At 39.2% G+C, this 144,179-nt stretch overlaps 2 protein-coding genes across 3 annotated transcripts; one reads left to right on the forward strand and one right to left on the reverse strand.

Moving 5' to 3' along the window:
• Positions 1–26,131: 26,131 nt before the first annotated feature.
• Mettl25 (methyltransferase like 25) lies at positions 26,132–104,715 on the reverse strand. 2 transcript variants are annotated; one of them, XM_036170141.1, is made up of 12 exons: positions 104,401–104,715; positions 95,245–95,409; positions 92,380–92,486; positions 85,440–86,009; positions 82,630–82,777; positions 58,535–58,629; positions 55,826–55,855; positions 52,698–52,771; positions 39,415–39,508; positions 28,691–28,765; positions 27,998–28,069; positions 26,132–26,468 (listed from the first exon to the last, which is right to left on the reverse strand). In XM_036170141.1, exons 1-12 carry the CDS (start codon positions 104,624–104,626, stop codon positions 26,376–26,378), a joined length of 1,749 nt encoding a protein of 582 aa, XP_036026034.1. In that variant the 5' UTR covers positions 104,627–104,715; the 3' UTR covers positions 26,132–26,375. The 2 variants fall into 2 exon arrangements, with proteins under 2 accessions (XP_036026034.1, XP_036026033.1); XM_036170140.1 differs by lacking the exons at positions 26,132–26,468; positions 27,998–28,069; positions 39,415–39,508 and having other exon boundaries at positions 28,697–28,765; positions 104,401–104,675.
• On the forward strand, positions 104,421–112,655 carry Ccdc59 (coiled-coil domain containing 59). Its single transcript, XM_036170142.1, has 4 exons — positions 104,421–104,965; positions 105,917–106,223; positions 109,294–109,390; positions 111,505–112,655. The coding sequence occupies exons 1-4, from the start codon at positions 104,779–104,781 to the stop codon at positions 111,664–111,666; spliced, it is 753 nt and encodes a 250-aa protein (XP_036026035.1). The 5' UTR covers positions 104,421–104,778; the 3' UTR covers positions 111,667–112,655.
• Positions 112,656–144,179: the final 31,524 nt, after the last annotated feature.

The following is a 144,179-nucleotide window of genomic DNA, read 5'->3' on the forward strand; positions in this document are numbered from 1 at the left end:
GGGTGAATTAAATTTTTGAGTACACAGAAACTATCAAAATGCCACTACTCTGAAAATATATAAAGGCAAGAGATAATTCACTCAATTTGATAGTTACACAGAAACTCATTGAAAATAAGCATTGGTTTCGTTGACATATGAAAAAAAATTATCTGAAGATTTAAGCCCTTTGTATTTTTGAAAAAAATACCACTTATTTGCACAGAACTTCTTGAAATAGTCTAGTGGCCCCCTCGGAGTAAAACGTGCTATGGTGCAGTAGGAAAGTGTGGGATACATGAACAAGTAACTAGGGCAGCACCATTTGGCCACATCCTCAAACAGCACCAAAGTAGGTATTAGAGTGAACTGGGAAGTGGAGGTTCAAAATGCAGAGTGAGAGTTAAAATGCCACACCCATAGGAGACTGCAAGTCTTTAAAATGACAGGCATTCCAAGGGAATTCTGAAATATGTACTATTTAGGATTAAAATTGTTTGGTTCTCTTACTTGTAAGACTTAAATAACAGAACTGAAAACTGGAGTGTACGTACTTTCTTTTCATGCTTTTGGTGTTTCTGACATGGATGAAATAATATCTCTCCAAGTAAAACTACTTTGGCTGCCTTCTTATTTCAAAATGAGTTTATCATTAGGGAAAAGTTTAAAATCACGATAGACAAATAATCCCTTAATGCTTTTCCTGGCTAACAAGTAATTTGTCAAAGCAATCCAATTGCTAAATAGCACAAAAATCCTGCAAGACAGTGAGCCAATGCATCTGTTCCTTCTGTATTTAGACTGTATATGAACATCTTTTATTTGGGGTTGGGGAAGCCAATCCTGAGGTTGAACTCTTGAGTAGGGTAATTTAGTATTAGAGACAAAATATTACTTATAATTTCTCTCGTGTGTGCTTTGCAATATTTAAATCTCTTTAGATTTATTTATCTTGTGTAGGAATGTTTTGCCTGCATATATGTATGTGCACCATGTACAAGCCTGGTGCTGACAGAGGCCAGAAGAGGGTATTCGATCCCCTGGAACTGGAGTAATGGATGGCTATGAACCAGTTTGTGGGTGCTGGGAACTAAACCAGGTTTTCTGTAAGAGCAAGTGTTCTTAACCACTGAGACATTTTACCAGCCCCACTTTGCAATACTTTTTTAAAACTAATCTGTCACCTATGTTTTTCTTTGTCTAGGGCCTATTAAAGAGCAGACATCTTCAATTATTTTTTAAGAGGTTCTCACTCTATTGCTCTGGTTGGCCTAGCACTCACTATGTAGGCCAGGTTGGCCTGAACTCACAGAGATCTACTTGCCTCTACCTCTCCTGTGCTGAGATTAAAGGTATGTACCACTCTGTCCAGCCATTTTCAGGTTTTTATCATGATTTTTGTAGTCTAATAAATATTTGTAAAATCAGAAGACACAAAAGATTTTCTCTTGTATTTTCTTCTAGAGACAGTTTTGTTTCCATTGGATGTAACTTAATCATGTGAAAGCATTGTCTGAGAAGAATATTAATGGATGGTTAAAAGTCCACAGCACAGAAGCAGCTTGCCTGTGCATCAGTATGCCCATCTTCCAGATCAACTGCTTTGCTTGTCTTCCGCTGTGGGAAGTATATTAAAATTATTTTAAAAAGAAAAGGGTAAGTGCTGTGGATGATTGATTGATAAATAAAGTGCTGATTGGCCAGTAGCCAGGCAGGAAGTATAGGCAGGACAAGGAGAGAGGAGAATTCTGGGAAGTGGGAGGCTGAGGCAGAGAGACACTGCCAGATGCTGCCATAAGAAGCAGATGTTAAGATTCATGGCAACTTATAGATGATTAGAAAAGGGTTAATTTAAGATATAAGAATAGTTAGCAAGAAGCCTGCCATGGCCAGACAGTTTATAAATAATATATGTTTCTGTGTGTTTGATTGGGTCTGAGTGGCTGTGGGACTGGTGAGTGAGAGAGATTTGTCCTGATTGTGGGCCAAGCAGGACCAGGAAAACTCTATCTACAAAAGTGGTTTTGGTTTATTTTAATTTGTTTAGTTCAGTAAATGTTAAAAAAATGTGTGAGACTGGACAAGGGTCCCTGTCAGAATTTGGAGATGTAAACTTGATATGAAAGTGAGCCTTGACAGGACACTGTTTATGTAAGCCAATGAGTTCTCAGAAAGGTCTATTAACTTTCATTGTTATAATGAACTACCCAAAGTAAGTTACATATACAGATAAAAGGTTTATTTTGGCTCACAGTTTTGGAGTTCCTGGGCATGATTTAAATGCCCCCACTGCTTTGAGCTTTTGGTAAACAAAAGCATTTAGCTCATGACCACAAAGCAAAAAGCAGGAATAGTGTCAGGGGTCCATGATTTCCCAAGGACACATTCTCAGATATACAAAGATTTTATGCTTAGCTATAGGTCTTAAGGGTTCAACCCCCTGCTGACAGAATCATAGTGGGTACCTGCTAACAACACAGGCCTTCAAGGAACAGTCAACCCCCAAACTACCATGGAATGTGATAGATGATGTTATTCCTCTAGTGTGGTGGCCAATGTGAGAACAGAACATCAGGAAATCCTTGGCACAGGACTGAAAGTCCATTAGCCTGGAGGCTGTGAAGGCATTAAGTAGAATTAGAAGAGACTGTTTCACCCAGAGGAAATGTGCAAGCATCAATTAACTCTCTGCCTAAAGCACTGGGGCAAAGAAAGAATGAAGGGGGGATTTTACACTGCTCTTCCCACCTCTTCTAGAGTACACTGGAGAAAACCAGAACAAAAGAAAACCTCGAGAGGCAGACGCCAAAGCATAATCCTGCTCAACTGGAATACCCATCTTCCAATTTACCACTCTACTCTGGTGCTGTGGATAGCGCTCTGTGTAAATAAAGTTCTGATTGGCCAGTGGCCAGGCAGGAAGTATAGGCGGGACACGAGAGAAGAGAATTCTGGGAAGTAGAAGGCTGGGGAGAGACACCGCCAGCCTCCAACATGAAAAGCAACATGTAAAGACACTGGTAAGCCACAAGTCATGTGGCAAAGTATAGACTAACAGAAATGGGTTAATTTAAGATAGAAGAAGTAGATAACAAGAAGCCTGCCACGGCCATACAGTTTCTAAACAATGTGAGTTTCTGTGTGCTTTCTTGGTTGGGTCTGAGCTACTGTGGGACTGGCAGGTAAGAGAGATTTGTCCTAACTGGGCCAGGCAGGAAAACTCTAACTACACTCTGGCATGCAGGAATTTTCTCTCAGCTCTTTCCCCCATGAAACTAAAAAGTTGTAGAGCCAGAGAAGCCTTCCTGGCAAGGTCCTTTCCTTGCCCTATGTATAGAAACGTCCTTCCTTCCTCAGCTTGTGACTTGAGCCCATTGCCTTCACTGCCATACTATGAGTGATGTGTGATTGGACACTTACAGCCAAAGGTACAAGTGGTTGGAAAACTTGGATGGTTATGTACAATCCCAATTTCTCCATTGCCCACTTGAGAACAGTCCAGCTAGAGCAGAGTTGTCCTTTCCCACCCTTGATTAAATAAGCCATTAGTTATATCCAAACAGAGATGATTAGTGAGACACATTTCTGCTAACGGTGTCATTAAGTGTCATTATAGTACTTCTGCAAGCCAAGCAGCATCAGTGTCTCCTCGGCTAATTTGTGACTAATTGACTCCTCAGTTCTGTTAAAAGCTATGACAGCCTTCTCTGCCTCCTGTCTGCTGGAGTACCTGGGAGCAGACCTCTGTGACAGAGTCACTTTCCTTTATCTCAATGAAACAGAGCCTAGCTGCCCATTTCTCAATGTCTTGGGAACTATGGGAGGGTGCCAGGATGTCTTTGTAGCTGAGGATGTCTCTATTTAGTTCAGGATTTGTAGCTGTTTCTTAGGTATGATGAGGAAATCTAGTGGCTTGCATTTATGTTTCCATTTCTATTTGTGGGCAGAACATTACAGTTTCTGAGGAAGAGTGTTACCTTTCCTATAGCCAGTGAGAAGGCTTGAGGGGGCATTGAAATGTAAATAAAATGGAAACCTACATAATACGTCATGATGTAATCTACCTGACATTCTTCTCTTTCAGAGAATGGGCTAATTTTTCATTTCCATGAAGGGCCAAGTGTGTTCATGTCCTTCCTCTCCCACAAGCATATTCTGAATGCCGGCACTACCAGGCAGAGGACAGATAACATCACATATGTTCTGCCTTTCCAGGTCGAACACAAAGGTTTTTAAATTAAGTGCACTGCATAGAGTATTGTGGAAACATAATAAAAATAAAGTGGTCCAAATGTGTAGGAAGGGTAGGAAATATTGAGGACATCATAGGAAAGTGTTGACAGCAGGAGAATAGGACGTTAGCCTTTTTTGGAACAGGAATCAGAGAACAAAATCCAGATGGCAGTAACAATGATTAAAATTTTCTGGGTAACTTGAAAAATCTCCTTAGATAGTGTGCAGCAAAAGATTACGCTGATGAAGTAGCCAGTGCTGTAGGGGATTTGAATGTCACACTTCAGGCTTTCACACCTTTTTTCTCATATGAGGAATCTAGACTTAAAACATCTGTTATGTATCTATCCTCTATCTATCCATCCATCCATCCATGTATTCATCTGTATGATATGAAAGTAGGAGAGGAACTTTGTTGGGGAATGAAAGGACCTAAAGACTCTAAAGGGATGGAAGAGTTAATAGGTGAGGTTAGAAAAATGCCACATACCCAGGCTTCTGGAACCCGGTGCCTGTGGTGTGACACCTAGCACAGCCTCAGTGCAGTGGGAAGGGGCTTGGACCTGCCTAGGCTCAATGTGCCAGGCTCTGCTGACTCCCCACGGGAGACCCCAATCTGGAGGATGTGGAGATGCGGGGTGGCTTGGGAAAGAAGGATAGGGGGTGGGAGGAGGGAGGAGGGGGATCTGTGCATAGATGTGGAGTGAGTAGAAAATTTCTTAGTACAGAAAAAAGAAAAAAAAGAAAGAAAAGAAAAATGCCGCATACCATGTTTCCTCTTGTGCAATCTAGACAGACACACATATGCATGCAGACACACACATGTATGATGCAAAAACACAACGTGTGGGGGGGGGTTCTAATACAGGGGAGAAACGGAATCAGTGGGAGGAAGCACAATGATTACATAAGAATGAAAATGTCATGATTAAACCAATGATTTTGTACAGTAAAATATTAAAAGCACTGTCGGGCTTCCTTATGAGGAAATGGGATGTCAGTCGGTAGGATTAGAACCAGGTGTCAAAGAACACAAAATGATCATTTGGATGCCCTGGATTTAGACATTTAGGATGGGATTAGACACGAGTTCCAGTCAAGAGATATGGAGCAAGCAGAGGGAACCAGATTTAAAGATTCATGGGAGACTTCTAGAATGATTTCTGGGTTTAGACGGAAATTTCCTTTCACGGAAAGGAGAGGGAAGGTAGGATTGGCAGGAACATTCCATTTTAAACATGCTGATTTTAGGACAATAATCCAAGATTTCCTGAATGAATCCTCATGGCTTGAAAAGAAGTCTTCCTCTTTAGCAAGTGCATTAAGAATCCTTATTATCAAAACCCACCAACCTCTGGTTATCTCCACACTCAGTATTTGGATTAGTAACCTTCCAAACCCATGTTGTTGCTATGCTGTTTCATGTTTATGTGATGATTGTTGCTTATTTAATATTTTGAGATTTCTACATGCTGTACAAAATCGTTGGTGAATAACTTTTAAATGTTAAACAATTATCATGTGTGTGCTGTGATCCTCACTGACTAGTACATTTGAACACCTAAACAGTTTGCTGAATCAGCTATATCCAAATTAGTATGTGGAGGTCCCCTCCCCCTGCAAACACTGTGCTGTAGTGAGCTTTAGTGCTATTTTATGTCACACTAGACACATACATAGCTCATCAAAGAGCCGGAGAAGCACAGTCATAGTTTATATTCCACTTATTTACCTTCTGAAGGCTGAAAAAAATCTATGCTCCTGAGAAAGGAGAAGTTGATCCTAGAAAGGGGAATCCATGGGAACTTCTCACAAGATTTGGGCTTGTGAATGGTGGTGGGAAGATTCAAAGTCATGAATCCTCTTTTGGAGAGGATGTTATTAAGAATCTGAGAAGGTTCAAAGCCTAATCTTTTTTTTCTTCTTTTTATTATTAAGACATTTTCTATTTTATATACCAACCACAGATCCCTCTCTTCTCCCTCCTCCCGCCCCCAGCCTTCCCCTCCATCCTAACTCCCATTCCCACCTCTTCCAAGGCCAGGTCTTCCATGGGAAGTCAGCAGAGCCTGGCACATTCAGTTGGGCAGGTCCAAGCCCCTCCCCCTGCTGCACCAAGGCTGCACCCATCATATGCACCAGGGATGGATCCTGATCCCACTGCCAGTCCCTCCCCCCAATAGTTCAAGCTAAACAACTGTCTCACCTATGCAGAGGGCCTAGTCTAGTTCCATGGGGGCTCCACAGTTACTGGTCCACAGTTCATGAGTTCTCACTAGTTTGGTTTGGTTGTCTCTGTGTGTTTCCCTATCATGATCTTGATGGCCCTTGCTCATAGAATCCCTCTTCTCTCTCTCATCAACTGAAACCCTGGAGCTTGACCTGGCACCTGACCATGGATCTTTGCATCTGCTTCCATCAATTACTGGATGAAGGCTCAATGATGACAGGGTATTCACCAATCTGATTACAGGAGTAGGCCAGTTCAGGCTCCCTCTCCACTATTGCTAGTAGTCTAAGGTGGGGTCATCCTTGTGGACTCTTGGGAACTTCCCTAGCACCCTATTTCTCCCTATTCCCATGATGTCTCCATCTATCATGGTATCTCTTTCCTTGCTCTCCCACTCCTTCCCTGTTCTAGCTCGTATATCTCATTCCCTTATGCTCTCATCCTCCATCCCCTACCCTCCATTGCCCCCGTCACCCCTAGTTTTCTTATGGAGATCTCATCTATTTCTCCTTTGCAGAGTGATCCATGTGTCCTTCTTTGGGTCTTCCTTGTTAGCTAGCTTCTCTAGGGCTAAATCTGATCACCAAAAGGATTGACAGTGATGTCAGAGTACTTATAGATCAGAAGTAGCAGTCACTCCTACTGATTAAAAAGAGGGAATGAGAATGGGTTTTCCATTGTGTCAATTAGATCACTGGATGAACTTTCCAAACATTGTAATCATGTATTTTTTTACTTATTTAGAGTTTTATAATCTTCAAGTTTTTTTGTTTGTTTGTTTGTTTGGTTGGTTGGTTTTTGGTTTTTCAAGATGAAGTTTCTCTGTGTAGCCCTGGCTGTCCTGGAACTTGCTCTATAGATCAGACGGCCCTGGAACTCAAAGATCCGCTTGCCTCTGCCTCAGGAGTGCTAGGATTAAATGTATGTGCCACCTCGAAGCTTTTGAATCTTAAAGATTTATCTAAGTAGTTTTGGAAGAAATGGATTTTAACTCTCAGTTCTTTAATACAAAAATTAAAGCAAATATCTATAATGCTAGGCAGAAATTCAAAATTTATAGGTGATTTTAGTTGTATATACCTTTTCTTTCATTTTAATTAGCTATTTATGGTTTTCATAAAAAAAAGTGCAAATATCCTATTCATCTACAAAATAGTTCTATCCTCTTGGAAAATCACAAGTTGTATTTATTTAGAGACAAAACATGAGAGCATTATTGATTGCTTATATTCTCTAGCGTTATGTGTCCAGTGAAACCTTGTATTTCTCAACGAAAGACTGAAAAGGTCAGAAGAACATTACAGTAATCATTCAAATAACTCAGGGTAAAGCAGCATCTTTAATAGCTAAATGGTCAGAGTTTTCAGGCCAGAGGGCTTGACTTTGACACTATTATTTTTTTAATTTTATAGTTTTCTCTATACCTATATTTATTTGGAGCAAGTTGCTTGACATGTGTATACCTCAACCTCCTCTTCAGTAAAGCAATATAAATAATATAGTCCCTTCCTCTTAGGGTTGTTTTAAGGGTCATAAAAGTTTAAAAATGTAGAGTGCTTAAAGCAGTGCCTATCACAGAGGAGGCACCCAATAAATACCTAGTTGGCATTATTCTTATAATTCACCATGCCATTTAAAAGCTTTTAAATATTGAGCTGTTGCCAAGGACACTGTGTATGAATGGTATGCATGTATGTAATAGAAATCTACAAGTGGAGTCACCTCTAAAATTGTTTAAACAGCCTGGGTCATTTGAGAAGACACTTATAAGCAGAGAGCTGCTTATGAATTTGTTAACATACAATAAGCTTCTATGGTGATTGGGATGGCAAACATCAATTAGAATAAGACCTTCAAAACTGTCTATAAAAATGACATGTTCCTGCTTGCCAGGAAAGGCTTCTATAACACCTTAGGGCTGCTTATGAGGCCAACAGAATGGAAATTCTGAGGGGCTCTGTGAAATCTGTAACGAAAGTGGCCACCTTTTTCTATCGCTGTCAAGGTGGCCATTTGGACATCTATTAGTTTATATAAGTGAGCAGAGCAATTTTTTTAATTATGCTATCTGTTTAAATTAGGCTTTTTAATCATTCATAATTTCAGTGGAACTATATACCTTTTGCATATTCTCATTTAGAAGGAGTTTCTTTGGGATGGAGAAAAGAGTTCCCAATATTTTATGAGCTTTCTTTTAATTATATGGGGCAGCTAGGAAGCAGTATGTACATACCTGGTGAGTGGTCATTTGTGCATCTTATGGAAGGTATTTGAAATAATTTTCTGGACATATGTATGTAGAAGACTTTAGTTATGTAACTGATTGACTCTTAAGCCATTACCAGATCAGCTCTTTATATTTCCTGATGTTTTATGCACAGATATCTAGATAGGAGACTGTGAAGGGTTTGCAATTCGTTGTCATACAATGTTTGTGGATCTTGTTTCCAACCACCAATGCCTTCACAAGATGAGCAGAGCCAATAAATAAGTTTCAATTTCAAAGGTTGTTCTTTTGAAGAGTGGAGGACCTTTTACTTAATATAGAAAATGTAACTCATAGGGATATATCTCCTGGGAGCCTAAATGGCAGAAAAAAAAAAAGTAATGCTTTAGGCCAAAAGGCACTCACAACCATCTTAGATATTGACAGGAAGAAGTTTAAAGTAACTTACTTCAAGTCTGAAAATGAAACACTGGCTCAGGAGAATATATTTCATTAAAATGGACCTCCTTAGGAATTCATTAAAATTGTAATCATAATGGCAGTACCAGGTCAAATGAAATGTTTGTTACATAATGTTAAAGGAAAGACTGAGAATATGGGGTAGTGGAATGGTTCAATGAGTAAGGGTGCTTGCCACCCAGCCAGAAGATGCAAGTCTACCGACTTGAGTTTGATTCCTGGAGCACACACAAAAGGTGAAAGGAGAGAACCAACTCAGAAAGGCTGTCCTCTTGGTGAGAACATGTACCTCATGTGAACAGTAGTATACTCCACAACACCCCAGATAATAGAGAAATTTAAAAACTAAGAAGACAAAAGAACAATAAAAACAGTGTATGCCTAAGAACAAATATATGCATTTGCTTCATAGTAAGAATAGTAAGTAATTTAATTTCTGCCTTTTTATTAAATGAAGAGAGAAGTATGCAGTTTTTAATGCCATAATCATATTAGTCAAGAGCTAATTTCCTTATTCATTTTTCATAGACTTGCAAAAATGCCACCTCTTATGTTAAGGTAATTTGAACTTTGTCTCACAATTTTCTTAATAAATTCTGTGAAAATTTCAGTACCAACTGATTTGCTACCATTATGATTATGAAAAGACAAACAGAAAAAGCATACATGTGGTATGTAGAATTCAGCAACTGATATAAACACCCAAGAATAAATTATGTTTTCGAAAGTTGCAATACCTACTTTTTAGAAATTAGACAGCAACTACAGGCCATTACTATGTTTTATTCTTAAATTAGTTCCTTTATAGTAAAAAGACATAACCACATTCAGCCAGGGGCAATGGTTATAACATATACTTTTAAACCCCAAATTCATTAACTGTCTTGAGCAATGTTTGCTACGTGTACCAGTTGAAGGTAGATAGTATCTACCTAATTCTAGCCATTTTTCTATCTGTTCTTTGGTAGTGTCTAACAAGAGCTTAGTCTTGTCTTTTTAGACACAGATGCCCTAAGCATGAAGCAAGACATGAGTCCATTTAGGGCAAGAATGAGTGTTGAGTCCATGAGGTTTACAAGATCTCTAGATTTGTAATGCACAGATACTATGGAGCCAGATAGGACTCTGTGTTGAGCATAAAGCTTTCTCAGAGAGCTACTTTAAGACTGTGTTTCTCAAATGCTGAACACATGGGGATCTCCTTAAAATGATGATTCTAATTGAGTAGATTCTGAGGTAAGGCCTCTGATTCCACATTCTTAAGGCCTCTAGAGATACTGTTACTGGTGGTCGATGGAATACAGATTAGTATTGATAATCCAGGTAACACAGCATGTAAAAATGAAGGTGAGGTTATAATGTGTAACACTGAAGTTGAGGTCACAGCATGTAACATTAAGTGGAGGTCATAATATGTAACACCAAATTAAGGTTATAGCATGTAAAACTAAGTTGAGGTCATAATATGAAGTTGAGGTTACAGCATGTGCCTTACTGTTTCTTTTTATTATTAAGAGATTTTCTATTCACTTTACATACCAACCACACAACTCCCTCTTTTCACCCATCAGCCTTCTCCCCACAACCAACCCCCATTCCCATCTCCCCCAAGTCAAGGTCTCCAATGGGGAGTCAGCAGAGCCTGGCACACTCAGCTGAGGCAAGTCCAACCCCCCCTTCCCCCTTGCACCAAGGCTATGCAACGTGTCATACCTAGGCACTGGGCTCCATAAAGCCCTGCCCATGCACCAGGGATGAATCCTGATCCCCCTGTCAGGGAGCCCCCAAACAGTTCAAGCTAACCAACTGTCTTGTGTATCCAGAGGGTCTAGTCCAGTCCTATGGGGGTTCCACAGCTACTAGTCTATTGTTCATCGGTTTCCACTAGTGTGGCTGGTCATCTCTGCACATTTTTCCATCATGATCTCAACATCCCCTGCCCACAGAATCCCTCCTCTCTCTCATTGATTGGATTCTTGGAGCTTGGCCTGGTGCCCAGCTGTGGATCTCTGCATCTGCTTCCATCAGTAACTGGATGAAGGCTCTATGATGACAGTTAGGGTATCTGGTCACCATAGTAGACCAGTCCATTGGTCCAAGGTGGGGTAATCCTTGTGGATTCCTGGGACCTTCCCCAGCATCCTTTCTGTTCCTATTCCCATGATGTCTTCATTTATCATGGTATCTCTTTCCTTGCTCTCCCACTCTGTCCCTGTTCCAGCTCGAACCTTGCATTTCCTTATGTTCTCATTCTCCATCCCTTGCCCTCCATTACCCCTTCCCCCCCTCACTACCAGTTTGCTCATGTAGATCTCATCTATTTCTCCCTTGCTGGGCTATCTATGTGTCCCTCTTAGGGTCCTCCTTTGTTAGCTAGCTTCTCTGGAGCTTTGGGTTGTAGTCAAGGACACATGCTCAACTATGTTCATAGCAGCGTTATTTGTAATAGCCAGAACCTGGAAACAACCTAGATGCCCAATCCAAAAGAATGGATAAAGAAAATGTGAAAAAAAATATATATATGTAAAAAAAATGATATCATGAAATCTGCAGGCAAATGGATGGAACTAGAAAATATCACCCTGAGTGAGGTAACCCAGACTAAGAAGGACAAACATGGTATGTACTCACTCTTAAGTGGATACTAGATGTAAGGCAAAGGATAACCAGCCTTAGGGTTTCTATTGCTGTGAAGAGACACTATGACCATGGCAGCTCCTATTAAGGAAAACATTTAATTTGGGGGCTTACTGTTTCAGTCCATTATCAATGTGGGACATGGTGCCAGAGAAGGAGCTGAGAATGGAAAAGGAGCTACATTTTGATTCCTCAGGCAGCAGGAAGTGAACTGAGATACTGGGCATGGCTTGACCATATATGAGACCTCAAAGCCTTCCTCCGCAGTGACATACTTCCTCCAACAAGACCTACTCCAACAAAGCTACATCTTCCAATAGTGCTATTCCCTATGAGCTGACGGGAGCCAATTACATTGAAACTACCACAGCATATAACACTAACTTGAGGTCATAGCATGCAACAAATTTCATTTACAAATGGATCTCTTCAGAAACCCTCTCACATTCTTTTGATGGCCCTTGAGTATATCTGTAAAGCATCAAAGCATTTAGTTTTAATAATCCAATACTCTTAGGTTTATTTTTAGTAATTTAAGAATTCATTTAAAATGAAATGTTACTAATTTGGATGGGAAATTTCCCATAACCTTCCAAAGTAAGTTACAATTAACACTGTTGTTAGTATCCAATTCATTCAAAAGTAGCCCCAGGCTAAAACTTCTATCTTTGAATTGTAAAGTTCTAATAATAACCTACATACTTTTGAGTTAATAAAAGCTAAACATGGAATATGTTACTCACTGTAGTAAAATCAAATGCTGTATTTGGAATCAATGGGATTTATATCCCTGAGTCATATTTTTAAGTTCATGAACACTGAACTTAAAGTCTATTCCATATATTAACAAGTTTCTATGAAAAACACATTTCTATGACTTTGTCTCCCTGTTTTGGAAAACTGTATTCTTTAGGTACTTGGCCCAGCAAGGTTTAGACATTGGGGGAATTAAAAAAAAAAAAAAGTGGAAGAATAAAAAGAAGTCCACATGCAGATAGATGTTAGATATTCAAATCATACTTTCAGGGTAACGAAATCCTCAGAGCGACGAGGGAATCGATGGAACATTCTACACTACTCTTGCATCCTTGCTGGATGAAAACCAGTGGTCTGATATTAAGAGTCTATCTCCTGAGTACACACTATAAAAATCAGACAGATGGAGATAAGTGCAGCAGCACCCATCATCACAGCATCCCGCTCACAGCTGGGAAACGTTCTGCTGGAGGTCAGTGTCTGTCACGTGATCTTTGAAAGGCTGTAGAGAGCTGACTTCCTGTCTCCCAGTTTGGGTTCCAATGGCTTTTTCATCTTCCTTTCACAAGAGCACTTTGCAGGGAAGTTAGCATCTTACCGTTAGATCACACACTAAATGTGCATGTTGTCATGCCATGAGGTTTCTGTGACTCCTCAACTTTGTGTCGATACTTTGCTGACTTCACTGAACACAGCTCCATAAGAATGAGGTTTAATATTTGTAATAAAAGAAAGCCAAGGAGATTTGATTGATTCACCCTGTTTCATCACCTTTAAAGTCAGAGCTAATCTAGTAAGCAGACCAATTTTCTTTGCCAAACACTTACAACCAATGTATTATAACCAAAACAAAGGACAAGTAATCCTGTTAATAAAAGTCAGTGCTGTGGTAGACACCTACAAAATGAAGCATATTTAAGAAAAGGAATCTCAAATCTGTTTATCTGCAAGGTATACAGCATTTGCTATTAGTGAGAGCCAAAGTTATCTAAAAATGCCTTGTAAGAGTTTTTAGTTCCCTATTCAAAATTCTGGCCCTGAAAAAAAATATATATAAAACTTGAGCTTCAAAATATTAAAATTTATTATTCAGGCTAGTCGTGGTGGTGAGCCAGTCATCCCAGCACTCAGGAGGCTGAAGCAAGAGGATCAGGAGTTCAAGGTCATCCTCAACAACATACCAAGTTTGAGGCCAGTTTTGTCTCAAAAATAAACTGACAATAAAACCCTCTGGCGTAGTCTAATCTGCTCTCAGCGAACAGCTTCTTGAACGTTTTCACTGGAGTAGCAGTCAATCATGTGAATGCAGACAAGACTCGTTGGAGGCCTGCCTTTATTTTCAAGAATGTGTTCAGCATTGTCCTATATGGGGGGAAAAAGGTCCTAATTCACCTCTAATTTTGAGTTCTGTCTTCCTGAGGTAAGTAGAATAGAATAGAGCATGGATCTTTCTATGCTTCTAAATCTCTTCCCCTGCCTCCTGCCAGAGAACCAGGTAGGGCGACTACATATCTTTACTCCGGCCCCCCACTCCAGCAGGCACACTCCTTACTAACACACAAGCTCCTCCTGTCAGGGAAGTGATTAGGCTGATTGCAGATCTTCACCCCTCCCCTGTGTTCCTCTAGACCAGCAGTTCCCAAGCTGTGGTCAAGACCCCTTTGGGGGTTGCATATCAGACACCCTGCATATCAGATATCTACATTCAGATTTATAACAGTAGCAGCATTACAGTTATGAAGTAGCAGTGAAATAATTTCACGGGTCAGGGGTCACCACAGGATGAAGAACTGTTGTAAAAGGTCACAGCATTAGGAAGGCTGAGAACCACTGCTTTAGACCCAATGCCCATCTCCCATGGAGCCCACAGATCTTCCACTCATCACCTCAGTCCTCCCACTCAAGGCTTTTCTCCCAGTCCCCAACCCCAGCAGGGTGTCTCTGCTAACCCTAAGGCCACCCCTACCAGGGAAGCTGGTAGACCAAGGCAGACCCACACCTCTGTTTCTGATCCTCCATATGCAGCCCCCCAAGTCACATCCCCAGAACACCTGCTGCACTCTCCATTTCCTCTCTGACCAACAGATCAGGAAGAGCATCCCCTCAGACCTTCCTTTCCCCAACTCACCCCATCACCCAACACTCCATTCCCAGCAGGCATTCCTCTGGGAGCTCACCAGCTGAGCAAGCCAGGGAAACAGATCTGCTAACTAAAGATTTTCACCAGTCCCTTCTCTCCTTCAAATCCAACCCAGTCTCATGCCTAGCTCTGCAATAAAACACTAGATACAGCCTCCCTTCATCCTCCCGCCCCAACTCCCCATCTCCTGTGGATCCCATGGACCATCTCCAACATCCCTCCCCGCACTCATCACTGGATCCCAGTCCTCAGTTCCAGTAGGCACTCCCTGGCAACCCCAAGGCTGCTCCTGCCCTCTCTTCGGTTCCTCCAAATCCAACCCCCCAGTTTCATCTCCAGCTCTATAGCAGACCTTCTGGGATGACCTCTTTCCTCTTTACCCTCATTCCAAAAAGACTCAACAATCAGATCCTGGTGGAACACTCTGCATTTCTTCTTCCTGTGAACCACTTTCAGGCCCCTAGCCCAGCTCTCAATACCCAGAAACACATGTCTCCTGAAACCCAAGTAGTCACACCTATTAGGTCCATAGAAAACTTCCTACTAGGCAACCCACACTTTCCTAAAATCCAGAGAGGAAACAGAAACCAAGAAACAACACACCCATCTAACAAAGACAAACCCAGATATCAACACCTAAAACTATAATTTTCCCAGTCCAGATGCCAAGACACCAGTGTAAAGATACAATCAATAACAGCCGGGACAATATGTCTCCACCAGAACCCAGCAACCTTACCACAGCAGGCCCTGAGTATTCTCAACATAGCTGAACACAAGAAAGAGACCTTAAAACAGCCTTTATGAATATGGTTGAAGTCCTTAAAGAGGAAATGAATAAATCCCTTAAAGGAATCCAGGAAAACACACACACACACACACACACACACACACACACACACACACACACACACACACACACACAGTAGAAGGAAGTGAATACAAGTGTTCAAGATCTGAAAATGGAAAGAGAAGCAATAAAGAAAAACAAAACTGAGAGAATTCTGGGAATACAAACATTGGGAATGTAAACAGTAACTACAGAGGCAAGCTTTACCAACAGAATACAAGAGATGGAAGAGATGGAAGAGAGAATCTCAGGTTTGAAGAGATAATAGAAAAAAATGGATACATTAGTTATAGAAAATGTTATATCTAAAAAACTCCTGACACAAATATCTAGGAAATATGGGACACCATGAAAAGATTAAATTTAATAAGAATAGAGGAAGGAGAATACCAGCTCAAAGGCAAGGAAAATATTTTCAATAAAATCATAGAAGAAAATTTCCCTAACCTAAAAAAAAGGAGATGCCTATAAAGGTACAGGAAGAATCCAGAACACTAAATAGATTGGACAAGAAAAGAAAGTCCACTCAGCACATAATAATCATAACACTAAATACATACAATAAAGAAAGGATACTAAAAGCTGCAAGGGAGAAAGATAAGTAGCATATAAAGACATTTATATTAGAATTACCCCTGACTTCTCAATGGAGAATGTCAAACCCAGAAGGGCCTGGAGAGTTGTGCTGCAGACTCTAACAGACCACAGATGCCAGCCCAGACTTATTAAAATCATCAAAACTTTCAACCAACATACATGGAGTAAGTACGACATTCCACGATAAAGGCAAATTTGAGCAATATTCCAACTTATGGAACACAATGAAGGCTGTTCTAAGAGGCAAGTTCATAGCACTAAGTGACGAGGGAGAGGAAGAGGGGGAGGGAGGGAAGGAGGGAGGGAGGGAGGGAGGGAGAGAGGGAGGGAGAGAGAGAGAGAGAGAGAGAGAGAGAGAGAGAGAGAGAGAGATCTTAGTAGCAACTTAACAGCACAACTGAAAGCTCTAGAACAATAAAAAATCATATGGAAAAGGAGTGGACAGCAAGAAATAATCAAATCTTTCTAAGTGTAACAGCATTACTAGTGGAGTGGCGCACGCCTTTAATCCCAGCACTTGGGAGGCAGAGCCAGGCGGATCTCTGTGAGTTCGAGGACAGCCTGGTCTACAGAGCAAGATCCAGGACAGGCACCAACACTACAGGGAAAAAGCCTGTTTTGAAAAACAAAAACAAAAACAAAAACAAAACAAAACAAAACAAACAAACATACAAAAAGTCAAAGCTTTTTCTGGAAAGGGCAGCTAACTGAATACATGAGCACTTTTAGTTCAGAATCCCATGCTAGCCAAATGAAAAGCAATGTGGTAAAATTAAGGCTGGAATTTGCAACATTCTCTGCTTTTCTAAAAGTTAGCATGTTCAACCCTAATTGCCTCAGTACGAGTTAAAGGCGTTTCCTCCCATGAGACTTAAATCCACTGTACTTTGTTCTCTGCTGAAATCTGTTAATACTCTTATGCTGGATTGTACCACTGGAAAATTCTAGTAAAAATACTAAAAACTTTGACAAAGTTCTTCCATTGACAGAACATCTGCAAATTTAATGAGATAAATTGCATCAATTAATAATTTCTATACATGCAGACAGTAGCTTCACCGGCCAAGTCCAACCCAACTGTGGAGGCTTGAGGACTTTGTCATTGGCTAGCTAGAGGAGTAGTTCATATAGCAGGTTATTTATTAAAAGTCCTCATAAAAACAAGCTATGCTATGGAGCACATTTTAAAACAACCCAGGAAGAGTACTTAACAGTCAGAACAAGGTAAACTGAAATATTTTATTGTTCATTGTAAAGTATTACCTGCTTATAAAGCGTGTTTTCCAGCTGACAATGTAAGGTTATTATCTAACGACTGGTCCATTATCTCTACTCTCTTGTGTGTTTATTGCATGTGTTTCAATGATGAGATTACTAACTCTTGAAGATTAGGAAACATCACAGATTTCAGATCTTTTTCCCAATCTTTAGTGTCAAGCTTAGTCTTTCCCATTAAATAAGTTTTGTTCTTGGACAATTTCATAGATGCTTACAGTGAATTCGTCTTCCTCAACCTCTTTTATTTCCTTTCAGTCTTGACAGCACCACTTTCCTTACTTATTTCTTTCTTTAATGGTAATTTCTCTAAAAGTAATTTTTTTTACTAATACGCGTGACTTCAGTTTTGTTTCAGATCCCATAAAGGTTAGGGCTATTTGTGAGACCCTGGGTTTAGAACTAACCATAGGAGAGCTTGGTGGACTCATGAGAAGGTCCAAAACTGGATTCTATTTCTCTGCCTCCCACAGAGTCTGATAGTTGATGACAGATCGGCATTAAGTGGCAGGGTCGTGAGTCCCTTCTCCATCCACAGCTGAGAATTAGGAGAGCCCAACCTATACGGGTCCAGTTTCAGCAGGAACAGCTGGGATGGCGTCATGACTGGCATGGCCATGCTGTACTAAGAGCTTAGCATTTTTCAGTCCTTCTCCCTATCTTCTGGATCTTATATTCTTCCTTTTCCCCCTTCAGCCACGTTAATTGATCCTTCAGGGGTGGTATAACTGTCTTGTTTGGGCTGGGCACTTAATCATCTTTTATTCTTGGCATCCTTTGTGGATATGGGTCTCTGAATTCACCTCCATTCACTGCAAGAAGCTTTTCTGATTAAGACTGAGGATTGCTTTTGTCTGTGTGAATAAACAGAAATTTAGAAGGTAATTTGATGCTATGCCAATTCAGCTAAGCAGCAATATTAGATTCCTCACTAGCCAACAGACAAACCGTGGTTAAAAATTATGTAACATTTACACAGTACTTTTATTGACGAGTGGAGATTCAATAAAGGATTGCAGCTTCAATTAAATGGCTATGTGCTAATTAATGGTTTGCTTTTCTTGAAGTAGTCTGTTCCTAAGAAACACTTCCAAAAAATTACATTATGTTTAAATTTCACATGTAAAAGTTATTCCTAATATTTTTTCTGACTCATGTAGGATCTACAACAACACTTTATTTTTCACTCCTGATACTCTATTTGAGTTTCATTTTAATACTAGTTTTGTCAAAGCTGTATCAATTTTCCTAGTTGCTTAATAACTAATATTTGGATGTGTTAACAATTTATGGGGATATTGTTTATTAATTACTAGTCTCATTATTTACAGAGTATTTTTTTTTTCATTTTTCTTTATCAAGAAATTTTCTTTTCTTTTTTTTTTTTTTTGAGCTGAGGCTCGAACCCAGGGCCTTATGCTTGCTAGGCAAGCGCTCTACCGCTGAGCTAAATCCCCAACCCTCAAGAAATTTTCTACTCACTCCACATACCACCCACAAATTCCCCCTCCTCCCACCCCCAGCCCTCTCTCCCAAGCCACCCTGCATCCTCACATCCCTCAAACGAAGGTCTCCTATGGGGAGTCAGCAGAGCCCAGCACACTGAGCCTCGGAGGTCCAAGCCCCTTCCCACTGCACCAAGGCTGCTCAAAGCGTCACACCACAGGCACCGGATTCCCAAAAGCCTGCTCATGCACCAGGGACGGATTCCCATCCCCCTGCCTGGGTGCCTCCCAAACAGTTTGAGCCAAACAACCACCTTCTATATCCAAAGGGTCTAGTCCAGTCCCATGGGGGCTCCACAGCCACTAGTCTACATACAGTTCATGGGCTTCCACTAGTGTGGCCGGTCAGCTCTTGCAGAGTATTTCTTTTCTTATACTACAAACCAGAATACTAGGTCTCAAAGACAAAGTAGAGGAACTAGCCAACACAAGCAAAGAACATGAAAAAAAATCCATAGTTTCCTATGATATGCAGGAACATTGGAACACCATAAGCAGATCAAATCTGTGAATTACAGGCATAGGTAATGCAGAAGAATCCCAGATCAATGGTATAGAGCAGATCTTCACCCAAGATCATACATGAAAACTTCCTTCAGCTAAGAAAGGATATAAACATACAGAGCATCACAAATAGACAAGACCAGAAAAAGAAACTCCCCACAGCATACCATAGTTAAAACACTAAATGTAAAGAACATCAACAACCAAGAGCCTCAGACTGTGCTTCAGAATTGATGTTGTTTATTGATTGCTAATGATTATTAATGCAAGCTGCATGAGTCTGTTTGTCTTCCACACTTTAAACGTTTAGCTTGTCTATATGTTGTTACTTTTGCTGGCGGGCAGACAGTTACTTGCAAAATTGTTTATAAGATGAATGTAAGCCCGGAATGATGTATTTGAGATTTATCTCCACCAGTTCTCATCTATATACAGGCATAATGACAGGCCTACTTTATGAACTTTCAAGAGGATCAGAGTTAATATATATATATATAATGTTCTGGCAGTGTCTAAACAAAGGCCATTTGCTGGTATTGTGACAGCATCAAGCATTACTTTCTATAACACATTTAGGAAATGATCAAAGCAGAGGATACATTTGTTTGGCAAACTGTCACTGTGAGCAGGCTGTGCTTTAGGCCGTGGGCTTGTTTCTGGTGAAAGTTTCCTAGTAACTTTAGGTGATATAACCCAATATGACGGCATGGCAGACTGCTGGCCGAGTTCCTTTTTAGTGTCATACTCGGACATATCCGAGGCACCTCACCCGCGTTCTTACCTATTCCACTCTCCCGTAACACAAAAGACGGGATCAGCAGTAGGGAGCTTAGACCAGAAACTGTCGTGTGTTTTCCCTAACAGCACATCCCTTGGCTGTATACACTTGTAAAGTAATTTGGAGCAACAATGTTCTCATGATTTTATAGCAATGAGCTAAAGTTGGGGAGAATTTATAAAATTTATTTTCTTATATTCTGAAAAGAAGCTCAAAGGAATAGAGAATACCAAAAATTTGAGAAAAAGAAAATCCTAAGAATAGTCAACTTAAACTCACAGCCATTTAGGAAGATATGAAACTTTATGCCTCCTGAAAGAGATGCTGGGTTAACATGCAAGCTTAAAAGGGTATTAGTACATCACCACCACCACCAGCACCACTACCACACCACCAGCACCACCAGCACCACCACCAGTAGCAGCACCAGCAGCACCAGCAGCACCTGTACTCGGGCTAGAACTACATATCAAAGAACCATCTACCCATACATATAATATGGAAATAACTTTTTTTGTGCTGTCTCTATGCCTATAGATAAATACCAAGACAGAAATACAGAACATAAAGGACAGAAATTAACATAAAATGAATATTAAACTGGGCGATATAGCTCAATGGTACAGCACCTGGTAAAGTACACTTAAGGCCCTGAGTTTAATTCCCTGGACCTCCCCACCTGAAATGATTATTAATTAAAAGACATGAATTATCTCAGCAAGCAAAAATGCTATAAAAAACTTTGCTTTTCATCTGGTATTATTTCACCTTTAAAGGTAGATAATTTTATTTGCAAGTTGTTTGACTAGAATTTAGAACCCACTTTTCCCCCATTAAATTAGTGCTATAAACATGAGTAAGTTCCCATGTCTGTCCCTCTAGGACACTTAACTAATATGCGGATTAAATACCATGCAGTCAGGGCCAGGAAATAAGTGCTTCCCACTTGGAATTGCAGCACCTGCATCAGGGGGATGGAGCTCTTGGGTCCAAGAACTGCAACCACCTGCGTCCCCATGATTTATTTATTTGTTACAGGAAACCTTTGCCTGGGAAAAGATAAGGCTGTAAAGTAATAAATAACCTCATTGCTTGTTTCAGGAAATTCCTATACATTAACTTATCTCAGAAAAGCAATCTTCTTACCTCGGTTAAGAGCTCACTTATCAAGCAAGCTTACTTATCAAGACTCTCTTCAAGACCCTTACAGTACTCTATCTATTTATCTTGGACAACGATGTCTGGACCTTTACAAAGCCTGGTCTCTTCTTCACAGTGGAGCTCAGACATTCAGATAGGAAAAATATCCTCCTGATTTTACCCCTCAACAATTCTAACAAGACTGTCAGGCTGGCCATTTCTGTGGCTGCAATGAGTTCTAATAAGCTTAATCTCATTTTTTGATGGCTGTTTTGGAGTTCAGTAACACGTATTAGTATAATTCTCATAACATCCTGTTTTATGTTGCTATAAATACACCTGAGACTGGGTTACTTATATACAGTACAAAGTCATTCTTCTATAGTTGTGGAAGCTGGACTATGGTCTTGGATGCTGGTATGGGTCTTTTCAGTGTGGTTGCCGTGGTGAGGATCAGAAGTACAAATAGTGAACAGACACCATAAGCTCATTTATTACAGTGCTGCTTTCAGGACCCAAATACTTTGCAAAGACTCCATTTGCTTACATGGGGTTGAAATTTCTCACATGATTTTTTTTTTTTTTTGATGGTACAAATCATAAAAATCATACCAACATTATGAGGAAAAAATAAATAGATGAGAAACTTGAGGTACACTGAAGAGCAGGGCTACTTTTTACCCAATTTAAATCATTTTGAGTTCCATGATTGAAATCAAGTGACTCTAAACTATGGTCCTTCTGGTTAAGCATTCCTAACCTGAAAAGCCTAAAACTGAAATGATCCAAAATTCAAAGTATTTTCTGTCATGCATAGAAATGTCATACATGTCACACATAGAAAATACCATAACAAATAGGGGTGCTATGCACAAAATTATTAAAAATTGAGAAAAATTAATCTCAGGCTGTGTAAAAATGTACACAAATCACAAAAGAATTTTAGGTTTATACTTGGGTCCTATCCATAAGATACTGCAGATGTATATACCAATAATCCAAAAACCTGAGAAAACAGAACATGGAACATGTCAGGTCTCAAGTATCTAGAATTTAAGGCACTCAATTGGTAAAATTTTTTAGTCTCTTTCAAAGTCTTGTCTATTCACTGAAAAATAACCCAGAGAAGTCCATCACTGATATATGGTAATCATTCACTAAATATTTGCAAGGTGAGTATGAAATGAGGCTACATTTTACAGATGAGCCTGGAGAAGTTAAGGCTTTTGTTTTAGATCCCCTGAAGGTGATTATGAGAAGGGTGCTCACAGCAATACACTATGCTCTTCAATAAACTGTGAGCTACCTCTGAAAGGACAGCTTTTATGAGGCGGGCATCTACAACCACTGTAGTGTGGGTTTGCGCGTGTAAAACTGCAATATCACGAATGTTATTTCAATATGATAGGATCGTGTATATTCTCTCATGTTACTGGATGTCCAAGCTAATAGATACAAGTTCTGCTAATATCTTAAAATGTAGGTGAGTTACTGTAAACTTTAAATGCTAAGGAAATAGTTGCACTTTATGTTTTTATGCAAACAATGTTTTTCACATATATGGTCTTTGAAACATAACGAGAAATGAATGTTCAATGAATATTCGGTCGCCAAAGAAGGCTGTTAAAGTTTTATAGAAGTAAAATTATAAAAGGAAAGAAAAAAGGCTAGCTAGCTTTTCTGTTCCTTCTGAGATGGCTACATATTGCAAACACTATGAGGAAATAAAAGGACAGTGTGTTGAAACAAAAAGGCACTTTAGCAGAAATTATGAAATAAGCTCATTAAAACCGGGAGTATTCTTAGCCAATTTGAGTAAATTCACTGTGTGCACATTTCCATCTTTATTAGTTTTTTTTTAATTTTTGAGAATATAATTAAACCATTTCTCTTTTCCCTTTCTTTTCTCCAAACTCTCTGATATACCCCTCCACACTCCTTCAAAATCATGTCTTTTCTTTTTTTTGTTAATTGTTATTGCATGCATATATGTATATACCTATATTCCTAAATATAATCTATTCGGCCTCCATGTCACTTGTAGGTATGTTTTCGGGGATGACCATATGGTACAACCACCCAGTAAGAGGAAGGCTGAAGTTTGTACTGCTTCATTAGGCTCACCGCTGTGAGGAGCTCATCAATCCTATTAGCATGGAGATGGCCACAGAAGGTGTGATGTACTAGTCATCACACGGCACCAACCACTATGAAGAAAGCAACAGCAAGCAAACCAATAAACAAGGCCAGTGAGATGATGCCGAGGGTAGGGGCAGGCACTGTCCACTAATGGCCTCAGTTTGATCCTTGGAATTCCCATGGTGGAGGGGCAGAGCTGACTCCCACAAGCTGTCCGCTGACCTCCACACCCTGCATGGCACACCTGCACTAACCAACTCCCATCCCTTGAAGTAAATACACCAGATGTAACAAAAACAAAAATCTCAAACCTGTCAACAATAACCTAAACTCAATCAAGTTTCTACTGAACCGATAGAAAGGCTTTCTAATAAATCAAGGACATGTGAATGAGAACACCTACAAATATTGTAGGAAGATTCCTAGGTTTTAGAAATATATAACAAGTTGAATATGGCAAATCCCAAGCGGTCTGGAGTTTCCTTCACAATTCTTTAGCAGGAAAGTTCTGGTGGAGGTATGTGTATGTGTGCATTAATAAAGGTGAAGATTGACAAAATACTGTTAATCATTGACTAGTACAGGGATTCCTCAAAAGTGACTTACCACTTCCAGACATTTGAATCCTTTTTTTTCATTTTTCTTTATTAAGGAATTTTCTACTCACTCCACATACCACCCACAAGTCCCCCCTCCTCCCTCCTGCCACTCCCCAGCCCTCTCTCCCAAGCCACCCCACATCCCCACATCCCCCAAATCAAGGCTTCTCATAGTGAGTCAGCAGAGCCAGGCACACTGAGCCCAGGCAGGTCCAAGCCCCTTCCCACTGCACCGAGGCTGCCCAAGGCATCACACCATAGGCACTGGATTCCCAGAAGCCTACTCATGCACCAAGGACAGATCCCGATCCCCCTGTCTGGGTGCCCCCCAAACATTTTGAGCCAAACAACCGTCTTCTGTATCCAGAGGGCCTAGTCCCATTCCATGGGGGCTCCACAGCCACCAGTCCACAGTTCATGGGCTTCCACTAGTGTGGCCGGTCATCTCTGCACGTCCTCTCATGATCTCAATGTCTTCTGCCTGCAGAATCCCTCCTCTCTCTCATCAATTGGATTCCTGGAGCTCAGCCTGGTGTCTTGCCGTGGATCTCTGCATCTGCCTCCATCAGTCGCTGGACCAAGGCTCTATGATGACAGCTAGGTTATTCGCTAGACCAGTCACCAGAGTAGACCAGTATTGGTGAATTTATTAAGGCCACTCCACATAGTTAAAAGGGAGGTCTTTGATCCATTTAGACTTGAGTTTTGTGCATGGTGACAGATATAGATCTATTTGCAATCTTCTGCATGTTAACATCCAGTTATGCCAGCACCACTTGTTGAAGATGCTTTCTTTTTCCTATGGTACAGTTTTGGCTTCTTTGTCGAAAATCATGTTCATAGTTGTGTGGATTAATGTCAGTGTCTTCAATTTGATTCCATTGGTCCACGTCTTGGTTTTTATGCCAGTACCAAGCTGTTTTTTATTACTATAGCTCCATAGTAGAGTTTGAGGTCAGGGATCATGATGCCTTCAGAGGTTGCTTTATTATACAGGATTCTTTTAGCTATCCTAGGTTTTGTGTTTTTCCATATAAGGTTAAGTATTGTTCTTTCCAAGTCTGTGAAGAATTGTGTTGGGATTTTGATGGGGATTGCATTGAATCTGTAGATTGCTTTTGGCAAGATTGTCATTTTTACTATGTTAATCCTACCTATGGTTTTCTGAGACAGGGTTTCTTTGTATAGCTTTGCGCCTTTCCTGGAACTCACTCTGTAGCCCAGGAAGATTGCCATTTTTGCTATGCTAATTCTACCTATCCATGAGCATGGTAGATCTTTCCATTTTCTGATATCTTCTTTGATTTCTTTCTTCAGAGACTTAAAGTTCTTATCATACAGGTCTTTCACTTGCTTAGTTAGAGTTACCCCAAGGTATTTTATATTATTTGTGGCTATTGTAAAGGGTCAGACATCTGAATTCTTATCTGTGTACAGTTTCTGATCATTTGGATCAGCTGGAAACTCCACACGAAACCCCGAAGAAATAAAATCCTTCTCATCTAGGGAAAAGCTCAAACATTTACAAAAGCAGTTACTTATCTTCTCTAGAGACTCTAAGAGGCCTCTCCAGCTGAGCATCGAGAAAGCCTTATCCCAGCTGTCCAGCTCTTCAGTGTGCACGGGAAACTTTGTTCCACTGGGAACTGGTTCCACACTTGGCAGGGAGGCATCTCCCATTCGTCTGGCTTCACTCAAGGTGGTTTTTTATAGAGCACAATTTAATTCTCCTAAGCACCACCCCATCACTTCATTTTAGTAGGATTAATAGCTTCAAGAATCTGTAAAGTGAATACTTACTCATAAGATGCACATTTCCTTAAGGAAATAGAATATCATCAAATGTACTTTATGTTAAAACAGTATAAAATATGCTCTATATTAGGCATATTTTATAACTGACATGCTTGTGAATTTTTTTTTTAAATGTATATCTACCCATTATGGCAATGTGGAAACTATTCCAAAATATTCTGAAAAATATATAGAATAACGAGCATTTAGCAACATCAACATTTGGACTTACCATTTCCTTTTAAGCAAATAAAGGTCAAAATGTGATTTGTGGTAATGCTAAGGGTCCCAAATATTGAACAAGAATTAAAATCAGATTACAATCTGCTATTGACACACTCAGGAATGTTGGCCATAATATTTTCATAAGTTCTTATTTTATTAATGTATGCTTTGAGAATGGAAAAACTGATTATGATCTTACGTTGTTAGCCATTATTTTATGACTTAAGATATAGCAATTATTTAAAATATAAATGTTTAGAAAAGTAATCTTCGAGGTAAGTTCCCAAACAATCTGACTTCTGTTGCGGTCACTGCTGCTTCTTCAGGGCAATGAGAGCATAGCACCTGGGAGACTGGACAGGGTCAAACAACTTCACAAGAGCGGACCACACTACATCTTCCTGAAAATGGAAAAGAATTTACATGTACTCCCACTTTTGAGCAAATAAAGATGAGTCAGCTGCATAGACCAAATGGACTACAAATTGTAATAGAAAATGTTAGTAGAAACCAAAGGCTATAATTTTCTATTGAATGAAAACTACAATTTTGTTTTCAAGAAGTTATGTGGAAACATAACATACATCTGTAGAGATTGACTGCCAACGTATACTTTGTTGCAACAGAGAAAAGCTGAACAAAGCCGATTAACAAATACTGTATTTTAAACATGCAATTTTATGATGAAACATTGTTCACCTTGTTCAGAGAGGGAGAAAATGATCTATAAATAAAAATTACAGGGTTGGGGATTTAGCACAGTGGTAGAGCGTTTGCCTAGCAAGTGCAAGGCTCTGGGTTCGATCCTCAGGTCAAAAAAAAAAAAAAAAAAAAAAAACATACTAAATACTTTAAATTTTATTATAGTTTTAAAGTAAAAATAATATGCACACACATGTACATGCACAATATACAACCATGTGTGGCACTGTTATAAAATAGTGAAGTCTGAAGGGTGAGAGTATATTCCTCTTACTTTTCTTTTTTATATTATATATCTTAGATTTTTAACAAATATGACTACTTTCATAAGACATTTCAGTATTCAAAATGAATACTCATATGCTTGTATAATTTCATTTGTACCTATTCATTTTGTTGCATGCTATTTTATTTAATTGTTTATCTGGGTCAACTGAATTTTTTTTTGTGAAGGGAAATGAGTATTTATTCAAATAGTTAGTTGTTATATCACTTCCCAACTTGAGGATCAAGGCTTTGTAGGGATTTGGAATTAAATCATGGCTAAGGAAAGTATATTATTTAAATTCTTAAGAATTGCCTTAATCTTTAAAACTACTAATTAAAATAAAGAAAAATTTTAAAATTCATTTGTTTAAAGAAACCTTTTGAAAAGAAAAAGCACTAGATGACCAAATAAAGTTGTTAAAAATAAAAGATTCATAGTGGACAAGTTGACTCTGTGAAGGGGACTAAACAGTTCAAAATAATTTAGTGACCACAGCTCAGCAGACCACACATCACAGACGAAGCAGTAAGGTTGTGGGAGAGAAGAACTACCCCTCACTGATTAGAAAGACATTCCTACATCACAGGACATGTATATCCAAAGCACACTAAAAGATCAGGTCTAACAAAGTGAAATGTGTGCACAGGATCTTTGACGACTGGCCATAATTAATTTTGGCTCTAAAATCATACATGGTTATGTCTATTCACTGTCTATGAATATTACTTAGCCCACAAGCTGATAAAATTTCAAGTTTATTACGGAAATTTTTTTGAAGACATCTGCTGTACATATGTTTATATACTGAGCAAGAAATAGACTGTATATGAAAAATAAGAGTATGAGAATTATTATCTTACTAATTTGTGTGAAACAACTTTATCCCAGCTCTGTAATTTTACCTATTTTATTTCACCTAATAATGATATTTGTTATGCACTGAAAAACAACATAACTTACCTGTTCCTTTAGGTAACACAGTCGATCAAGAAGAATCAGTGTTTCTATGCAAGGAGCCAGAACGACTTTCAACTGCAAGGAAACAGAGGTGGGGTATTTTAATAGATTATTTGCTTCAGCATTTAAGTTTGAGAAAGTGTATCTACAAAACGACGCATGTGTCAGATACCCGATACCTAGTGTACATCTTCCGAAAATGAATCCTCCAGATCAAAAGATTTTTTTTTTTACTCGTAATAGGAAAAGAATGCCCTCTAAGAGACACGAGGTGGAACCCAAGAAGCAATCGTCTGATGGAAAGCTTTTAAAGGAGCCCTGAGAATGCGATTCATTAAAAGGAAAGCTTGTGAAATAACTGCTCTGGATAGCAACATGCGTTCAAAGGACTCTGAAGCATTGCTCTGTGCATTTATGACGCACTTTAAGAGAAATCTACCATGGGCTCTTTTTATGACACTCCTAACACCTAATATAGTTCTGAAATAGGAAATCATCCCAAAGAGTAGTTTGCCTTCTCTTTGTGTGTGTGTGGTGTGTGTGTGTGTGTGTGTGTGTGTGTCTTTCTCACATACACAAACAACAGCAACAACACAGATTGATTGGCCCATAATATTTAAGAGAGTACTGTTCTAGTCTAGCAACATATTCAGTATAATACATATGTGTGTGTGTGTGTATGTGTGCATGACTTACCATATTAAATGCCTCCAGCTCATTCATTCTAGGTTTATATTTCTTATAGTAATCCATTATAATTTCTTCAGAGACCTTTGAAATAAAAACAGTAACAATAAACGTATCAATGTAACAGTTAAATAATTTAAAAAGTCCCTATAATATAACCTAAAGTCAAATAAATATCGTATCAATTTAAGGTAACTTTAATGTCTGAAGAACTGTCTTTAAGCAAGTGAATATAACAAAATTCTGTCATGCAAATCTTGTGAACTGATGTTATTCACCATTTCATAAATAACACTGCCTTATATTTTTTTCAAATTCAGTACATAGTAGTAAAATATTTCACTTATTGCTATATTTGCAAAATAATAATTTCACCATCTGAAGGTGTAACTTGTCTTCTTTATATTGTCTTTTTGTATCAGACATACTTGTAATGCATAATCTCTAGTGCCTAGCCTTGGCTGAAACAAAGCAACAGTCTTATTTTTTTAATAAGAGAATAAACACAGTTTTCCCATCTTTTCTCTCCAGAATATCTCAAGTAAGCAAACAGAGAAAGAAACAAACATACTTCTTTGGTCAATGTTAAAGGGCATTTTAAATCTTAAATATGGTGTATTGTAAAGTACAATGACTAGGATGGAATGATACAGGCAGGGGAAGAGACATGCCCCGGGTCACAGGCCCCCACAAAGCAACAGAACACAGTTCTCCAACATTATGTCTCCTGAGCATCATCAACAACAACACAGTCACTGGTTCTTCTCAATAGGCACCAAGAAAAAGCAATGTGGAGAATACAGAGTCACACACAAAACCCATACTTCTAGAAATCAACATGCCAGAGAATATGAATTCATGCTGTCCTTCCCCTGCTGATCTCAGAACATATGTTATGGCTCTGATTCTGACACACACTTGTGAGAGGAGGTCTTCTGTCGCCTCTGATCACCATTATACACTTTTGTACTTTTAAAATTCTGAAACTCATCTATTACATACTTTACTCTTCAATGTCTTAATGTGGGCCTTTTATTTTGTAAATATTATAGAAATTATTATGGTGCTTGGAAAAAGATTACCTCTTTAGTTTTAAAAGACAGTCCACTTTTTAGCATGTGTGTATGTACAGCCTGTGGTTGCCTTACTAATAAATGTGGTCCCCCCCCTAAAAAAAATTACAAATTTGGTGCAATAGAAGAATTAGAAAAACATCTTTTTTCACTCTTTATTCTCTTTCCCTTGCTTTGGCATGTTGTCTTAGTTACTTTTCTATTGCGGTCATAAGATACAATAATCAAGACATCTTTTAGAAGAAAGGGTTTATTGGAGGCTCACAATTTCAGAGGGCGAGTCCATGGCTATCACAGTGGGGAACATGGCAACAGGCAGGCAGGCATTGCTCTGGAGCAGTAGCTGAGAGCTCACATTATGAAACAGCCACGTGGAAGAGCCAGAAAGCTAACTGGAAACAGCATGGGTTTTTGAAACCTCAAAGCCCAACCGTCAGTGACACACCTCCTCCAGTCCTTCACAAACAGTTTCACCAACTGGGGATTAAGTATTCATATATGAGTATATGGGGGGCTGTTCTCATTAAAACTATCACACATGTATTATATTTATTTGGTTGGCTGATTTTTGTTTCATGAGATAATGTCTTGATGTGTAGCCCAGTCCGGTCTTAGTTTTGTAGCCCTCCTTCCTGGGCCTCCCAAGTGCTGGGATTCTAGGGTACACCACTGTGCCTGGTTCTGATACATATTTTGACAGCAGTTTCATCTGGTGACCCCCTCCCCCTTTTAAGTAGCCCTTCACAAACACATTCATCTTATAAAAACAATTTTCTTTGCATTCATTTTATTGATTATATGCACCTTCATCAATTATGTATGACTTATATTGTTACTCTGATAATAAAACTGACATTAAAAAGCTGAGAAATGCAAACAAGTGACACACTAATCACTCAGCTGCTGAATGTAGACTTGTACATGGCCTACAATGTGCCTCCCAAGTGTGAGGATTCAGTACAGTATGAGTATGAGTACATTATTTACAGAAAAAAGGGGAAGTAATGGTTGTTGATGTATTAGAAAATGACTTGAAAAGTGACCTGTGCTGTTCTTGTCCTTGTTACTACTAAACACTGAATGTACACTGAATGGCAGACCAAAGTACTGAAAACAATTCTATTGTTTCCTGCTGTCCAATCCCCACATTCTAGAAACAGCCCCTACCTCGAGTTGAGTTGTCTATGACAGTTATTGGTTACGGTCAAAGAAATGGTCAGCTCTAAAGAAAAAGTGGAGTGGAGACAATGAACAGATGATCATCTCAGGCACTTTATTCAATCTCCTACCCTCCTTTTAACTTATTGAACTAGTCTAGCTCTTAACAAGGTTTATATATCAGGTAGTATATGTGTTACTGCCCAGTGGGTTTTGTGCGCCTGACTACAGTCATCCTCTCTGGAAGAATTTCAAGAGTGAAGGTTTGGAGGGAAGCATTTGTTAACTGTTCACTAACATAACTTCTTGAATTTCTTCTGCCTTTATTTCAAACCTTAATACCTGGTCTGTTTTAGAAATGAATTTATCTGTTGGCAAGCATGAATTTCTTCTTGACTCCTTTGCAACCTGTTTGCTTGATAACTGCCAGCTTTGGAAACATGCCCAACAAACATTCTTCGTGTGAACAAAGCCTGTTAATATGTTATGTAAGTATGACAAAATATGGGCTATGGAGTTAGCTGTTTTAAATTAGAATACTTCCTCCTCAATGACCTAGATCTTGCCTTTAGAAATCCACTTAACTGCAATTAAGATACAATTGTTTTTGTTTTATCTTATTATATTTCATTTTGTCATGTTTGGTTGTTATCTCTATACCTGTTCTTTAATGAGAGATGGAAAGGGAGTGGATCTGGAGGGGAGGAAAAGTGGGGAGGAACTGGGAGGAGTAGAGGGAGGGAAACTATAACCAGGATATACTGTATGAGGAAGGAATCTATTTTCAATGAAAGAAAACAAATTTAAAAGTACATCTAATGGAAGTGGAAAATGAAGGCCTAGACAGAGGTAGCTGAGTGAGAATCTAGGAAAAGTAAAATTAGAAGGGCTTTAGAGTCTTGCATGGAAATTGGTAACTAGGTCTGTGGCCCTGGAAGTTTTGGGTTGTTCTATCCACTTGTGCCTGAACCTTGAATGTTATAATTCATGTACCCAGGCCTCCTCTGCCTTTAGTAAGTATTTAAAATAAAATACATCAAGACCTCCAAAATAAATAAATTAAGATCGCTTAGCTACAATCTCAACCTTCACCTAAAAAAAAATCATATTCATTATTTTATCATCATTAATATTTAACATGATAAAATAATTCAGCACAGTATTTGCATGAGCAGAAATTTATAAATATTTTCTTATGCTTTTAAAAAAATGTTTTGATTGATTGATTTTCATTCTATATGCATGCATGTTGGCCTGAGTCTATGTACGCACACTCTGTGTGTGTGCAGGTGTTCAGAGGCCACAAGAGGGTGACTGATCCCATGGAACTGAAGCCACCCTATGTACATACTTCGAACCAAGTCCTGGTCCTCCACAAGATCAACAAGTGCTCCTAAGCACTGAGTCAGCTCTCCAGTTCTAATTTTTTTTTTTAAATAATTATGGTTCAGTAGGGTTTTGATAACAGTATAGGTAATTTCCACAAAGCATTTTATCTTTGAAAAAAATTCAGACAATTTACTCTGATCATGCTTTTCCCCTACCCTCAACTCCTCCCAGATTCTCCCCACCTCCTATCTCTCCATCTTACACAGTGGTGTATTTGTTTTAGTTAATGAACTAATGTTGAAGCATTATTAATTAATTAAAGCCCATACTATACTCGGATTTTCTTGGCTTTTACATAATGTACTATTTCAGTTTCAGAATCAAATACAAGTCGTCACATAACATTTACCTGTATTAGCTTTGACACTTTCTCCTACTTGTTTTTGATGACCTCAACAGTTTTGAGAAATAATGGTCATATATTTTACAGAATGTTCTAGTATGTTTTAGATTTTTTCCCCCCAAAATCAAAAAGGGTTATGTCTTGTAAGAGGAACAATATAGGAATACAGTACAGTTTACATACCCTCATATTCAGGGGCCACACTCTTCTCATAACTTGTCAACTACTGATGCTGACCTTGACTGTTTGACAGATTTCCTGACTGGAGAGTTTCTCTTTTGGCCCCAGTTTCCAAATCTTATTCTTTAAAGGAAAGTTACCATGTACTGTCCACATCTAATTGGTTGACAGTTATTGCCTGTCTCTGAGTACAGAATATGGTGGTAGTTTTAGTAAGAATGTCCCCCATGGACTCAGATGTTTGAACGCTTTGTCCTTAATTCATGGAACTGTCTAGTAGGCTTAGCAGCTGCAGCCTTGGTGGAGGAAGCTTATCACGGGGATAGGCTTTGAGATCTCAAAGTCACACACCATTCCCAGTTTGCTGTCTGGACTTCCTGCTTGAGATTCAAGAAATGAGCTCTCAACTGTTCCTGCCACCATGCCTTTTGCAGCCACAATTTCCTGCAAAGAAGAATCTGGAGCCATAAGCCAAATGAACATTTCTTTCTATACTTGGCCATGGTGTTTCATTACCGCAACAGCAACAAATACCTACATAAATTATTTTTTTAAGGGAGATTCATATTTCTTTTAATCTGTTTATTCTGTTTTATTTGTTTGTTTGTTTATGATCTATAAAAAGGTCTACAGAGTAGCAAGGGTGGGCCATAATGCAACTAGAGGGAAGAGCAGATGAGTTCATGACAGTTACAGGGTTGTTTACACCCGATCAGATGACTTGGTAACTGACTTACTTCTCATCACTAGACAGTGATACCAAAGCTGCTGTGATACACTGACCAATATAGAATTAGCTGAGCAACTGAGGGAAATAGAAAACCTGTTGACTTAATGTAATTATAACAGGAGAATTTCCAAATGTAGGGAAAGATAGGGATGGATGGATAAGTACAAGAGCAATTTAGAACCCCAAGTAGACATGGCCAGAAAAAACCTCTCTGAGACGTATCATTTTTAAAATGTTAAGGCTAGGAAAAAAGAAAGAGTAGAGAGGAAAATCTCATTACTTGCTATGTCAAACACTTCAGAATAATATTCTACCTCTTACCAGAAACCAGGTGAAGCAGCTCAGTGGGTAAAGGTGTTGACTGGTGACCTGAGTTAATCCCTGGAACCCACATAAATGTGGAAGGAGAGACCCGACTCTACAAAGCTGTTCAATGCTCTCCACATGTGCAACAAGGAATGTACCCTCCCCATCATGTACACCCATACACTAATAATAAATAAGACTTAAACAAGCTTAAAAACCAGAAACACATGGAATGATATATTTCCGGTCATGAAAGCAAATAACTGTCGAAATGGATTACATTTTATCTAGCAACTATTGCTTGAAATTGACAGAAAATATTTTCCAAGATAAGCACAAATGAAAGTAATTCACCAGCACTAAACGAGCATCACAGAAGATACTTAAATAAATTACACACACACACACACACACACACAGGAGGAAGAAAGTCACAACACAAGAGCACATGGAAGAATATAGCTCATGAGGAACATATTAAGACATGAGAATTACAGGGCTAGAGCGACTTGGCGGTTAAATACACTCACCGTTCTTGCAAAGAACTGGATTTTAGCTCCCAGCACCTATGCTGGGTAACTCAACTGCCTGTAACTTAGATCCAGGGTATCCAACATCTTTTTCTGGCCTCCACAGACACCTAAGTGCAATGCATATAAACACACACACACACACACACGTTTTTTATCTAATGAGAGGTAGAATAGAATCGAACATTTCCAATTCAGTAACCAACACACCTCTAAGATGAAAGTGTGGAAGGAGGAAGAAAAACAAAACAGTATCACAACCAACTAGAAACGCAGTAACAGGACTCAGCAAATACCTTATTAGTAACCTTGATAGATGTAAACTGTCTCAATACTCCAATTAAAACATGTAGACTAGTTTCCTGGATCAAACCAGAAGATCCAGTTATTTGCTTTAAAAGGCACAGCTTAATGGTAAAGACTCACACAGAAAACCAAAGGACATAGTAGTGTGTATCAAGAGAATGATAATAGGAAAAAGGCATGATACCTCACAAAGAAAACAAAAGTCAAACACAGTCTAAAGAGGTACATATGCAAGCTTAGCTTTCCTGAAGAATGGTAAATATGTTCTTACAATAGTCTACACTTTATGAAGGGGGGTCAATGAACATTACTCCAAGGTGATTACAACTATTCAAAATGAAAGATCAAAATAGGGATCATTTTGAATAAGAAGTCTTCAACCATAAAAACAGTATATTCTAACTACTGCATAGTACCGTTTCCTTTCCCATACTCATTGATGGAAATGGTAGTTTAAAACATAGTCACATAATGAGACTGTTAGGTGACTGCAGATGAAATCATAAAGGAAAAAAATGCTCAAAATCAATGGTTCTTAACTGGGGTCAATTTTGGCAATGGCCCAAAATTTTAATCATCGGACTACTGCTGACATCTAGTGGACAGAGTCCAGAGATACGGCTGAGTGCATAGAGCAGTCTCTGGATACATATTATGATCCAAATCCCACTGGTGCTGAGTTTGAAAAAGGCTTTCAGAGCAAAGTCCACTGTTGACATTCACAACTGAAAACAGACTGCTGGAGAAACTCCCCACACTGTGTGAGAGCCAATGGGAATCCAGCGTATGCAGCCTTGCTTTCCTTCGGGAAGAGGTGTCTGGGAGTTTTTAGTTTCCTTTCATGTTCAATATAATTTCTAGTGACTTGAACTTAAGCAGAGTTTAAGATATTATCTAGGTAGTTCACTTGCCTAAACTGTTAAGTGCACATCAATACATTCACCACCCATTCAATTCCACAGGAATATCATTAATAAACAATTAAGAATTTAATCAAACTCCTTTTCAGTCTTTTGGTATGTTTAGAAATTAAAGTTTTATACAGCATTTAGAATTTCATGTGAATTTTTTTGAAATAAAGTTATACACAAATATCTATTGTGTTGTGGTGAAATTTTTAATTTTAATACTTCTATTTCATGGTGGCAGGTAAAGTGAGACACTGGTATAATATCAGGAATGATTCTGGTTTCATCACTTTCCCTGCTTCCACACACCCTGGCCTAAAAGACACTATTTTTAAATCTCTTCTTTAACATCCTGACAACACCCCACCATCAAATCCCTCTTATCAATCTGCTTCTTTTCCCCAGGACACCATTATTTTATTCCCTAAGATATTTGTTGGTCCTCTTCTCCTTTTTCTAATGTATTCCAGCATACACTTTTGTTTGTACACTTCTGTTTTCCTCAAATCACTTTACAGGAGCCAGGTGGCACACCTTTAATCCCAGCACTTGGGCGGTAGAAGCAGGAGGATCTCAGTGAGTTCAAAGCCAGCCTGGTGTACAAAGTGAGTTCCAGGACAGCTAGCACTATTATACAGAGAAACCCTGTCTAGGAAAAAACAAAACAAAACAAAACAAAAAAGCAAAAAATGAAAGACAAAACAAAAGCCCCACAAAAAACAAAACAACAAAAATGCTTTACAGTTAAAAAAAAAAAAACAAAATCGATCAAGTGATTATAATAGAAAATCAATGGGCCATCATTAGCAACCTTATTTATTTATTTATTTATTTATCTATTTATTTATTTATTTATTTATTTAATTATTTGAGACAGGGTTTCTCTGTGTAGCTTTGCGCCTTTCCTGGATCTAGCTCTGTAGACCAGGCTGGCCTCGAACTCACAAAGATCCACCACCGCCTGGCCTGGGATTTTTCTAGATTGAACCTGTGCAGGTCTTGTAGGTGCTGTTACAGTCTGTGTGAGTTCATACGTGCATCAGTCCTGTTGTGGCTGCAAGACTCTGTTTCCTTGGAGGCATCCACCACCTCTGGCTTTCATAATCTTTCTGCTTGGGTATAGAATTTTGAACTACTTCTAAAATCTTCTTAAAATTTTATCTTAGACTGTCCAAAATCTCTCCGCTTCCACCATCTATCTGCTCCTGTCTGCCGTCCAGATTATTAATTCAAACCTTTGGCATATTACTCTATTTGCAATTGCAGATTAACATTTCCACTGTCCTTTTTATCGCTCAATGTGGTTGTGATAAGTTCCATCTCCTCAAACTGTGTTTATTATCTTTAGTATGCCTTATAAATTTTTGGCATTCAAAAGTGATTGCTGAATAAAAAGTACTGTTCTGATTATGTCATTAATAGCATGGTGGTAAAAAGTGTTTTGTACTCTTATGCTTGGATCTCAGTCTGTCAATGAACCTGTTTCTTCTTCTTCCTTTTTTTTTTTTTTTTGAGACAGGGTTTCTCCGTGTAGCTTTGCACCTTTCCTGGAACTCGCTTTGGAGACCAGGCTGGCCTCGAACTCACAGAGATCCACCTGGCTCTGCCTCCCAAGTGCTGGGATTAAAGGCGTGCACCACCACTGCCCGGCTGAACCTGTTTCTTGACTATGAACTTCACCAGCACTTCTTGGTATTTTCACGCCCTCTTGGGTGGGGCAGGATTGACAGAATTGGCTAATGTTGGATACTCTCTTTCCCCTCTTCAGTTAGGTGTGGACAAAACTCTAGCAGTTGTGTTCTGATTAACCACGGTCTCTCTAGAAGCCAGTCTCAATAAGAACAGAACGCCCTGACTTACTTTAAAATGGTTACTCTTTCATTTCCCTTGCCGCAAGAATGAGGGAACTTTTCTCTAATGTTCATCAGAACTACGTTACAGTCAGAGGCAAACCTCACAAAAGTGTGGCAACCCCTTAAAACTGTCTGGACACCTCTAGTGTTTCCTCCTCACAATGGTCCACACTGAGCCTCTGATAAGCTGCCAGAATTTCTCACCGTGGTTCCTACCAAACTTGTATTTGGAGTTTGCTCCTATATGTAGTCTCCTGTCTCCCTCCAGTCTGAGGGAATCGGTGGTTCGCCTTATGATTTTGGCTATCTGCTGCAAATGTCTTGTGAAGAGTAAACGAGGCGCTGTGATATCCTCAGCATAGCATCAATCACAAGCCAGTGTTTAGTAAATGTTAACCACAATTAATATTCTAATAATGAAACATTAACAGATGTAGGAAAGAACTTTTACTGTGGTTACTATTAATAATAATCAACTTGAGAAGACAAAGTCTGAAAGGAGGGTAAACATGAATTCTTCTGGATGTTTTTCTGTTTCAGTTTAAGTAAGTCATAGTGAACATGTTCAATCATTCACACAAAAGTAGCTTCATTTTATTAAGTAAAAATATTTATGAGAATTCTATCAATTATGTTATTTACTAATAATACACCAGTAGACATAAGCAGTTAAGTAGTAGTGTCATGCAGTCAGCAGTTACATAAAAATGTGGGGTGAGTTTTACATGTATCTTCGCATTTATTTATTCCTGAGTTGTACAGATTTCATAACCATTTGATAGGGGATGCAGCAACAAAATGACTCTAGTCTAGTTGCTTTAAGAAATAAATAATCAAGACCAAAATGACAATGGTATGGTAGACAATCATACATTTTAACTTAGGTACAATATGTCTGTGTAAGTTTCCTCTTTCAAAACAATAGTTTCATATTGTGATGGTTAGTTTTAGTTATCAATGGCATAATCTAGACTCATGTAGGAAGAGTCTCAGTGTAGGACTATCTACAGCACAAGGATCCTTGGGCATGTCTCTGGGATTATATTGACTATATTAAAAAACTGGGGTAGAAAGATGCATTCACTGTGGGTAGCACCAGTCCATAGGCCGGGGATGCTGAACTACATAACAGTGGAGAAACTGAGCTGATGTATTTGTTGCTCTCTGTCCTTGATCATGGATATGATATGACCAACTTCTTCAAGCTCCTACTTCCGATTTCAAGCAAAATTATGATTTTCCTATTATGGAAGTATGTAACCTGGAGTTGTGAGCTAAAAATTAACCTTTTTACCTAAAGCTTCTGTTAGGGCATTTTATCACAACAACCAGAAAAGAGACTGAGAGACATACTGTTATTTTCTAATTTACAATCAATTTAATATGCCAGAGTAACAGTAGTTCAATTTAACTTTTTAGATAATGTATAATTTGAATTATATTGAGTTTTTTTCTGAGTCAACTAGGTTACTATTTACTTTCAAAACATTATCAACACTGTTAGCTCATAGCTACTGTGATGTTCCAACTTAACAGAATGCTCACACTTAGAGGCATTCTATATTTAATATTTCAAGTTATAATTAGTCATAAAATTGCAAGTAAATGATTTTAAAATTAATCATTTCTTCTTTGTTTAATTCTAATTTCCATTTACATTGTTCAATGTTCTGCTTTTTAACTCCATTTTATTTAGTGAAATTAAACATTCTTTTAACTTAAAAAAAAAAACCCAAAAGAAAGAGTTGCTTTGGTGATACACAATAATAAACTTTCTATACCTTTGTCAGGAAAGGTGAGTTGCAAAAAAGGCAATAGAGGCTTAATTTTGATATAATTTATAGAGTTTTTATAGGAGGGAGAAAAGTAAAAAGCAAATGATGTTGTATTGCCTCAATCCACTAGCCTACCAAGAATTCTTGTATTTTGTGAAAACAAATGGTAATCATGCACTGACCTTGGACTCATCTAATCCAAGCTTCTTTAGAGACATTCTGACATAATCCAGAAAGGAAGAACATTTGGAATAAATTTTACCAACGTGCCGATCACTGCAAAACAAAAGTGAATCTCTTTTTAGTTTTTTCCAACTGAAAGTAGGGATGGTTTTAAATTTCAACATGGAATATTTTAAAGTATCTTTCATACATATGGCACAAAATCCAGATGTGATAAAAATGAAGCAATACTTCTGTGACATTTGCTAAGTGACATTATGTTCGGGATCTGCTTTGGAGAATTCTTGGAAAACAGAGCAGTGGAAGACAATATTCTGAACACAATACTATGTAAGAGATGCTTCAAATTGATACTATTAAAAATCTCAAGTTTAACAAGGAATAGGTCCTCAAAAATTTCCACTGTGCTCAAAACACATTCTACTTTTATTGGCACGACTTTACACTGCACATTTTATTGCAACATGTTCTAACAGGGGCAATACTTGAGCAGCTATCCAAAGAGAACTCCCAAGCACTAACAGCCAACTGGGGTCTGACTACCATTTATGCCTTGCAGATCTACAGTATATTTTAAACAAAGTATCATGAAGTAGTTTTCAATTTCAGTAATTCTATGCTAGACTGTCACATCTCTTGATTTGGGCTACAACTAAGCATACAGAAATATATAGAGAAATATATATAGAAATCAGAGGCATTAAAAAAAATCTGTATCTACACGTTATCAAAAGTGATTAAATGAAGCCTCATTTACCCTTGACAGAACATTAGACTCATGATTAATTAGATTATTATATTCTATCCCTCTACCTTTGCAATGGATCTTCGATCCCTTCAGCTACACTTCAAGACAGCAGCCTCAGTTCTATTTACTATGTTATATAATTGTGATTCCAATGGTTTTCTCCAGTCTCTTTCTTATTACTGTTTGAGAATTTTATAGCTGCCTCCATGCGTATGATCCTTAGGTCAAATCCATCCCCATTTCTTCCTAATTCCTCCCTTTACCTCTTTAACCCCCCTCCCTATTGCCTTTTCCTCCCTGCTCTATGTGCTGTTTTTAGCAAACCCATAAAGTCCACTTAAGTGCTGTGTGTATGTGTATGGATATAGGACCATCTCCTGGAATACGGGTAGCCTCTCAGGGGTCTTACAAAAACTGGCTCTGCCTCCCCAGTTTCCATCAATTGCTAAAAACTCTTGAGCTAGGAGTGAGATTCTGTGACCCCCACCTCACTCATTCATGTAAAGTAATTTGGCAAAGTAATTTGATGTATTATGCATGCAAGTCACAGATTTATGTGTTCAATGATCCTCTGATGCCCAGCAAATCTGGCTTTACTACAGAAGTCAACTACCCATGCCTTTTTACAGTGTTTTCATTTTCTCTTCTGAAATGATTCCTGAGCCTTAGGGAGAGGAGGTCCCTAATGCAGATATCTCATTTAGAGCTGAGCACCCTAGTGTGTGAGTCTATTAATCTCTTATTCTCTGCAGGCTGTCGGTTGTGGACCTCCATATTAATTACCACTGCAAAAAGCATCTTCTCTGATGCGGGCTGAGAGATGTCCTAATCTATGGATATAAAGGTAAGAATATAGGGAGCACCATATTGCTACTAGTTAGCAGAATAGTAATATTAGCTTGTTCGGGAATATTATCCTAAGGTGTGTTACTTTTGTTTATGTTGCATTTGTTTAACTCTGTGAAGCTGTGTTATTGTGCCTGTCTAAAACACCTGATGGTCTAATAAAGAGATGAACAGCCAATGGTAAGGCAGGAGAAAGGATAGGTGGGGCTGGCAGACAGAAAGAATATATAAAAGGAGAAATCTGGGAGAAGAGGAAGAAGTATCCAGAGAAGGAGGAGGACATCAGGGCCCCTCAGCTACACAGCAAGCCATGGAGTAAGAAACAAAGAAAATTATACAGGAATAGAGAAAGACAAAAGCCCAGATGCAAAAGATAGACAAGATAATTTAAAGTTAAGGAAAGCTGGCTAGAAACATGTCAAGCTAAGGTCGGGAATTTATAAGTGATAATAAGCCTCCCTATGTGATTTAAGAGCTGGGTGGCAGCCCCCCCCCCAAAAAAAAAGCAAACACAAACAACACTAGGTTGTCCCCTAGGGCCCACAACCTAGCCAGCTATGGAATTTTGGCCCAGTTAACAATCCTAGGCATAAATTCCATCTTGTGATGTTGACTTTTGATCCAGCCAGAATGTTTTGGGTTTGTCCCATAACATCTGTGCCACTATTACAGCAGTGGACATATTTTACCAGGACAATTGTTATCACAGCTTCCAGTGTTCACAGATGAATAAGACTTTTGATGACTTTTCTTTGCCATTACCATTGCATAGAACCTTCCAGAACCATGAAAATTAGTCAGCAAGGGATAGACCCTCCAGGTGAGTATCAGCTTGATAGCTTTCATATCCTATGGTTCAAGTATATGTTGTCTTCAAAAAAGAGGATTTTACTATCAAGGTCTGGAAGGTAACCAAAATCAATGGCAATAGCATGTAAGTTCTTTTTTTCTTTTTCTTTTTTTTGGTCCGGGGTGTGTCTATGGTGCCTCATTGCCTAATAACTCAGAGAGGCAACCCACATCTGAAAGTGGTCTTTTAATTTAATGGTCTATGGTATCTGGGAGAGGGACTGTCCCGGTACAGGGTAACACCACCATTAAACTCCTTGTAAGTATGTAAATGTACATGTATGTACTTTCGGGAGCTTCTCCAGTAGGTTTCTATGAGGCATTTTCAAAGGTCTTTAGTGTCAGTAATGCCTCCCCATATTCCTTTCTCTCAATGCTCTCTCCTCTCCCATTTGATCCTCCTTGTCCCATTATTCCTCTTTCCCCTATAATACTGCCAGTGTTCTACCCCCAGCCTTGAAATCTTTCTTCATTTCTGTTTGCACATGCTTTTAGAAGTAACATGTTTACAACCATTTTGTCACTTCTCTGCCCTCAAAGTTGTGAATAACTATTCTATTAAAAAATAGGCAATTCTTAGTTATACAACCAGGACCCACATTTATGACAACATTTCCCTGCCTTCTCACACACCACTCATTACATTCTAGACTTTACTTTTCTCTCCTTAAATGTATGCTTACTGGTTTAGATTTGTCTTCTTTTATCTACTCACATAATCCCTTATAAACAGGTGAGGAGGTTCCTCATTTGTCTCAGCTGTACTGGTCATTCATGTGGCAAAGCTCAGGTGTACATATTCTTTTTGGTAAAGTAGTTAACCATCTGCTTATTCTGAATTTCTACAGCCCCTTTTCATCTGTGCATCCAATTTGTTATTTTTCCACTGCCTTGAATGAAAAGGCATTAGCATAAGTGCACTTTGAGGAAGCAGGAAAAAAAAAACTTTTACAGGGCTATGTGTCATTCTCGGTTTCTATAAATAGTTATACATCTTGTGCATAACAGACACTGATATGATAGACAGGTACTTAGACATCACAGAACAATGAACCGATTAGCTAGTCAGAAAAGATTCCAGTTAATGTCATTTCATGATTTTCACCTTAAGAACGCTTGCAGGGTAGTTTTCCCTTGATGCAAGGATTCTGTTGATTCTCTCCTACTCACTGTTACCTTACGGAGTCAGTCCCTCACCAGAGAAAGTAAACACCATAGATAAAAATGTCGCTTTCAGTTAGACTAGTTCTATCATCATCTACTAATGTCATAAATGATTTCAACAGCACTTACTTTGTAGAGACACTAGGACAATACATGTAAGGTGCTTAGAATAAGAGACATGATATTAGCTGCTTCTAAAACTATATTTAATTTGTGGGTGTGAGCACAGGAGGGCCATGGGGCCTATGTGGAGGGCAGTGGACAGCTTGCAAGAGCCTGTGTATTCTTATGCTACCATGTGGGGCCCAGGGATTGAACCCAGGCAATCAGGGTTAGGAGTAAGCACCTTTACCACATGAGCTATCTCTCTGGCTCCATTAAAAAGAAAAGCCATTCCTAAATTCATAGATTGGATTTGGGTGTGTGCATGTGTATTTTTCACATAAGTGTGTATGCACGTGTACATTTCTATATTTGTGTGTATGTGTTGTAAACCACAGGATGATTTGGGGTTTTTATATTGCTTTTCTTCTCGTTATTTTTTCAGACAGGGTCTCTCACTGACCTGTAGCTCAACATTTTGGCTAGACTGGCTGACCAGCAAGCTTCAGGACTCTCTTGCTTTGCCACTCTGCTCTGGGCCTGTGCTAGTTTTTATTATAGGAATGGTTTTATTTGGGTGCATGAGATCTGAATTCAGGTCCTGAGGTGTATGCAGGAAGCATTTTATCCACTGAGCCATCTCCTAAGTTGCTGGATTTTTTTAAACCTTTTATGAAATTTATTAGCATTTTTATATTCAATATTTATTCATGTCTGTTATTTATTTTTTTAAATTTTTACTTAATTTTTCTCTGAGAATTCTATACATGTCTTGATCATATTCATCCCTCCCCCAATTCCTCTCAGATCCATCCATCTTCCTTACCCAACCAACTTTGTTTCCTTTTTTTTTTCACCCACTAAGTTCAACTGCCAACAGTTCCTCAGCTAGGAGTTGGTTAAGTAACACCAAAAGAACCAGGTTAAAGTCAGGATATAAGTATTGGTGTACTGGTTTGATTCCTGGATTTTATATTTTAGGATGTAAAAAACCTAAGAGAAACATTTTCAATTTTGATCTGATCATGCCTTACTTTTCCTTTTTAGAGTATACTTTATTGTTCCAAGATCTCACTGCATAGTTATTGTTAATACTAATTTTATGTCTAATACAATAATTTGTTGCGTAAGATATTTGAAATCTTTTATTTATCTGTAGCAATAACAGGAAGAAACTATAAGCCAAAGAGAACAAGAAAGGTGACTGGCTGGGTCACTCTTGCTTTTTAAATTCTTTAAGAGTATCTCATGAATCTTGAATCTAGGAATAAGATGCAAACGCTTCTTTGAGTGAAGCAGCCTGTTCTGGGGTTCTCACTGAGCTCTCCAACGTTGTGTTATGACTCTGTCTCCTCAGCAACACTGGCATTTTAACAGCTTTTTTGAGCACACTTTCTTTTAACTATAAACACTAGTCTTGGAACATTCATTCCATTTTCAAGCCTTGTCCTTGGAAGCTCGAACTCCCTTCAGATCCTCCTCAAATACTGCTTCCTTTAGGATCCCTTCTCTGGCACTCCAGGTGAAATTGGACTCCTGACACAAAACATTTCTTTCAAATAGTCTTAATTTTCTGACTACCATGTCTTTCCTTTTTTAAGCTAGTGGGCTTTTCTAAAGGGGAAGAGTATTAGAATTTTATCCCTCCTTCCCTCCCTCCCTCCTTCCTCCCTTCTTTCCCTCCCTCCCTCCTTCCCTCTCTCTCCCTCCTCCCTTCCTTTCTTTTCTGCTTTTTTGAGCTCATTATAAAAGTTATACACTACCATATCATAGATAAGCATTCACTTTATGTGGATATTCACAACTATTGACAAAGACATGACATTTAAATTTATGTCTGCAATCACTACCCTCAGTAGCTAAAGAAAAGATTCTGCTTTGTTCATGACCATATTGCTAGTATCAAGCACAGAAGGAATATATGGCAGGATCCCAATAGTGGATTCAATCATCAATCAAAAATGTTTTACCAGAACAAATCATGTTACACAATAATAGGGAAATACATCACTAAGCAGATCTACTTGTACTCAGATAAAGACAAAGGCAAGCCTAACTACACAAACAAATATAAATTAGTACATGGTGAGAACTAATAAATAAATATAGAATGAAGAGTGCAGAGTAAAGAACACACTCTTTCTAAATGCATTTAACCTTCAAACAACTCCACGTGGCTAGGTCTAATTACTAACCCCAATAAGAAAAACAGTATGGAGAGATTTAGTAGGTTGCTTGACATTTGGCTTTACCAGTTCAGATAGGAACTTCTAGACAATACCACTTCCAGCAGAGCAAGGATGAACTCATGTTTTATATTGTTAAGCTGCAAATGCAGAATGGTCACTTCTGAGTTGTAGATAAACTGAATGTAGGTGTATTTTATAATATCTTTCTATAGTGATGTCCTTATAGAATAGCTATCCTTCTTTTGTCACATATAAGGAAAGGAGTTATGAGAACTTCTGATGCAGAATATGACCCATTCATTTATAGTTGCAAGAAAAGAATTTTTATCCGCTAGCATTTGGAAGCATCTACAGTTTCAAGGATAAATACTGAACTGTGGGTTAACCTGAGAAAATGAGGTAAGCCCAAGACCTTCAAGACTTAAATTACAGAAAATAAAGGGTGGAAAAAGGACATACACAATAGAATATGGGTGTATGTTGTATTTCAGTAATGTCAGTCGTTTTGTGAGAGCTTGTTGTAACTAATCTGCACTCTTCACTTTTATAGTCATCATTTACAATACTGCCATCTTCCCGGATAACTTTCATGATGTGGTGGGATGGGATGTTAATCCCAGGACCCATGTGGTGGAAGAAAAGAACTAGTCCCCAGCTGTCCTCTGACCTTCACATAGGTGCCACAGCACACTTATGGTGTCCCTCAAACACTGAATCAAACAAACAAAAACATAAGTGTAGTAATTGTTAAAAAAAATCCATGCTGTAAAACCAAAAATGTTGAAGGGTCTGTGTAGACAGCTCAGTTTGTAAAGTGCCTGGTGTTCAAGAATAAGGATCTGGGTTCGGATCCCTAGACCTGAGGTAACAACCTAAGCACAGCGGCTTGTGCCTTTCACCCCAGCCCTGGAGAGCTGAAGAGATGGAAATAGGCAATCCCTGAAGCTCAATGGCCAACCTGCCCAGGCAAGTCATGAACTTGAGGTTTAGTGAAAGGTTATGAGTTAGCCCACCTCAACATCCACCCCATGCATGATCTGCTGGAGCACGTGAAGGGGTCAGTCCTGCTAAAGCTGCAGGATCTCCAGGACACAGAACAACAACAGGATATCCAAGAGGAGTCCCAGTCAGGACCCAGCGTCGATAGTGTAGAAGCAACCAGAGGCGTCGAAGCAGACCAATGACTCTTTGCAATGAACTTGCAAGTAAAGACACATGGACAACAGGGTTTCCTCACTGAGTCACACTACAGCTCCCATGACAAGATTTATTCTTTCTTCTTTTTTTCTCTTAAATTTTATTGTGGGGGAGGATTGCAAGAGCAGAGTGTGGATACGAAGGGCCGGGGGCATGAATGAGATCAAGATGTATGATGTGAAAGACACCAAGAATAAATAAAAAGAAAGTTATAAAAAAATGACTGTTGGGGCAGGTTATCAGGTCCCCCCTAGTTGTACTGAAGAGAAAGGATGGTGAGGGTTATGAGGTGATCAACAATGGAAGTGCAACAGGGAATACCACTGAGAACCTGGGGAGAGGAAGCCAGACGGGTAGTGAGGGGCGAGGGTGGGTGACTGGTAGATATCCTGCAAAGGATGGCCTTGAGGGAAGGACTGAAGGGAGGGTGAGAGAGCCAGGAGAGTGTCTGTGGGGAGAATTCCAGCCAAGCAGTATCAGATGCCAAGCCATAAGTGTTCTGGCAAAAATTTTCAAGGAACGTGTAAGTGTTTCAGTAGACTAGAAAAAAGTTCTGGGCTTCAACACACAACAGTCAACTATGGGCAACACAGACGGCAGGGGAAGAAAGACAAGGCTGGAGAAGTGACTGTGGCATCTGGCAACACGGGGACATTAAGGTCCGGAAAAGGGTGGTTTGCTCAAGCGGGGTAAGTAAAAGAGAGCAGAATATATTAAAGAGGAATGGAAAAATAATAGCAGCACTGAATTTTTCATTTTTGGGGGTAGGAAAGGAAACATAAGACTACAATCGAGTCGGGAGATAATCAACAAGGAAAAAGAGTGGGGTGAAGAGGACTCTTCATGTCACAGAGTGTGGCCATCAAGGAATTCACAAGATGGTTGAGGAGTACAAGGAAACACCGTTTTCCTGTGAATCTCAGTAAAGCCACTGACCACAGCTAAAGTACTACGGAGGAGAGAAGTGAGGAGAAAAGCAAACTCGTGTGGAGGTTCAAGGGCACTGAGGATTACATCTGCTCCATGATCTGGGGGGAAGTAAGTCACGGGGAGAGCATATCCCAGTTAGAGAAAAGATCCAGAAAGCACAGGAGACAAACACAATTACATGGGAATGCAAGAATCTGCTGCAGCCAGGGGGCATGGGCAGCTGCTCAGAGAGCCGAGAATGATCTTAGTGGAAAGGATATTTGTAAGAGACTAGAAGTGGTCTTGAATGTAACAATATCTTCTAGTGTGGGTATATAAAGGTGAAGAGTTATCAAACATTTTCAACAAGTTAGAAAAATGCAATGATTGAAAGAAAAATTATCAGAAATTAAGGGCAGATTAAAAGATGGCCCTCTGTGAGAATAAAGCATAGTCAGCATGCTAAAGAGGAGTTGTACTCCATCTTTTAATAAGAGAATACACTAGGTCTAATTAAAATTCTACTCAATGCAATCCAACACCACCCACATGCTTTTTCCAAAACTACAACATAAGAGCACAATGGCACACAGCCCTCTCCAGCTGTATAGATTTTCAGGACACGATGCAGCAGATGTACACTACATAAATAAAAGCAAACAAACATGAAAATAAAAGACATATACAGAAGCTCAGTTTCTCCAACATCATAAATGAGCCATGATCTTGTACCTTTACATGCTAATACACATTGAAGACTTAAAACACAGAGACCTACTTCATAAAATCTTTAAATTTCCTTTCAGATTAATATAAATAATGCTTTGAATTTTAACTTGACCACACATTACAGATTAAAACATCTGCTGTAATTTTGTGAAAATGTTTAAAAGATCTGAGTTTTCAGTTTACTATTTGGTCAGACTAAAAAAAATAAGATTAAACTTGGAAACCCCAGAAAAAAAGTATCTGTTTCTTGTATAGTTGGATATGTGGTTCTCATCACAGAGTAGAATCAAATGGATAAGGCAGTAATGATGCAGTTCAGTTGTAAAATGTTTGCCCAGCCTGCTTCGGTTCACCCCCAATACGGCAAAAAATAAGGCAAAACACAAACAAATTATGTGCACTGGGCTTTCCTCCTTTGCAAGTGTTGCAGAGATTCTTACCCTGTGAAATTCCTTCTTTGGTACTTAATTCCCTTAGGAAATTTTTATATAAGGACTATTTATGAAATAAAAACATTTCTTAAATTATTGACTTTTAAGTGTATTGAATACTAAATCAAAACTACAACAGAATATAATGTTATGGTTAAGTCCACAAAAAAACTGTGACTTATAATTAGACGGTATAAGCAATCAGAGAAACTTACAGAACAACATTGCGGTAGTATAGGACAGGTTTTTCACCTGAGGACAACTTAACTGAGCCAACAAAGAAAACTAAACAAAATATAAAAGAATTAAGTGATAGCACTTTTCTGTCCTTTGCACTCCAAAACCTTATACATAGATTTCAATCAAATAATCATTTTCAGAGATTACATTTTAGTTTAATACATAAATTTTAAAGAGTTCTTCAGCATTTCTATATGAGTGTCAAATTACCTTTGTTGGGTTCATTATGTGCCCTACTACGTTCCGTTCTCTCTTTTGGTTGTTTGGACAGAATCTTCCTATATGGTTTGGATGGCCTTAAACTTTTGGTCCACTTGCCTCAACCTCCTGATTAACTGGACGGTGTGTTCAACCATACACAGGTCTAGATATGGCTGATTTTTACTTAAAATTCTGGAAGTATGTAACAAATATGCTTTTTAATGATATCTGGATAAAAAAATCAATCACATTTCTGAAAATCTGACTACCATCCTAGGATCTTATGTCTTCAGAGAACCATGACTTTGAAATCTTCAAAAGGATGATGGGACCCTGCAAAGATGATTCCACAAGGACTATGGTAAAGTCATTAAGCTGATTAACACCATGAAAAGATCGGCTTTGGACTACAAACTACTCAGGACAATTTTGAGATGGCTAGCTGAGATGATTCATCCTGACAGACTACAATTCTTCTCATTATGTGTCTATAGGGTTTTTTTTTTTAAAAGTGTGTCTTGAGATTTGTGCACTTTTTTTTTTTCTTTTTTTGGTCTTTCGAGACAGGGTTTCTCTGTGTAGCGTTGCACCTTTTTTGGATCTCGCTCTGGAGACCAGGCTGGCCTCAAACTCACAGAAATCTGCTTGCCTCTGCTTCCCGAGTGCTGGGATTAAAGGCATGCTCCACCACCACTTGGTGATGTGTGCACTTTCTGAATCTAGTAACTCCTATGTTCTTTTATTCAAGACTGAACAATCCCATTCAATATTTCTATCACCTTGTTCTCTGTCTTTTCTTATCAACAGCAACGAAACCTCTTCACTACTCTCCACACACCTCTAGTCTTTCCCTGGCATTCATCTTTCTGTTTACTGGCGATTCCTTCCAGACACCATCTTCTTACCCAGCAGATTGCTGCTGCCTGGGGTGCTGTGCCCTCTTCTCCTCCCTTGCCTCCTACCCCTGTCTGTCTGTCTTTTTTGTCCTGGAGATCAAAACCGTGGCCCAACTCATGCTAGGCAAGGGCTGGCTGCACTGCTGACTTATACTTCTAGCTCTTTAATTCTAAGATACTTAAAACCATCCATTTTTTTCTTCTTAATTTTGGTCACTTATTGTTACTTTATAACTTAATTCTAAAATTTTTATGTGTGCCATGTATGTTCTGTTTTCCATGGTTTTTATTCAATATTTATAGTAAGGTGTAAGATCACACAAAGTTCTAAGAGAGAACAGGGGTTAGTGTACCCTTCATGTAGCTCCCACCAAGTCTCCAGATGGTAGACAGCACTTCCCTTAAGGATCACTTGTTTTGCTGTCTTACAACCACACCCACTTCTTCTCATCCTACTTTCCCTCTTTCTCCAGGAACCAGCAGTATCTGGAAGCGCCTGTAACGCTGTCATCACAAGAACATACTGGCATGTCTCCAGCCTGTTGTTCACCGCATTCTGTCCTGTTGTGGTGCTGAGAATGAACCCAGGGCCTGTGCATACTAGAAAAACCGCTCTTCCACTGAGCCACACTTCCATCCCCCAAGGACATGTAAAAAAAAAAAATCCTTTTATAATTTATAATTACATTCATCCAACCTAAGTCTCTGGAGATTCAGCCAGGTTGTTGTATATATCAATATTCCATTCTGTTTTTATTGCCAAGTAGTCGTCTCTGATAGGAACGCTCATAGATTGTTTTAATTACGTATCTACTGACGGACATCTGTCTGTTTTCTTCAGTTTGTGTATCTAGGAATAATGGGCTGTAAACATCTGTAGAGCCACTCTCTTTGGATACTTTAGATGCCTGGTGAAGTTCGTCCTTGCTACTGCCACAATCCCAAGTGATCTGCACTGACGTTGGAGTATCTAATAACTGCTGAGAAATAGTGTAAATTCTGATTATTATACTGCCTTTGGTGGGAGAATAGGGGTGCAACTGATCAGTGCTGGGTACCTTGGTAGGGAGGAAGGCAAGCTTCTCATGTGGTTTCTGTTAGGGATAGGGACTTCTTAACATGGAACATTAGAGTGCCTATAGTAGGTAGCTGTTCCAGCTTTGACCTTGAAACACCACCCCACTGAGGCAGCTGGTAACTGCCGTTTCTACCTATGACCTGCCACTAGGGTGTGGCTGAGACCGGAGCCCTTAAGACTGGAGATCTGTACATGCTGGGCCTCTTGGTTCGTCGGATCCTGGATGCTGGATTGCAGACCGAGTCAGAGTTCTCCAGAGAACCACGTTGGACTGCACCTCACCTCTCCCAGATGCTGTAACCAATCTCTCTACTGGCTGTAAGTTACCCCAAAATAAACCTCCTTTTAACTACCAGATAAACTGGATGGAGTTGCCTTGTTAAATCCCCACATTAAGTGCCAGTTTTCTATCCAGCCTTAACTGACAGGACCCTACCATGCTGAACAGGGGTAGAAAGAGTTTAAGAGCCAGAGGAGGTAGATGATGCCAAGACAACAGTGTCTTCTGCACACAGCAGGGCAGCGGCACACATGAACTCAGGGCAGCTGTGACAGCATGCATAAGACCATGCATGCCCAAACCAGACCAAACCTCAGCATGCACAGGGGCAATGAGCACAAAGTTCCACTAATGGAGGAGCTCTTAGCACTGGTAAAGGGCTGGGAAAGGAAGGGTTAGTGGGTATAGTCCCTGTCTGAGAAGTCAAATACACTCCACTGGAAGGGTGAACATCCAAGACTATTTGGGCAGCACAAATTAAAACCTTATTGGGGGAATAAAAAGGCAAAACATTGGCTGTGGAGGGAAGGAAGACAGATCTGGGAAGAGTCGGGGAAAGGAGGGTTGTGTATGTTCACAATTTATTGCATACTCTTCCTAACACTGAGAAGGTAGACCCTCCAACCTGCAGGCCCCATTTTTCTAATTGAATATTTCTGCTCTGCTGTTGCCTAAGTTCAAAAGCATGTCACAAGATGCCTTGTCCAACTGAAAATCTACACAGTGGAGGCTTGTAAAACTGAGGATTTGGATTCAAAAGTCTTGAAAGTTTGAGCCCCGTAGAAGCACAGATTTCTAGGGTTTCTGATGGACCCTCATGTGATATCTGAGTGTCAGTGTGTGTCAGAATCAAGGGAGATGGGAATTTCTGCTTTAGTTACAAAGCTTCACTGGAAGGATTAGCCAATCCCTTTAATATTAATAGAACAGGGGATGTGTTAGGAAGGTGATCTTATTAATGGAGGGACCACCATCTACTCACTTCCAACTACTGACTGCCAGACAATGTACCACTTGCTTTACTTTCACGGCCACATAATCTGCTTCCAGAAAACCACTGAGGCTGCGCTTTTATTCCACTGGCACAGATGATAAAATGTACCGAAGTTAGGGACATCCCTGTTCCTCTTTGCTTGGGCCAATTCTGGGCCATACTGATTATCCTTTGGTAATTATCAATAAACTCCATGTCCTCACTCTCAAAAAAAAATAGTTTCTTCAGAAAATATATGAACAAAAACTAATTATAATTTATCCTTCATAAATGTACCCAAATATTAAAAATTCCATTATCTAACAATGTAACACTGTTATTTATTTACTTATTTTTTGGTTGCTTGGTATTGAACTAAAGGTATTTCATATCCTATGAAAAGTATCTACCTCTGGGCCCCAGCATAATTACACAGTAAAATTCTCATACCATTTGGTGATGCCATAATAATCTTTAATGATATCCTGCAGGACAGCACGATAGAAGAGTGATTCAGTGGGCAGCTGGAAACAATGCAGATATAGGTATAAGATTAATAAATAAACAAAACCCAGGAACAAAAGTAATACTAGAGACCTGGGAACTCATAAAAGTTACAAACCTGACTTTGTTGTTAAATAAAAAGTAGAATTTTTACAATTTTCCTACTGTAAACTAAAGGATTACCCTGAGACAAACTCACTGAGAAAGTAATTCTGAAACAAAACAAGAAACCATAAAAGGAATTGCAGTAAATGGGGAAAGGTCATAATCAATAAAAATTCAGCTAAAATAAACTTTCAAGTCCACCCACACCATCTTTGAAGTGCAGCAGAGTCAGGAAGGGCATGTGTGAAAAGAACATGATGAGGCTCTTTCCTAAGGGATGTGGACTAGTGGTGACACCTAGGATTCACACTGTGACAGACGGTGCCTATGTGCCATGTTTTAAAACCCATGTCCGAAGCATGGAAGACCACAGCACCACAGCATTGAAGAGAGGAGAGAAAAAGGGCCAAGTAAACAGGCAACACTGCCTGTGGGAGAAGAACAGAGAGGTGTCTCATGCATACTCCAACTTTTTTTCAAGTTTTATTTTATTTTTTAAATTATGTGTGTGTGTGTGTGTGTGTGTGTGTGTGTGTGTGTGTGTGTGCACACTCAGGCATGTGTACAGGTGCCCACAGAGGCCCAGAGTTGTTGAAAACTTTGGAGCTAGAGTTACAGGAGGTTGTGAGCTGTCTAATATGGGTACTGGGAACAGAACATAAAAAACTATAAAAGCCACCAAAATGCTATTTACCTCAAGAGACTTCTTGATACTGACAGTACAGGAGTGAAGAAAAAATAATACTAGCAACAAGCCAGCATTCACGCAAAATTACTATTTTCAAAAGAGAAAAATATGAGCCAAGATTAAGGAAGGCCAACGATAATAGATGCTTTGGAGATGTCAAAGAAGATGAAATTAACTGCCCAGTGCCTGGTCAAGTTTTAAGGACAGATTTCAGTGGGGTGAATATTTTACTGACTTAGTCTTTTCAAACTCTGTTCTCCTCTGAAGTGACAAATTATAATTTTCTTTGGATACATGTTTGTTCTTGTGTGGATGTGTGTGCACAGGTGCCAAGGACAAGCTCGGATGTTTTTCCACAGGAACGGCCCATGTCTACCTTTCTTGTCAACACAGGGTCTCTTGCTGGCTTAGAGCTCACCCAGTAGACGGGGCTGGCTAGTTGGCAAGTGCCAGGGGCTGTCTCTGCCTTGCCAGGTCTGGGATTACAACTGCAAACTGCCATACCTGCTCTTTATCATGGGGTTTGAATTCAGGTTATCTGGCTTGCAAGGCAAGCACTTTACAAATTGAGTCATCTTCTCCTCTTCATTTTTTTATCTGTTTTTAACCAGAATAAATATATTTCAATTCAGCAGTAGTCAAACACTAAATAAAACTTTGTCTTTGTTTTAAGGCAGAAAAACCACTACCTACAAAACATGGGACAAAATCAATTATCATTCCCAAGTTACCCTGAGCAAATGAAAGCTTTACAGTTGCTTCCTAAGAGAAAGGGAAATGTTCATTCTTGGAATGACTAGGCTGATCCATCCTGGTGACTACAGAGGGGAAGGAGAGAGGGAAGGAGAAGACACTCATTCTTTCCCAAGCAGCCTGTGCCTGACTGTTCTAGGAGCAAACTGGGTGTGGCTCAGAACTGGCTTTGCTTCCCCTACAAGTGATAAAGCCACCTAACATTTAGTGCATTTTAAAACCAGGCAAAAACAGTGTATACTCTGATGCATGCACGACTCATTTGATGCACAGGACTATGGCAGGGGCACAAGCTCCAGGTCATGGTTCTGCAATGAATTTAGGGAGCCAGACTGTATCATTAAACTTCTGCTGCATACCATGTTCTTACGTAAGGTTAAAATAATATCCAACTCTTCAGACTGAATGGATGCATGAGCAAAATCTTGGGAAACTTAAAACAATCGCACCAGTGGACACCAACACGACAGAGGTTCCTGGCTTTCCCAGGGCCCCAGGGAAACACTAAGGTAGCGTGTACTATAGAAGTTAAGGATGTCTAGTGGGGGGAGAGATTGAAGTCCTTAGGGTTTGTTATCTTCCAGTTGCCGCTTGCCTATTAGGGTACAATAATGACCCATAACTCACAGTCCTACGTATTTATTACCACAATTGACAAGAAGTTTGGAAAGCTCTGTATTAGACTGAACTATTATTTTCAAGATAACAGTTATTACTGGTGGTGACAGCTGACACTGACTGAGCACTTAGTACTCATTTGAAACATTTTACCTGTGTCCCTCACTTTATTCACCAGGACACATCGTAGGCAGGCAAAATTAATACACAGGAGAAAAAGCAGCTGCCACCAAAACCAAAGGACCCATCCAAGTTACTGGTCTAGAGCAAGTCATACTTATTATTGCAACTATTATTTCTAAAATACAATTAACACTAATGTTCCTTGAAAAAGAAACAATAGCTTTTTAAAAATTTAGGTTCAACAGAATAATTTTATGATAATGTTCAAAAATGTTTTTTTAAAATTCATTAATTTCATGAATACACAGACAATAATACAGTTAATGGAAATTTAGGAAATATCAAACTTCTATTTATACTTGTAAGCCTATTTAGCTATTTCAACTTATTAAATTGAAAAAGTTATCAAATAACCAAATGAAACATGTTTTAATTACACTTCAATAATACATTGCATGTTATTTCATTTTCTTTGCTTGAGCTAACCCCATAAAAGCCTGCCTGATGATCAGCCATTTGCTAGAAATATTTACAGATTGTTAATACAATATGAAGAAATGAGAGGTTAGTATAAGAGCATAATGTGGAAACTTTCTCAAAGCTCAATATATCGTTCCGTAAGTTGGCTTTACTTTAAACACATGGAGCATGTATACACTTGAATGTGCAGTGGTGACAAGCAGAGGTGACATTTATTCAAATCCATCAGGTTTCAAGTTCAGCAGCAGGTCAAGTCTGAGAGAGCTTGAGAGAAAAACTATCTTAGCTACATTAAACTCTCACTTACCCCTTGGCCAACTGCAACCCGTTCCAATGCCTTAAAGGAGAAAGAAACAAGACAAAGATTGCTGACATATTTAATCTTAGGAGATTTATAAATCTACTCTAGGAGAATTTGCAATAGTGACAATCAAAAAGATTAATTAAGCGATGACATGTAAGTTTCATATTTACAAGTATCAATATTATTAAAGCATGTTAGCTAATATGCTTATATAAATCAGGAGTAATTTATAATGGAAAAGTGTCATACACACAAACACAATCACAGTCTGATTATACACTCTGAATTGTAGAAGGAATTAGAAAGCCACAGAAATAAAAATGGCAGAGTCTGACTTAGGTTCAGTGTGGATGGACAATCAAATTCAAAGCTGCTCGTATGTATGATACAGACATAGATGTGTTTGTCAACTTTTTATTAACATTTTATGGTTTATGGGACATATAATTTCATCTTTTTAGTTTTACTTCACTGTTGGGAATTAAACCCAGGTTCTTGTACTTAACTATGCAGGTGATCTATCAGTAAGCTACCTCCCAATCTCTTCATTTTATCTTTCGGCAAGCAAACATGAACAGGCTGTAGGTGGAAGAGAATTTTAGGGGGCAAATATAACCTGTATGTTACATGACTTCAAAGCACATTCTCATCGGATCTAGCACCAGAAGAAATGGAACTTGTTACCGCGTACAGTGTCCCCACATGTTCTGAATGCGTGTCTGGTGCCGGCACTATTTTGGGAGGCCGTAGAATATTTCAGAGACATTCTAGCTGGTGGGAACTGGCTACTAGTGCTGTCGTGATCGCTCCTGCTTCCTGGTGTGCAGTGGTGTGAACAGTATGCCCTCACTGCCTCACCCTGCCTGCCCTGCCTCAATGAATTTAGATCCTCAGGAGTGTGGGCCAGCATAAAGCTTTCCTACAATGTTACACTGTTAGGTACTACAGTCACAGCGACACAAAAGCACAAATGTAACTAACAGAACACTCTAACACACTTTTACAATTTTGTGGTATTGATTTTACACTTACACTTAAGAATGTAGACATTTTATATAGTACTTCCTAACATTTCTAATAATCATATTGAACATATGATATTTACTATATAATTTATGTATGGAATAGTCCTTTACAAAACTCTTCATTTCTTAGACACACATTTCCACATTTACTGGATATTATGTATTTAACTAAATTTTTGTTTTTAAATTTTAATTAGAAAACATTCCAAACATAAGGTAGAGAAAGTATAATTGATCTGCATAAGTTTGCTATTCCAATTTTAAATCTCTGTGTTTTGCTTCAGGTTTCTAGGTTTCCATAAATAGTTTTTTCTTAGCTATAGTTGAAACAAGCATTTTTGAATTAAAATGTAATGTACAGACTATCTTGCTTAAATGCAATTTTTACATATGTATAAGATCACTGGCATGATAAGTAGCTTACCTGAAATTGAGTAGCAAGTTAGCAACTGATCATGACATGTTCTTTGACCCTTTATTAATATCTTTTTTCTGCATGCCCCACAGATGGGGTGAGGTTTGGGGGTGCTCAGTGTATGAAAATGTGCTTCAGTGAGTATTACAGAACAAATGTACATCAAGTTAACTTCCCTAAAAACGTCTATTTCAATTTCTTGCCTTTAGGGTGTAAGCCCGGCTTGCATGATTCCGTGACCATGACATCTAATAATGACTCTCACTCTAACAGTATCCTGAGCATGCTCCATTTACACGTAAGAAGGCTGAGGGGAAATTTCCAGAAGGACATTAAGTGTGCTACGTAAGAAAAGGATTATTTGAGAACAGATTTCTAAGCTATTCCTAGGATACAAAACCTCTGAAGTTACTTACAAACACATAATAGCAGACCAGTAACTAAGAAACAATGGGCTTTTTAATCTTTTTATCTAATGACTGGACATTAAAGAAATTGTCCAATGCACTATATTTTATTTTTAAAAAGTTACTCTGTTTAAGCAAACAAACATGTTGTGATGAGCACATATACATAGTGAAATGATTCATACAGGTAAGCAATTTCATATCTCCATTATCGTTTTCTTTTTAAGTGTACGTGGTAAGAGCACTATGCTCAGAATATTTAAGTACATAGTGCAATATTAATTATGGTCTTGGTTCTGTAATTTAGTTTCCTGGATTCATTCTTCCCAACTAACTACAACAGTTAAGCTTTCTGATGATAATTATTCACCTGTAGTATTTAGCTTGTTCTTCTGTAAGCTAACATAGTATCATGAACAAGGAATGCCAAGGGCTAAAGTATTCTACATTTGGGAACACCAGTCAAATCAAACAAAATAGTTTTTGAAGAGCTACTTCATATTACACATAGTTTAATAGTTTCCTATTTTATAAGAAAATAAGAAGGTGAAATAATGACTTTTGCAAATATACAAAGATACTACCAAACTATGTGTAAAGCACTGAACTGAGTCTGTGTTGAAGACCTGGCAGTTGATACATTTCATACGATAAATAAAACAACTACATGTAAACTTTTTTGTGATGCAGCACATAAAATGGATGGCTGAATACCTTTATCATTTTTTTCACAAATCACATTGTTCAAAAACATTAATGGTTGTGCTTTGTTAAAATTTGGCATTTAACACAACCTAGCTACAAAATAATGAACTGCATAACATCTGGATAAAGTGCTCATGTTTTCTAGAAAACACAGCCATACCAAGCACGCTGACATTCTTGCATTACGGCCGCAACACCATCTCTCCTCTTTCAGATAGCGGCACATTGGAAAGCCCCAGTTTTCTTGAGCATATTCTGCAGATGGGAAAAATAAGGATTAGTTAAATAAAATTCTTCCTCTTCCAGTTACAATAAATAATCTACTGAGAGAGCAAATCGGTCATTGAGGAAGTCAAACAAGTCAGGAGAATGAGGTGCTGACAAGATGCTGAATGGCGCATTCCAGTTTGCAAACTGACAGCTCGTTAATGTTATCAGCTGTATTTGCGCAGCAACAGCTATCTTGTGTTTAAGCTCCAGACCTGGTATTAGCCAATTTGCCAAAAACTATTTATGTAAGATTTAGTAAAAGCAACTTAAAATTCAACAGTCTTCCTGTTTAGTGTAACCATAGGAGACAACTAATAACACACTGGACATTTATTGCTGACCTAACTTTCTAAAATGAAATAAAAATACAACAGCTGGCAATTTATTAAAGAAAGAACAAATTCATTCCCAGCAATAGTGAGGCATCATCTTTCTTGTCGCTGTGGTCACTTTTATGGAATGGAACAGCTGTACAGACTCTTTTTTTCCCCATTTCATTGTTTGCAGAAGCTGTGATATTTTTCTGCTACACTCCCATTTGGCTCAACTGCATTTATGATTCAAATAAACGACAACAAAAATCAACATTTCCACTGTCAACTAATTCAGACTTCTACAACTTGCTAAGTTTCAAACACCTTACATGGAAATATAAAATCCAATATGTTCTTGGGAAGGCAAAGAAACCACTTATATTTTAAATTGAGGTCTCAGAAACAGATATCAATGTTATTAAAATTGTGACAAATAATTGAAAATTGAGATAAGTACACATTGTTGTTGGATTAAGAAAAACATACAAACAAACAAAAATCCTTAAAAGAAAATATATTCTACTAAGAAATGTCTGTACTATGAAGGATTGGGTGACTTTTTTTTTGTTTGTTTGTTTTTCGAGACAGGGTTTTCCTGTGTAGCTTTGCGCCTTTCCTGGAACTCACTTGGTAGCCCAGGCTAGCCTCGAACTCACAGAGATGTGCCTGGCTCTGCCTCCTGAGTAGTGGGATTAAAGGCATGCACTACCACCGCCTAGCGACTTTTGATTAAAAGAGATAGTTTAAACTTTACGCAGAGCATAGATCACTGAAGTATTATATTAAAATTTATAATATACCCCACCAAAAGGCAGATCCAAGTCCAACTTGTGCCCTACCTTCAGAATCGAATACTCATAATTCTAGAATTGATATGGTATTCATACTGTAAAATAGTACACTAAGTGCTTACTTGTGCTGATTTGATTTAGTCTTTGAAGGAGTTCTATGAACTAAGTATACTATTATTGCTAGGTTTCAGATAGGGAAACCGGGCATGACCAGATTAAGAAACATACTGATTTACACAATCTCACATGGGCAGTCTGACTCCAGGGTCCACGCTTTCAGTTATCAATCAAGCTGATATCCAATCCTCATTGACAATCTATCTCACTTGCAATTACACAGGATTCATTAGCATTGAGGCCTACCCAGTCCCTGGGCCACTTTTATTTTCCAGATTACCTAAAAGACTGGTTTGAGTCTTACTGAAGGTTTTAGGACTTAACTGAGACATACTTCTTGCTTCATGGAAGAACTCCCATAGACAGCCAGATATTACCGCAAAGAGTGAGGTACTGAAGAGCAGGTATGCTATTTTATTTAACGTGGTTAGAACAAAGCAGTCACCAATAAAAGCTAATTCTATCCTGTCCTTGTTCTCTGTAGTCAGGGTTGAAGTGTGGAGACTGAACTGAAATTCTCAGTCCCCACAGAGTCACTAGAATAGCTTTGGTCAGTTGGTTGTATGAAGAAGCAATGGATGCGAACTCCCTAGGCTAATGTGGTGGATGTATCCTCCCCCGCCCCCCTCCAGTCTTTCTCTAGCTGAGTGGGATGGCTGTGGTAGACCAACTACAACAACAGAAAAGACAGGCAGAGCACAGAAAATGGGATGGAAGACTTAGGGGTCTCTGAAGCTGTTGGAGTGGACAACTCCAATGCTAATTGTCAGCTGGGGACTGGGACAGAAAGAGCCCTAGACCTTGTTTAAGGTACTGTCACTCCTTCTCAGCTTCTTAGAACAAGTTAAATGTGTACTTAATCAACCTGATCTTATTAAGAAGCAAACCCCATGGGATAAAGGAAGCAATACCTTAAGAGCACCCACAAAGCACTAAAAGGACAGTAATTAAATAGTTCTCTCCTAATTATTAGAGAAATCTTTTTAAGGATGTTACTGTTTTAACAGAGAATTAAATCAAATGAGAAAGTAAGCCATGAGAACATGGCCAGGCCTTTGTTTCCTACATTCCATATCTGTAGGTATATCAACTGAAGAGCAGCATAGTTTTAAAAATTTAGTCTGTACTGAATGAACATGGGCAGATACACTTTTTCATGTCATTATTCCCTAAGGAAAAAGGCACAACAGCTCCTTCTATAACATCTACATATAGGAGGTATCTATTCAATCTGTGAATGATGGTTAAGAATAAAGGGGATCTTCCAAGAAGGTTGCTTGAAGATGTTATACTACTTTGTATGAGGAACTAGGATTTCTGCAGTTTTGAGTAGCTCTGGGGGACCCTGTTTCCAATATCCTGCATAAAGTGAGAAACAACAGTATCAAGGATGATTCAATGATAAACCACAAATAAAAAAACCTCCCATGCTTCCAAAGAGGTATGTGTCCCAAACAGCTGAATACCTTCTTAACAACTCAAAAATCATAACTGAATAGCAATTTCCCAATTTCTTTAATATGGCAACCAAATACCTGTAGCAAACAAGCTTGTCCCACTGAAAAACAGTATAAAAGTCAATTTACTCAAGAACACAACACAGATTCCACTTACATGAAATAACAGATGACACCCTCCAAACAAAAACAAACAACCCTAAAACCCCCAAGGGAAGCAGGTGGGCTAACTGCAGCCCACCACCGCTCTCTTTTCTCCTCCCGGTCTTACCCCCAGTTCTGTAGCAGAGCACCTGCTGCAGCTCCCACCCCCCCTCTCTAGTGGATCACACTTCCACTTCCTTCCTCTCCAAACTTCCCTCCCTTCACTCATCATTTGACTCCAGCCTCCAACTTCAGCAGGCATTCCCTGGGAACCTTGCAGCCAGGCCTGCGGGGAAAGAAGTAGATCAGTGAAGCGGGCAGGGGGCTTCAGATCTTCACTCTCCCCGCTCTCCTCCAGAGCCGGTCCCCCAGTCTCATCCCTGGCAGACTACCTACTGGGTCCTCACTCTCTGCCTCCATCCCCAGGGGAAGCTACTCTGCATGTCACGGAAGGAGAAATACAAACACCGACCTAGTCACAATCCCTTTGATCTCCAGTGGTGTCCTGCCTACAAGATATGCTAGGTCAATGGTGGCACAAAGCCTGGGGGAGTGACCAGCCAACATCTGATTTGACTTAAGGTCCACTCCATGAGATGGAACCCATACCCGACACTGCTTGGGTTATCAAGAACAGAAGACTAGATAGCCCAGGGATTTAGGGTAAAACAAAACACTACTGTTCTAAAATAAACAAACAAATAAATAAAAATAAAACAAATTTTTAAAAGGAGCAATAAAGTAACTCATAATGACTTGCTATACTCAAAGATCAGTTCCTTGCTCAGACATCATCAGACAAGCTTCCTCCTGCATCAGATGAGAACAAATGTAGAGACCCACAGACAGACATTCTGCTGAGAGTGACAGATAAGAGACCTTGGAAGACTCAGCTGCAAATGGGATGTCTCCATCAAATCGTTTAGGGGTCAGGGAACCCCAAGGAAGTGGAAGCAGAAAGAATGTAAGGTTAAAGGGGCTGGAGGAGACCAAGAAAACAAGGCCTTCTAAATCAACAAGACAGACGCACAGATGAACTCAGAGACTGAGGCAGCATGCACAGGGCTTACATAGGTCCGCACCAGATGGGGTTCTAGAGCTGAAAAGAGAGGCGGACGCATGTCTCCACCCCAACCCAGGAGCAATCCAATCTCCAACTGATAAGCACTTGCAAATGAAATTTGAGTTTTCTCCAAGGGAGTCTCACTGGGGAAACAACTCTTAAGGGTAGGCTGCATGTTCATCAGTAGATGGCCAACGGAAGAGCTCAAAGGCATAGTTGGGAAGTTCCTTGTCTCATAATGGTAGGTAAGGGCTTTTCCTTTTCAAAAATTTTATATATATATATATCCTTTCTGTATATAGCATGGCTTCTAATTTACTGTTGTTTTTTTTAATGGGATTCCTGGGGGTGTTAAGGAGTGGTTCTCTGCATCTATATCTGTTTTTCGTGCCTTTTGTTGGGCTTTTTTTCCTTCTGGTTTCTGTTTTTGTTTTCCTATTCCATGTGTTAGCTTGTGTTTTATCTTACTGTATTTTATTATTTTCCCGGAGGAGCCGGTCTGTTTTCTAATGAGAGATGGAGTAGAAGGACGGCACTGTAATCAGGATATATTATGTGCATAGGTATTTTCAATACAATGGAAAACATACATGAAGACCGAAAAAACGTACTCTAACCCCCAAACAATGGACTTATAATGAAAAGCATAACTACACTGCAATGCATCTCACACTGCAAGAAGAAAAAACAAAACAAAACTATGTTTAACTGCCTGAAAATAGGTAAATATACCCTCTTATGGTGAGAAAGAAAATTTAGACTGAAAAACATTATTTAATACTAGATTGAAAGAAATACAGAATTTCTGGAAAAAATATATTATTATGTTGGCAGGGTCTATCATTACCAGTAAAAAAAAATTAATAGTAAAAAACTCATGGCCAAGTTATTTCTGAATCTCGGAACTACAGGAACTGTGAGAAATAACAAATTATTGTGGCTAAAAATATGAAGTCTCAGGATTGGTTTCTTACATAGCTTTAGGGCACAGATATAATCTTGGAATTAGCAATGAATTGTAAGGAGGTAATTATCCCACACAAGAGATTGGAAACAGAGAAACCCACTGCTGGAGGAAGTGTGTTTCTTTAGAGGAAAGGACAGGTTTTCATTCTATAAGAAATAAAAGCCATTAGAGCAGATGTTACCTATATTAACAGTTCTGCTAGTGTCTGAATTTGGGACAGTGAAAGACTGTAGTCTTAGGACTTTGTAATTGGGGAGAAGGAGACTATATGATTAAAACAAAGTGCATTTATTTACTCAGTAGAGTCCTGAAAACAGTGAATTGGTGGTCTTGGGGATTTTGTTTGGGGTGTGTGTGTGTGTGTGTGTGTGTGTGTGTATGTGTGTGTTGGGTGGGGGTGTTTGAGACAGGGCTTCACTATGTGGCTCTGGCTGTTCTGGAATTCACTACATAGTCCAGACTGCCATTGAACTCACAGAGATTCATCTGCTTCAGCCTCCTAAATGCTGGGATTAAAGGTGTGCGCCACTACACCCAGCTAAAGATGAGTTGTTAAGGTCTGGGATGGGTTAAAAGGTATGATGGAATTATGCTTAAGATAGACAGCGGTAAAGCAGAGAGTCTTGTGGTACACCAAAGGGGCTTTTCTTGAGGAAATAAGAATTCTGGGATTCCCAAGTAAGTTCTGGTAATAAAGGGAGGTATGCTTGGTAGGCACACCAAAAATCCCCCTAGTTTGTGGATGATTCAGCATGAGAAGCAGTAACAGAGGCAGTCATACATCCAGCATACCAACCTATCACTGGAAAAACAGAGGCTGGGAATGAATGGACATACTTCTCACATGCTCCCTAACTTGTACTCATACTGGCAATGAGGGGGAAGAAGGGAGGATTTGCTGTGGATATCGCTCTGTGTAAATAAAGTTCTGATTGGCCAGTGGCCAGGCAGGAAATATAGGCGGGACAAGAGAGAAGAGAATTCTGGGAAGTAGAAGGCTGGGGAGAGACACCGCCAGCCGCCGCCATGAAAAGCAACATGTAAAGACACTGGTGAGCCACAAGCCATGTGGCAAAGTATAGACTAACAGAAATGGGTTAATTTAAGATAGAAAAGGTAGATAACAAGCACGGCCATACAGTTTGTAAGCAATATAAGTTTCTGTGTGCTTTCTTGGTTGGGTCTGAGCAACTGTGGGTCTGGCGGGTAAGAGAGATTTGTCCTGACTATGGGCCAGGCAGGAAAACTCTAACTACATGGATTCTTTCTTATAAAGTTAGTACTATCACAATCAGAGGTAACTCAATCTACTGGCAAGACAGTCTCATCTTATACCATGTGGACTACTTTTATTTCTGTTGCTGTGATAAAACACCATGATCAAAGGGAATTTAAACTTACCCTGTTGGAGGAGGGGGTGAGGGATGGGGGAGGAAGTGGGGGAGGGAGGGGAGCAGAGGAGCAGGAGGAGGGATGAGAGGGAGATCTGGTGGATGTAAAATCAAATTTAAAAATTGAAATAAAAAAAAAAAAGGAACTTAGGGAAAGAGATGGTTTCTCTGTTATGCCCAGATCATGACCCCAAAGAGACCACTAAAGACCGTGGATGTCCAGAATGCAACAGCAAGGTTTATTGTTTAAGTTTACAAGTCTAGACAGGGAACTCATTCCTACACCCAATACAGCGAGGCAGGGAGGAGTTGCTCTTTCTTTGTGTGGCTAGCTATTAAAAGGCTAAAACTGCAAGCCCTTCATAGCGGTTGTGGGGAGGGGTGATTGGGGGTTTTGCACGGGTGCAACTCGAATTGGTTTATTTTTATCTCTGTTCTCTTTTAATTAGGTGAGGGTATGTAACCTTTGAATTTATTGGCTGGGGGTTACAATTATCATTTTGGGGGCTGTCCGGGACAAGTCCCAGGCTTTGTCCTTGAGCTGCCATGGGGGCTGGCTGGCCTTGCACATTCACATTGACCCATGCACATAGCTCTAAGTTAGTGAGGGGGTCCCAGACAGTAAACAGCTGGCTGAACCTTGAGCGGTTAGAGTACATGCAGAAAGGGAGCTACTGGAAGGACTGTGTCTTTTGTTCACGGCCCTCCCAGAGTCTGCTTGCTCAAGTCTCAGGAAACTGAAATTGAGGCCTGGTCTCTGAGAGAAGACTGAGCAGCCTGTTATGGCATCTGCTTGGTCTTTTCACTCTAGCTTAGACTTCCATGTTACAATCTACCACTGACAGAAGCTAATGCAGCAACTCAAGCAGCTAGTCACATCACATCCACAGACAAGAGAAGAGAGAATATACCCATGACACCTGCGAGCTCAGTACTCAACTACCCCCCTCCTCTCCTCTCCTCTCTACTCTTATAGAGTCCAGGACCACAAGCCAGGGAAGGGTATGACCCACAATGGCACAATGGGCTGGGTATATTAATAATCAAACAACCCCTTCTCCTAAGACATGCCCACAGGCCAATCTGGAATAGGTAAGTGAAATATCCTTCTCATATGAATGTGTGAACAGTTAAAATTAACCAACACACACACACACACACACACACAAGTGTGAAGGAGGGAAGTACAGTATTAATGCATGACCTGGCTTCCTGAATCCCCACCTAAAGCACCTACAATACAAACGTTAAGTTCCTAAGGGAACTTACAGGACTGTCACGGCTGACTGGCTCTCTATGAACCCGTATCCCAACTATAGACAGGGCATCACTATGAAGCTGTCACTTCCAGGTTATCTTTAAAGGACAGTCCCCAGCAGACAGAGCCCTGCCTTCTCTTTCACACTGCTAGCTCTTACTACTATTATTCAGAGGCTTTTGTCATTAGGGATGTCTTTGTGGATTCTACTAGTCTTTTTTTCCTGTGTTCATAGTATCCCTGCTCACTGAATTAAACAAGCTGGCAATTTAGAATCATTTCCTATTATTTCTTGACTCTCCAAGTTTCAAATACATAGATTTTTATTTACTCATCTTCATTAGCTCTTGACTTGACACATGACACATACCACTGTTTACTTACTTTTAGTGTTATTTATCATTTATCTTAGGGGAACACACACCTAGCTAGGCCTCTTCAACATATTTGGTTTTCCTCAACACTGGAATATATGAGATAAATTCAATGGAAATCGAGTCTTTCTTTCCCGAGAATTATTTTAATTTTTATGTGTGTGTGTGTGTGTGTGTGTGTGTGTGTGTGTGTGTGTGTGTGTACGTGCCTATCTGTATTACAAATGCATACAGATATCTGCAGGTGCCCAAAGAAGCCAGAAGAGGAACTAGAGTCCCTGGAGCTGGTATTACAGGCAACTAACTGTAAGCTGTCTGAGGTGGTAATGGGAACCCAACTTGGTTCCTGTATAAGAGAAGCAAGTGCTCTTAATCATCATACATTTCCCCAGGCCCAACAGTGGATCTCTGCAAATTTATTAGCTAATAGGAAATCATACTGTGGATGTGTCCTAAATTTGATGACTGATTTCTCACTAAAAATTTTAGGTCTTGATAATCTTTCCTTAAAGCAGTCTTGTCTGACTTCTGATACCACTGTCTCTTATTTGTGGGTTTAATTCTCTTCACATCACCTTGCTGGCTAATTGTTGCCTATCTCATGCTAAATGTTCCCGTAGCTCAGTCCTAATGCTTTCTACACCTGTTGGTTGTTTTATTTGAACAAAGACTTACGAACTCAAATGCTTGTAGTTTTTAAACAAACATGAAGTATGTACGCAGTGTGTAACAGGCAGTAAGCCATTTGTTGGGTAGCTGAGTAGCTTATTTTCACATGTACCTTCATGAGCACAGTGTCAGGCAAATAGTCCAAACTTATTCTATAAGTACTTTGTGTGAAGTGAGTATGAAACCCACGATCTGTTTAGGATCTTTCCTAAGGTCTTACCTATACTCCAGAATGCAGTAACATTATCCTCATTAGTCGGTTAGGTGTCAATAAGTTCTGCCAAGCAACAGAGTGTAAAATATTGTCCTGCTAAGTTTCTGCTGACTGCTGGAAACCTTTGTTAGGCCTTAGTTTGTAGCTACAACATTCTGGCTTTGGCTTGTCTGACAGACTTCCTCCTATGTATTTTTCCATTGGTTGTTGATAGCGCCTCAAGAACATCAGTCACTGGATCTGGGGCACTCATTAAACTGAGGATATTTGCAAAGACCCAATTTCTGACAGGTTCACACCTGTGAATGAATGTAACTTTGAGGCATATTACTAAATGTACATTTCCTAAATAGTTTATGTAACCTTATTCTTTTCTGTAACCATATACACACAAACAACAAAAATGGACTCAACAAGTTCTATTTTTATATATTTATGCCTATACAAACATATGCAAAACAAATACAATCAAAGAAATTTATCGAGTGTCCTCTACATCCCAGAACCTGAACTAGTAAATATTTTTTCATTGCACTGAATTATGTATATCTGATACATATTTTTCCAATATATTTTTTCTTGATAATATTTTTATTGAGGTATGAATGACATATAAAACTTGTATATCTTTTAATGTATGCAACCTGGCATGTGGTTATTGGTGCATATTATACTCATCACACCATCAAGTCATTACTATTATAATATAATATATAATGTTATAACCTTTCTCCAAAACTTTTCCACTCAGAGTTTTGAGGTTTGTCTATTTACTCATTTTTAATTTAAATAATTTTGTTTTAATTTAAAAAATATATATTTATTTACTGCTTGTACATTTCATACATATAAACAATGTATTTGATCATGAATTGCATATGGACTAACACATTCACAAACAAACATGGCATCTCTGAACTGCACATTTATAAAACTCCCTTGGGACTTTTAGTTTTTAAATTAACATCAGAATCCATACAAATATGTGATAATTTGTAATATGAGTCTTAAATGGTCTTATTAATAAAAACAAACCTGGAGCCAGGTATTAGGGTGAACGCTGAAAGATCAGAGAGACAGAACACACCACAGCTAACCTCACCTCACCAGTTCCTCAGCTGATCTTGTTTCCTCAAACTGGAAGCCTCTGTGTTCTCCTCCAAATGGATCTCAGCTGAATTGCTACTAAAAGCTAAAAGCTTAAAAAGACTCTAATTCCTGGTCCTCACGCCTTATATACCTTTCTGCTTCCTGCCATCACTTCCTGGGATTAAAGGTGTGTGTCACCATGCCTGGCTGTTTCCAGTGTGGCTTTGAACTCACAGAGATCCACATAGATCTCTGCCGTTGGAATGCTAGGATTAAAGATGTGTGCTACCACTGCCTAAACCTATGTTTAATAGAGTGGCTGTTGTGTTCTCTGACCCCCAGATAAGTTTATTGGGGTGCATAATATATTGGGGGATACAATATCACCACAAATTATTTTTAAGGTTCTCTAATTTTTCCACCTGCATTAAATCATTTCAGTTTATAAATAAGTCTGTGTCAAATGGCACTGGGAACATTACCTAAAAATAAATTTAATATGAGACTGCTGAGATTTCTAAAATAATAAGTTACTGCTTTCTCAGATGTGTTAAAACTAAAAGGAAAGTCATAATTAAACCACAGGATAGATCATACCTAGACTCTATAGCATAATAAAGAATATAATAAAATGTAACGAGAAACTTTCTATAAGCTTACAGTAAGATGAAAAAAATCCATAATTAAAAAGTAAGTTTTAAAAATCTCCTACTACCTTGTGAAAATAAGAATAAAAATGTGGTATCTTAAAAAGTCACTTTAATGCAAATGCTAACAATGAATCAAGTTGGAAAGGGCTTCCTAGCCAGGGAACTTAAGCACAATGGTCACATGCTCAACGCTGTGGGCTCCTTCTGTAAGTGTGAATTAAGCATCTTTGGTCCTTCCTGACTTTTGATTCCCTAAGACACAGATTCCAAAAATATGCTTTTGCTTCAAAGACTATTTTAAAGGAGATAACTGCAATGGCAAAGTGGTCACTTTACCATCAGGATAACAGTAAGAGTGTATCTTATGGTTTCTGATTTCTCTGTCTAGAAATTGTCTTGGTTGTGCTGCAGGATGTGCATGTTTCTGGATGTCTATGATGGAGCTTTGGTGAGAGACTGAAATTTAAACTGGTAGAATGAGTGAATCAAACTTCCCTCCCTGTGTGAGGCGGAACCAGTGAGAAAGTATGTATACTTAGAGTTCTGTCTAGAGTAAACAGTCTAGAATGTTGGCACTGGTTTGTTTTCTGCCCTGGGGCATCTTTTAGCTGTCTAGCACTCTTTAAAAATGGATCTTTAATACGGTGTCTTCCCTTCTTCAGTCTGCACCTCATTATTTTCTCTAATTACTAGAAAGTGTTTTTGAAGCTTATGTCGTTGGGTTTATTGAGCACACACACACAAAAAAGTCCATCTTATGTTTGTTCGTGGGACATAAGAGAAGCAAAGAATATTAATGAGTAAATCTAAAACAAAAATGAATACATTAATTCAGAATTAGTCTGTGATGGATTCCAGTCCAGACACTACTGCTTCCTATTTTCACTCATACAAATTGGCACGGCTCAGGTACTAAGAGGAAACAGTGTTATTTTAGTATATACTGTAACAATAGCTCCCCAATGAGGTAGATCACTGTGTATGACAGGGGTTCTCTCTGCTGCAAGAATCTGGTTTTGATTAAAAAAAAAACACAACAAACAAACTACATTAAGATATAAGTAGAACTTTTGAATAACCTTTATATGAATATTAAAGATCAGGCTATATTCTTAATTTCTGTTGTTTTAAACAAAAAAGAAAGGAGGAAATTTAGACAACTAGTATATTGATTACCTGGGGTGTGGGGGGGTGGGGAGGACAAATGAAAGGTATTTTTAGCAAATATATTTCAGGAGCATTTTTTCGAAGGTAACCAGAATATGCACATAAATGCAATTTACTGTAAACTAGTTTTTATTAAAGGCCATTAGCCAATTCTATTAACTTTAATATTTATTTATATTCACAGCTGAAATTATTTCCCTTCTGTGTGCTGTGGGTGCCTGTGTGTGTATAGGTGCACATGTATGTCCAGGCACACACATTTGGAGGTCAGAGATCAAGTTCGGTGATCAAGTAATGGCTCAGGAGGCCATTACTTTGCACTCTTTTTGAGACACAATCCCTCCCGGAGACCTAGAGCTCACTGATCAGGCTAGGAGCTGGCCAGTGAGCCAGAGGAATCCTGGTGCCTTTGCCTCCCACATTAGACTACAGGTACCTACCACCACCCCAGGCATGTGCACATTGGGATCAAACTCATGTCCTCATGTCCTCATGCCTGTGAGGCAAGCACTTTACCAAGTAAACCATCTATTTGCCAGGCTTTTCTTTATTAATTCTGAGTTGATATATTAATTTTTGTTTTAGATTTACTCATTAATATTCTTTGCTTCTCTTATGTCCCATGAACATAAGATGGACTTTTTTTTTTGTGCTCAATAAACCCAACGACATAAGCTTCAAAAACACTTTCTAGTAATTAGAGAAAATAATGAGGTACAGACTGAAGAAGGGAAGACACCATATTAAAGATCCATTTTTAAAGAGTGCTAGACAGCTAAAAGATGCCCCAGGGCAGAAAATAGACCAGTGCCAACGTTCTAGAAAACACACAGCTGACTGAGATCAGGTACAGCTGTCAGTGTGAAGGAGTGGCAGAGAGAACGCCAAGTCTACAAGTATCTACACTCGCCCCATGCAGATTGCTGGAAGGTTTTCTGTGACATAGGTCCAGCTTTGAAAAGAAAAGGAATATACTATGTAAGAGAAGCGATCTAGGTAAGTGGCTCTCAAGTGGGCAATATAATTTATCTACCCACTTTAGCTTTCAAAGAACAATACCAAGAATAATAATCAGCCCTGATAATTTTCTCAGCCTGAGACAGGTCCTGACAGTTTCTAATTGGTCAACTAACCATTAAACTTAATATTGCTGATTAAGAAAATGAAAGCTTAAGTATGCATTGCCTATGAACTATAGCTGGATTGACTTTTAGAAACCAGACATAAAAACTTTGAGAAACAGAAAATGTATGGGCGCTCTCACACTGGTATTTTTAAATTTCACAGAATCAACCAAATGAAGAATCACAGTAGGAAGTCAGAATATCTAGTTAGGTAAAGCCAATATAATTATGAAAATGAGACAAAACTAAATCAAAATGTTAGATAAAAAATAAGCTAAGTTAAGTCTAAATAACAAAGCTGCTTTGGAAAGCGGTATTCAAATCAAACACCAATATCATTTCAGCCACAAGAGATCATCCAAGTTAATTTCCTTGTCTTTCACTAGTTTACAGAGGAGCTACAAAGGCAAACTGATTTATTCAAGGACACAACACAGTAGGACAGGAAGTCACCCTCTCTCTGATGACCAATGTTTCTGCATGCCTATGGACATTTAGAAGCGGCCACCTTGATGCCTCTAATACAAATCGTTACCTAGCTCCACTGTGCAGAGGGTTGGAATGGGTAATGGTCCATGTAGGCTCACGTGTTTCACTTTTCCCAAGCTCGCAGCATTGTTTCAGAACACCATGAAACCTTTTGGAAGTAGAGCCTTGAGGGAAGAAGTGGGCCACTTGGGTGGAACTTGAGGCTTTCAAGTCTGACCTCACTTGCTGTTCACTCCCTATTTCCCAAGTGTCCCAAGTGTGAATGCAGTGTGAGCAGCCAGTCTGATTCTTGCTCCTGCTGCCAAGCCTCGCCTGACTGCTGTACAATGGACTGTATTCCTCCACAACCATAAGCCAAATAAGCCCTTTCTCCCTTAAAATGCCCTTACCAGGCAGGGTTTTTATCACAGCAATAGGAGAAAAAAGAAAGAATGAAGATGGGTGTAAGGTACATAATGTTTAATACCCTTACACAACAGTTCCACTGAGATACTGGAGCACCTGGCACCATGTTACCACTGTCTTTTCTTACTTACAACAAATCCTAACATGTTGTAAGTTTCTTTAGCTAACTTTATGTGGATACACCTCATACCTAGCAGAGAGGGCTATGGGAGAGTGCTCAGTTTGCTCACTGATCCCTAGCTCTAAGCACTGTAGGTGGAGTTTTTCATCAGGACCACCGGCTGGCTCTGGCCTGTCAGCCAGCTCCCAAATAAGCACATAGAGACTTAATATGACTATAAATGCTCAGCTGATAGCCTAGGCTTGTTTTTTAGCTAGCTCTTATAACTTAAATTAACCCATTTCTATTAATCTATGTGCTACCCTAGGCTTGTACATACTTCCCATCCTGCTCACTATGCATCTCCTGGAGTCTCCTCCTGATTACACCCTTCTTCTTGCCAGCATTCTCTCTGCCCCCAAAATCCTGCCTACCTAATGGCCATTTAGATTTTTCATTAAACCAATCACACTGACATATATTCACAGTGTAAAGGATTATTCCACAAAGCACGATTCTATACTGAACTAGTGTTTTGTGATTTTCTCACTGCTATCCACTGGGTTTAGTAAATACCTCCGATCTTCTCATAATTTTATACTCCTCATTTTAATCTCAAGGCAGTTTTAAAGTATGAGTTGTTAAACATTTCAGTTTTAGATTAAATACTGATGTTTAGAAAGACCAAAAATAATTCAATGAAAATAAAATAGTTGGAATATAATTAATCACTTATAAATTGTTTTGAAATTTTAATTTCTTACATATTGCACTAGAATTCTCTTAAAAATTCTATTAATGTAATAGGCACAATGGTATATCAGCTAATGAAAATAGTTTCTCTTCACCATAGAAGTTTACAATCTGGAAAAATCAAAGGTTCAGAAGGGAAACTTCAGTCATAGACATCAGAGGTTGGAATGCTCAGCACAGATGAGGTGACTTAGTTGCTTCAACAAGAAAGCTGTGACTTACATAAACATCATGACATAACAATGCTTAACACAACATTGGGCACAACTATATTGTGAAGATCTGGTTCTTCATGGCTTCAGAGAGTGCTAACTTTGTGTATCTCTAGTCAACATTTAGAAACATCAAGCTGGTAACCTAAAATAGACCAATTCGGGTGGATTTATACCACAGAAAAATCAGGAAAAAATATGTATATATATATATAAATATAAAATAGCTTTTAGTAAGGACAACCATTTACCAACACATAACTAGCCACAACCCACTACTGATATATTATAAAATCAATCTGGTGAACTGTCATCAGCATTTTAAAAATTTGAGAATGCACAGTAGAATAAAAATGTCAACCTACATGATGCTATATTAAGGATCTAATAAAAAATAAATGTTAACAAAAAAATCCTTTTGTGAAATTGAAGCATTCCTTTTATGTTCCTATTAACTTAAAACAAAGTAGATAGTAATATTTCTTTTGATTTCTTTTGTGTGTGGTGGTGGTAGCTAAACACACACACACACACACACACACACACACACACACACACACACAATCAGCATGAGTGGAGCCCTGGATTCATATATATGTATGCTCTATCAGGGATTACATGTATCACAGCTCAAAAATGTATTTGTTTAGGTGATCTTAGTCAAAATATGTGATGCTACCATTCTTATTAAAGAAAAAACATATAATTTACATCACATGCTTTGCTGGCGAAAGACCACAGCTTGGGAGAGGAATAAAAGCTCTGGAGTTACCAGACTATCTGGACCCTTCTCTTCCTTCTCAAGGAATGGTGAAAAGAGGAACTAGTTTATGAGCAGAAAAGAATCAGAACCAGTGATTTAACGTCAAGTATGAGGTAAGTTTGGTCAACGTGGTTATTTCTCCGCAGGATGTCTCTTATCAAATATCTTTAGTTTCATATTGAGTCAGTTGTTTGAAATTCATCACTTTATTTCCTGTGTTGGTTTGTCATAGTCAGTGTTCTATTGCTGGGAAGAGACACCATGGCCAAGGCAACTCCTAGAAAAGGAGCATTGACTTGGGAGTTTACCAATCCATCCTCGTCATGGCAGGAAGCATGGTCCTACACTGAAGGCTTGCTATATATCACATGTCATGGTGTGTGTTAAATACTGAAGATAAGGCTTTGCTTCAGAGCTGTGCCTCTTCGGGAGCCAAATGTCTGTTTACAGTCACGGGTCATCCTGAGCCTTCTCAACCTCTTCTCTTAGAGTTCAGGTGACCCACACAAATGGTAACAGAACAGAACAACAAAATCAATTCAGACACAAAAGAAAAATAAAAAGGAGGAGAAATTAAAAGTATTAAAATAAATTAAAAGTATTAATTAAAGTATTAAAATATATCAGCCAGGAGTGTGGAAGAATGTGCCTTTAATCCCAGCACTTGGGAGACAGAGGCAAGTAGATTTCTGTGTTTGAGGTCAGCCAATGAGTTCTACCCCAGGCAGGACTATACAGTGAGATCCTGTCTCAAAACAACAATACAACAAAACCCTTGGATATATCAATTAAAATCATGTTAATCTCATCTCAGTAGATAAGCCATCTGCTATGTACATACAGAAAATTTGGAAGACAATACATCTCAACATCTTTTGAATTTCCACCTAAAAAGTTAGTTGCAATCAAATATGTTCACTTACTAAAGTACATTTTACACAAGACAAGATGTACCGTCAGGCCTATATTGATAAGATAGCAATTAAAATTGTTGCAATGATGGGACTAATTTACTGCTATTACTTTTACTAAGAAAATAGTCCTATTAATACCACACATTAAATATCAGAAGATACAGAACACAAGAAATGTTTGTTTTTAATACAGCTATGTTAGATTTTCAAACAGGCTCAGCACACTGTTACTTAACCTCCAGATCTCTTTAGATTGGTGGTTCTCAACCTGTGGGTACCAATATACTTGGAGTCACATATCAGATATTTAAATTACAATTCATAGCAGTAGCAAAATTACAGTTATGAAGCAGAAATGAAGGGGGTCACTGCAACATGAGGAACTGTATGAAAGATTCACAGCATTAGGAAGGTTGATGGTTTAGATGAATTAGCTCTAACTTGAAAGCAATGAGCCCAATTCTTAAATCCCTAAACAGTGAATCAGACTAAATATCTAGCTTTTATTCACCTTTGGGAATTCTTGTTTGGTATGAAATGTAAGTGTCAGTATGAAAGATGCTCCCCAAAGCTGTCTCCAACACTTCACTGCCTAGTAAATACACAACCAAATAACCAGACGGATGAACAAGCAAAGTGAAGACGATGGTAGTGAGGAGCCTTACAACACATTAAGGACTGAGGGCAAGCACCCACGTGAGGCTGTTGGACTGACGGCGACTGCGCAGACGTTCTAGGGGCAGCCAGGAGGAGGCGGAGAAGGACTGGACGAGGCAGAGATCAGTTAGTTCTGTGATCTATGGCCAGGGTTGTTCCTGGTGAAGCCAGGGGAGGGCTCTGAAACTATTAGACTCTCCAGCCCTTTCTCTACTCTGACAGTACTCTCCTATCACTGAAATTGCCACATAAACCGAGAATAAAGAAGTTACCTTTGGTCCCTCAGACTGAGCTGAGATGCTCATTCGGAGCACTGATAATGTCTGATGAGACATTTTAATAAGACAGTAGGCAGATGCAGGCCATTCTGTTAGGCTGAACAAACAAATACACAAGATAAAACCCAACCATGGCATATCCTGTGCTTTGGACAGCTTTAAGAACAACAAGAGGGCCAGTGAGATGGCTTAGCAGGGAGACACGATTGCTGCTGAAGCCTGACAGCTGGAGTACAATCCTCAGAACCCGTGTGAAGGCAGAAAAGCAGATTGGAATCCACCAACTCGTTCTCTGACATCACACACAAGCCACGGCACCCTCTTGTCACCCCTCTACACGTAATAAATTAAAAAAAAAATTAAGTAAAACAAAAAAGACAGCTAGAAACTCTGCCTAGGAGCTGTGTTCTCATGCTTCATCACTGTCAATTACATCTCATCTCTACTCCTAACTCAACTGGATTGCCATAATTTGGAATAAATGAGATTCTCTTGGCCCGAAGGTTATAGAAGGACTCAGTGTCCCTGATCAATGATACCTGGACACGATTAAGGTTCTCTTATCAAGGAGAGATGCACAGATCTGGAACAGTCCAGGTGTATGTCAACACATTCCATTTCTACTTGTAAAGGAAAAAAAAACCAGGTTGCACTGAAATGTTTAAAACAAAACAAAGCAAAACTACTTACTCTTTCTAGGAGAAGAAATAACATGACTACTTCAATTTAATTATGGAAATTCTCAGTATCAAGACAAAAGAGTAAAACATTAGTTAACAGTTAAGCTTTGGAAAATAAGTATTTTATAATGCACTGCAATAAAACTGTTTCTGGTACTTAATGTTCACTTGGAGGCTACTGGCTCATAATGTAAAATATCTAAAAGCACTTTTTAAAACATATGGTATAAATTGAGTATTATAATGACTTACAGAATATTTTTTTTTTCTTTTGAAAAATCACATTCATGACAGACCACCTCTATGGCCTACCACAGTGTTACTGGGTAAATATATTCATGCAAGACACATATTTACATAGTAAATATAATCATAAAAAGTTCCAGTGTACATACTAGAATTGTCCACTAACTGTGTAAGAGCATTAACAACTCAAATTTATACCACAACTCAAAAACAGCTGTTGAAATAAAGTGAGGACAAAGGGTCAGGTGTCTAAGATATGAGGCAAGGGACACATAACATTTGTCCATTCTGGGAAAAAACACTATGGGACCTAGAGCTTGATATAGGACAGGAATTATGCTAACCTTGTCCACACAAACCCTTTGCTCTGCAACGTCAATAGTTTTAATATAATGACTAAACTAGACAGTTATATATTTCTAATTTTGTAAAGAACTCTAGTGCTGGGGCTGGAGAGCTAGCTCAGTTGTTAAGAACCTTGTTGCTCTTGCAGAGGACCCAAGTTTGGTTCCCAGCACCCACATGGTGGCTCCGAACCATCTGGAACTCCAGTCTCAGGGGATCTGATGCCCTCTTCTGACCACTGCAGGCAAATGGTGCACATATGTTCATGGAAGTAAAACACTCATATACACTTTAAAAAATAAATAAAACAATTTAAAAAGAATACCAGGACCATACTGTATACATCACATATACAAAGTAAAGCTACATTTATAGTCCATTAGTTGCTTACTACACACACACACACTCACACACACACATGCGCGCTCTCTCTTTCTGTGTGTGTGTGTGTGTGTGTGTGTGTCTGTCTGTCTCTGTCTCTGTGTCTTCTCTCATGCACACTCTCTCTCGCTCTCTCTCTCTCTCTCTCTCTCTGTATGTCTGTCTGTCTCTGTCTGTGTCCTCTCTCATACACACACACACACACACACACACACACACACACACACACATGCCCCTATGTGCTTACCAATAAAGAAATGTAAGCTATCAACGTTCTAGTGATACTATAATTACTTGGGCTACTCTTAGTTGCTTGTCTCCTCGGGGCAAAGCTGCTTATTTTGGCTCACGTTTCAAGGGTACCATCCACCACGGCATGGGAATCCTGGCATTAGGATTTTTAAGGCACCCGTATCCCACTGTATCCACAGCCAGGAAGCAGAAAGAAATGAATGCATGTGCTTGCTTGCTTTTCCCTTTTTATCCAGTCAAGAGTCCCAGCGCATGAAATGGTACCATCCACATTTAGAATGAATCTTCCCATTTAAAATCATCTCATCACTTAATCTAGACAATCTTATACAGCTGCACCCAGGGATTTGTCTCCAGGGTGAGTCTAAATCTCACTGGCTTGACAATCACGATGAACTATCACAGAATCTCCTTGCTGGATGGTTTCAGGCTTTCCTCCATCAATCTGTCTAGCTGCTAACCCATGACTCCAGATTTACAACCCAATTTCCCCTGTTCTTGAACCTGTGTCTACTAGAAAGCTAGAGGCCTGTTCTGAGGCTTTGACAGGTCTTGTAGCTCAACCTTTGGCTCTGATCTGCAAAGGGCATCTGGATATATAGTCCACCTCAGTCTATGCAGGGGAAAAGCTAAAATAAATATTATGTGTATTTTCTTAAATCTATTTCCACCAATCATTTCTCAACTTCTATGTCTTAAAAATAATCATAATAAATTCCTTGTTTTCAAAGTGGTATTCATCAGAAGTATGGAGCTTCTTAAACTTACATATAATCAAGTTCTATACTTTGAGGCTATAATTCCGATGGTCACAGGCAGGTCTCCAGCATCCTGCAGCAACAAATTTGATTCAGCCATCCAATCAGAGCTAAGAAGCAAAACTGCAGGAATGGCTTTATCATTTCCCTTTTACTACCCTGAGGGTATGGTAAGAAAATGAAAGTGCAATATGGCAAAAGGTGAAGGTATCTACCTGGCTCCCAAATCTACCTGGTCTTGGACAGAAGACAGAGAACAGTCCAGGCAAAACTGATTCTCTTGCTCACTACTTGCTTTTGTACATTCTCTCCTTTTTCTTGGCTGTGAGATGGTTTTCCTGATGTCCAGGCCCCTGTAGTTACTCGTGCTGTGTATATCTCGACCCATTTCATACATCAGTCAGACCACGGTCCTTCCGTTTATTCTCTGCTTTCCGGAAAAGCAGCACTCCCAACTATCTCAGGAACACATGAGAGAAACAGGTAACACTGAGAGAGGAGGACTTTTTTATGCGACCAAAGCTTATTACAATCTGTTGGATAAAACCAAGGATTCTCTATAGATAAGATACTCTTCACAGGGAGGTTTTCCCATGAATTAATAAAGCCCACAGCGAGAGAAAATGAAGGCCTTTGGTCTTTGAGGACAAATTTTCGCCATTCTTCTCTCTGTCTATCTTAGGATCCCACATGTCCAATGAACTCACTGAACAATGATAACTTTCCCTGTAGGTGGAGAGGACAAAGCGGCCTTCTAGGCAGGGTCTAGGACTGGTGCTCGAGAGTCTCTTAACAGAGGTTTCCATTTCTAGGGTGTAAAGAAGCGGTGATTTGTTTTTCCAGTGAACATACTCAAAATATTCAAAGATTAGTTTATGAGTAACAACATACTAACTAAACAAACAAATCAGGCGAACCAAGGAAAAAAAAACCTATAAAGTAAACGGCAATAAAAAAGAGGACTCGTTTACTATGAAAATTGTGCCTCACCAACTCAAGGAGATGGACATGAGGACAGTTACTGCTTACAAGGAAGGTATGGGTAAGAACAGGACAGGACAGACGGCAACTGTGAAGGGAAACACTGACCGTGAAGGTGAAACTGTAGGTCTGACTTTACACACTCAGCACCTTGGCCAGTTTCGACTACAGCCTCCAATCTCCTTACCTGATTAAACTCTAATCTGTCAAAACACACTGCACACGGCTACACTGGAACACGCCTTGAACCCCTTAGATGGAGATGGACATGCTACTGTGCTCCAGATAGAATACTGTTTTGTAACTATGATATATGACATATACTATCTGAGCATTTACAGAACTACACTGAAGCTCATGTTAGAAGAAACCAGAGTTGAACACTGATGTCATATTTTGTGTTTCCCACACAGTAAAATGGACTCGGGATTAACAAAGTGGTTGACTGCTACATCCTGGGCTTACTGGGCCATCCTACTAAGAACCTGGAAGACAGCGATGTTGAGAGCAACCTGGACTAAGCATCAGCCACATGAATCTGGATTTAGAGTCACGGAGGACACAGGAGCAAGGGGGTGTGGAATTTTCCTTCACGGTTAAAGAAAGCCACTGACACCAAGCATGAGGTTGGGGGAGTTTCTGCATGGAGGCCTGAAGAAACTTGCATGAAGCTGTAAAAGTGAAGCCTGGATTGCAATGGAGACCCCAAAATGTTGGAACTGCCAGAGCCATGGGATGTCTGCCAGGAAAAGTTACACACAGGGAGTGGAACCAGCCAGAGAGAGAGATGCGTTATAGTCATCAAAACTGGGAGGGGGGAGCCATCTACCCTTTGACATTAGATAGGACTTGGAGTTGGTCCTGCTGAGTTCCCAGTCTTGCTTCAGTCCTATCTTCTAACTTTTGAAATGGTAAACTACATCCTGTGCCACTGGATGTTGGGAGTATGTGATCCGGTTGTTGATTTTACAGGGAGTTACAATTAAGGGATTTCCTTAATTAGAAGTATTAGAAGAGACTTTGACTTTTAAACTGTAGAGATTATGAAAGACTACAGGGACCTTTGAAGATGGACTATATGTATTTTGCATTATGACACAGCCACAAGTCTATAGAAGTCGGGGAGTGGAATGTGGTGGTTTAAATCAGAATGGCCCCTATAGGCTCATATATTTGAATGCTTGGTCTCCTGTTTGTAGAACTATTTAGAATGGTTAGTATGTATGACCTTGTTGGAGGAAGTCTGTCCCTGCAGGTGCGCTTTGAGACTTGAAAAGCCCACACCATTCCCAGGTAGCTATCTCTCTCTCTGCCTGGTGCTTGCTGTCCATATATCCAACATATGTTGTCCATATGTCTCAACTGTTGCTCTAGCCTCATATTGTCTGCCTACTGCCATGCTCTCTGGCTTGGTCATGGACTCTAACCCTATGGAACTCTGAGCTAGCCTCAAATTGAACTCTTTTAAGTTGCCCTGGTCATGGTGTTTTGTCACGTCAATATAAAAGTAACTAAGACACGAGGGGAAGAAAGGGGAGTCAATAAGTGCATGGGTACACCAGCTGTTCAATTCCTTCCGGCTCTTCCAGTGCCTCTCTAACATGTCTGTCCAGTGTTCTATGGCTGTGAAGAGACACCTTGACCGTGGCAACTCTTAAAAAGGAAAACATTCAACTGGGGCTGGCTTACAGTTTCAGAGGTTTAGTCCATTATCAGCATGGCAGAGAGCAGTGCAGAATGCAGGCAGACATGGTGCTGGAGAGGCAGCTCAGAGTTCTACATCTGACTCTATGGGCATCAGAGACACTGGGCCTGGCTTGAGTACGTGTCACCTCAAAGCCCACCCCCAGTGACACACTTCCTCCAACAAGGCCACACCTACACTAACAAGACCCCACCTCCTAGTTCCTGCCAAGTAGTGCCACTCCTAATGACCAAGCATTCCAATTTATGAGCCTATGGGAATCATTCTTTTTCAAAACACCACAATTTCCTATTCAAACTTAGATTGCAATACTACCTAGTATATAAGAGAACTACTACTATTAATAGTGTAAAAACTATTGAAACAAATTTGAAACAGCAGTTTTGAAGCTACATCTTATAGAGAGATTTAGCATATAAAATGCACCAAGCACATGCTATATTAGAAGCTGCCCACACACTTTTCATTTTTCTCTGCAGGCAACATTCAGAGAGCACAGACTGAATATTACTATTTTAATAAAACAACAGTATTAAAGCTTTCTAAATTCATAGAAATCTAAATATGCTGACTTTTCTTTTTTAAGAAAGAAATATTAATTATTCAGAAATGGAGAAAACTTTGGAAATGAGAATAAATTTTTGTTCTTATGATGAAAACAGTTTTGCCCTCAGACTCAAAGCAAAACTTACACGTATTTATAAATGAGTCCTACAAAATATACATCATTTATTAGTGAAATTTCAAGTATTTGTAAAATTTTTAGTGTTCAGTAAGTCCATTTTATAGCCAAAGACATTATAATAAAATATAAAAGTGATATTGTATCTAATTCCCTTAATAGTATTCTTCTTTTTTTTCTTTGAGCTGAGGATCGAACCCAGGGCCTTGTGCTTGCCAGGCAAAGTGCTCTACCACTGAGCTAAATCCCCAACCCGTTCCCTTAATAATATTAATGTTAAATTTGCAAGAAAATTTGATGTTATCTTAATTGCTAATTCAGGTCACAATAATGGCTGGGCATGGTGGTATAAGCCTCTAATCCAAGCACTCGGAGGGCAGAGGCAGATGGATTTCTGAGTTCCTGCCAGCCTGGTCTTTATAGTGAGCCCCAGGACATCTAAACTACTACACAGTGAGATGCTTTCTCAAAAAAAAAAAAAAAAAAAAAAAAAAAAGACAAATCAATCAAAATACAATCATGGCCAAAAGAGAAATAGAAAATAGCTACAATAGTTGAAATGAATAAGAATTATGACACACAGAATGCTTACTACCTTTATGCTGGTCTTCAAATTCTTCAGATAAAAGATGGTAGCAACAACCCACACTGCAAACTCCCTTGACTTCAGACTTGGATGCAAATATCCGAAGAGTGTTTGGTGCAAGGTCACCACAAGTATGAAGACCCACCACTAAACAGTCCTTTAGAGATATAGCAAAATAATAGGCAATTAAAAGAAGAGTTTAAAACTATACATGTGAAGATTTTAAGTGTCTTTTCAAACATGTGAACTTTTAAGTGATCAATTCTACATAAAAAGTATTACAAATCATTTTAGATGCAAAATAAATAATTATTCCTTTTAGGCAAAATGGCCATACTTTCACTACAGCTACTATTTTTTTGTTTCGTTTTTTAGTTTCTTCATTTGTATTTTTTTCTCATTTCTTTTATAGCTAATATTTGCTTAACAGCTCGATACTGCACATTAAAGGTTAAGGTTGGATGAACAATGCAACTACTCGATAAACCTGAGAGCTGAGATGTTTACAAGATACTATGACTGAACTAGGAAATTCTTTTATTGATTGAACTTATTCAGGCTGCCCACCTCATAAAGCCTGGTTATAAGAAACACAAAAGGATAAAATTGTCATTTCTAGCACAATGCCAATATGTTTAGTTTATTCATTGACCAAATTTAATAAAATAAAATCAAGATATGTATTTTTGCTCTCAATTTTCAAACATGAATTTTATACAAAAATTGTCTTATGAAATGCTTTCTCCAATAACTCAAATCCTAATTTAAATGTACTTACATGAAACTGGTACAAATGTATACATGCATAGAATTTTGTCAATCTACAAATCATCCCATAGTTGAATTTATTATTGCTTTGTTTAACATGATCATAAAATTGAATTAAAGAGGAGCAAATGGGACCTTTCATGAAGATAATTTGTGTCCATATACTTTTGCAATTTGGAACTAAAGTCTTTTAGCAAAGTTACATTATCTTTGGAGGTTTTAAGAAGATACACTTAAACACAGACATTCCATGGGTCACATTATTATGATATTTATGATATAAATACACTCATAGCAATTTCTCAGGTTTTCTTCACAACAATACAAAAAAAGTCATCATATTCCCTAAATGCTATGTAAGGAATTATTCAGCCAACAGCTCAATTTTTATAGTACCAATTAGAATTAGTTTTAAAGGCATGGTGGTAACAAGACTATAGACCCAGTACTCAGGAAGCTGAGGCAAGAGGATTGCCATAAATTTGAGGCTATCCTGGGCTACATAATGAATTATAGTCTAGCCAGGCTTACATAGCAAGACTCTGTCTCAAAAGAAAAGAAAAGAAAAGAAAAAAGAAAGGAAAGGAAAGGAAAGGAAAGGAAAGGAAAGGAAAGGAAACAAACAAAAATACTGATGATACTATTTAAGAGATATCAAAGAACTAGGTAATTATCACTAAATCCAATTATACAAATGAAATATATCAATATCACTAAGAACATTAACTTGAGAAACAGTCTATTTCTTTTGCAAATTTATAGGTTTGTTATAGGCTCCTTATAATGTCTTCCTACTCAGTCCAAGCTGTCCTTGAATTCAGGATCCTCCTACTGTGGTCTTTATGCTGGCTACAGAGGTGTGCCACTATGCTCAGGTTGTACAGTTCTAATAATATAATTCCAAGACTACTTTGGAAAACTGAAGTGATAAAATACTAAAATTTTGAATTTTAATGGGATAACCTAATTACTCCTTTTAAATTCATGAGGACTAATATTTCCTTTAACTGGTACCTTTTATATGTATCTGGCAGGAAGGAGGCTTTGGAGAGATGCTCACTGGTTAAGAGCATGTACTACACTCGCAGAGAAACCAAGCTTGGTTCTCAGCATGCAGGCTGGGTGCCTTACCCACTGGCCTATAGCTCTAGATCCATGGCATCTACCCTCTCTTCTGGCTTATGCAGTTGCTGTACTAGCATCCACACAGAGACTCATGCATATGCACATAATTTAGAAATAACAATAAAATCTTAATAAGAAAATCTCTGTGGAGGGGAAAATTTCTCTTTGTAAAGACCATATAAAACAAAGATTTGAATGTATAAAGATTTCTGGTACTTTGTTTAGCTATTACTTTATGGAAGGTTTTTAAAAATTAAAAAAGAATAACATTAACTTCAAAAGATACTTTGTCTTATAAAAAAGTTGGGCCAGATAATCTGTAGAAGCTTCTATAAAATACTGTTTTAACATAATAGCATATTTGAGATGTATTGTCTTTCAATTATATAATTTGACAACTAACAACTTAGAAAACATTATATAGCCTTAAAGAATTCTCATAGGCTGTTCTTGCTCTAGGAGACTGCATGTCTGTCAATAAATTTACGCTAATTACCTTTTTATCTGTTCTCACTGCCCTGACCTGATCAAGTGTGTATGCATGAAAACATGTTGCACTTCATAAACATCTAGTTATACTGTAAGTATCAATTCAAAACAATAAAATTGTGAAAACACTAAGACTTTTCTTGGACTAGAATTTTAACAGTCTCTAAACTGTGGATATGATAATTTGGCTTACTGACTAGCATTTGTGATAGCTCTTCTACTTAGAAGTGAAATGAGTAGAGGGTTTTGTATTATATAATATGTGCTTATTAAATACTGACAGTTGTGGGTACAAAGAAAGCCAGCTTAGGATTTTATTCTGGATCTTTGGAACAGATGTGTCAGATAATATCACATAAGTACAACAACAAGCTATTCAAAATGTATTCTATGTTGACAGCCTTCTTTCAAACTAGAGAATTCAAAAGTAGACTCACCTCCAGATCTTTAATAATGTCATGCAATTCTGAATCAGCAGTGATAAAAGAAGTCAGCGGCGAATATATACTTGAGTCACTAGGTTTTGAGGTCACATTTCTTCTCTGTTTCCTCACTTCTGACATTTTGGTGTTGTGCACCTGGGATGAAGTAGGTTCAATGGCATCAATAGGCAAAATGTCCGTGAGAGAAAAGGCATGTTCAAGTGGCTGAGCATGCAGATTTCCTTGCCATTTCCTGATGACTGAACCTGCCAACTTTGAACACTCTGGCAAAACATCGGCAGACAAGTCTTGAGTCACATGACTGTTCTTCAGTGCACTCTCAAAATCTCCCTTACACTTTACTTCCTTTTGCACTTTCTTTTCTTCCGGCATTTTTAATGCCAGTCCATGGGCATCTCCTCTTGTCTGAGCACAATACAGGTTCCAATGTTTCTTCAACTTCCTGTTTCTCTCCTTAGCTCCATGAGTATTAGTATTTGAAGAATCGATGCCATAAACATTTAAACCATACTTTAAGGACAAAAAGGAGCTTAGGTAGCCTTTACCAGAACCCACGTCAATTATCTGAGGAAAACAAAAAAGAATGAATTCAGGATATTTTTACTTAGTTAAATGGTAGTAGAAACATTCCAGATACTTTATTAAGATGGATAAGCAAATGTAATATATTATTTATCTATCTTATCTCAATGAGTCTAAAGTTTTAAACCAAAACCATTTTCTATCATAACTTGTATTACCATCCTAAAAATACCTTTTAGACCAAAAAACATTTTCTTAAACAACTTAAGCTTTTATGTCTCTCAACCTTATGCATTTTACATTTCCTTTATGAGTTTTTTTCTGAATTTGGTAACAAGGAAAATTGTAACTATAACTGTCCTATCTTCAGCTCCATCAGAGACCCGAGAAGGATATAATATTACCTGAGTAAACAGGAAGTGCAGAACAAACAACTTTCAAAACTATAGAGATGACAGACAGGCTGGCTGCCTGGACAGTCACAAGGTTTCTCTGCAATGATGGGATATCCAACTTTGACCTACAGGCCTAGAATATCTGACTTTTCTATGAAGCAAGAAATTCTGAAGGACTGTCCTACTTTGTCTTGGCAAAGTTCAGCAGTGTCCTGTTTGTCCAATTTGGACAGCATACTGTCAGTAGTCAAGGCAAGGGCAGTTTCTTGTCCAGTGGCTAACCTTGCCACAATGAAAGCAAACTCCATATGGGGGTTCTTCAATGCCCATCATCCTTTTTAAAGTAGATTGGTTCTGTAAATTGGATTGGAGCATATGTATCTCATTGTCATGAAAAGCCTTATGTTATTAAAACATTAAAATGTCATATTCTGTAGGTCTCTGAAGAGTTTGAAGACCATCTATCTATCTAAAATATATTTGTTTGACCTTAAAAATATACCTAAGACGGTCACAAATGTGATAGTTAGATGACTAACTACAAACCTGTATTTCTTAATTATCCTAAATAGTTTGTAATAATAACTTTCAAGGACTAGAGATTTACATTACATTGTTAAATGAGCTACATCAGTACAATATTTTGAAGAGTAGAAACATATATACAGTATAAAAAAGAAACTTAAATTTGTATCAATATACAAAAATACCTTAAAACAAGAGTAGAAACATATATACAGTATAACAAGAAAACCCTTAAATTTGTATCAATATACAAAAATCCCTACCAATGTAAAAATTTCAAGACTAGTAGTTGCTTTTTTAGTTTAAAAGTACATTCAATAATCTACCCTTTATCCTATCAATCCTATATCCCCCTTTTTCTTTGTAGAACAAGATCCCTGAATCCAACCTCCCTTGCTTAGTTTCCTCTCTTACAATGACCAACAACTTGTAACCAACCACCCTAAACAATGATAAATATCCATAACTCATTGAAGGACCCAAAACCATGTACCCCACCTCTTGGGAATGTGGGTATTGTGTTCTCTAGACTGCTTCCTGTTGTTTGGGGGTGGGGGGAGTGATGGCATCTTTGGGGGACCCTGAAAAATTGGGATAATGGTCTAACCTTGGGAGAACCAGCTTTTGTCTAGTCTCAGTGTGGATGGGAAAATGGAGGGCTTATCTGAAGTCTTGGCTGGAGTAGTCTGTGAGGCTGGACCATCTCAGCCAGCAGCATTGTTCTGCTTGTAGAATTTTGAGGAAACCAAAACAGAGGCATTGCAAGAGGTTGGATCACTCAGGCTATTTGTCTTCATTGGTGTCTGGTTATTTTTTTTTCCCCTGCCCTAGCTCTGGGAAGTTGCTGAGCCGGCCAGTGGCAGCAGACTGATGTGAGTGCTCACAGAGAGGCTCAGTGACTTCTGGTCCATGTGATCGTGCCACAAGACAACATATAAGTACTTAGTAATGAGTTTAACAAAGACCAGAAGCCTACATACTGAGGACTATAAAATGTCACCTAAAAACCTTAAAGGTTAAAACAGAGAGATAGCTTGTGTCATGAACTAACAATCTCAATACTAAGACAGCAATTCTTCTCTTTAAACTCACAGAGGTCAACACAATCCTAGTTGAAACAAGAAAGCTTTCTTTCAATTTACATGGGAATGCAAACCACCTAAGAATAACAAAAACAATTTTCAGAAAGAATAAAGTTAAGATATCACTAGTTCAAAAATTAACAGCATGGGCTGGGACAAGGGCTCCATGGATAAAGAGCTTGTCCTGCAAGCACAAGGACCCAAATTTGGATTTCCAGAACACACACGGAAGTGGAGCAGGCAAGAAAGCCGCCGGTAATCAAAGCAGCAGGAAGCAGACACAGGATTCCTCCAGGAATCTGACTTGTCAATCTTGTTGGCAAGGTCTGAGTACAACGAGACAATGTTTCAAGAAAGTGGAGTGCGATCAAAAGACATCTACCTGACTGGGCGAGACAATGTTTCAAGAAAGTGGAGTGCGATCAAAGACATCTACCTGACTGGGCCGCCACAAGCACACACCCGTACGCAAACACACATGGAGGCACGCCGCACGAAAGTACACATGCATAAAAGAAGGAATTGACATAGAATAGTGATCTTTATTAGTACTTTATTAGTAATGTAAGAACAGACACAAATCATGGGGAAAGAGTCATGAAATAGACCTACACTTAAATCCTCAACAGATTTTAGACAGACTGCCCAAGTATAAAATAATCTTTTCAATAAATAATACTGTGGTAACTTGATGGATAAATGGGGGGGGGGATGAACTGTGCCTCTCACGTTGGAAACAAATATTAATTAAAATATTAAAAGTGGATCACAGGTCTAAGTGTAATAGTAAAAATAATACACTTTGGAAAAAAAAATGTTATAAAAGCCTTTGTGATCTAGGGTCAGGCCAAGATTTCATATACAGAACACACAAAAGTATGAATAACAAAACACAGTTAAAATATATTTCATTAAAAATAAAACTTTTGCTATTCAAAAAATACAATTTAAATGTAGAAGATACATTTTAAAATTTTTGTTGTTTTTATTTAATTATTTATGTGTAAGTGTATGAGTATGTGTGAATCTTTATGTATGTCTTTATATATGTATATGTATATGTGTGTGCTCGTGTGTGTGCATGCCACAGAACAATGTAGGACACAGGATGTCTCGAACCCTCTTCCACCCAGGGACTGAACTCAGGTTGTCAGGCTAGGAGGTAAGCAGCTTTATCTGCTCAATCATCTTGCCTGCCTCTATGTATTTAAAATACACAGCTGAATGGAGTAAAGAGGAGCTAACGAGTCTCCACCCCAGCTCAGGACCTATTCAGTTTCTCAAAGGGCTATGTGTAGCTCCACCCCTCCAACTTTGCTACCTACAAAGTACATCTCTCTCTCTCAGACTGACTCTGAGACCTGTGTGCAGTCAGCCCTTCCTTGGCAGATTCGCCACAGTTCCGACATTCCAGCATCTCAGGTTGTTCACAGTAACCTAGACTTCACCCTTCCAATGGCCTTTTCAGATTTCCTTGAGGGGCCTTCGACTTTGCCACATGTTGCCAGATCTCAGTGGCTCTCTGAAATTATGGAAGGAGTGTCTTTGAAATCATGGACAACACTGTCAGTTTAAGTGTTCAAGGCTCAAGATGGAGGCTGCCCCATCTGGACCACAGTTTCAGTGGCTTCTGTATGTCAAAGATGGTGGCTTTCCTAGGTGTCTGCTTTCCAGGAACAGGAAACCCCTTGGACTCTTTTTCACAAGCTTGATCAATCATAGATGGAGTCTTGCCCTCCAGGTACCTGTGATAACAACTCCTTTGTCAACGTGACCACATCAGTAATTAACTAAAACCCAAAAATGGAGGGGCACACCTGTAAGGAGTTTTTGTTTAATTTGAAGTGGGACAGTCCACTTCTAATAGGATCTTTGAGGTGGGAAGACATATCCAGAGATCATTTGAGGTACAGGACCTACCTCTAATCTGAGCCATGCCTTCTGCTGGAAGCCTAAATGAGGACATGGAAGAGGAAACTCTTGCTCTTTGCCTACCTGCTGTCACCCCACAAGCAAGTCCATTCCTTCATTGGCACTAGAGTCTACTTTGGGATTCCAGCAGATGCTGATGACCAACTGAGACATCCAGCCTTGTGGACTAAACGACTACTTCCATTCACAGGCAGCCATTGTTAGATTAGTTGGACAAGAGTCTGTAAGTCATTCTAATAAATCCCCTTTATATATATATATATATATAGAGATAGAGATATAGATAGAGAGAGAGAGAGAGAGAGAGAGAGAGAGAGATATAGATATAGATAGATAGATAGATAGGTATTCATTCTATACGTTCTACTACTCTAGAGAACACTAATATACTACCTTTCCTATTAGTCCACTATAGAGCAGTAAGTCTCTTTTTTTGTTTGTTTGTTTGTTTTTTCGAGACAGGGTTTCCTTGGTAGCCCAGGCTGGCCTCCAACTCATAGAGATCCACCTGGCTCTGCCTCCCGAGTGCTGGGATTAAAGGTGTGCGCTACCACTGCCCAGCTAGGAAGTCTCTTTTTAATGGCTCCATTTTTACAGCCTTTCTTTCATTGTAGGCTGACATAAAAGTAATTCAGTAACTAACAGTGACACAAACTCAATGTTATGCTGTCTTGAAATTTTTTGTGTGCCAAAAACAAATTAGTTCATAACTTTTCAATTCAGTTTTAAGAAAATTCTCATAAGTGGGCAGAATGTAGCCACATGTTCTGCAAAGTATCACATGGATGGCCCCTAGCCTAATGCATGATAGAGTCTAAGATTCTATATAAAACCTCATGGGCTAGTGTGGAGGGGCCCCAACACAGCTTGACCACACAGCTGCCGTGACAGGCATAGAGGCCCAGGCACAGCTTCTGTGACAGGCTTACTGGCAGGCAACACCCAGGGATCCACCCAGGAGTGGGGAAGTACCTAACATCCCAAACATTCCAACTATTAGATAAGGTGGCCAGGTGTCCCTGAGTCTAGCACACATCTATTTTTGTTTTACAGATACCCCCCAGCCTCTGCTATGATAAAAACCACACCCTGCCTGGGCTCAGGGCTCTCTGCTCTCACTCCTGTGTCAGACAGACAGAGAGACCAAGCCTGGAGCTTGAAGAAAATAAAGGCTCTTTGCTGTTACATGCAGTATTTTGGTCTCCGTGGTGGTCTTTTGGGGGTTCCCGCAATCTGGGCATAACACTAGAAGTCTACATTCTGCCCTGCTCTCAGCATTACTGCTTTCCAAGCTCCCATTACAATAGTTTATTATTATTATTATCATCATCATCATCATCATCATCATCATCATCATCGTTGTCGTCGGCGACATTATTATTTTGGTTTTTTGAGACAGGGTTTCTCTGTGCAGCCTTTGAACCTCTCCTAGAACTCACTCTGTAGACCAGGCTGACCTTGAACTCAGAGATCTGCCTGCCTTTGCTTCCTGAGTGCTGGGCTTAAGGGTGTGCACCACCACTGCCTGGCTCCATTACAATAGTTTACTAAGGTCGGTTACAGTACTCAATGGCTGCTGCATCCCAAAGTCTTCCACAAAACAGTCCAAAGGCATAAAAGCTATGGAGTCAGTGTTAGCACAGCAAAGACCCCACTCCTGATACAATTCCTGTAGTAGTTACCTTTCCATTGCCATGATAAACTCATCTGACAAAAAGCAACTCTGGGGACAATGACTTTATTTTGGCTTACCCTTCCAGAGGGTATAAACTCCATCACAGCAGGAAGGTATGGCAGCAGGAGCGTGAGGGCAGGCTTCCTGGCACCCAGGAAGCAGAGTGCTCACATTTTATTCATACACAGAGCACTGAGTGTTCACATTTCATTCATCACAGGAAGCAGAGTGCTCACACTTCACTTACACACAGGAAGCAAGAGTGATCACGTTTCATTCATACACAGAAAGCAGAGTGCTCACATTTCATTCATACATAGAATCACAGTAAAAGGGACAGAAGGAAAGGGGCCAGGTTATAAGGTTATAAACCTCCAACTCATCCCCAGTGACACAGTTCCTCCAGGAGGCTCCACCTCCTAAAGACTCCATAACCTCCACAGACAGCATCACCAACTCAGGACCAGGTGTTCAGATACATGAGCCTATTGGTGGCGTCTCACATTCAAACCATAACACTGGTTTACAAAGTATTTCATATAAACACAAATGCATAAAGTTATGAAGGACAGTACTACAGGAAATAGCCTTTACCTTATTCTACCTTGGTATAGCTTAGTAGCAGATCTTTAAAGAAGAATTGAGTGCTGCGTGTGATCTCTTTGGCAAGTGAAATAAACACTGAAAGGAAAGTCAAAAAGAGGAGATGGGGTGGAGAACAACAGTCCAATAAAAGGTAAAAGTAGAAAATGAAATCTGAGTGATACCAAAAATAGGAAATACTTACAAGGAAATACTCTTACCTGCTTTACACCACAGTAATCAGCAATGCTGCAGATTAGCTCTGACATTGCCTGAACCTCATGAGATTTCTTTGTATTCATAAACTTAATTGCCTTCACATTTTCACCTGAATGAAAATAAAGAAAATTAACACACTGCTACGAACGAGGATTTTAATGAGTTGTTACCTGATACTCACAGCCTTTTAAATTAATGTAACAATGGCATAAATTCTACTGTCATATCTGTGGGATTTCTACTAGTTTAAAGGGTGTGATTCAGACTGGATAAAATAAAAATATCCACAGATAATTAAAATCATTCTTACTATAACAAGTAGTTAACTATAAATGAAAAAACAGTACTACAAAAAAACTGTTTCAAAGAACAGCTTTAACAGAGTAAAAAGATAAGCAAGAAAATGGAAATAGACATTTCTAATATACACATATGAAAATAAAATCAACTCCTATATACCAGTAAGAAAAACACTGCCCAATACAAGAACAGACAAATGAGCTATTTTCTACCTGCATTGTCCAAAACAGTGGTTACCAACCACACAACTATTTACGCTTAACCTTTAAATTACCAAAGCCAAAATGCAAATTAAACTTCCAAACTATAGTAGCACATGTGAAGAGCTTAACAGCCACATGTAGCTATTTTTTACTATATAGTGTACAGCAACAGAGAATATTCTACAACACAGCATTTTAGAGTACACACTATATTTTATGAAAGCACATATAACAAGGTATTCAACATAATCAGACATGTGGCAAGTTGAAATTTAGGGCTGGGCTGGAAATAAATAAACCTACTATGTCATGGCGCGTTCACATGTGACATGTCTGCTTGTAGGCTGAACCTCTTTCCTCTTCTATGGAGAAATGTAAAAACCTTGCTAATAAGGTCTTTCCAGGAATACATGGTTGTTATACAACAGTATTCTGCTGACAGATCCCAGCCCAGAAAACAAATAAACTGAAACACTCCAGGATGGGAGTCTATCCCTCCTTGCACAGCTGGCACTAGCTAGTAGCCCTCCAGTTCCAAGTCAGCTTTCTTTTGCTGGCATAAGACCACACCCATCCAGATCCTGGAGATGGTTTCATGTTTGTGTATGCTACTCTTGCTCACTCTGATACCCAACATAGAGTCCTCAAGTTGTAGAGGGCAGAGGGAAGGCCAGTTCACTCAGTTGTGGCCAGTGAGAGACAGCTGGGATGGAGAATTTAGTGTTGTGGCTATGATGCCAATAACAATGTTGATGATGAACTCAATTACAGCCAGAATGACCTTACCCACAGCCACGAAGCCCCAAAATGCTTTGTTTTGCTCCAGGAGGAACATAAAAGTAATTTTCATTAAAGTACTTAGAGATAAAAGAAACAACAATAATAATTAAAAAATTGGATTAGAAAGAAGGGGGATAAGCTCCCTTTACAATGAAGCGATTCTGAGGATCCACTTTGGAAAACAAACACTATGCACTAGTAATAGGACAAAATGACATGCGCCTCTTAACAAGGAGCAGGAAAAAGAAGTCCTTTAATTAGCATCCTAGTTAAAAGTGTAAAGCTCGACTTATTCATGGGGAAATAATCAATCAAACCTTCCTGCCTGCATCAACTCATCAGTGTCGGGAGAAACAAGATGAAAGAAGAGAAAAGAAAACATCTGCAACGGTCCGACACCCACATGGCAGCTCTCAACTGTTCAAAACTAGTTCCAGAGGCCCTCTTCTGACCTGTGTGTGCACCAGGCACACACTTGTGCACAAACATGCAGGTGAGCAAAACACTCATATACATCAAATAAATCTCAAAAGAAAATTTTAAGAAGAAAAAAGCTATAAGTAACACTAAAACTAATTTGGATCCAGGGTGCTTATGAGATAATGTTACTAAGGCCAAGTTAAAAATCCTGAATGAGCTGACATAATACAGGATGGATGGGAATACATCCTGACTCTTATGGATACGTGCTAACATACTTGCAGGTAATATGGTATCTGTGACTGATGGTCAAAGGATCCAGATTTGTAAAAAGTATGCTTATGGGGTTGCTTATGGCACATAGGTAGGATTTTTAACATGGCAATTCTAGATCAAAAGTTTCCAAGATTCACTGTAGTATTCAAGCAGTGGTTCTGTAAGTTTAGAGATTTCAAAACAAAGAAGAGAAGGAGGAAGAGGAGGAGGAGAAGAAGAAGAAATAAAGAGTTGGTGAAATAATGAAGGTCAAATGAGATAAGACATCGAAGACCTTGGTAAATGCTAAACTAAGTCATGTATTCCCTACTCTAGCATTAATGTAATTCTTATTGAACCCACTGGCTCAACTACCAAAGCTGGTTCATCAGCACGGAACAGTCAGCTTTTAAAACCACAGCCTCCTCATGGCCTGCAGTCTAACTGCGGTGTCTACTGGCATTTAACGTAACTGTGGATATGAGTTTTCATCTACCTTGCCAATTTAATTCTGGCTGTCCCCACTTTCTGATACTTATGTCTCCCCCATTTTCCAGCAACCGCCATCCATGTTCCCCCCAAAGAACTAGCCACAGAGATCATCATCTAACTGCAATAAAAACTAATGCAAGGGTTTTGACATCTATAGTAGCACAATACATTGGCCTTTGAGAGTTTGAAATTAACTGGTAAACACACCCAGGAACTAACATAGGGAAAAGCAGAGAAACCTGCATGTGCTCTTTATACGGGATAAGAGAACCTGTTCTTCTCAATAGGAGTAACTTTTCAGTGCTTGGAATATCCAGCAACAAACTCAGACATTATTAATGGATAGACATATACACGAGCCATGTACTGCTTTTAAGAACCTAAAAGTGCGTAAGCATACGTTACAATCACACGTACCAGTTCTCTGCTCTTTGTTTACTTGAAGGGCGGTAAGCAGCTGCTCAAAAGGAGTACACAGCCCCAAGCTTTGCACAGAGTAGTGCTTGGCAGCCAGAGCAAAGGCTTCTGTGCTCAACAGCTTCTGAGACGTTTCACAAAACACTTGGGGGAGAGCAATAAAACCTGAAAAATTGGACAGAAACGGAAGATGAGCAGTAGTTAATATCTAAACTGTTTGGGATTTTAAAACGGCAAATGAACCATGATGATTTTACAGCAACTGACAAGATTTTAACTTTAGATCTGGCAATATCACTAATTGCTCCTTTGCATTTGTTATTTAAATTATCGGCCTCTGCAAAACCTGGTTTGAGCATTTTTCTCCAATGATGTTTTTAAAGATCAAATGAAAATTGGTCTTTGTTTTCCAGGAGCAACAAGAGCGGCAGTTTTTCAGTCTGAAGAGTAATGGAGTTATTTAACTTAGGAGCTGCTGTTCTGACCGACAACTATACAGTTCAAGGTCCTAGTCTTTGTACCCTGTTCCTCCTATTCCTGTTGGACAGGACTGCACAGTCTTACTCTTCTATGCCACTGTTAAGGGACATCGATCTATTTCTAAAGTTTCATTCCAATGTGTCCACAGTGGTTCAGAAAACCTCAATGGATAAAGCAGGCCAAGTGAGCCCACTCATTAAGAGGTATTTTTAAAAACTAAATCAACATGTAACAAAACAAAACCAAGCTCACAAAACCAACAAATCCAGTTGTTAAAGGATGCAAAGCATTCACTTAGAGGAAGCATACAATCTAGGGAACAACTTTGAGTCTATCAAAACCAAACAAACGTCATTATATATATACTGTTACATCTTGTCTAGCTGACACTCACGATTACATTTTAAAATATCCACTTAAACACAAAGAAAACTGTTTCTCTCTGACAAAACTTAAAAAACAACGTAACTGATGAATATCTTCAAATTCTAAATAAAACTATATGCTTCTACTCATATCTTTTAAAAATTAGTATTACTTAAGTTGGTGGTATAATGTGTGCTAAATTTTTTATTAAACAGAAAATAGCAGAGATGTGTGACTTCAACTTTTGAATCAATTAAACAGAAAATAAAACCAAAAGGTTACCCTGGGTGAATTTATTTAATAAAGATTTTAGGAAATTTTACAAGCTGAATTTACTGATGCAGCCAAAAGCAATAAAATTGACATCAAAATATTTAGATATGATGGGGGGGGGGACTCAGTCAACTATTAAGTGAGACTTTCAGGTTTAAGAGCAGTCTCAACATCCGAAGGTTCCAGGGGAGCAGTTTCTTAGAGTGTGATAGAGTAAAAGTATTAAATTGCAGTGAGCAGAGGGCCCATTATATTTGTCAGTTATTGGCAATGTTGCCAAGAGAAAGAAATGTGATGTTGCTGTTGGAAAAGTAAGTGTCTGAATCAAATGAGCTATCCTACTGAAAAATTTTGAAAATATTCCATTTTGATCTGAACTAAATGCTATTCATTTGCTTAATTACAAGCACCCCAGAAATTTTAGGTATTAGAAGCCTAAGTTAAAATGGCATCACATTTTCAACCATAGTCAATTTTTAAAGGATTACATATTTTGATTCAATCTCATAGTTTATTTCTTTAAGAGTTAAAACCAGATAATTCAGTCCAGAGTTCCACAACTAATTGTTTTTTGATCACAGAAATCCAGCTGAGGTGGTTTTGTTTTGTTTTGTTTTGTTGTTGTTGTTGTTTTGTTTTTTTTTTATTTTTCTGAGAGATTCAGTCTGTAACAGCCACAGTTTGCTGCTTTTAGAGATTCACAGAAAGTGAGAAGGGCCAATGACCTTGTCTTTACTTCCTTCTATGATCCAGCAAGTGAGAAGGCCATGGGGTAATGCCCATGTCCAGGTCCTCACAGGGCCCTCCCTGTGTCTGCTTAAGTCTGTGATTGGCAGCCAGCAGCACAGAGGCCACAGTGCTGGTGAGTTCCAGTTACTTTCTAGTTGGGTGTAAATATCCTCCCCAGGCAAAGCTGCATTTATAAAAAAAATCTGTTGCCAGTTCCACCTGCACATCCTCTGGCTTGATTGTTTTGCCTACACCTCCCTCTACTAGAAGTTCCTGATCTTCATCCAGTGTCCGCTTCATTTGTCTTGCCTGTGTGACCTCCATCATTGACTGTCGCAGGGCAGTGTCTTGTAAGAGAGGCTACTAGACGCCATGTGAAACAGGTTCACTGGAGAGCCGATGAGCTGGCTCATAAAAGCGCTTGCTGCACATTCTGACCACAGGTATCTATCTGCACAGTGGAAGGTGAGAAACGACTCCTCCCAGTCATTCACTGACCTCCAGAGACCCACCAAAGTATACTACACATGCATCCACACTAACAAATCATATATCATACAATAAATATAAATATAAGCAATAAACACAAGATTTAAAAATCATAACAAAACATGAAATAAGATGGGAAAGAAGCAGGAGAGGTTATTCTCCATAAACATGATACCAAGATACCTCTAAAGTTTTCTACCAGTTAGCAGTGTACACAGGAAAACAAAAGAGCCAAATACACACAGACTAAGTATCTTCAAGAAAGAATGCACAAAGTTTTAAAACTAGAAGTAAAGCCAATGAATGTATATTCATGATTGACAAGTAGAATTTCCAAACTACTTACCTGTTAATCATATCTGAATGTCCTATAAAACCCTAAGGAAGATGAGCTCCATCAGGGTCACAATAACTCACTGCCCCATTGCTAACCGGTACTGCACGATTAATACCACATGCCAGGCATGATGTCTGACACCTCCCCTGTGATGTGAGCACGTTAATTGTTGCTCTCACTCATTGGCAGAGGAAATACCTAAGACCTGACCACACTGTAACTGATTCGAATGTGTCTGACTTTATCTTGCTCTTAATCCTCACATTCCGTGAGCATGCCACAGCCAGCAAAATAACAGTGGGCTTTGATGGACCTACTATCAAAATCAGGAAACTTCTGGCAACTTCTCTGGCAGAGACCAATCTATAGTGGTAAGTTAAGATAGTACACACTTGCTTCTCTTTGTAACCACTTCATTACTCCTGTTAACATCTGCCTTTCGGCTAGAAGTGATCTTGGTTCCAGAAATTGAAATTGAAATAATATCTCTGAAAAGAAAGTAAAATATTTGCATAAGATTTTCTGTGGTTTCTACGTCTAGAAACAAAGTAAGACTACTGCTCCATGTTCAGCTGTAAAACAAAAGTACTTTGCACACAGCATGACTGGATGGATGAGGATGGATGCATGCATGCATGAACGACAGCATACTTTAATGCACTTACTCTTGTAGCATCATCAACTACGGAGTTCTCCTAAGACTCCGTAGTGGTGGTAATCACTGAGGCCACTAAGAGGACTTCAATAGCACCACTGAGCCTGTTAGGGAAGCATAAAACCTCATTTCAGCCCGGATACTTAAAATCTTAGGGTAAGAGACAAGAGTGATTTAGATCATACAGGATATAATATAAGATACAAATACCTACTAACGTTATGGACATAACTGTGTTACAGGGTTCGGGGAGACAGTTCACCACACAGCCAATGGGCCAGAATTTCAGGAAGATATTGACAGCAGTATCTTCCTGATAATTATCTTCACAAGGATACAAAGATAGTTTGTGTTTATTTCCACAACATCCTTACTCCTGACACGTCTTTCCCTTTTCCTACTTCCTGTGTTAACGAACAGCATTTCCATTCACTGCTAACGTTAAAAATCGTCGTCATAGCTTGCACATACTGTGTGCCTTCAGTTCTGATGTCCAAGTAGCCATCCATCCTCGTGTAAAATTGTCTCCCATTTGGAAGCCCTCCCCATCACTGCGATGGCTCAAACCCCATCAATTCCAACACTACCCCAAAAGCTTCATGGCATGTTCCTTCGGGATAAAAAGCACAATGTTTTCCAAGTATTGGATGAGTTGAGTGTGTTTTTCTAAAAGGAAATTAATTTTTCTTTAATTCAAATTTAATAAGCTTTTTAAGGTTTTGGTTTTTGCAATAGTTGACTGCTGGGTTATATTGTTGTTAATTGTTTAATGGCCACAAGTTAAGTCTGTCTTACTAAACTTTGAAAACTAAAAATGGGTTGTGTTAAATTCTATGAACTTTGTATCTGTCCATTATATTGTAGTGTACCAAGAGAACAAATACAATACATACTGTTGCTTTTAAAACGAATCAATTATATAATCCAAATATGAGGCAGGATTGTTGTTTTTTTCTTTTGCTTAAGCAACTCTAGCTTAATTTACAGTTGCATATAAAATGAAAAAATATGTTACTTGAAGAGGCAAACAATATTTTTGGATGAAATAAGACATATTAACAAGGACTGACATGCACGTTCTTACCATATCAATATTAACACCATAGTGAATGCATAATTACAGTCAATCATTCCAAAAGCATTTTCACATTGAACTACATTAGTTATGAAAATTAAAGTCAATGTAAAACTAGAAAAATTAACCATAATATTTTAAGATACTTTACATAGTTTTATTTGTTGGTAACTAAAAATTATACAATGAAACAAATATAGAAACACATTTGCTAAATAAAAAAACAGATAAAAAGCAAAGTAATTCGGGGCTGCCTAATACTCTGTGAAATAGAAGTCATCATTAGTTCCCACTAAAATGCCATTTAAAACCCTCAAGAAACACACCATAATATAAAAACCAGGGCTGGGGAGAAAGTTCAGAGGGTAAAATGCTTGCCACATAATCATCATAAAGACCAAAGTTAGGATCCCCCACACCAGTGGTTCCTGACCTTCCTAATGCTGCAACCCTGTAACACAGTTTCTCACACTGTGGTGACCCCCAACCGTAAGATTATTTTTTGCTGCTACTTCATAACTCTAATTTTGCTGTTACGAATTGTAATGTAAACATCTGTATTTTCTGATGGTCTTAGGCGACCCCTGTGAATCGGTCATTTGACTCTCCAAAGAGTTGTAACCCACAGGTTGAGAATCACTGCCCAAAACTCATGTGAAGGCCAAGGATCAGCAGCCTTCTGTCCTGGAACCTTCTACTGCCATGATAAAGATCACAATCAAGAGCAACCTGGGGAAGAAAGGGTTTATCGGGTTTACATGTCCCAGTTACAGTTCAATACCGAGGGAAACCAAGGCACAGGCTCTAGCAGGGCATGACCCCGGGGGCAAAAACTAAAGCTACAACCGGGGAGTAACACAGCTCACTGGCTTGCTCTCCATGGCTCTCACGGCCTGCTTTTTATACAACCCAAGCCCACCTACCTGCCCACGGGCAGCACTCCCACAGTGGACTGGGCCCTCCCATATCAATCATTAAATAAAGAAATTACCCCCCCACTCTTGCCTACAGGCCAGTCTGATGGGAGCACCTTAATTAAGGCTTCCTCTTCTCAGTAATTCTAGTTTGTATCTAGTTGACAAAACTTAACCAGCACACTCCTTACAATTCCAGCTTGTAGGAGGGAGAGACAGGGAATTCTTGGAGAAGCTGGCTAGCCAGAATAGCCAAAATGGCAAGCTCTGGGGTCAACATGAGGTCCTGTCTCACTGTGTAAGACACTAAACTTCAATCTCAGGTCTAAACACGCATGTAAACATACATGCATGTGCATCCCTCACAAAAACATACATACACACATACCACGCAAGCATGCAAACATGTGCAAAAAACTTTTTTTCAGTGAGGAACAGTTTGAGTGTGGGGCAAAAAATAAGAATTTTATTTTATAGAATTTGAGAGATTAACTAGAGAGCGATATAACAACTGAGATACATACATGTTTTTTATGTTGTAAAAATAAAAGTCTCCCAAGGAGCTACTACTGCCAGTTGATGGGTGCCGGGAGAGGAGGACACATTTTCCTCAGTGATACAGCCAGTGGCAAGTTGTTCATGATCTAGTAAATAAGTCTACACTCATACCATACAAGCTACCCTACTTAAACTCAGTGGGACACACACACACACACACACACACACACACACATACACACACATACATACACATACACTCACACATACACCCACACACACACATACACACACCACACACACACCCACCACACACATACACACACAGCACACACATACACACACACCATACACATACACACACACCATACACACACACACCATACACATACACACACACCATACACACACAGCACACACATACACACACACCACACACATACACACAGCACACACATACACACACACCATACACATACACACACACCAAACATACACACACACCACACACATACACACACACCATACACATACACACACACCATACACACACAGCACACACATACACACACCACACACATACACACACACCATACACATACACACACACCAAACATACACACACACCACACACATACACACACACCACACACATACACACACACCATACACACACCACACACATACACACACACCACACACACACACACACATACACCACACACACACACACACACACACACACACACACACACACACATTAAATTAGAGAGGAGGCCAATTAGGAAGAAGGAAGGAGTGGGGGGGGGCTAAAACAAAGTAATGATGGGAGAATAGGATTAAAATACATTACATATATGTACAACATTGTCAAAACAATAACAAAAACTTCCTTTTTGTGTTAATAGATTTAATGTGTGTAAAAGATTAATAATGTTGAGAACTTATCTGAGACACGAAAACAACTTGATTTGTTAATAAAAAAAATGTATCTCAAAAGTGTCATATGTCGAGGCTGGGGATTTAGCTCAGTGGTAGAGCACTTGCCTAGCAAGCACAAGGCCCTGGGTTCGATCCTCAGCTCCAAAAAAAAAAAAAAAAAAAAAAGGAAAAAAAAGTGTCATATCTCATACATAAACAAATACATCAAAAGTTTCTCTCAGCAATGCTCAATGACTAGAACTTTCCTGTACTCATCTAGGAAAACTATAATTTAACTCTGAAACTGTTTTAAAGGAGAAGAAACTAGAATAAAGCTCCAGTTAGAAGGGATACTTCACTAGACAATGACTGACGCGTACAATCGCCTCTATTGGGGTGTAAAATCTGTTTAACTTGTTCCACTCCTGGATTTCCCTGCAAGTTTAGTAAGAGCTTGATGAGAAAATCCCAAGTAACGCTTCCAATAAATCAGGTTATAAACCAGCTGAGCATTTGCAAGATTGGGTATTTTATATTGAAAAAGTTAGCAGGTCCAGAGACATTTCAAAGCAATAACCCAGTCTGGTCTCTGCTGTTGTTACACAGATATATAATTAATTGGCTGCCAGGTTTTACACACACACACACACACACACACACACACACACACACACAAGCATCCATTCCTAGCCTAAGCAAGCAAACACGAGGTATTCCTGACATGCTTGGTTACATTTTGGCAATACCTATTAACCATCTTTCACTGACCAAGCATTCATTGTTCTAAAGACATGGTCAAGTGGTGGTGGCGCGCGCCTTTAATCCCAGCACTCGGGAGGCAGAGCCAGGCGGATCTCTGTGAGTTCAAGGCCAGCCTGGGCTACCAAGTGAGTTCCAGGAAAGGCACAAAGCTACACAGAGAAACTCTGTCTCGAAATTCCAAAAAAAAAAAAAAAAAAGAAGAAGAAGACATGGACAAAATACTCTACACTGCTGCTTGTGGGAACAGACAATAAAAAAATAAGGAAGGAATGCATTAGGAGTACTAAATAATGATTCCGGTGAAAAACTGACTTAGTAATTCTTGCTACACAAATCAATAGATTTAACTATGGACACGAAGAGCTCATACTGTGGAGTCAGATGATGCAATATTGAGAGTATGAATCTTCTACTTAAACCTGTGGTTGCCTGGGGAATGAACTTAAGCTGCAAATACACAAATCAGAAATGAAAGAATCCAATTTGCAATATAATGTAAAGATGAAGAGAAAACAGGGGCTGGAAGGTAAAACGCTTGCCTTACAAGCATGGGGGCCTGAGTATCCACATAAAAACCCAGGCATGATGGGAAGAGACACCTTGAAATTCCCGTGCTTGGGGGTGCAGAATCCTTCAGGTAGAGTCCCACAGTTTCCTAGCCAACTAGCCCTGACTAACTGGTCATTCCCGGACTGACAACTCAAGGTGTGTACAGCTCCTGAGAAATAATACTGGAAGCGGACCTCTGGCCTCCCACACGAGGACAGGCAAGTGCACACGCACACACACACACACCCTGGTTATTCCGATCCCTCTACACACCTACACACACACACACCCTGGCGATTCCAATCCCTCTACACACACACACACACACACACACACACACACACACCCTGGCGATTCCAATCCCTCTACACACACACACACACACACACACACACACCCTGGCTATTCCGATCCCTCTACACACACACACACACACACACACACACACACACACACACACCCTGGTTATTCCGATCCCTCTACACACACACACACACACACACACACACCCTGGTTATTCCGATCCCTCTACACACACACACAAACACACCCTGGCTATTCCGATCCCTCTACACACACACACACACACACACACACCCTGGCGATTCTGATCCCTCTTCCTCTACACACACACACACACACACCCTGGCGATTCCAGTCTCTCTACACACACACACACACACACACACACACACCCCTGGCTACTCCAATCCCTCTACACACACACACACACACACCCACACACACCCACACACCCCTGGCTACTCCAATCCCTCTACACACACACACACACACACACACACACACACCCCTGGCTACTCCAATCCCTGTACACACACACACACACACACCTGGCTACTCCAATCCCTCTACACACACACACACACACCACACACACACACCCCCTCTGGCTATTTGGATCCCTCCATTCGGATCCCTCCATTCGGATCCCTCCATTCATCTCCCAGGGACGCCATGCAAGTCCCTGCCACTTCCGCGGAGTTCCACCAGGGGGCGGAGGGCAGCAGCAGCGTCCGTCCGCCTAGCCCCGCCCTAGCTCGCCCCGCCCCTCCCGCCTCGCCACGCCCCCGCCACGCCCCCTGGTCACCTGATCCCTCCCGCGGCCCGGCCTCCGCCGCCGCCTCCCTCAGCGCCGCCAGCACGCCGTCGGGGGGCAGGTCGACCAGCTCTTGCCAGAGCGACTCGGTGTAGAAGTCCACCGTGTGCGCGCTCGAAATGGGCAGGGCGCCCCTCAGGAAGCGCAGCAGCTCCTGCAGCTTGGCGTGCAGCGTGGGCAGGTCCGGGGTCCTGGGGAGGGAGCAAACCGCCGCCATGACGCTCGCCCTCCTCCAGGGCTGCAGGTGGCGCCCACATGGCCGCACGGCACCGCTCCCTCTTCCCGGAGCGGCCGCAGGCGGAAGCAGTGGAGCTCCGAGCATGCGCTGAGTTAGTTGGCCGGTGGATTGCTTCCGCCTGGTGACGTATTATGTCGGCGACCCCTGGAGTCCTTCCAACCCAGATGGCGCCGGCGAGGCCGGCTGCGAGGTGGCGGGCCGGAGGGTTTGCATCGCGTGCGGACGGGACGCCTCAGGGCGGATTCAAGAACCAGAGTGGGAAACGCAGGACCTGGCGGCCTAGCCACCAGCAGGCCTTCCTGGGGAGCGTTCGCGAGGGTATGTCGGAAGACAGCAGTGGAGGAGCCCGAGGGTGCATGAAGTTTCTCAGCTTGGAAAAAGGCTTTAGGACGCAGACCGGGTCTTTCTTGAGATCTGGGAAGTCATTCCTAAGCCCGCCGGACCCATTAGCGTCTCGATCCTTTGCAGGGGAGAACGGGACAGTGCTACCAACTTAAGTCATTTCTCGCAGCTCGTTCCACTAACCGGAAGCACTGAGCGTCTAAGGGGTCCATTTGTCTGTGTACTATATACCGATTGACATCTGTATTACAGCAAAGGACAGAGAGAAACATGGGGTTGAAAATGCACTGGCCCAAATCCTTGATAATTAGAAACACCACGGTAGTCCTCCAGTCTCATCCTGCTCTTCTTTAGATTCCTTGTTTTGTCTTTGTAAGGCCTCTCATTGCACTTCAAATGGTTAAGCATTTTGCTGGATCTGATAATAATTGACAGGTGTTCAGAAGGTTGTGCATTATCCCCTTTTGTGGTTTTGTGTTGTATTTTGGAAAGTAAATGATTAGTAAGTTTCTTCAACGGAGAAAAAGTAAGATTCCCCACCCTATTTTTAAGTATTTACTGAAGACCCCCAGGTGATGTTTTAGATGAGTTAAAGAAATTTTAACTGATGAATACGATTACAAATTCAAGTTGAGCAGTAGAGTTTAGTTTACTCTTTAGTTTTACTTTAAAGTGTTTGGTTTGGTTTGGTTTGGTTTGTTTTTGTAGTGTTTGACAATTGCTAGCCTTATATTCAGGTAAAGGGCCAGCCAACTTGCTCCTTGATACATCATTAAATGTGTTGACTAACCTAATCTTTAAAGCAAAACCAAGTGATTATATCATTGGAATATAATGTTAAAAAAAAAAAAAAACCTTCATTTCTAGTAGCTTTCTTTATTTTCACTTTCTGTGAAAGTAATTGTGACTGAAATCCTTCAATACTAGGACAAGGTTTTGCATTTCGGAGGAAACTGAAGATCCAGCAAAATTATAAGAAATTGCTATGGAAGGTAAAGAAAGCGCCAGTGTCACAGGAATCCCAGTTCACTGATCATTACCCAGACCATCTAAAGCACCTCTATTTAGCTGAAGAAGAAAGACTCAGGAAACAGCAGAGAAAGGTTGGCCCGCCTCCATCTGAAGATCAAGTTGACCAGCCCCTGCCTGAAGAAGAGAGCAACCCTGAGCAGACATGGTCTGAAGGACCAGCTAGTGATCGACAGCCTCAGCCAGAACAGCTGTGTACAGTAAAGTATGTGCTGCTGCTTTTGATTTCCTTACTTTAAATGTAAATAAAGTTTTATGTTTTATAGAAGATATAGAGCAACTTGTGTAAGAATTGGAAGTTTTTTGTTTTTTTGGTTGTTTTTTGTTTTTTTTGGTTTTTCAAGACAGGGTTTCTCTATAGCTTTGCGTCTTCTGTAGACCAGGCTGGCCTTGAATTTACAGAGATCCACCTGCCTGTGCCTCCCGAGTGCTGGGATTAAAGGCATGTGCCACCACTGCCTGGAGGAAGTTTTCTTAAACACATTTTTGAACTCATGTTATCATATTTTCACAGTTTCTATTTTTAGTGTAAAATGACTGAAGTAGGCTAATTGAACATAGTTGACAAGAATATTAAATAAGAATCAAGAGATTTGAGTTTTAAATTACTGCCTCTCAAGAACAGGTAACTTCATTGGACAATAATTAAACCCAAATGTTAATATATATATATATATATATATTTGTGTGTGTGTGCTTTACATTTTTTTAGGCCAGGCTTGGTCTTGTGTATCTGTAAGGCCAACATTTGGGAAGCTGAGGCAGGATGATTATAAGTTCCAGGCCAGTGTGGGCTGCATAATGAGATACTAGAGGAATAATGCAAGTGTGTAGTTGTTGATGTGTTAGATTATGGAGCCAGACTTTACATGTTGGTATACCAGTGTCCTCTGTGATGGGAAGGACAGAGTAAAAAGAGCCACCATACACACCACCTTGCACAGCCTCAACGTGAATGGTCATCTCGTCTTGCGTGAATGATGTTCTTAAAGTATTATATTTCATGACATTTTGATGGCTGAATTAATTTATATCAAGCTTTTAAAATGTATGATATTTGGTGTTTATGAATGCTAACTGCTGTTATGATGTTTTAATTTGCATTTTCTGCAAAGTGTACAGGAAATAGGTTGTAGTTAAAAATCAAGCAAGACCTTGTTCTGCATGCCTGTAATCGTCTCAGGAGGCTGAAGTGGGAAGAATGCTGTTATGTTAATTCACAGGTAGTTTGAGCTACATAATGAGATACCATCTCATAAAACAACAAAAATGTTTCAATGTGCTGAACACGTGGTTGTTTTCCTGGGTATGTGATGTCTCATCCTTGGTAATATCTGTACTGAGGAGGCATAACCACTGTTTGTCATAGTCTGAGGCTAAGCTGGACTAGATAGTGAATTTCCAACCAGCTAACACTGCTTTAGAAGATCCTGTCCCAGAACAAGTCCTCTCTATCACTTTGCTTTTATAAAACCTAGCTGATATGAAACTTTGTCTACACATAATTCAATCAAAAATATATTTTCATGTAAACTAGCAAGGAAGCTGGGCATCACTTTGGATCATAACTTTTTTTTTTTAAACTACAATTTTGCCTTTCAAAGCTGGTGCAGTGATTACATGGACAAGACATATGCAAGATCAAGCCAGACAAAATCCCAGCATGGACTGGGGAGGGGAGTCACAAAGAAGTCCCCTATCCAGCTTAGGCGATTTTGGCAACTGATGGCTGGTGAGGGCGGTTGGGGGGGTGGGGGGAGTTAGTCTTCTTGGTGGATGCAGGTCTGAGAGGCTGCCCATGCTCTCTGGTCGATGGCCCCATCCCATGCATGTGCACGTACTGGCAGCAGTAAGTGGACTCAGTGAGTTTAATAAAAATACGAAAGAAGCCAGGCGGTGGTGGCGCACACCTTTAATCCCAGCACTCGAGAGGCAGAGCTAGGCGGATCTCTGTGAGTTCGAGGACAGCCTGGGCTACCAAGTGAGTTCCAGGAAAGGCGCAAAGCTACACAGGGAAACCCTGTCTCGAAAAACAAAGCAAAACAAAACAAAAAATACAAAAGAAGCACATGAAGTTAGGAAGGAAACATGGTGTAGAGGATAGGAAAGGAATTGGAGAAGAAAAAATGGTGGGTAGATTTGATAAAAAAAAAAATACATTATATGAATGTACATAAGTCTCCAAAAATTTTAAAAAATAATAAAATTGAGCATAGTGCTGCAAATAACAGCAAAGTATATAGTTGGGGGATAAAGGCCATGAAAGTCTTGGAGGCCTTGTGTTTTGTTTTCAGTAGGCTTTTCGTAGCTGAAGCTCATTGGCCAGCCCCCTACTTCACTGAGACACCTTGTCTCAAACAGTGTAGTGAGCAATCCGCTAGTCTCCACATGTCTTATACGTGCATGCCCAAAGCTACAGGATCACTCACATGCACACAGAGAATTAGAAGAAGTGAAGACTTACACTCCAAAACTGACTGAAATTTCCAGAAGTAACGAACAGAAGAAAGCAAAAAGCCTAGTGTCTATTTTGGGCTAGGAGATGAGTACTGTCTTTGTAACAACAGTTTGGACTGGTGGAGCAGAACTCATGAGCAGTGAGTGGGAAGTGATGGCTGCTGCAGTTTATTCTTTGTGTAAGAGTGGACAGGAAAAGTTCAGAAACAAGATTAGCTGAAGAGCACATAGACTTTAGGAATGGAAAATATATGTATTTAATTCTAACTAGGGAGCTGCTGAATATATTGTGGTTATGACATGAGAAGTTGAGGCACAGAGGACAGGAAGGTTATTAAGTCAGATAATAAGTAACATCATAACTACTTACCTTTCGAAGATCTCAGAGTGCTTCAAGATGGAAGATTTATAAATGAAGACCATTTCTGAGAATTGATGGTTAGTAATAAGAGGTTAGAGACAGGGTGATCAAAGAACTCAGATTTCAGTTTAATTATACCACAGCTTGTTACATTCTTCAACTCATTTTCCATCTGTTTACAATATTTTAATGTTGTACCAAACCTACTGTGCTTCCCTAGTTCAATCTTTCTCCAAAAACATCCGTTTACCATTTGTAACTGTAACTCCTAACTGGTTTTAAGATCTTATTTGAGCATTTTCATATTTTTTTTTTTTGGTTATTCTTTCTCTCTATGCTTCCTTCAATTTGTATTAGTGGCGTTTTTGTATATAAATACTGTATTTGATGTAATTGCATAATTTTGTCTAAACTTTTATGAGTGATTTAACTTGCACATCTTAATTTCTCTTGCAAGTTCTGATACTATTCCAAAGAAAAAGAAGAAAACTTCAAACCAAAAGGCACAAGAAGAGTATGAACGGGTACAAGCAAAGCGTGCTGCTAAGAAATTCGTAAGTTCTACTTTTTAATTATTTAGGTTTATTTTTCTTTATCTTTAGCATGTGCAAGCTATGCTGCTTAGTATTAGGCACATAATATTGTCTGTTTCAATACTTATTTTTTGGATTACTCAGCAGCAGACTTATAGAACTGTACAGTATTCCAAGTCTTTTATTGGCTCAGACAATACTCGTAGGTCAGTGATAAAATTCAATTAAAAAAAAATAGTTTCTTGTCAGTAATATGAGTATCTGGCATCTGTGATAATGTTTCTCAGACTACCACCTAGGAACTTAGACCTTTAACAAGTTCCTTGGAATAATTTTATGTGCTGTAAATTTGAGGACCTGAGACCTATTGATTATTTTCTTAATTTTACATTACAGTAAAAGCCGGAAGGGAAGTGTTGGAATAAAATACTCAGAAACGAAGCTGTTTTCCATGCTTAAACATTTCCTTAAGCATCTCCTTTGGCCCTTGATCTATGACCTTACAAACTGCATCTGTGCAGAGTACTAATGGTTAATCTTAAGGTTTTGGCTTTTAGATTTTTGTTGGTTTGTTTTGTACTAAAGCTTAAGTAATGTACCAGTGTTTCATCAAAATCTCCCCCAAAGACAGTACTGATATAATTACATTACTATACATTAGAATATGAGTATTTAATGAAATTCAAAGTTTAGCATCTAAAATGCTTATGATTGTTCTTCAGCTGATGACCCGCAGAGATGATTTCTAATGCTAATACAAAAGCCAGTGACACTTTGCCCATGAGATCAAAATTGTGGGTTTTTTTTGTTTTGTTTTTGTTTTTTTGGTTTTTCCAGATGAGGTTTCTCTGTGTAGCTTTGCACCTTTCCTGGAACTCACTTGGTAGCCCAGGGTGGCCTCGAACTCACAGAGATCCTCCTGGCTCTGCCTCCTGAGTGCTGGGATTAAAGGCGCGAGATCAAAATTGTTAAGGATTAGTTAAATAGACACAGAATTGAGGGTAAGAGTGTTAAATAAGTGTAATGCCTTAAGGCTAAACCAGGCCAGGCAGCAGAACTCACAAGTATGTTTCAGATCTTTTCTGAGGCAAGTCTCACTGTGTAGCACTGGCTGGCCTAGAACTTAGAGATCTGCCTGCTTCTGCCTCCCCAGGGCTAGGGTTAGAGGCATGCGCCAGCAACACCAGCTTCAGATCTCTATGCACTTATTAAAATAAATACTACACCAAATAGTTAGGTGATTTTAAGTAATAGGATATCACATGATGAACACTTGAATCTGAGTCTCTGCCACATAGTGGTCCCTGGCAAGTCACTTCTTTATCACTGAGCTTGGTCTTTGTATGCAAGACCAACAAAGTAAACTAGGAAAATTTTGTACAAGAATAGAGTGTGCCGCAGTTTCACAAATCGCATGTAAGATTCTTTGCTAACTGTAATTGCTTGCAATTACAAGTGAGTGTGAGTCTCGTGTTTAGTGTATCATTTTGAAGCTCCCTGGCTTGGACATGAAGAACACACTACAGTACAGCTTCTTTTCAGCTGTTACGGTTAAGTTAGTGAGAATGTTGTAGTGCTTGTTTGATGATGGATCTTCAGAGCTAGGGATCATTTTGAATTATCGTCCTCCGTACTTAGATTTGGGTTCCTATCATAACATGATAGTCCTTGAATGGTGAAACTCAAGATGTCTAACTCAAGATGTATAGTAAGTAGGTGGCCGCCATTTTCTAAATCATATCTGTAAATTAGCTAACACACACACACACACGCAATACAGTTTGGTGGAAATGAACTTTATAGTGTTATACAGAATATTAGACTAGTTAACCTCTATGAAGCCCCCTCTGATTCCTTAGTGGACTTAAACAGTGAAATTGTTAAACATTTGACTTTTTTTTTTACTTACATACAAATGTATAAAGTGCTTCCATGACTGTTATTCTTTGATATTTCTTCTATCATTATGGTATGAAAGCAAAGAGAACATACTACTTCATTTTGGAAAACTATTCACATTTTACACAATATAAAAGACAAATATCAGTGAGTTTGCATTGTGATAGCAATTTAAAACAATTCTGACCTGTTTTCTGTTTGTGACTAATGAACATTATGTGTATTTATAATTGCAGGAATTTGAAATGAGAAAGCAAGAAAGAGAAGAAGCCCAAAGGCTCTACAAGAAGAAAAAAATGGAAGCTTTCAAAATACTGAGCAAAAAGACTAAAAAGGGCCAGCCAAACCTAAATTTACAAATGGAGTATCTTCTTCAGAAAATACAAGAAAACAGTTGAAATAGCCATTTTATCTTTAAGGATTAAATTTTGACTGACTGTTGCATCCTTTTGTATGTGTTGTGAGCCCCCAACAGTGAACTAAATTTGTTTACATCAGTGGATTAATAAATTACTTTTTGTTTTTGTAATAGAAAAAAATTATCTCTATATATTCTCTACAAAGAATGACTTTATCCTGAACTTTAAAAACCTTCAGTGCAACTTGTATGAAATAAACTGTTTTGAAATAGGAGGCCTGAGCTCACATAAGCATTTCAATGATGTGTGAACCAAAGTGATTAGCTGCCTCAGCTAGGCTGTGTAGGGAGACAAGAATTTTATGGGTGAAATATGTAAGAAGTCTTCAAGGTTGCAAAAGCTAGAGGCAAATGGAGCAGGAGGAATTACAAGGAAAAGAAGGTTTGAGATGTAGTCAAGTATATAAAAAATAGTTACTGGTAGTGGGATAATATTTTCCTTCTATTCTTAAGGGTTCCTCCCATATAGAGAAGATGTCATTGTCTTATTGGCTGACTTGTTTTGCCTTGGGACAGTGTTATAACTTTTATGTTTGGTTTAGAGTACATATAATCTCCCTGTCATCCCACCCTCACCCAACTTGTATTTGTGTTTATATGTACATTGTACATATGTGTGGGCATGTGTGTGGAGGCCAGCAGTTGAGGTCTTCAATCACTCACAACCTCACTTTTTGAATAAGAGTTTCTCACTAACCTGGGGTCTTCCTGTCTTGGCTTCCTGAGCCTTAGGGTTACAGGAACAGCATTCTGGCCTTTGGGGAATCCCAACTCAGGTCATAGCAGTCTTTACTGACTGAACCATCTTCACTGGAGATGGGTTCTCATGCTATTTTGCCTAAACCAGGCTCAATTCCTGGATTCTTGATCTTCAGCATTCCAAGGAACTAGTACTTCAGGCACATGTCAGCCTACTAGACCAGAACACACATATTCTTGATTGCCTGTGGGAGCCCGTTTTCAGGTTCTTCATGGCTTTACCCAGCAGGTCTGCATAGAGGATGATTAGGACCACGAGCCTGAGCGCAGGTGTCTGAGATGGGGTAGTCTGCACCTGGCTGTGCTGGGGGGAGGTCTTTTGCTTCGCCCCTTGGCGTTTCTATAAATACCCTGGGGCAGAGACAGTCAGGGCTCACTGTGCAATAGGTTCTAGCCCCTCTCGAGGCTATCCTTTATTTTCTATCTGTTTCTCTCCACAATCTAAATTCTTCTATGTAATATTTTCTGCTGCTCGCACTCAAGAAAACTGGGGAGCTGTGGGGTTGGTGGGTAAATGCCCCGCAATTGCCATTCTCATAAATTGTAAAAACAAGTTCTGTTGAGAAAGGATAAGGGGGACAGACACAGCAAGGGAAAAAGCCAGTGTTCTGAGCAATGTAATATTTGAGAATTTGTTCTATAGGCCGAGGTTACAGCTTAGTGGTACAGTGCTTGCCTGGTATGTGCAATGTCCTGGGTTAAAGTCCCAATGCTGCAAAACAAAATAATTAAAAAGTATGCCATATATGTCCGATTTGCCAAGACAAAGTTGAAAAAGGGTAACAATGTACACATGAAAGGATAACCATATATACGTAATAACCATGTATACAGGAATGGATAACCATGTAGATATGAAGAAGCTTTAGGTGACCAGAAACTGGTCTCAGGCTTTAAACTTTTAACAGAAAGTTTGGTCTTGGCAGTTTATACAAATTTATATTGGGCCATAGTTTTAATTTGTAAAAGTGCAGTAGGCTTTTAATTGCTCCATTTTGTACCTTAGTCGTTTTGAGACAAGGTTTCTACATAGCCTTGGATGTCTTAGAACTCACTGTGTAGACCAGCCTGGCCTTGAACTGATGAGAACTGCCTGCCTCTTCCAAGTGCTGGGATTAAAGACGTGTATCACCACCCCCAGCTTTGTGCATTAATCCTTAAAGTACAATAATGAGGGTTTGGCCCGAATTTAGAGCAGCCTAGTCTACCAGAAGTAATTCTGCAGAGATGGGGTGTAATACAGGGTCTTGAAAAGAGGGTTGGGGGGCCTCAGAAAAGAAGTGAGATGTGGCATGAAGATGCTGGACACAGAGTCTTCAGCTAAAGCACAGCATCTCACTTCCCTTGTTTTCGCCAAACTTAAATGGCAAATTATCCTGTATGGAATTATGCTTGAGAGTGTGGCTCATTCCAAGCTGGTGTCCTGGATGGCCGCAGCAGATGGTGGCCAAGGTAAGGCTTGGCAAGCTCTCCCGAGTATGCTAATATCAGCAAAGGTGCTGGCTGAGGTACTTGGCCTCCGAGGTAGACTGCTGTGGCTTGTCCTTGACCTACATTAGATATGCATGCATGAGCAGCAGGGGCTCATCAGAGGCTTCCAAAACTAGACAACAATCTTATTTACAACAAGGATTTAATGATAGAAAAAGATGATAATTGGATCTGCTAGACATTATTGATTAATCAGTGTTTGCTGCTTTTACAACTTCCAAGACAAATGCCTACATGCAGTGCAGAGCTCTAGAAAAGTTCCAGGTTTAACCTGTTCATACCAGTCATTGAATTGTGTGGACATTGCTAGAATTTGACCACTGTAAGTAGGAAAGATCAAAACCCAGCTGTTGGCGCTGCACCAATGCAAATGCAAAGAGCCTAGAACCTTCATCAGTGATCTTGTCTCTCTCTGTAGATCCATGACTTTCTACCTCAGAGGTTCTGGGACATATTATATTTAGCAACAGCAACTATGGGGTTGTAGGAGTTAAGTTATGTGCAGAATAGGTGCCTTTTAAATGTGAGTAGGAGACAAGTGTGATTATCTTTGGTGTTTTATTAATTTGTCGGGCGTTTTGAAAAATCAAGAAGCACTCTCGACTTAATGTTGAATTAACTTAACTCCGTGACTCACATTCTTAAAACAGACTAACACCATGCTCTACCTACTGAAAACTCTGCCCAAGAATTAGGCACACTGTTGGCTGTGTGTAATGTGAGCAAGAAACTAGGGAGAACGTCACATTTTTTTATTTTTATTTTAATATTTTAACAGTAAGAAGGTGTGAATCTAGGGTTAGAATTTTTTTTTCTTATCTTTCAACTCTAATCTACATAATGGTTTCACTTTATTCCAGGAGCCTGATTGGAGGAAACATGATGAAATGAAAAGCATAAATATTTTCCTTTCTTTTTTTTTTTTTGTGGGACTTTTGTTATATTTGCGTAACTTCTGTTAAGAACACCATTGAATCATGCATAGGGCTGCTAGTCTCACTGAGGCACATTATTAAATATGTAAATGTAAAACTTGGTGAGTTTGACATACATGTGACATGAAGCCTCCCTGCAGTCTCCAGTAATTAGCATCCCCTTCAAAAAATGTCTTCCTGGCCCTCTGTAATGGGTCCTCCTGGTAGCCCCTACACTGATTCGAAGCTGCATCTGATTAGCTTTTTGTTACAAAACAGTCTGCATTTAAAAAAATAAATTATAATGAGGGTCCTGTACTGTGCTCTATTTTTGTAGTTTTTATAGTCAGCATAATTACTTGGCAATTTATATGTGTTAGTGCAGTATTTGTAAATTGTTTCTACTGAAACAGGAATACTTACTGGATGGATATCCTTTATCCATTCATTCATCTGTCAACTGTCATGTGTGATACCTCAGTCTTTGGCCACAGCAAGAAAGCTCCTTTTTAAACATTTGTATCTAAGTCTTATATGATTCGGTGCTTTAATTTTCCATTTGTGAATAAGAAGGCGTCAAATGGTTGAATCACATGCTAGAAGAATATTTAATGTTTTGGGAGCTTCAATATCTGTGAAATAATTAGACACTGTAAGAATGTCTTCCTGCTAAGATGGCAAAGGAGCCCATAAAGTCAAATTAGAAGAACAAAAATGCCTTTCCAAGAAATTCAGTTGGGTCCCGGCTGTATCCTGACTTAATTCTACTTTCAGAGCAGACCCTCAGGTTCTTAGTATTTGGTATCTATTGTACCTTAACTATCTCTGCTTTATTCCTACATGTCCCTTACAGGACCAATATAACAACTGTGGTATGTTCCTTAAATAAACATTGACAACTTGTAAACCCAAAACATCCTGAAAATTTGACAGTTTTAATATGTCAACTCTAGCTAACTTACTGTGACTTACTTTGTAATAGCATTATCAAAGTAAGTGCTTGTCAGATGTTAGCACATTAGAACCTGAACTACAATGCTTCTCTTGCATAGACTGCCCTCTCTTGATGCACTGTTACATCAGGTTATTTCTATTATGGGGCTTCCAGAGTCTACTGATATAACTAGAATACATGCGTTTGATTAAATAAGCCCTGTAAAATCACACTGACACCATTCCTATATCCACTTAAGCCAGAATAAAACCCAGTAGTAAACATTAGAATAATGATGGCCATATCTCAGAGTTCACAATACTTTTAAGTGTTCAGGTAAGTAGCCTATCAAAGAAGGATACTCATATTTAAGAACTCGGAGTAAGCAATGAAACTGTGATTCCTACAGTGTGGTAGCTCCCAATGGTGAGGTGTCCTGTTGATTTTGTGAAGAACTAGATAATGAATTTTTCTTCAGTAAATATGTACACAAAAGTAGTTGACATTTTTTTTTATTTTAAGTGAAAATTAGTAGCATGCATGGATGGTTATATCATGAGTGAGTTTTATGCAATCAATCCCCTCATATTTCTTTCAATTACAAATGATTTAAACAAAAGGATTCAAATTGTTTTTTTTGAATATTTTTTCGTTTGAGCATTAGGTGAGGAGCTGGCTCATATCATGTGTAGCTGATATATTGCTATGCTTACTTAATCTAACTAAGACACAAGAAACTCTACATACCTCTTTTCAAAATTAGCTGAACAAGAATATAAAAAAAGTCTTCATGTTGTCCAAAGCTGAAGAAATCATTTGGACCACTGTAAACATGTAAATGTTTTCTGCCCTGCAAAGAACACACTACACTTCTAAAAGATGATGAAAATATTAGAAATACTGACTGGTAATTGAAAGCAAAAAATAAGTAAATAACACCCATTTAAAAAATAGTCACTGCCCTCAGGAACTTTCTAAGATGGCATTTCCTATGCCTCCCCATAGACCCAAATTTGGAAGAAGCCTTTTCCTTCTTTGTTTTCCTCTACAGAAACTTCCAACTCGAGTGTCTCTTTCTTCTGTTTAAGAAAAGGAAGAAGGCACATTATGAGTAATAACCCAGCAGAAGCTTTCTATCTCCTCTTACATTATATTCTTTCAGTAAAAAAAAAAAGGCTTAAATATCATGGTTGCAAACAGTGGCTACAGCTAAGCTGTGTGAAGCTTCTGTTAATATGGTTTTTGTAGCAGGACTTAGTGACCCAAGCCTTCAATCTCAGCTACTTAAGTAGCTGAGGCATCAGGATTGCAAACCAAAAGCCTGTCTATAATGTAGAGTGAGTTGTATTATTTATTATATATCATTCTGTAACATTGTTCACATTTCACTCCCGAAACAGGATTTCCTCTTTATAATGAAAACACAAGACTATAGCAATAACTCAAAAGTTTAGGACTCCCAAGTAAGATCTCACGGGTACGGATTAGATGAATCTTACTCTTAAAGGAAACAACATCATCTTCTTTTGTTGTATTCATTGGAAATGCAGTTGTCCGGACAGCTCCGTTCTGCTCAGTCCAATCCTCCCAGGTGGCTGAACTAATAGCCGACTCATACCTGTACTGGAGCAAAAGATAGGAGATGAAAGAACAGATCTGCTGTAAGAATCGCTTGTGATTTTGATATATTATGAAAACTGAAAGGATTTAAGACTCCTTCATACTTTTTGACTACCAGTAGAAAAGATCAATAGTTAGTAGAAGCTATTTAAAAACTCAAAGTTCATGAAGATAGAAATAATACTTGAGGTGACGGAGGAAATGGAAAGCAAGAACAGAGAGATGGAGGGGGTGGTTGGCCTGGAGATGAGGACTAGGAAGTCACATGGAAACCTGTTACTTGTAAGGTAATTTAAAAGTGAAAATTTAAAAAGAACACATGGAGAGCCAAATCCAAAGTCAATGCCCTTGTGTTATTATTTTTAAGGTGAGTAGCACTGCCATTTAAAAAATTAATGAGTTGTTTCCAAATCAATATATAAAACTACCAAACCTTCGGAAGGGAAATAAACACCATTCAAACAGGCTCTTTGACTAACACTGACAAATTCAACCTCTGAACACAAAATTGGCCCCTACAGGGATCTGTCTTCCTTGCAGATAGGTTTTGGGGGCCAGTATTTTCAGTCAGATCAAATTATTTTGGTTTTTCAAAGTATGGGACTGAGGAATTGTTCTGTATTAGTGGTGGTGAAAAACTAATGTAAGTCCGGTAAATGTGTAAGGGCGTGCCATGGTTCCATCTTCTGCAAGATCTCACTTGGGCTCTGCACATACATAGCACAGCAACTAGCTTAGCAACCTGGGACTCTGCTGGCTTAAGGCTATGCACACACCCTCTTCTACTAATATACTTGAAAGTCTGAGACTCTTATTTGCATGTACTCCTTGGCAAACAATAAAACTATCAACTTTATGGAAACATAGGACTGAATCTGTTCCATCAAGGCCACACCTCCTAATCTCTCCTTAACAACTCATCAGCTGGGGGATAAGCATGTAACTGTATAAGCCTAAGGGGAGCATGCTCATTCAAACCACCACCAAACCTGTTAGGGAACACATTAAAAACCAAGGCAAATGGGCCAACTTGGCTTGAACTGGTGTTGGGTACAAGTGCCATAAGATGGACTTGTGTCCTCCATGTGAACTTTTAGGGATAATCCCTCTTAACCATCTTAAGTCTGTGCACAATTGGGCATGTGTATGATTAAACTCAGGTGTATTGTGGTGGTACATAACTTAAATCCATCAAATTTGAGAGCCACTACTTGTAATAATTTTTTTTTCCTTCTCTTGAGCCCTACACTGTCTGGTTTTATGTCAGTTTGACACAAACTAGAGTCATCAAGGAAGCAGCCTCAATTGAGAAAATGCCTCCATAAGATCAGGCTGCAGGTAAGCTTGTAGGGCATTTTCTTTGTTAGTGACTGACAGGGGAGGGTCCAGCCCCTTGTGGGCAGTGCCATCCTTGGGCTGGTGGTCCTGGGTTCTACAAGAAAGGAGGCTGAGAAAGCCAAGGAGAAAGCCAGTAAGCAGCTTCCCTCCATGGCCTCTGTATCAGCTCCTTCTTCCAGGTTCCTGGCAGGTTTGAGTTCCTGTCCTGACTTCCTTCAATGGTGAACAGTGATATGCAAGCATAAACTGAATAAATCCTTTCCTCCCCAAGTTTCTTTGGTCATGGTGTTTCATCACAGCAAGAGTAACCCTAAGTAAGACAAGCCCCATAAAAGGAAGCCCAGTTTTTGGGCCCTTGTGGGAGCCCGTTTTCAGGTTCCTCATGGCTTTACCCAGCAGGTCCACATAGAGGATGATTAGGACCACGGGCCTGAGTGCAGGTGTCTGAAATGGTCTGCACTTGGCTGTACTGGGGGGGGGGGTGTCTTTTGCTCCACCCCTTGGTGTCTCTATAAATACCCTGGGGCAGAGACAGTCAAGGCTTGTTGGAATAGTTCCAGGCCCTGTCGAGGCTATCCTTTATTTTTTATCTGTTTATCTCCACAATCTAAATCCTTCTATCTAATATTTCCTGCTGCTCGCACTCAAGAAAACTCTGGGAAGATGTAGGGTTGGTGGGTAAACACTCTGCAGGCCCTTGAGAATTTTCATTTAGCTAAACTGCTGTTGCTCTTGATAGTGTATTCTGACTATTGCTTTGTTGTGAACAAAATATCTTTGCACTTTGCAAACCAATGTCAGCTTATTTCAGGGCCTTCTGTAAGTTGTCAGAAAGCTGGAATTACCCAGGCTAGCCCTTGACTACTGATAACAATGCTGCCTACACTTTATATGTACATAATAGTTACCACGGATAAAGTATGTGACTGCATAGATGACTTTCCATTTTAATCCTCTCACAGCTGTTATAATGCTAAGAGATGCCATGTTCCCCATAAGAGAAATCATTTTATGGACATGGTTAAAGAGAAATGGTTAGATCTTTCCAGTTAGCAAACAACCTTCCCATGGTAGTTTTAATGTAATTGGCCCCCATAATCTCATAGGGAGTGGCATTATTAGGAGGTGTGGCTTTGTTAGAGTGTGGATGGCCTTGTTGAAGGAAGTGTCACTGTGGGGGTAGGCTTTGAGGCTTTCTAGTTAGACCTTACTCAAGGTCAGAGAGTCTGTGCTTGCTTTACCCAACAGGGCTGCATAATGGGATGATTTGGCCATGAACGTGGTTACCAGGTGTTTTGAAGGATCTACATTTGGCTGTATGTGGTGCTTTGGTCTTGAAAGAGGGAGGTATTTTGCTTGCCCCTTGGCATTGTATAAAAAACCCTTTGGAATAAACCTTGAGGTGACTGGGTATTGACCCAGGGCCCTCTTGAAGCTATTTTGTGTCTCTGTCTCTCCATCTGCATCTATATTTCTGTCTAATATTTCCTCATTCCTCTCTTCTCCTATCAAGGACCTTTTGAAAGGTGGGAGCTGGACTTCCACAAATTTCCTCTTCTCTTCAAAGATTGTCTCCACACTGTGAGTTGGCTGTAATTGCAGTTCTTATGCACAATCATCAGAGTGGCTCTCATTCTCCAATGACCAAATTCTACAGGTTTGATACTTTCCATTGGCTCTCTGCAGAGAGCATATTTAAGTGTCTAAAATCTACTCTGGTCATTGGTTCTGAATATGGACAGCTTTTAATAATTTTTTTTAATTTTATGGGTACAAGTATTAACCAAGAATAGTCATCACAATTGTGTCATTTCAGCAACATTTGAGAAATAACAATATTAAATGCTATAAATCACACAAAGGATCTCTAGTGCAAGTTTCTTTTTTTTTTTTTTTTAGCTTAAATTTTAATGGATTCTTTGGGAATTTCACATCATGTGTCCCAATCCTGCTCATATACCAGTACCTCCATACCTGCCCCACCAAAAGAAAATTAAAAAAAATATTAATAACAAAACAAAGCAAGCAAGAAAGCAAACAAACAAAAAACCACTTTGCTCCTCCATCCTTCCTGCCTCTCCAACAGCTCTTAATTCATCTTAGTGGCATTGGGAGCTGTGGTGTGTTATGTGGTATACCCTTTTGTCTACTTAACTTTACTTGCAAATGCTGATTGTGTAATCAGCTGTTGGTCATGTTCAAGGCCTCTGGCTTCTGGTACATCATCAATGCTAGACTCTTACTGACACTTGTCTCAGACACCCTGAAATTGTCCAGAGTCATGGAGATCTTAAAGTTATGGTTCCACAGGGTCAGTTCCTTCATGTACTCCAGCAAGTCATAGATGGGGTAGATGTTGGGGTGGGCCAATCCCAAACCCTGGATGTGGGTCTGAGTGGTAGCTGATTTGGTCAATCTGGCTGCTGAGACCAACCTTAAGAGATAGCTCTTCTATGCCTAGGCTATGGGGGCTAGCTCTCCCACTCCAGTTGTGAGGGGTGGGGCCATCTCTCCCAAGTGTGGGGCCAGCTCTTCTGCTGCAGTGGCCAGCAAGAAGCATGACCTGCTCTCCCAGGACCAGTAAAGGATGATGCTGGCTCAGCATTGCCCTTGGATTTCAGCAGACACGGTTCCTATGGTCCCTTCTGGTAACGTGGGCCATGGAGATCAACACAGATATCAGCTGCAGTAGGACCATTCACCCAGAAATGGACCTCAGCAGCAGCTCAGGACTCGTCATCACCATGGTCCCTGTGGCAGGATGGCCCTCAGTCACGAATATGGTCTCAGATGGCTGACCAGACCCCAGGTATCCAAATGGCCCTCTTTGGTAATTGGAGCCATAGACATCAATGCAGTCCCTAGCTACAAAGTAGGGCCTGTAGCAAAGCTTTCTTGTTGGACTATCTTTGGACTACCAATTGCAAATAATGACCCAGAGACTTACTATTAGTTATGAAAGTGTGGCCTTAGCTTAGGCTTTTCCCCAACTAGCTCTTATAACTTAATCAACTCATATTTTTCTGATTTATGTTCTGTCATATGACTCAGTTACCTCTTCTTAGTACTGTGTATCTGATTTGCTCCTAGTCTGCAAGCAATATCCACCATTCTTCTCCCTAGAGTTCTCTCTCTGCCCAGAGGTCCTGCCTATACCTCTTGCCTAGTTATTGGACATTTAGCTCTTTATTAAGCCAATCAGAAGGTGCCTTAGGCAGAGGCACATCTTTACAGAGTAAACAAATATTCCACAATAAGGACCATGGACCCAAACATGGCCCTTGGCTGCAGCTCACTGCCCAACATCATCATGGCTATGGGTAGGTCACTCATATCTGTATGGCCCTGACTGCAGCCTGACCCTCAGACACCAAGCTGACCTCAGGTGGCAGCCCAGACCCCAGGCATCCGCACAGCCTTCAGTGGAAACTGAAGCCATTGAGATCATCACAGACCCTGGCTTCAGTAGGGCCACAGACTCAGACATGGTCCTTGCCTGTCACCATGGCCCCAGGTGGCAGCACAGGCCACTTATCCTGGCTCCACTGGCAGAATGGCTCTCAGACACCAACAGGGACAGTAATATTAAAATGATATAAATCACACAAAAGGTATGTAGTGCAAGTTTCTTAAGGATTGATTTTGTAATACTTCCTTCATGCTGTATTGGGTTTGTAGAACTAGAACTTACTGGAAGTCACCAAATGAATGATTTGTCCAAGATTTTGTTGTTGTAATTGTTTTAAGCCTACTTTATACCAGCCTTGAAGACTGGATAGGACCCAATATCAAAGGCAAAACAATAGTCCACATATCAAACGATGTCACCTTTGGCTAGAAGATTCTTTTGTTAAAGAAAAACTTCTAATCATGATTGTGTTTACAATAACATGTAACTAGAGAATTAGAAAACCGATATCTAGTTTCATGGCTGAACGGTTAAGTGGCGATTCTGTGCTAGAGTTGAGGAGGTTCCTAAGGGGTGAACCTGCTCTTTTAGGGTAAAAGAAAAGTTGCAGGGAGAAACTGGTAATGTTTTGCCCTTTTGGGTGCATCACCTACAAAGCAGTTAGCCTAACTAAAGTCGTGGTTAAAGTTGCAGAACGTTAATCTGCAAACCAAGGAATATAGATGTTCTGACCCTAAAATGGGAACCACACAAGTATTTCTTCCAGCTTTACGTCATGTAACCCATAAATCTAGATAGAGATAGTGAGTAACAGGACAGGTCATGCTTTGCCTAGTGTGAAGCAGATGCTCCATAGTTTCACAGTGACACAAGATCCACTGCGTTACTTCTCCTCTGTCTCTTTTTCATGTGAGCCTCCAATATTGATGCTTTTATTAGAGAAACATGCTGCGTTTATGATTACAATATCGGATGTAGAGAAACTAATAGAAGACCTGCTTCAGTTAAAAATCTTGAGTGTGTTGGACGTTTCCATCTAAGTAGGCTTCAAAGTCGTGGAGAAAAGTCAAGTGTGTGTCTTTGATGCCATCCTTCCCTCTTAGCACTCTTAGAACAAAGGCTCAGAAATTCTGTGCAAATTCATTACTACTGTGGCTAGGTTTTGAGGGTTAATTTTCCTGCTCTCAATTTGCAGACTGAACTATCGTTTCATTTTTAAAACATTAGCATTTAATGTGCCTTATATTTTATACTTCTGTGTTGAGAAATATGGTTTCAATTTCTTTAGTGCAGATCAGTTTACAATTTAGTGCTTGTGTTAATGTGACATCTTAACATTTACAAACATTTACAAAAGCTATTTGAAGTAGAAAGGGATAAACTACTGTGAATCTATTACATTTTACCCCTAGACTATGTTATAGGAAATTTATATTTTTGCATGCTTTATTAATAGCATAATATAAAAATAAATTTAGAAATCAATACCTTGACTCTATAGAAATACATGGCCAGTCATTTAAAAATATCATGTGATACAAATAATTATGATCGGCGCATATATATATATATATATATATATATATATATATATATATTTTTTTTTTTTTTTTTTTTTTTCCGGAGCTGAGGACCGAACCCAGGGAAGCGCTCTACCACTGAGCTAAATCCCCAACCCCAGCATTAATATATTCTTTACAGGGAATATATTATTCCCATAACTAAAAAGTCTTACCTAAATTCTTTGCTTTTGTAAGAATGATTTTACATTATTGGCTGAATAAGTGCAGCATCCACATGAGTCATGGACAAAAATCCTTCTGTGCACACAGAACTTTTAGCAGCATGGAATATAGTCTGTTCTATGAATCAGAAACCATTAACCCAGTATAAGAGGTGACATTTGTTCATTGTTCTTGATTGAAATTTTTTATCTGTTTGCAGTATTTTGCAGTCCCAACAATTACTGAAATTCTGAGGCATCATTGATGATTTATATGGAGTGTGATGGGGATATAAGCACTTGAGTGATTATTATCTTGCAGATTTACAGTTTAACTACTTATGGCATCCTATTTGAGAGTATGATTATGGAATTACTCACCACTTTAACAGCTATGAAGGTCTCTGAAAAGGAATTTAAGTGTTCTATCTTGGGGGCATACTGCAGATGACAAATATTCACTCCTGAGAAACTAGGACATACCATTTTCAGGATGAAACACTGAAAAAAAAAAATCAATGCTGCTTGTAGGCCTTCCTGAAAATGGCCCAATTAACTGCACTCATGTCCACTTCCTCGATTTGTGATCCACAAAAACAGAATTTTAAATATGATTTAGATTTTAAGAGTGAAAATACATGATGGAAAAATCCTTAGTTACTGACTCAAGGTCACACAACATTTCTGTTTCTGTGTTAGAAACAGAAACCCAGTTTCCTAACAGCCATCCCAAACTGCTGGATGATATCTCTAGAAATTGCATCTGTGAAATTACAATCAAGACAGATATATTTAAGCCCTTGAAAAGCTCTGCTTGCTCTGTAATTCCATATCTCAGGCTGATTATTATATAGTCATTCACAGCAGGGTTTTGGACTGTCCATGCTGGCACAGCATTTGGCACCCTAATAGAACAAACAAGACGCACACTTGAATAAGTTCATATTTCTGCAGGGGATCGTCTGGGTCACCAGTATGAGCTTTTTTTCTGGAAGACATGCTTATTTCTTACTGGCAACATTAGGAATGGTAACTTTCTCCAGTTTTACATGTTTATTGATGGTCAATGAGTGTATCTAGCATCCCACACTCAAGACATGAGAGTCAATGGAAAAGGACAGAGGGTGGGAGAAGCATTTAGAGTCCCAGTAAATATTTACTGGAGTTAATGGAAAGGGTTCACATTTCAACTGCTTACAAGCTGTGTGATTTTGTATAATTTGCTACTGTATCTCTGCCCCATCTGTTTGCTGATGACATGAAGAAGAAAATGATTCATAACTTCTAAATCTTTTGGGTAAGTGTGGGGTGTTCAGAATCCAGAACATTTGGGATTTTAGGAAAGGACTATAAATTATTCTTGTTTTATTTATTTATTTATTTATTTATTTATTTATTTATTTATTTGGTTTTTCGAGACAGGGTTTCTCTGTAGCTTTGGAGCCTGTCCTGGACTAGCTCTGTAGACCCGGCTGGCCTGGAACTCACAGAGATCCATCTGCCTCTGCCTCTTGTGTGCTGGGATTCCAGGCATGCACCACCGCTGCCTGGACAATTCTTGTTTTATAATAAGTTGTTATAGTAGTTGGAGAGAGATGGGAGTGTTAACAATTCAGGTTAGATTTCTTCCCATGTGGAGAATAATGAAAGCAAGAGGGCTTACAACATTTTCAGATGGAGACTCTAGATCTGGGATAGCATGAATGTCACAGAGCAACTTAAATGAGAAAATGTGTGGTGGTATTGTGCTCCCCAAAATATTGTGCAGGCTAATCAATTTATCTGGTGTCAGAGGACAGAAAAGCCACAATATTAAACATAGAGGTTAGGGGGTGGCACTCATACCTTTAATCCTAGCATTCCAGAGGCTGATATCCCTCTGGATCTCTGTGAGTTCAAGGCCACATTGGAAACAGCCAGGCCTGGTGACTCACGCCTTTAATCCTAGAAAGCAAGGCCTTTAATCCCAGGGAGTGACAGCAGAAAGAGAAAGATATGCTGTGGATATCGCTCTGTGTAAATAAAGTTCTGATTGGCCAGTGGCCAGGCAGGAAGTATAGGCGGGACAAGAGAGAAGAGAATTCTGGGAAGTAGAAGGCTGGAGAGACACTGCCAGCCGCCTCCATGAGAAGCAACGTGTAAAGACACTGGTAAGCCACAAGCCACGTGACAAAGAATAGATTAACAGAAATGGGTTAATTTAAGATAGAAGAAGTAGATAACAAGAAGCCTGCCACGGCCATACAGTTTCTAAACAATGTAAGTTTCTGCGTGCTTTCTTGGTTAGGTCTGAGAGACTGTGGGACTGGCGGGTGAGAGAGATTTGTCCTGACTGGGCCAGGCAGGAAAACTCTAGCTACAAAGATATATAAGGCGTGAAGACCAGAAACTAGCAGCATTTGGCTGGTTAAGCTTTTAGGCTTTGAGCAGCACAGTTTAGCTGAGATCCATTTGATGAGGACTCAGAAGCTTCTAGTCTGAGGAAACAAGACCAGCTGAGGAACTGGTGAGGTGAGGAAGCTGTGGCTTATTCTGTGTCTCTGATCTTCCAGCGTTCATCCCAATACCTGGCTCCGGGTTTGTTTTTATTAATAAGACCTGTTAAGATTCCTGATAAAAAATGGATTATGCAAAGTTCCTAGAAGAGTAACTGTGTTTGATATGTTATCCGTTATTATTAGTATAACATTACACATCTTATTGTACCTTGTGAAATGTTATTCTTTGTTTTAACCATTTTGTTTACAAGGACATAGCATACATTAGCTATTATATGACAGATATATCATGGATGAGTTCTCATGATTTACTGACAAAATTTGTGTCCTATGGGGAAAAACTAAACATCAAAAATAGCAAAGGCATGAAAGGGAGGGGAGGGAAGGAAGGAAGGAAGGAAGGAAGGAAGGAAGGAAGGAAGGAAGAAGGCAGAAGGAAGGAAGGAAGGAAGGCAGAAGGCAGAAGGAAGAAAGCATGGATGTAGTGAATTGAATTACGTGTCTGCAGTATTTTGCTTAATGGGATGATCTTCAGTTCTGTCTCTTTCCATGAAGTATAAAAATGATTTGGGGGTGGGTATGAAATCTTACTACATCACTACCATCTTCCTAATGTAACATTTGATAGTTTTTTTTAAATCAAAGATTACCAGCATCTATCCCTGTGTATCATTCCCAGCACAGAAATAAAGAAAGAACAAAGGGGAGGAGGAGGAGGAGGAGGAGGAGGAGGAGGAGGAGGAGGAGGAGGAGGAGGAGGAGGGGGAGGAGGGGGAGGCTTCGAGGAAATTCTGGAAGGCACCTGACAGATAATATCTTCTTTTCCTTTGTTTTCTTCCATCTTTTTTTTTTTTTTTTAAACCGTTTCATCTGTACTTTGTTGGCCTCAGATTCCTTCAGAGTAATCAACCATCTTCTGATTGGCAAAGTCTCACTCCATAAGATAAAACCTATACCTGACACTTTTCTTGGCCCAATAATCAATGTACCAGCAGGTTATAGACCCTGGAGGTGAACCTAGTACTACTCTCTGTTAAATAGACATAGAACTGAACTGACTCCCAGTGACTTATCATTATACCCATACATCAATGAATCTTTCATCTCAAAGAAGCTTCTGTTTGCAGTAGATGATGATCAATACAGGGATGCACCATTAGCTAAGGTGCAGAGAATAAGAGCTTATATAATGCTAAGGACTAGCTAGAACATATAGAAGGCACCCCATCTTCCCAAGGCTCAGTGGTCATTGTCAATCACTGTGGAGGGCATGGAAACCCTGTAAGAGCCAGAGGTGACAGATGACTAGAAGGAAACACTGTCTTCTGGACATAGGAATTTATAGCAGTTGTGACAACATTCACAAGAACCGGGAAAACCAAGCTGATCAAATCCCAGCATCGAGATGGGAGATACACATGAAATCCCAGTCTTAACCTTGGAGCCATTGGCTATTTTTAGCTGCTGGAAGGAGAGTACTCTCTTAGAATATAACACTGGGGTAACTCAACCACACATTAGTAGAAGACCATCTATCAAAAAGAACATTTGGGCAGGACAAATTGGTTTTTGACAGGTTCAAAACAAGAACAAGGACACACATTTAGGTGGGGAGGGAAGGGCAGAGGGGCTGTAAGACTTGGGAGAGAGATGATAATGATCAAAATGTTCAAAGATCCTAACTAATCATTTCTAAATAGACAAATATGTATACATATTTAAAAAGAATACAGCAATATATACAGTCCCTAAATTGGGCTGAAGTGTATAATTCCTAGGTCACAATACAGACTGAGATTTAACATAACACACTTTTGGTTTCTAAAATGAGATGGAAATATAAAATTTGCATTCTCTCAAGTCACAGCATGAGGCTGCTTAAATTGCAGTTGGATGTTTATAACCACTTTCTCCTAATTTTCTTTGTGGTACTCTAACTGGTTTGCTACATATTAAAATTCACAACTTTTGGATTATATTGTATTAATACATCTTCTCAAGCTGAGCATTCATTGCAAAAACAAGACTAACAGACATAAATGGCTATGACATTCTTGTTTTATCTTTTGCTGTACAGTAAAGGGAAAATAACCTGTTATTACAAATAGGAGCCCCTTCATGACTTTGCTTCGTCTGTTACTCCAACTTTATCTCTTGTTGCCTTTTTAAATTAATAATCCGTATTATACTAAAATTTGACTTTAAGCATGAAACCCTGATGCTGTATTGGGTAGGGACTTCCCATTCCTTTTCTATCTTATCTTGCTATGTTGCCACTTGTTCAGAGCTCAAAATACCCTCCATCAAGTCAGGCTCAGAGGAATGGTAAAGTCTTTCCCTGGACTGAGTGTGGAGGTTGACAAGGCTATTCCTTATGCAGGGCGAATGCAGTCTGAGACTGCTCAGCTACAGAGACCTCTTAATGCGATTAGGTCTTATATATAAACACACTGATTTTCCTGGCTAATTTGGTGAGTCTCCATCAGAGCCAATAACCTGCCCAATCCCAGCTTTTCTGTATGTCTGTGGGTTGTTTCTTCACTCCCCAATGTCCTAGTCAGTTAAATCCTAAAGCTGTACAGGTCTCCACAGAGTATCCTTTGATAGGCTCTCCTTTATGCCCTGTGACTTTGAGCAGGAAACTGTAAGCTCTTGAGGTCAGTTTTTGAGAATAGCAACCTTAGCAGCCACACATTGTGGCTGCTACTGCTACTGCTGTCTGCACCCAAGGTTTTAAAAGAAGCCAAGGATACAGCTGCTATGTTTAAAGTACAGAGCAGTAAGTCTCCAACTTGACTACAGCTATAACTCTGCCTTCTACAGTCCAGTGTAATAGATGTCTGGCTCCCCACATCTGGAATGGTAAACCTCTCATCTGTAAATCTAGCTTCTAGCCAGAACTTTGGGAGCTTCTTCTTGCCTAACCCAGGAATGCTATCTGTGTAGATGCAAAGGCCTCAAGATTGGTAACAAAGAGTTGTTCATTATCACTCATCATTATGAAAATATATATTAGTGCTCACACTTCCTAGAATGATGAAAGTCCAAACTGTACCCTATTGATAACTGTTGACAAAGATGTGAAGAAATTAGAATCATCTGTTAAGGACTGTAAAAAGTCTGTATTTTACTTGTTGATGGCGATTTCACTTTTTTACTCTTATGGATGTTCATAGAAGACAAGTGATTTACTGTGACACAAAGGTTATTCCTTCAAATGTTGGCAGTGGTCAGAGCATTAGCATTTTTTTTGCACCAGTTCTTTGACCTCTGATTCCCAGGGGTGATGGCTGCACCAAGGGTCCACTGGGTGCTGTGCATGAAGCAGATCTTCCAGGCTGGAGAGTCCTAGAGTTTTGTGTTCTGGTGCAGCGGCATTGAACCCAGATCCTTCTTCCTCATGCCGGGCATGATCTCTACCACTGAGCTACACTTCCATCCTGAATCTGAATCCTAATGGACTCTAAGTAAATATGCCTGTCCTTACCTGAGAGATAGAGAGACATAGAGATGTCATTATGCTATACAGTAAACAAATCTGCTTTTTTTCCAAAGTTGTTTATTGCACATAAACAACAATAGTCTGAAACAAAAGAGCAGTTGATTCTGCTGCTTGCAAAAAGTGTGAAACTATAAAAACACGTTAGAATTAGCTCCTAACACCCACCTACACCACCAATGAGAATGGAAAATGTTATAGATGCTTTGGAAAATTTTGACAGTTTCTTAGAAAGTTTAGGTAATACTTTTGATCCAATTACATGAATTTACTTCTAATTTATGAAGTAATGAAATAAATATCCACTCATAGATTTGCATGTGCATTCTTATAGAATCGATGTCAGTAACATTCCCCAATTGCCAAAAAAGTTCAAATGGTTTTTAACAGAGACTAAACAAACTGTGGAATACTGCTTAGCAACAAGAAATAAAAAAACATGGTTATATGCAACAGAATTGATAGCTCTGGAAAATAATGTGCTTACGTGGAGGAACCATGAAGCAAGAGAGTGTCCATGGTCTACGACAATGAAAACTACAGATTGTAAGAAGATCAGTAGCTATTTCAGACTGGCTTGGTGAAGAACACCGCACAGTGGGGTGCTCCCTCCTGTACCCCAGATTAGTCACAAACCACACCCCAAACACCTGTTTTCACAGTTATCCTTTATTAAGAAGGGAAGAAAATGTCAAGTGGTCATTTTCTAATTCAGGCAGAGAAACAGCAACAAATGACCTTGCAGGAGTAATTTTTTAAGAAGAGAAAATGGGGAGGTCTGGCTAGCTTTAGGAATGTATTCAAACAGTTTTTAGCAAGGCAGAGGGAATGGGGGAGAAGGGCAAGGCCTGCTAGAGCCATACTTTCTGTGGTTGAGCTGGCCAGAGCCCCTTCACTTGGGGGCTGGGATGGATTGCAAATGGTTATGGTAGTGAATGAATTATTCTAAACCTTGACAGGGCTCTCAAAGGATCAGAACACATAGACTGTATGTATATTTGTACATAAAGGGATTTATTAGGATGGCTACAGAATATGATCTTGGTAGTTCACCAATGGTTGTCTCACACTAGAGAGGACAAAAATCCAGTACTTGTTCAGTCCATTAGGCTAGCTTCTCAGCATTCCTCATCTGGTGTTGAAGTCCTAGCAGAATCCTGGAGAGCCCCTGGTTTTCAGTTATACTTCAGAATCTGCAAGACATTGGATCTGATACTGGCGAAGCAATGCCACTGCAGCAGGCTAGACACACTTACCAGAGAGAGTGAGGGCAAGCAGGTGAAAAGCAACCTTGCCTTCTTCCATGTCGCTTTTATCTGGGCTGCCCAGGTTCAGGGAGGGTCTGCCTGCTTCAGATAATCTGATTAAAAAAAAAAATCCTTCAAAAGGGTGCCCATCCAGTTGTGTTTTAGTTAATGCCAGATACATTCAAGTTGACAACCATGATTAGCCATTACACTTGCTCATAGTGGTAGGTGCACAACAATATAAAGTGATTGAAACTCACAGAACTAAATATTTAAATGAGAAGATCCATACACATCTAACTCAAGATCATTTTAAAATAGTGTGAAATGGGGGGGGGGGATTCAGCCACAAGCGCATGGCGCCAGCATAAAACCCTCTTTTTCCCTTCCTTGTATTATTATGGTCTTCCTCCTCAGGTTGCCTGGCTGAGGCACCAAGTAGATTGCAGGCACTTTGCCCAGCATAGGTTTAAGGCATGTTAATGATTCTCAGTCCTCAGGGTGCTTTGGAATCACCTGAAGAGCTGTCTTAAAGCAGTAGCATAGAAGAACCTAGTCTCAGTTTCAAGAGAGAACAGAACATATAGCCAAAACAGGGTGTTTTGTTGTTCCCTAGTTGAGCCTAGTGAGGAGCCAAGGCTGAAGGAAAAAAAAGAAACAAAACAAAACCCAGCAAGACAGCACAGTTTTTTTTTTTTTTTTTTTCCTGGAATAAAATTTGAAGCTGTTTTTGGAATCCATCAGTGTTGCCTACACTTGTGAACACAGCCAACCGTAAGGATTCACAAAGTGCCATGGAGGGAGAGAGAGAGAGAGTGCTTATTTTGGTCCATCTGTAAGTCTACAGCTCTAAGCAGGTGCTATGCTGGAAGGCGGAATCCAAAAGCCACAAGGGAGTTCTCTCACATAGGAGTCTGCATAGGAGTTCTGATGTCATGCTTCCCTACCTTGAGTTTAGGGATTCATGTTGCTGGGTGATTAATTTTATTTCCCTTGGAGGTAAGAAGAGGAATTAAAAAACAGTCAAAACGAATGTACCATACATCTTCAAAGATGTTTTATTGGCTGGTTTTGTGTGTCAACTTGATATAAGCTAGTCATCAGAGAGAAAGGAGCCTCCGTTGAGGAAAGGCCTCCATGAGATCCAGCTGTAAGGCATTTTCCTAATTAGTGAACAATGTGGGAAGGCCCAGCCCGTGGTATGTGGTGCCATCCTTGGGCTGATGGACCTGGGTTCTCTAAGAAAGTGGACTGAGTAAGCCATGGCAAACAAGCCAGTAAGCAGCATCCTTCCATGGCCTCTGCATCAGCTCCTGCCTCCAGGTTTAGGTTCCCTCCCTGTTTGAGTTCCTGTCCTGACTTCCTTTTGTGATAAACAGCAATGTGAAAATGTGAACCAAATAAACCCTTTCCTCCCCAACTTGCTTTTTGGTCATGGTGTTTTGTTGCAATAATAGAAATCCTAACTAAGGTAAATGTAATATATGAGTACTTCCTATCAACTCTGCATGCTTCATTTCCTTTTATTAAGCCATTATGATATTCACATATTAGTACCTTTAAACTGGAAAAAAAATAAAATGTAGCAAAGAATTAAAGATTTGTAAATAATATAGTTGAAAATTACTTCTACACTACCCGTTCATACCTCCTTGTTAGTTAATATAGAGGTCCTAGTCATTTCCTGCCACTTCTCTTACACACACACACACACACACACACACACACACACACACACACCAGAAAGCATAGGTAAATGGCACATTACCTATACCTTCCTTAGTGATTTATTATGAGTCATCTGAAAGATTCATCCTGATCAAAATATACTTCTTTATAATCTATGTGTATGTAGCTAATTAGATCTTTCGTCTAAATAATTGCATAAAAGGATGACTCTACCAAAATTCAATTACATATTTTTCCTTTGATATTTGAATTTCTCTAATTTTTGTTAACTCCAAACATACCATACCGTATGTTGCTAGATGCATATTCTTGGGTATTGACCCTTTGAAATTTTTGTTGGATAAATTCTAAGTAGAATTACTTCACCAAAAGTTGTGTGTGTGTGTGTGTGTGTGTGTGTGTGTGTGTGTGTGTGTGTGTATTTGATTTATGGTTAGTGCCAAAACCTGTTATTGTTTCAAATTTTGGTCAGCACAGGCTTGAGCTAACTGGCGTCTCAGTGATTTATAACCTTCACTGTACATTACATTTTATTTTCATTTTTCTTGACTAGTAATGAAGCTGGGCAAACTTTTACATGCCTACTGACACTTCAGAATTTTCTTTCTGCCTCTTCTCTTCCCCTGCCATATTTCCGATTTCTCTTGAAGGCTGGCCTGAATAGCTCAGGCTAGCCTGGAACTTGTGGTGCTTTTACCTCAGCCGTCTGAGTGCTGGTGTTACTGATGAACATCACCATGCTGAGCTTAGATATCTTTTAGGATTTTCTTTAAAATAAATCTTTACTTTTTCCATTGAGTTATTTTTATTTCCTTACCAGTTTATAGTTGCTCAGTGAACACCAGAGATTTTGTGCCTTTATGAATTATACCTCTTGCAGTTTTTAACTCTGATCATTGCCTCTGCCTTTACTGAGTGTTCCTCTTTTTAAAAAAAGAACACATTTGTCATTAAATGTGACTGTCATCTTTTGTGTGACTTCCTCAGTTTCTCACTTTTGACAGTCCCTATTTAAAGATACACAATTCTTCAAATGGTTACTAGTCTTTATATTGATTTAGATTTTTATATTTAAAGTTTTAAACTTATATGCAAAATTTAGTTTTGAATAGGGTGTGTAGATGAGGCCTCTGGAATCATCTACAAATATACACATTTATCTCATCATAAATTGTTAGCAATGCTCAACTCTTTTGTTCAGTTCATATTATTTGTAATTACTAAAGGATGCTCTGTTCTTTGGGACCTTTTATTCTTCCCGTCTGCCTGCTTAAACACTTCAAATTAATTTGATTTCACACAGGTACCCTTTCAGTTTCCAGATCTCATGACTCTAAGATATGCTTTAAGCATGAAAACTATGTGAGGGGTTAATTTTACTTGCATTTTAATTATAGTTTAAGTAATTGTGTGATGTTTAAAGTGTTTGCAAATGTTTCTAATTTTTCCATGCTAACCAAACTACCTTCACACACTTTGTAAAGTTGAACTACCCTCATAAAGCCAGCAGAGGGCGGACAAGTAACTGTTTTGATAGTGAGGAATTGAAAATAATTTTTTTTTTTTTTTTTTTTGGTTTTTCGAGACAGGGTTTCTCTGTAGCTTTGGAGCCTGTCCTGGACTAGCTCTGTAGACCTGGCTGGCCTCAAACTCACAGTGATCCACCTGCCTTTGCCTCCTGAGTGCTGGGATTACAGGCAGGTGAAAATAATTTTTAAATGTATCATCTAACTGATTTATGGAATAAATTTAAAGAATTCAAAATATTTACTCATACGGGTATTTTTGTTTATCAAAGCTGCTCCCACACAACTGAAACTTACCTAAATATTTTATGCCTTCCATACATTACTGAATTTAGGGATGAATCTAGATCTTTTGAAAGGGGAGAATTTGGGGCATAAACAGTTTGTGTACAACACAAGTAACATGAAATCAAAATAATATGGAGTATATTAGAAGTGACTCTTACTTATTTTTTTAAGAGATCAAAGCTAGGGAGAATTGCAAATGATTGTAGACTAGTAAGCTCATATTATTTTTACCATACATTTTCATAAGATAAACTGTGCTCTATTGTGAGAATTGACGTAGAAACAGTCTTTTCTAAATAACAGCTATGGATAATTGTAAAGAACTTGCTCATTTACATACACTGTAGGAAACTGGGAAACGCCATGAATGTGACAAGCTAAAATGGGGTTAACTTAATGAGAATTTACAAATGGGCTGCTGGGTATTTTGAAAACTGTTGTTATTCTGGGGTTGTTTTTGTGTGTGGCCTGCTGCTTTTTGCTATTTATAAGTATTAGAATGATGGAGACCGCTATGAAGTTGGAGATGCTCCACTGAACCTCTCAGGGACAGTCATTCAATCAAGCAAAGGTTACAGGAGCCCTGGAGGGCATTTGTTTGTTATGTGACATTACGGATAGACCTGGTTTTGTTGTATCTGTGTTCTTTAAGTCAGGAAGCCTAGTGTTAAATTAATGTCCTATCAGGCCAACTCCACCGAATTTGCTGTCTCTGTTTCATTTTCTTGTCATAGATTTAGTTTTCTTTGTTATCAAGATATAGTATCTGCTGTATAATTGTGTATACATATTTTAATATGTAGTATTGTCATGTGTGAATATACTTTACAAATGACAACATAAATACAATTAATTAGGGGACAATAATGTATGTAGAGCAATTTAAAAATTTACTCTGAATCTAAAATTTCTCACAAAATGCATTTTATGGTATTGAAAAACTTTAAGTTTAAAATAAACACACAGATCATATACTTAAATTATTACCACTGGTGAGATTTCCAAGCTTCCATTTAAAAATATTTTACCTAATATGAGTATTTTAGTTTTTTCACTTTGCTAATGAAAACAAATTCACCTGCAGTACTTGCAAATTTCTACCTATGGTTGAGAATACAGTTAAGTTGGAAAGTATTTGCTTAGTATTTGTCAAGCCCAGGTTTAATCCTCATCATACACACACACACACACACACACACACACTCACTCACAGAATTATGAATCATGAAAACTTAATTATTCTTACAAAACATGATTACTTGAAAATAGGCTTATGTAATATAAAGAAATCTGGGGTCTCAGAGCCTGTTGTCATGGAAGCATGGGGCCCAGAATTTATCCCCAACAACCATATAAATTCAGGGTGGGCATATCAGCCTACGTGTAATCCCAGAGCTCTGGAGGCAGAGATGGCATTTCTGCAACAAACTGGTGGCGTAGACTGGCTGAAGTGATGATGTTTGAATTGAAATGAGAGACCCTGCTTTAATCACAATGTGGAGAATAATGGAGGGAAACATCTCACATCAACCTCAGGTGCACACATGCACACACGTGAACACACACACATACAAGTAAGTACAATCAATCCTCACACATGCAAAACTCTCGCATACATATTTGTAAGATTTGTATATGTATTTTTGATGATTCATGTTTTTCTAGAGATGAGAATCAATCAAGTAGTACCTCAAAGTGAATCAAAGAAAAGAATAGGTATATTTTAGTACAAGAACTTACAAATATTTTTTGCACATCCAATAAACAGACAGAACAGAGAGGGTAAAAACTAGCAAGGTATTTTTTTATAATCCATTACAAATCATGAGTCACAGAGTAAACTTTTCTAATCCATAGGATAAACTCTCCCAATTCAGAATTTAAAAATGAAACTCACATTGTCTCTAGAAAGTGGAAATATGAAGGATGAGGTTGGCTTTGAGCTGATGAGTGAAGAGGTAACGTGATTGCTGAAGTTTGGAAAGTAGTTAATGATGCGAGTTTTCTCTTCTTTTGCAGTACCAAAGACTTCCCAGAGCTCACAGTTTATGCCAGGCCAGTCCTCTACCATTGCCCTGTATCTCAAGTCCTATTATACAATCTTTATTTTGACATAGGATTTTACTGAGTTGCCTAGGTTTACCACAAAGTCACGAATCTCCTCCCTCAGTTTCATGAGTAGCTGTGCTTCCAAGTCTGTACCACCATTCCTGATTTCATGCTCATTTCAGTGGGATTTCAATGCATGTAGTCTTTTTGCCACTGAAATTATGAAGACATTTAAAAATATTCACCCTCTTTGATTTAGTAATTACATTTCTGAGACTTTATTGTAAAAACACATCCTTTGGCATTTTACACGGACTTTTCCTTTGCTTAAAAGCTCTTCCTTGGATAATTATGGGGCTAACTTCACCACTTTGCTGCTGTAGAACCATCTTTTGGTACACTATGAATATGTATTACTCTCATTGGCTAATAAAAAGTTGAGTGGCCAATAGCTGGGTAGGAAGAGATTGAGTGGGAGAACCAGACTCAGAGAATTCTGGGAAGAGAAAGGGTGGAGTCAGAGAGTCTCCTGCAAAGGCAGAAAAGCAAGTTGAGAATGCTATACTGATAAAAGGTACCAAGCCACATGGCTAAACATAGATAAGAATTATGGGTTAATTTAAATAGGATGGGGAAACCCACAGAGACAGCTGATCTGAGCTAGCTAGAGCTAACTGACTCTGTACTGACAGCTGCATAGAACCAAACTAGGACCTCTGAATGTGGACGACAGTTGTCTGGCTTGGGCAGTTCATGGGGACACTGGCAGTGGGACCAGGATTTATTTCTAGTGCATATTTGACTTTTTGGAGCACATTCCTTATGGAGGAATACCTTGCTCAGCCATGATACAGGGGGGAGGAGCTTGGTCCTGCTTCAACTTGATATGCCAGGCTTTGTTGACTCCCAATAGAGGCCTTACCCTCTCTGAGAAGTGGATGGAGATGGGTGGGGTAAGGTCAGGGTGAGTGGGAAGAGGGGAGGAGGAGGAACTTTGGTTGGTATCTAAAATAGAGAAAAACCTTTTAAAGGAAAAAAAAAAGAGTTAGCCAGTAACAAGCCTGAGCTATCAGCTGGACCCAGCATTTACAAGTAATACAAAGCCTCTGAGTGGTTATTTGGAAACCTGCAGGCAGGAAAGAAAAACCCGACTATACTTTGTCTTCTATCTTCACTTAAACAAACATGAACTGTTCAATATAGTATCCCCAAGCAAGTTATTTAAATTAGAAGTCTGGTCCTTCTAAACCGAATTCCTTCATTATAATTTTGTTTCTTTTCTTTATTTTGTAGCATGTCACATCTTCTAGCATAATTATGTTATGGATTTGTCATGTGACAGTGATTTTCTGTCTCTTTTCAGTGGAATGAAAACTCAAGAAAGACAGTCTTGAAACCTTTGTCTTGTTCCACCATCCCAATTATCCAGTAGAATCACTGCCTATTTGTTTATATGAAAATCACATTGAATGACTAAATACTAAGGGTCTGCATTCTACAATTCTTCACAGCAGCCATAGGACAAAAGGGATTTTTCCATTGTAATTGAAAATGGTTAAATAAACCGTAACACCTGCATATGCTTTTCTAGGGCTGTCATAATTGTCCAAATGTGTGTGGTTTAGCAGAAATTTATTCTTCCACAGGTTTGAAGTTCAGCAGTCTGAAGGCGGAGGTTGGCAGAGTCCTTTCATTCAGAAGCTCAGCCGGAGTCACTTGAAGTCTTTGGGTGCAGCCCCCAAATCTTCAGATAATGTTTCTGTGTCTTATCCCTTTCTTTTCCTTGCATAAGGATGTTTAGTAGTTTATCTGGGGCCACTTTTATTTCATTGTGATCTCCTTTGGAGATTATAAACTTAATTGCACATGCAAAGACTTTTTACCAAAATAATTTTACATTCACATTTTATACAGAAACTTAAAAGGGGTGGAGGAGAGGGTCAGCACTCAATCCACCAAAATGCTATTGCTATTTAAATGTAGAGATAATGTTTATGATGTGATGCTTAATTAAGAAAAGGCAAGTCTAGTTATATTTATTTGTGGATGTATATATAGATATGTATCTATTCACACAGATACAACAAATTTTTTTAAAAATACTTTTTCATAGAGTGTATTCTTATCATGTTTTCTCCTCCCTCATCTCCTCCCAGATCTTCCTTACCACCCCATCCATCCAACTCCATGCCTTCTTCCTCTCTCTTTAGAAAACAAACAGTTAAATAAAAAAACAAACAAAAATAAAACAAAGCAAACAGAAAAAGAAGAAGAAAACACAAAGAAAAAGCATGAGAAATGCAGAGAGATATGCATAAATGGACCCATGAAACCCATAAAAACACAAAATCAGAAACTATAACAGATTAAACAGAAGACGAGTAAGGTTAAAAATGCCAAACCAAAGCATTATGAGGCAAACCATCTCCAAAAGCATCATTGGGCTCATTTTGTGTTGGCTGTCTACTGCTGGGCATGGGGCCTGCCCTTAGGTGTGGTTTGTATACCCAATGAGATTCCATTGGAGAAAACTGTTCTTTTCCTTTGTGAGCAGATGTCAGTTGGAGATAGCTTTTGGGTTAGGAATGGGGGCTTGTGTCCAGTTCCCCTCTCAGAACTAGGACCCTATCTGACTTGGACCTGTGCTGGCCCCATGTCTACTACCATAGTCTCTATTGAGTTCATATGTGCATCAGTCCTTTTGACCTTGTTTCTTTGGTGTCTTCAACCACCCACTGACGCTTACAAACTTTCTACCTTTCCTGCTATAAATGTTCCCTGAACCTTGATATGAGGGTTTTGAATAAGACATTTAGGACTGAGGGTTCCAAGGTCTCTCATTCTTTCTTTGCACTTTGCCCTATTGTGAGTCTCAGTATTATTTCCCATCTCCTGCAAGAAGAAGCTTATGGGCGCTGGCTAAGTGAGACACTGATCTGTGGATATTGCAGAATGTCATTCATAGTAATTTTATTGCTATGTTTCTTAGCAGAACAATACTATTTGGTTTTTCCCCTAGTTCCATGGCCTAGCTAATTTCAGGTTCTTGGTCACCTGAGCAGTGTCAGAGATGGGTTCCATATTAGAGTGGGATTTAAATCCAATTAGATAGTAGTTGGTTACTCCCACAACTTTTGTGCCACTCATATCATGCAAACAGGTCACCATTGTAGATCAAAGGGTTTATAGCTGGGTTGGTGTTTATTTATTTATTTTTGGTAGCATTGCAGAGTACCTTCCAGTATCATAGACACTGCTAGCTCATAGGGATGAAGACTTTAGTTAGGCATCCGGTTGAACTTCTTTGTGTTCAATGAGATATGTAAGTGTTGTCTTCTGCAATAGGGCCTTGCTCTCAGTTTGTGGAGCATAATCGGTAGCCTTGGCAATAGCCTGGATTGTTAGCAAATTTCCATGGGGCCTCTTTGGCAAACAACTCAATTAGATGTAAGTAAGCCATTGCAGGCATTGGAAGTTTCACTTGGTGGCAAGAGAGGTCTATTTGGATATTTGTCTCCTCTGTTCTTTGGTGATTCTATTTGGATTTCTCATATACATATGTATATTCTACTGCAGTAGGCTTCCATATGACCTCTGAAATGTTAGTTATCTCTCTCTATATTTTTTCTTTTTTTTCTCCTCCTCTATGACTAATCCTCCCAGTCCAGTCTCCCCCTGTCTCTACATAATTATATTCTATTTCTATTTCCTTATCTTTGAAGTTCCTTCTCTCTCCCCTAGTCCTTTACTTTATACCTAACTTCTGTTGGTTATATGGATTGTAGCATGCTTATTGAAGACTTAAAAGCTAATATCTACACTAAGAAAATCCATACCATATTTGATTTTTGGGGTCGGTATTACCTGAATCAGGATAATTTTCTTATCAGGACTTTGAATTAATAATATCTTAGGGGAACACTACTCCATAGGAATATAATGCCAAAATCTTAAAAGTCTAATAATAGAATTGATATTGGTGGAAATATATGTAGTTGGTTTTCTTTATATGATTTCCATTATTTCCCAAAATTTCTACAAAGACAATAGATTTTAATTTTATGTTATATGCTGTAGATTAGTTACAGCAAGAGAGATAAAAATTAAGTAGAAATATCCCTTATACATGGTTTATTGGAAAAATATTCTTGAAAATGACACAGTGATTAATGTTCTCTCTAACAGTATCAGGTTTATTCTCATGCTAGTTTTATGCCATTCTGTTCACCACAAAGACATGAGATCATTCATCTCTAGAGAATTTTCTAAAGAAGATGAGACAACCATTTGTTTGGGTAGTTGGGAAATTTACCTTTCTGAGAACACAGAAATCATGCAAAGACATTCTGGCACTCCTGGAAGTCTTCCGACTGTCACTTTGGGAGTGCTTCACATTTTCTGATTCATCGAAGGCAGATTGATTGCATTGGAAGTTCTTATCATCATCGCTTGACTGGACTCTTTTCCCCACTGCTTAACCTTGACACCACTATCATCCTTTTTCTCATTCCTCCACTTTCTTTTCTCCTCATTATCTAACAATTAACACCATTTAGTGTTCTCTGTCTCTCTCTTTACCTCTCCTCTTTATGGTTTCCTTTCTTGTCTTAACTAGCAAGCTTGTATTTAAACATTGGACCTGTAGTTGTGAGCATAGGGAAAAGGTTGTGGTGGGGGACTTGTTGTGATTCTGAAGAGAGTCCCTTCTGTGTTGGCTTAACAGAAGAACTTGGCTGCTTCCTCTGAGCACAGTGGGCTCCATATGGGATCTGGCCTGTCCCGGCACTGACTTCAGGGATGCATTGAAGACAATTGGGAATATATATGTCACAGAGATTCTGGGCTTTTGACTCCATTTTCTTAAACTTTGCGGACCACATTCCTATATGCAAACAAAACCATAGAAGAACATTCAATATATTCTCCAAGGCTGTTGGCTATATCTGTTACATATTTCTGGCAAGATGATAGAGCTAGAGAGTAGAAATGAAAAGTCAGTGAATGGTTTCCCTTTTAATATTTTATGTGTGATGATTGAATATTGTTATAAGCAATTTATAACATGAGTGCTATACATGCAAGAGATCTCCCTGCAACATAACACACAATATTCTTTAAACATTATATTTATTAATAATCATCAATTCACTTAAACAATAAATAACTTGCTATCCAAATATTCCCTTTAGTCTTAGAAGTATACATGAAAGCAGTTTCCTGATTGTTCTGTCCTGCTGTGGACATTAGCCAGTATTAGGCCTTTTAGCACTAATGTGAACACTTACTTCCATTTTGAAGTTCATTCAAAAGACGATACTTCTAGGAATTCAGCAACCCTTTATGTTTCAAGTCTATCTGGTGCATCTCTAGGGGAATCTCTTGGGTTGTCTTTCAATTAGTTGAGTTCAATTCTCAGAAAGCCTTTTAGCAGCACTCCAGTGATCTCGAGAATCTACTTTTATGAGATCCCACTTAAGCTGGTGAAATAAGTCCCTCCCCTATCTTGCACTCTATGCTTGGTACAACTGCTGATGACAACAGGAATTGTGGGAAATCTAGTCCTACTTTCGAGATCTCAAATATGGCTATGTAGGTCATACATGAAACAAGGAAGCCTCTACCAATTTCCTCCCTTGGCCTCATGGTTGAGCCTAGGTGTTCACCTTGCATAGCATGTTAGTTACTTTTCCCCCTGCTTGGAGCTGGTCCGGCACAAAGGAAGACATTCCAGAGATACCATTGTCATTCTATGAGATACTGAAACAATGGACTGCAGAGAAATGGAAATTTCTCACAAGAATCTCATGGTAAAAGGAGGGAAAGGCCCTGCCCAAAGGGAGAATTTGTCTCCTAGAAAGAGAATTCTAACCACATGCCTGATCACTACATAAGATGAGGCTAAAACCTAGGGTGATGGATCAGCTGTGGGCAGTACCACACCTTAATCTCAGCAGGCTTAGGTCTACATATCCTTGGCCCTCTATTTAAACTTTAGATTTATTTATCTTACTTTATGTGCATGGACCTTCTGCCTGAATGTATGTATGGGCATCATGTGCATTCCTGATTGCTGCAGAGGTGATAAAAGGACATCAGATCCCCTGGAACTGGAGTTATGGATGGTTGCAAGACACCAAGTGGATACAGAGAACTGGACCAAGATTCTATGAAAGAGCAGCAAGTCCTCTTAATGGTGAGTTATCTCACTGTCCCCTTTATTTAAGCTTTAATCTCACTTTCAGACTTCTACTAAAGATGTACATGGTGGAGTCCCAGGACCTGTTGCCCTCTTCCTAATGTGGTCTCATTGAATAAATCTCCTTGTGTTTTTCCCTATTTATTTGGCCACCTTTCCTATAGTCAATTAAATGAGCCAAATTAGTAGGTGAAAACACAAGAAGGGTAGCCAAACTTGGCTGGGGCACAGGATATGATCCCCAAATTCAATAACATCTTGATCAGGACAAGTTAAGGAAGAAAGGATTTATTTTGGCTTATAGTTTTACAGTGTAGTCCATCATGGTAAGGAAGCCACAGTGCGAGAAGTATGAAGCAACTGATTCCACATGTTCACAGCCAGGAAGCAGAGAGATAAATGCCAGTGTTCAGTTTGCCTTCTTTTTATTTAGGCCAATATCCAAGCTTGCAGGATTGTATTGCCCACATTCTCAGAGACTCTTCCTTCTTTGCCATCTCATAAGTATATCTAGACATGTGTTTCCATGGTGATTTTAATCCCATCAAGTTGACAATCAAGGCTAACTATTAAAGATAGCACTTATAAACTATAAAACAATGAAGATTAAAATTTAAGCTTACAGCTGATGACTTCAACAAAGTAAAGGAGTCATTTGGCCAATAGTCAAGTCTGACACAATGCACAATGACTGACACATTTCCAGGCTTCTCTTTCAGTCTTTCTTGTCAATTGTTTTTCTTTGTTACATCTCAGAGAAGTATCATTGCTGCTGCTAAGATCATTAAGATCAGTGAACCCTAGTCTTTAAAAAAAAAAAAAAAACCTTTATTTTCTATTTGATAATTTTGTACATGGATATGGCCTGTTTTGATCAAGTCTACTCTGCATTTTCTTCCCTTCATGCCTCCTTTATTCTCCCCATCACTTCCTAATTTCATATTTATTTGTTTTTCCCACTGCATACACTTATTGTTGCCTGCATGCGTCTGGATGTAAGGCCATCTACTGAAGCATGGATACCCTCTCAGGGTCTACATCCTTAAAGAAAACGAACTCTTTCTCTAGCAACCATCAATTGCAATTAGCTCTTCAGCTACAGGGAGAAAACTTCATGACCACCTCATTGTTCTGTGCTGGGACTTTGTTACATCTTGGTCTTGTGAAGGTGTTGTATGTGCTGTCACAAGTGCTCATATGTGCAACTCCCCAATAGTATCTGGGAAATGTAACACAAATATTAAAAGGTCTTACTAAATAAAAACCTGGTAGAGGTGAAAACCTGAGAGATCAGAGGAATAGGAAAAGCCACA

The sequence above is a fragment of the Onychomys torridus genome, chromosome 20, assembly GCF_903995425.1.
Source record: "Onychomys torridus chromosome 20, mOncTor1.1, whole genome shotgun sequence".
Classification (NCBI taxonomy): Eukaryota; Metazoa; Chordata; class Mammalia; order Rodentia; family Cricetidae; genus Onychomys; species Onychomys torridus.

What these genes read in the sequence shown, in the direction of transcription:
- Ccdc59 (XM_036170142.1), top strand. Translation starts at nt 104,779, where the DNA reads ATGTCGGCGACCCCTGGAGTCCTTCCAACCCAGATGGCGCCGGCGAGG. An exon ending in CCTGGGGAGCGTTCGCGAGG is followed by an intron (nt 104,966 to 105,916) that starts GTATGTCGGAAG and finishes CTTCAATACTAG; the next exon opens with GACAAGGTTTTGCATTTCGG. An exon ending in AGCGTGCTGCTAAGAAATTC is followed by an intron (nt 109,391 to 111,504) that starts GTAAGTTCTACT and finishes TTATAATTGCAG; the next exon opens with GAATTTGAAATGAGAAAGCA.
- Mettl25 (XM_036170141.1), bottom strand. Translation starts at nt 104,626, where the DNA reads ATGGCGGCGGTTTGCTCCCTCCCCAGGACCCCGGACCTGCCCACGCTG. An exon ending in ACATTATTAAAGATCTGGAG is followed by an intron (nt 82,778 to 85,439) that starts GTGAGTCTACTT and finishes ATATCTCTAAAG; the next exon opens with GACTGTTTAGTGGTGGGTCT. An exon ending in TGTGTTACCTAAAGGAACAG is followed by an intron (nt 26,469 to 27,997) that starts GTAAGTTATGTT and finishes TTCCATTTTCAG; the next exon opens with GAAGATGTAGTGTGGTCCGC.